This window comes from Ylistrum balloti, unplaced genomic scaffold (genome assembly GCF_031769215.1).
Source record: "Ylistrum balloti isolate Yb309-2 unplaced genomic scaffold, AGI_CSIRO_Ybal_v1 Utg369908, whole genome shotgun sequence".
NCBI classification, from domain to species: Eukaryota; Metazoa; Mollusca; class Bivalvia; order Pectinida; family Pectinidae; genus Ylistrum; species Ylistrum balloti.
In genome coordinates this window covers 379,300-523,478 of record NW_026782032.1, presented here as the reverse complement: position 1 = coordinate 523,478, position 144,179 = coordinate 379,300, and the positions used below count along the sequence as shown (strand labels likewise).

The 144,179-nt window shown below is 34.6% G+C and overlaps 7 protein-coding genes and 1 long non-coding RNA gene across 8 annotated transcripts in view; 2 read left to right on the top strand and 6 right to left on the bottom strand.

Moving 5' to 3' along the window:
* The window catches only part of LOC132546705 (repetitive organellar protein-like), an 18,195-nt gene extending 1,771 nt beyond the window's left edge, over positions 1 to 16,424 (bottom strand). Inside the window, exons 1-4 of the mRNA XM_060210421.1 lie at positions 16,263 to 16,424; positions 12,230 to 12,364; positions 9,782 to 9,805; positions 785 to 847 (exon numbers count right to left, since the gene is read on the bottom strand). Of these exons, the coding sequence (XP_060066404.1) occupies positions 785 to 847; positions 9,782 to 9,805; positions 12,230 to 12,364; positions 16,263 to 16,424 (384 nt within the window). The remainder of the gene's footprint in view (positions 1 to 784; positions 848 to 9,781; positions 9,806 to 12,229; positions 12,365 to 16,262) is intronic.
* Positions 16,425 to 16,766: 342 nt separating this feature from the next.
* LOC132546712 (26S proteasome non-ATPase regulatory subunit 7-like) lies at positions 16,767 to 20,887 on the top strand. The gene is made up of 5 exons (XM_060210429.1): positions 16,767 to 17,022; positions 18,112 to 18,204; positions 18,775 to 18,953; positions 19,354 to 19,445; positions 19,861 to 20,887. Exons 1-5 carry the CDS (start codon positions 16,821 to 16,823, stop codon positions 20,315 to 20,317), a joined length of 1,023 nt encoding a protein of 340 aa, XP_060066412.1. The 5' UTR covers positions 16,767 to 16,820; the 3' UTR covers positions 20,318 to 20,887.
* A 1,187-nt stretch (positions 20,888 to 22,074) lies between these two features.
* Positions 22,075 to 33,626, bottom strand: LOC132546716 (uncharacterized). Its single transcript, XM_060210434.1, has 13 exons — positions 33,360 to 33,626; positions 32,896 to 33,061; positions 31,729 to 31,884; positions 30,698 to 30,836; positions 30,281 to 30,383; positions 30,022 to 30,117; positions 29,289 to 29,379; positions 27,295 to 27,372; positions 26,822 to 26,913; positions 25,457 to 25,556; positions 25,050 to 25,118; positions 24,747 to 24,841; positions 22,075 to 23,236 (listed from the first exon to the last, which is right to left on the bottom strand). Exons 1-13 carry the CDS (start codon positions 33,515 to 33,517, stop codon positions 22,762 to 22,764), a joined length of 1,818 nt encoding a protein of 605 aa, XP_060066417.1. The 5' UTR covers positions 33,518 to 33,626; the 3' UTR covers positions 22,075 to 22,761.
* Positions 33,627 to 38,267: 4,641 nt separating this feature from the next.
* LOC132546715 (cilia- and flagella-associated protein 20) lies at positions 38,268 to 41,128 on the bottom strand. The gene is made up of 5 exons (XM_060210433.1): positions 40,975 to 41,128; positions 40,194 to 40,273; positions 39,713 to 39,824; positions 39,335 to 39,523; positions 38,268 to 39,142 (listed from the first exon to the last, which is right to left on the bottom strand). The coding sequence occupies exons 1-5, from the start codon at positions 41,056 to 41,058 to the stop codon at positions 39,023 to 39,025; spliced, it is 585 nt and encodes a 194-aa protein (XP_060066416.1). The 5' UTR covers positions 41,059 to 41,128; the 3' UTR covers positions 38,268 to 39,022.
* A 4,967-nt stretch (positions 41,129 to 46,095) lies between these two features.
* On the bottom strand, positions 46,096 to 62,970 carry LOC132546728 (casein kinase II subunit alpha). Its single transcript, XM_060210445.1, has 12 exons — positions 62,491 to 62,970; positions 61,172 to 61,283; positions 60,503 to 60,604; positions 57,090 to 57,140; positions 56,901 to 56,960; positions 56,256 to 56,339; positions 55,883 to 55,993; positions 54,687 to 54,788; positions 54,325 to 54,425; positions 54,021 to 54,169; positions 53,035 to 53,121; positions 46,096 to 50,511 (listed from the first exon to the last, which is right to left on the bottom strand). The coding sequence occupies exons 1-12, from the start codon at positions 62,721 to 62,723 to the stop codon at positions 50,405 to 50,407; spliced, it is 1,299 nt and encodes a 432-aa protein (XP_060066428.1). The 5' UTR covers positions 62,724 to 62,970; the 3' UTR covers positions 46,096 to 50,404.
* A 2,517-nt stretch (positions 62,971 to 65,487) lies between these two features.
* Positions 65,488 to 71,842, top strand: LOC132546725 (coiled-coil domain-containing protein 113-like). The gene is made up of 8 exons (XM_060210442.1): positions 65,488 to 65,594; positions 67,503 to 67,818; positions 68,017 to 68,172; positions 68,871 to 68,951; positions 69,213 to 69,368; positions 69,784 to 69,891; positions 70,929 to 71,084; positions 71,516 to 71,842. The coding sequence occupies exons 1-8, from the start codon at positions 65,488 to 65,490 to the stop codon at positions 71,609 to 71,611; spliced, it is 1,176 nt and encodes a 391-aa protein (XP_060066425.1). The 3' UTR covers positions 71,612 to 71,842.
* A 13,100-nt stretch (positions 71,843 to 84,942) lies between these two features.
* On the bottom strand, positions 84,943 to 133,401 carry LOC132546718 (sodium- and chloride-dependent transporter XTRP3A-like). The gene is made up of 9 exons (XM_060210436.1): positions 133,203 to 133,401; positions 120,222 to 120,694; positions 119,289 to 119,399; positions 93,635 to 93,876; positions 93,107 to 93,260; positions 89,526 to 89,733; positions 88,208 to 88,367; positions 87,634 to 87,796; positions 84,943 to 85,263 (listed from the first exon to the last, which is right to left on the bottom strand). Exons 1-9 carry the CDS (start codon positions 133,399 to 133,401, stop codon positions 84,943 to 84,945), a joined length of 2,031 nt encoding a protein of 676 aa, XP_060066419.1.
* Positions 133,402 to 139,560: 6,159 nt separating this feature from the next.
* Positions 139,561 to 140,653, bottom strand: LOC132546726 (uncharacterized). Its single transcript, XR_009554068.1, has 3 exons — positions 140,550 to 140,653; positions 140,067 to 140,181; positions 139,561 to 139,737 (listed from the first exon to the last, which is right to left on the bottom strand). It is a non-coding gene; the product is annotated as an uncharacterized LOC132546726 (long non-coding RNA).
* Positions 140,654 to 144,179: the final 3,526 nt, after the last annotated feature.

Here is a 144,179-nt window from a genome sequence, read left to right as displayed (position 1 = left end):
ATCCCCATGAAACATATGTAAATATGTAGATCATGAAATCACGAGGATATAAGAAAATAGAATTATACTTCACAAAGTCCATGACAGATTCAGCATATATTTTCTTCCAAAGAGCAAACATCCCCAACAGAATTATCTTCACAGAACTTTTAATAGAATTATTAAATGATTGAAAACTTTCACATTTCCAATGATATACATCTGATTCTTAAAAGAAAAAAAAAACTTCTCATGATACTGATGGGTCTAAACAGTTACCATTGGATCCTGTTCTGATACATAATCTGTATAAGGCCATGTCTCAATATGTGATTACTGATATCTAGGTAAGTGTTTCATTACTCATTAAGTAATAATGGTATAAAATATTATCACACTGAAGGATTCCTCTTCCAATGCCTAAATGAATTTAGATGAAAATGACTCCAGTGTTTGAAAAGATATTACCCAAAAACATAATATATACAGTCACCTTGACCTTATTTGTCCTTGACCTTTCATTAAAACTTGTGACCTTGACATTGAGTACAGCATAAGTTGGAAAACCTATTACGATTCATCCAAGGAACCAAAACAATCATTGTAAGAACGAAAAAATAGCTGTGAACTTTAACCTACATTTATGTTCTAAATGTATAAGTAGTTTCATATGGTATTCAATCTATTGAAATGTGGACACAACACCAAATAACATGCTATCCAAACTGATCATCTAAAGCAATAAATCTGTGATTATAATGACATCATACATACGACATTCTTTTTTTAGATGTCACTGACATACCTCATTTTTCTCCAATGTCAGTTGTCTTTCTCCTTCCACTTTTTCTTCTAGAACTTTCATCATCTAAATGAAAAAATGTAAAATTAGTACAACTTGACTTAAATATAAATATCAAAAGACAACCACCTTTCTCCTATCTCAGCTGAAAACTGACACATCCTAAAACTACACAATTACAGTGATATGTCAAACATTAAAATTCACAGTAGTGTCAGGTGTAAGAGAGATTAGTAAGGCAAACCAAATCCCACTCAAGCACTACTTCTTACAACTAATCTGTTAAGTTCTCTTGAATAAAACAAGTCTTATTCAACACTTATCCTTAACAAAAAACACATTCTATCCTACAGATCAATAATATGCTATTGTAGCTGCAATTTTTTTTAATTTTCAATTAAAATCTGACAAAATTTGAAAAATAAGAGATCCCAAAGGGATCTTGTTGCCCACCATTGTTTGATCTTTATTTGAAAGTTGGATCTTTTTCCATCTTATCTCTTCTCTTTTTTTATCTTAATGATAAGAAATTTGAACATTCCTTTGCAGAAATAGTGATAGTTATCTTTGACTGCCAAATTCAAGATGGCCACCTGTTGGCCATTTTGTTCTGATAAGTCCAAAAATCAAAACAGTACAACCAGGGACCAAAGGGAACCCCCATAGGAAATTTGACAGTGATAACAAACTTTTAAAGTCAAAATCCAAGATGGCCACGTGTTGTTCATTTCGTTTTTCTGACCAGTCCCAAAAGCAAACAGGCACAACTATGGATCAACAGAAAACCTACACATGAAATTTGAGAAAGATCCATCATGTACTTCTCAAGGAATAGCGATAACAAACTTCATTGAAAAAATGCAAGATGGCCACCTGTCAGCCATTTAGTTTTTTCCGATCAGTTCCAAAATCAAAAAGGCACAACTACGGACCAGTCAGAACCTACATAAGAAATCTGAGAAAGATTCATCCATTATTTCTCAAGAAATATTGATGACAGAAATTGTTTCCAGACAGACAGAGGATCATATAAGGTGTAAAAAAAACATTGAGTATACAATGGCATCTGTTCAAGATTTTCTTATTAATATTTTTCTCCAAATCTTGACTTGTATCACTCAGCTGATTTAGTGTACTGATTGTTGAACTGGCTCATCTAAACCTAGGAAAAGTATTTAAAATATTTGTAACGATTTTGAAAAAAAAAAAAAAAAACAGATATTCCTACATAACAAGATGGAATTTAAGAAAGTTTGCTGTATTTTCCCTAATACAAAATTGAGTCTTCTTCACCCAAGGATTCTTCTGATCAGAGTGGAATAGAATCCTGAAATTCCTTACAAGAGAAGAATTTAGTTTTTTCTCTATTTCCTTTATTAAGCCCTGGTCCAGACTACTACATTCAAAACTGATCCCCCTTCACCCAAAGATTCTTCCGATAAATTTAAGGTAGAATCTTGAACTCCCCACAGAAGAAGAAAGATTTTAAAGAATTTGCTCTATTTCCCTTTTTGGGCCTGGCTCCTCCTATTTCAAGGGACCAAGATCCATCATTTACACAAATTCATTTAGCTTCACCGAAAGATGCTTCAGACCAAACTGAAACAGAATCTTAGCATTTCTAAAGAATAAGAAAGACTTCAAAGACTTTGCTACAATTCCCTCTTTGGGTCCCCCCTCTCTTTCTCCAGGGGGCAAAGTCCTAACACTCCTAATAAAGACAAAGAATTTTAAACAATTTCCCCTATCAAGCCTACCTTACCCACCCCAGGGGTCTGAGTCCTACTGTTTATACTCTGACCCAAGGAGCAAAGACCCACTATTGTACAAAATTGAATCTCTATTTATCCAAGGATACTTTAATTCCTAAGATAAAAAGAATTTCAAAAAATGTACAAAATAACCCCCCACTTTAGGCACCACCCCCAGGCTTCTGGTGTCAATGACATACAATTTATACAAAGTTGGTACCCCTTTCCCTAAGGATTCTTCTGACTAAATTTGGTCAGACATTGCTAAGTCATTCATGATTAATAGCACATGTAAAAAAAAAAAAGTCTGGTACACAGATAGGAGCTAACAAATAAAAATACAGGATGAAAAAAATTAAACACTGCAATGAATAAATTTAGTTGACGTTGGAAAGTTTAATTAATCATTTGACTCTTCTGTATACAATTCTCAAATTCAGTACAAGGTAAACAATCACAACAGCTTCAGAATATATATATTAGCATTCGTCTACCAGTCTAACCCTTTTAGTGGGCTTCAACACCTAATGAAATAAAATTGCAGCTGCAATTATCTATTAATAGCTGATGAGGGACAATCATCATACATCTTAATAACTGACACTGAGATGTCACTTACCTGTTATGAACCATAACTCTAAATACGTAATAGCAACATTGTATCTATAAGCCAACTTCCTACATCAAACTATAAAATGATCCATTAGTCCCTCATGATTTGTAATCATTATATTTATTAAAACTATTTATATATTTGTTTAACACTTATTGTTGCTCATCCAGGTATTATGTTCACTTCAACTCTGATTTATATTTCAAACATTTTTATCTCACTCTTAATTATAGACAAACTGGTTCTGTTATATAACAGTACAATATAACATCACGTCACTCTTAATTATAGACAAACTGGATCTGTTATATAACAGTACAATATAACATCACGTCACCCTTAATTATAGACAAACTGGTTCTGTTATATAACAGTACAATATAACATCACGTCACCCTTAATTATAGACAAACTGGATCTGTTATATAACAGTACAATATAACATCATGTCACCCTTAATTATAGACAAACTGGTTCTGTTATATACATGTAACATTACAATATAACATCACGTCACCCTTAATTATAGACAAACTGGATCTGTTATATAACAGTACAATATAACATCACGTCACCCTTAATTATAGACAAACTGGATCTGTTATATAACAGTACAATATAACATCACGTCACCCTTAATTATAGACAAACTGGATCTGTTATATAACAGTACAATATAACATCACGTCACCCTTAATTATAGACAAACTGGTTCTGTTATATAACAGTACAATATAACATCACGTCACTCTTAATTATAGACAAACTGGTTCTGTTATATAACAGTACAATATAACATCACATCACTCTTAATTATAGACAAACTGGTTCTGTTATATAACAGTACAATATAACATCACCTCACCCTTAATTATAGACAAACTGGATCTGTTATATAACAATACAATATAACATCACGTCACTCTTAATTATAGACAAACTGGATCTGTTATATAACAGTACAATATAACATCATGTCACCCTTAATTATAGATAAACTGGTTCTGTTATATAACAGTACAATATAACATCATGTCACTCTTAATTATAGACAAACTGGTTCTGTTATATAACAGTACAATATAACATCACGTCACTCTTAATTATAGACAAACTGGTTCTGTTATATAACAGTACAATATAACATCACGTCACTCTTAATTATAGACAAACTGGTTCTGTTATATAACAGTACAATATAACATCACGTTATTATAGACAAACTGGATCTGTTATATAACAGTACAATATAACATCACGTCACCCTTATTATAGACAAACAGTATATAACAATATAACATCACGTCACCCTTAATTATAGACAAACTGGATCTGTTATATACATACAATATAACATCACGTCACCCTTAATTATAACATCATATAACATCACCCTTAATTATAGACAAACTGCATCTGTTATATAACAGTACAATATAACATCACGTCACCCTTAATTATAGACAAACTGGATCTGTTATATAACAGTACAATATAACATCACGTCACCCTTAATTATAGTATACAGTACAATATAACATCACGTCACCCTTAATTATAGACAAACTGGTTCTGTTATATAACACCATCTTTAATTATAGACAAACTGGATCTGTTATATAACAGTACAATACAATATAACATCATATGGATCTGTTATATAACAGTCACATCACTTAATTATAGACAAACTGGATCTGTTATATAACAGTACAATATAACATCACGTCACCCTTAATTATAGACAAACTGGTTCTGTTATATAACAGTACAATATACCATCACCTCACCCTTAATTATAGACAAACTGGATCTGTTATATAACAGTACAATATAACATCACGTCACCCTTAATTATAGACAAACTGGATCTGTTATATATAATGGATCTGTTATATAACAGTACAATATAACACGTCACCCTTAATTATAGACAAACTATCTGTTATATAACAGTACAATATAACATCACGTCACTAATTATAGACAAACTGGATCTGTTATATAACAGTACAATATAACATCACGTCACCCTTAATTATAGACAAACTGGATCTGTTATATAACAGTACAATATAACATGTCACCCTTAATTATAGACAAACTGTATCTGTTATATATAACATCACATCACGTCACCCTTAATTATAGACAAACTGGATCTGTTATATAACAATACAATATAACATCACGTCACTCTTAATTATAGACAAACTGGATCTGTTATATAACAGTACAATATAACATCATGTCACCCTTAATTATAGATAAACTGGTTCTGTTATATAACAGTACAATATAACATCATGTCACTCTTAATTATAGACAAACTGGTTCTGTTATATAACAGTACAATATAACATCACGTCACTCTTAATTATAGACAAACTGGTTCTGTTATATAACAGTACAATATAACATCACGTCACTCTTAATTATAGACAAACTGGTTCTGTTATATAACAGTACAATATAACATCACGTCACTCTTAATTATAGACAAACTGGATCTGTTATATAACAGTACAATATAACATCACCTCACCCTTAATTATAGACAAACTGGTTCTGTTATATACATGTAACAGTACAATATAACATCACGTCACCCTTAATTATAGACAAACTGGATCTGTTATATAACAGTACAATATAACATCACGTCACTCTTAATTATAGACAAACTGGTTCTGTTATATACATGTAACAGTACAATATAACATCACGTCACTCTTAATTATAGACAAACTGGTTCTGTTATATAACAGTACAATATAACATCACGTCACTCTTAATTATAGACAAACTGGTTCTGTTATATAACAGTACAACATAACATCACGTCACCCTTAATTATAGACAAACTGGTTCTGTTATATAACAGTACAATATAACATCACATCACTCTTAATTATAGACAAACTGGATCTGTTATATAACAGTACAATATAACATCACGTCACCCTTAATTATAGACAAACTGGATCTGTTATATAACAGTGCAATATAACATCACTTCACCCTTAATTATAGACAAACTGGATCTGTTATATACATGTAACAGTACAATATAACATCACGTCACCCTTAATTATAGACAAACTGGATCTGTTATATACATGTAACAGTACAATATAACATCACGTCACTCTTAATTATAGACAAACTGGATCTGTTATATAACAGTACAATATAACATCACGTCACTCTTAATTATAGACAAACTGGATCTGTTATATAACAGTACAATATAACATCACGTCACTCCTAATTATAGACAAACTGGATCTGTTATATACATGTAACAGTACAACATAACATCACGTCACTCCTAATTATAGACAAACTGGATCTGTTATATAACAGTGCAATATAACATCATGTCACCCTTAATTATAGACAAACTGGTTCTGTTATATACATGTAACAGTACAATATAACATCACGTCATTCTTAATTATAGACAAACTGGTTCTGTTATATAACAGTACAACATAACATCACGTCACCCTTAATTATAGACAAACTGGTTCTGTTATATAACAGTACAATATAACATCACATCACTCTTAATTATAGACAAACTGGATCTGTTATATAACAGTACAATATAACATCATGTCACCCTTAATTATAGATAAACTGGTTCTGTTATATAACAGTACAATATAACATCATGTCACTCTTAATTATAGACAAACTGGTTCTGTTATATAACAGTACAATATAACATCACGTCACTCTTAATTATAGACAAACTGGTTCTGTTATATAACAGTACAATATAACATCACGTCACTCTTAATTATAGACAAACTGGTTCTGTTATATAACAGTACAATATAACATCACGTCACTCTTAATTATAGACAAACTGGTTCTGTTATATAACAGTACAATATAACATCACGTCACTCTTAATTATAGACAAACTGGATCTGTTATATAACAGTACAATATAACATCACGTCACCCTTAATTATAGACAAACTGGATCTGTTATATACATGTAACAGTACAATATAACATCACGTCACCCTTAATTATAGACAAACTGGATCTGTTATATAACAGTACAATATAACATCACGTCACTCTTAATTATAGACAAACTGGTTCTGTTATATACATGTAACAGTACAATATAACATCACGTCACTCTTAATTATAGACAAACTGGTTCTGTTATATAACAGTACAATATAACATCACGTCACCCTTAATTATAGACAAACTGGATCTGTTATATAACAGTACAATATAACATCACGTCACCCTTAATTATAGACAAACTGGTTCTGTTATATAACAGTACAATATAACATCACGTCACTCTTAATTATAGACAAACTGGATCTGTTATATAACAGTACAATATAACATCACGTCACCCTTAATTATAGACAAACTGGTTCTGTTATATACATGTAACAGTACAATATAACATCACGTCACCCTTAATTATAGACAAACTGGATCTGTTATATAACAGTACAATATAACATCACGTCACTCTTAATTATAGACAAACTGGATCTGTTATATACATGTAACAGTACAATATAACATCACGTCACTCTTAATTATAGACAAACTGGTTCTGTTATATAACAGTACAACATAACATCACGTCACCCTTAATTATAGACAAACTGGTTCTGTTATATAACAGTACAATATAACATCACGTCACCCTTAATTATAGACAAACTGGATCTGTTATATACATGTAACAGTACAATATAACATCACGTCACCCTTAATTATAGACAAACTGGATCTGTTATATACATGTAACAGTACAATATAACATCACGTCACTCTTAATTATAGACAAACTGGATCTGTTATATAACAGTACAATATAACATCACGTCACCCTTAATTATAGACAAACTGGATCTGTTATATAACAGTACAATATAACATCACGTCACTCCTAATTATAGACAAACTGGATCTGTTATATACATGTAACAGTACAATATAACATCACGTCACTCCTAATTATAGACAAACTGGATCTGTTATATAACAGTGCAATATAACATCATGTCACCCTTAATTATAGACAAACTGGTTCTGTTATATACATGTAACAGTACAATATAACATCACGTCACTCTTAATTATAGACAAACTGGATCTGTTATATAACAGTACAATATAACATCACGTCACTCTTAATTATAGACAAACTGGTTCTGTTATATACATGTAACAGTACAATATAACATCACGTCACTCTTAATTAAAGACAAACTGGTTCTGTTATATAACAGTACAATATAACATCACATCACTCTTAATTATAGACAAACTGCATCTGTTATATAACAGTACAATATAACATCACGTCACCCTTAATTATAGACAAACTGGATCTGTTATATACATGTAACAGTACAATATAACATCACGTCACTCCTAATTATAGACAAACTGGATCTGTTATATAACAGTGCAATATAACATCATGTCACCCTTAATTATAGACAAACTGGTTCTGTTATATACATGTAACAGTACAATATAACATCACGTCACTCCTAATTATAGACAAACTGGATCTGTTATATAACAGTGCAATATAACATCATGTCACCCTTAATTATAGACAAACTGGTTCTGTTATATACATGTAACAGTACAATATAACATCACGTCACTCCTAATTATAGACAAACTGGATCTGTTATATAACAGTGCAATATAACATCATGTCACCCTTAATTATAGACAAACTGGTTCTGTTATATACATGTAACAGTACAATATAACATCACGTCACCCTTAATTATAGACAAACTGGATCTGTTATATAACAGTACAATATAACATCACGTCACTCTTAATTATAGACAAACTGGTTCTGTTATATACATGTAACAGTACAATATAACATCATGTCACCCATAATTATAGACAAACTGGTTCTGTTATATACATGTAACAGTACAATATAACATCACGTCACTCTTAATTATAGACAAACTGGATCTGTTATATAATAGTACAATATAACATCACGTCACTCTTAATTATAGACAAACTGGATCTGTTATATAACAGTACAATATAACATCACGTCACCCTTAATTATAGACAAACTGGATCTGTTATATAACAGTACAATATAACATCACGTCACTCTTAATTATAGACAAACTGGATCTGTTATATACATGTAACAGTACAATATAACATCACGTCACCCTTAATTATAGACAAACTGGATCTGTTATATACATGTAACAGTACAATATAACATCACGTCACTCTTAATTATAGACAAACTGGATCTGTTATATACATGTAACAGTACAATATAACATCACGTCACCCTTAATTATAGACAAACTGGATCTGTTATATAACAGTGCAATATAACATCACGTCACCCTTAATTATAGACAAACTGGATCTGTTATATAACAGTACAATATAACATCACGTCACCCTTAATTATAGACAAACTGGATCTGTTATATACATGTAACAGTACAATATAACATCACGTCACTCCTAATTATAGACAAACTGGATCTGTTATATACATGTAACAGTACAATATAACATCACGTCACTCTATTATGGACAAAAAAATCATATATAGGGAAAACAGGTCAATCCTACCTCAGGGTCTGTCTCCGCTGGAATCTGTAGACAATATATGGTACATATATTATCCTCTGTCACTTGTAAAACATTACTCCGATATAGTGTTACTATCCTCTGTCACTAGTAATACAGTACCCTGATATAGTGTTACTATCCTCTGTCAATAGTAATACAGTACCCTGATAGAGTGTTACTATTCTCTGTCAATAGTAATATAGTACCATGATATAGTGTTACTATCCTCTGTTACTAGTAATACAATACCCTGATATAGTGTTACTATCCTCTGTCACTAATATAGTACACTGATATACCCTGATAGTACCCTATATTACTATCCTCTGTCACTAGTAATACAGTTACTATCTTCTGTCACTAGTAATATAGTACCCTGATATAGTGTTACTATCCTGTCACTTTTAATATAGTACCCTGATATTGTGTTACTATCCTCTGTCACTAGTAATATAGTACCCTGATATAGTGTTACTATCCTCTGTCACTAGTAATACAGTACCCTGATATAGTGTTACTATTCTCTGTCACTAGTAATACAGTACCCTGATATAATGTTACTATCCTCTGTTACTAGTAATACAGTACCCTGATATAGTGTTACTATCCTCTGTCACTAGTAATATAGTACACTGATATAGTGTTACTATCTTCTGTCGCTAGTAATATAGTACCCTGATATAGTGTTACTATCCTGTCACTTTTAATATAGTACCCTGATATAGTGTTACTATCCTCTGTCACTAGTAATATAGTACCCTGATATAGTGTTACTATCCTCTGTCACTAGTAATACAGTACCCTGATATAGTGTTACTATCCTCTGTCACTAGTAATACAGTACCCTGATATAGTGTTACTATCCTCTGTCACTAGTAATATAGTACCCTGATATAGTGTTACTATCCTCTGTCACTAGTAATACAGTACCCTGATATAGTGTTACTATTCTCTGTCACTAGTAATATAGTACCCTGATATAGTGTTACTATCCTCTGTCACTAGTAATACAGTACCCTGATATAGTGTTACTATCCTCTGTCACTAGTAATATAGTACCCTGATATAGTGTTACTATCCTGTCACTTTTAATATAGTACCCTGATATAGTGTTACTATCCTCTATCACTAGTAATATAGTACCCTGATATAGTGTTACTATCCTCTGTCAATATTAATACACTACCCTGATATAATGTTACTATCCTCTGTTACTAGTAATACAGTACCCTGATATAGTGTTACTATCCTCTGTCACTAGTAATAAAGTACCTTGATATAGTGTTACTATCCTCTGTCACTAGTAATACAGTACCCTGATATAGTGTTACTATCCTGTCACTAGTAATATAGTACCCTGATATAGTGTTACTATCCTCTGTCACTAGTAATACAGTACCATGATATAGTGTTACTATTCTCTGTCACTAGTAATATAGTACCCTGATATAGTGTTACTATCACCTGTCACTTGTAACACAGTACCCTGATATAGTGTTACTATCCTCTGTCACTAGTAATATAGTACCCTGATATAGTGTTACTATCCTCTGTCACTAGTAATATAGTACCCTGATATAGTGTTACTATCCTGTCACTTTTAATATAGTACCCTGATATAGTGTTACTATCCTCTGTCACTAGTAATATAGTACCCTGATATAGTGTTACTATCCTGTCACTTTTAATATAGTACCCTGATATTGTGTTACTATCCTCTGTCACTAGTAATATAGTACCCTGATATAGTGTTACTATCCTCTGCCACTATTCATCCTCATTTAAATTTGTTCTTCCCTCCTTATAAAATTGCACCAAACTGCATTCTGGTACATGTAATACTGTTAATGTACTTTAGGGATACTCTTCGTTCACTACCTATCTTGCTGAAAATATTTTTCATTATCATGCTTATTGCAGTTTCTTTAAGTTGTTTATGAAAACAATTATCATGGAAGCACTAAATTGCCAAAAAGTGATGATATGCTAAATTTCATTTCACCAAAATTAAATTTCATTAAAGTGTTAACTTTGAGAAACTTTTCATTCATTTTCAATGTTCCATTTGAAATTTTACAAAATCAATGTACATGTATATAAGTAAGTCTGACAATACACTATTGTTTGCATCTTTTTTTGATGAGTGTATTGCCTAATCTACAGCCATGGTCATTTTAAGGCAGTGCTCCTTGTACCTGTTGTAGCTGGTGACTACCACACTGAACAACATACAGGAGGACAATCACAACTCATCCAGAGCATTTGGAGTAACATGTCTTGCCCAAGGATACAACATAGATAGTCTGTTTCTCAGCTTCAAGAAAAACACAAACTGCCATGGGAAGAGAGTATCGAACCATACACCTCAGATCTTCACCTAAGTTGAATGAATCAACAATTTACAGACTGTGACATAATGACTCCACAATATACTGATATGTGACTTACCTCTTCCTTGTGTTTCTCCAGTAACATCGCATTAATTTCATCTCCTCTCTGCTGAAGTTGTTCCTGCATCTGCTTCAGTCGTTTCTGACTCTCTTCAGCGATGGCATGAATCTCCTTACATTTCTCCTTCTCTTTCTGAAAGGTTAATGGGTAGTGTAAATGTCACATAAGTTTGATGGTCTTAATTAACTTCTAAAAGAGAAATATTTATACTTCAGAACAAATTTAACTTCCGGTACTCATAAGGTTCTAAGTCTTTATAACAATGTTGTCAATATTAAACAAAATGTCTTTCATTCCTTTATTGTATCACTATTGCATCTGCTTGGGACACAACAACCAATAGTGACTGTATCACGAAAGTTGAAAACAATATTCTGCATTATTACAATCTAGTGTGTAATATTTATATAATCTGTTTACCATCTTGTCACACTATTTTCTGCCTCAGAAATGTACTTTTCATATATCAGTGTAAATATGCTCCATGTTAGTCATTTGTCTAACAATGGCGACAGTGTCATCGCACCATCACACTTTACTCTTACACTAAAACTTTTATATTACTGACATTTTTCCCTTCAGTCAAAAAAACATCCAAATGAAACTGTCTTATTTATTTTACCTCCAAAGTATATATCAATGTTCACTGATTTCCAAACCATCATTATTACAGAACATTTCCTACATCATCGCCTGTTTTTGAATAGATCTTTCACATCAATAAACCACGAAGTGGAAAATTATGAAGCAGGCCTCAGAAACAATCACATCCATTTAAATATTCTGACAACATGTTATGAATGAAACTCTTTTCATCAGGAAGCATTTTCAAGAAAACAATACACAACTTTTCACAATACAACTTTTTTTACTGCCTTCTAAATATTTTAAGATGCAACAATCAATAACAAAAGTGGTGTAAAAAAAAAAAGACCACTCAGTCAGGATGTAAGAATACTCAATGCTTCGTAACTATGGAAACAGGAGCATAAAATAAAACTATGTGGTTGAGCAAATGAACCCATGAAGACAATATAACAATTGTGATAAAACCTGATCAGCATTAAGTGAAATGATAAAAGATGCACACAGACTTGTTGTTACATCTACAAGAGGGCCCATAGGGTTTCTATTGCTCACCTGTTTTGGTTTGGCTGAAATTGCTTTATCTAAACTAGATATAAAGATTTACAAATCTGCTGTTTATAAAACATTGAGTTCTCTCTATCCAATCATGCTTCAGGTAAAATTTTGTTAAAATCCCTTAATTCCTTCCAAAATATTCAAGAAATTTTGGAGGTGGGAAAGGAGGGAGAGAGAGAACATACACTTATATAAAACTTAAGTTCTTCTTACCTAAAAATGCTTTAAACCATTTAAACTGTCAAAGTCCCTCAATCCAAACAGAATTAAAGATTTCCAATATTTCCCTAGATCTCTCCCATTGGCTCCACCCCCTCTGATCATGGAGGATACAGACACACCAACTGAACAAAACTACTTCAATATTACCAATGGATGCTTCTGACCCACTTTGGTCAAAATATCTCCATCCCTTCAAAAGTTAAAGGATTTTAAAGATTTACCATTATACCCCAATTTAACCCTTTCCATTGTGCCTATGGGGGTTCAGACCCAACGTTTATACAAAACTGAATCACCATACCCAAGGATGTGCTACATCAAATCTGGTTAAAATCCCTTCATCCCAACAGAAGAAGTATCTTACAGGTTCATCTCTGTTTCCCTATCATGGGCCACACAACTCTGCCCCATTCAGTCAGAGCTTCTAGTTATAAAATAACCGAGTTGGATTAGAGGTCCATGGATGCTTGAGACCTGACCTGGGCGAAATCCTCTCATTCCTACTTATGAAGAAGGATTTCTCCCTTGTTCTGCCTCGCTCCTCAGGACCTTGAGGGTAGGGGGAATGGGACAGGGATCCCAGGCGCACTGTATAAATTGAGCCCTATTCTGCAAAGGTTGCTCTATATCAAATTTGGTTCAAATTTGCTCAGGTATTCATGACTAAAGTAGCAATATTTTTTTATAGTTGACAGGCAATGGGCAAATGACAGATGCTATGCTATGGCATAAGCTTGTCTGTTCTTTGGATCTAACAACCATTTATCATAAAATCTATTAATTACTATATGGTAAGCAATAGGCAGCACAAAAAAATGTTGCACTCATTTTTTTTACCCATAACAAGAACACAGCTACACCTCTTCTACTTTACCATATTTTTCTTTATCAGGAAAGTTCTTAGCCTTCATTATAAAAGTAATGCTCAAATACAATAAGCTTTGTGTCATATTTTCCTTTTTAACTTCGGTGCAGATAGAGAAGAGCCAAGAGTATAAAAAACAACCAAACATTGCTTTATGTATATATCAATATATCAATATTTTTGCCTGTTGATATATCATATAGGGCCATGATAGCTCATTCGGTAGACCATTGGCTGTTACAATCTGAGGTGAAGATCCAAGGTGCATGGTTTGAAACTCTCTTGCAATGGTGGTTTGAGTTACTCAGGAAGCTGTGAAATGGACTGGTCAGTGCTGTGGAGGTTGTGTCCTTCAACATAATTATGACTCTATCCTTATTGCTCTGAAGACATACAACAGGCATTCCTTATTGCAGAACAATTAATTTTCTACTTGTTATGTTATCTCAGCTTCTAAGTTCTTTGAGGTAACCACCTGTAACTACACAGAGTGTCCACGAGACAATATCCAGACACATCAACCAACCAAATACATGGAGACTCCAGACATGGAGGCCTTTGAGTCAAAATGATCCTGGCTGTTCACAGGGCAATAAATCAAACAAACAAATGATGATATACATTTACATATCGTTCAGAGGCAGACAACTCTGAGGCCTGACATCGTGATGTTATCGCAGCAGTCCAATATCCTCATCTCAATAGAGCTAACAGTACCATGGGAAGAAGGTTGTGAGGGGGCCCATGAAAGGAAGAAAACAGAGTATGATGAGCTAATGGCGAAGTGCAGAGAGAGGGGATGTACTGTGTGGCTATTTCCTGTGGAGGTGGGCTGAAGAATGTTCCCAGCCCAATCCTTATGGAGGATGCTGCAGACACAATGTAGACGAGCAGAGGTTTGGCCGCCACTGCTGACCCACCAGCTGGAGGATGTTGTGGTTTAGGGTCGAAACATCTGAAGAGGGCTGGATACCACCTGATGACATTGATAGAGGCTTCACAGCAGAAAGATACCAGTGACATGCTACACACAAGGAATGTCACAGATAGCAGAATAAGATTATCTGTAAGTTGTCATGCAAGGTTACAGCATTGGAAACTTAAATATTATGTTTGTTAACATTATAATATTGTTCTGCCCAATTAACTACGTCCTTAGAGGTAAACTGACCTGGCCTTTAATAAGTTGAAGTAGCAAAACTCTTAGGGTAATAATTTCTGATGTTTTCTGTGTCTGGTAATAAGCCCATTCATATATATTTACTGACCATCAGAATTAACTTTTTTTTCGCTCTGCCACTGAGACTTCAACCTTAGGTTGTTTCTGCATGCAGGACCTACTGGTCCTTTATAGGCAACTTGAAATTGTCTGTAGAAGCAGGGTAATGAATGTTCATCCTTCCAGTATCTGTCTGTAGGTATGTATGAACATAAGACATTCAGAGAACGAGGACTGGCACTTACATTTTTTATGTGTCAATCTTACATTCATACATGTCATAAATATTTATCACAGAATTCTAGTCATTTTGGTACCAAGTTGTTTTGGCACCCAGTTGTTTCCGTACATATTAAAGTCGTTTCGGTACTTGCAAATTGGTTAACACAGCTAGGGTAGCATTTTGAGTGGACATGTTTTCAGTAACGGAATGAACCAAATCTATTAATGACAATACGCCTTTAAAACAGAATTAAATACATAACTCCACACATTTTTAAAAGTACCGAAACGACTTATTTTGGAAGTACCGAAACATCCTGGTACCGAAACGACTTGCCCTCTCATCACAGATCAAATACCTCATATTCAGCGATTGTGGCCTTCAGTGCCTTATTTTCACGTGCTATCTCCTGAACAAATTGTAAAGTTTGTACTTGTTTTTGTGTCAACTGTTCATTTTGTTCGTGTAACTTTTCTCTTGGAATTCGTTCACGACCGTCGCTATTTGTGCCATTACTCATAGTTCCTGAGTTAAAATAACGCAAGATGTTGTTTAGAAAGCATCTAAAGCAAAATTCGTCTGCATCCCGGATTGCTTAGCAGCTGTCAACAATAAGTAAACTGGCTTCCGCCATTTCCTGTCTAGTACCTGAAAAAAATAGGACACGCGGCATGTTATTGTCTCCTATCTCATTGACTGATTGAAAGCTTCATCTATTGCTGAAATTATGAGGAGGAACTTACTCATTTATACAAAAGATAATAATATTGCAATGAGTCACAACGATAACTATATTTGAACCGACAGAAAATGCATTAATATTTCCTACATCCGGGGAAACACCGGAAGCACGCCTCACGCCATTGTCGGAAAGTTGAAGAGTCATCAACAGCGAAGCCAAACTGACCGGTTACACATGAAGAAGGCAACTGTAGCCACCACAATGCCGCCTACAGATCCAGCAAAGATATCAAAGGTGGTTGTCCATCCGCTGGTCCTGCTAAGCGTAGTAGACCACTTTAATCGGATGGGCAAAGTTGGAAATGTAAAACGAGTCGTTGGTGTTCTTCTTGGTTCGAACAGACAAGGAGTTCTTGACGTTTCAAATAGTTTTGCAGGTATCTAATTGTTTTCGCACTTTATTTATTCAGCTTTACAAGCAACACATTTTGCTTTTCTGTAGATGTATTTTGAGAGAAAGTTATATTCATTACTGTAGACTTGAAGTCTAGTTTTGCAAGTCATTCATCCTTAGACAGAAGTCCGATGGGTTTTGACATTATTCCGCGATTTTATTACCTTGATCACGACGAAAATAAAATCGCGGATAGATAATAAAAAACATATGGACTACCTTGGACAAAAGCAGCGGATTTCTATCTTAAGTTCTTAGTTTTGAACCTATGAGTGACGGGTATAAAGTCTTTTGTTTTCGTTTTTCTAATGCCCCTGCAAAGAAATAGATACACTTTACCACATTTTTATCAATTTTGTATGTGAATTCATAATAAAGGGTTACAAGTGTGAATCCTGGCCAAATTTTAATTTAGATGGAGTCACATCCCTAAGCTTCTACAACATTTTTTTGAGTGTTCTGCCTTTGGGATTCCCTTCTGCCATTATTTATTGGCCAATGTTTGTAATATATGCCTGTGTAAACTTCCGTGATACATGTCGGTATGTGAGGGGAATGCAGGGGCTTTCATGTCGTTCTCAGATTTCTGTTTTGATTTTATCATAACTGCAGAAAATATCCTCAAACAGACCAACACTGACATAAGAATGATATAAAGTATCAGAATTCATGGAAAGTTCTGGTTATTATATCCAACTCCTGTTTGCATCTTTTTCATATACATCATGGTTTTTTAAGCTTCCTAAAAAGTTAAGATTTCCAAAGGCAAAACATCATTGAAATTCTTAAAAAACACAAAACCTGCTCAAACAAAAGATGTAAATAATAATGAATAACCCTGATTAGTTGTGAAATACAACAAAAAGAAATCTCAAAATCCAGACAGTCTCAACTTTCAGAGGGAGCATCCATTCTTTGAAAAAAAATTAAATGTTGCTCAATAAAGAACCTTATTTCATGATATCTAACTTGTTATGCAGTTGTTTTGCTGTTAAAATTTTATTCTGGAATTTAGATTTTCACCATTGTTTATATTCATATTTGCATTTAATTAATTTGATTGTATTTACAGTGCCATTTGATGAAGATGACAAGGACAAAAATGTGTGGTTCCTGGATCACGACTACTTGGAGAGCATGTATGGCATGTTCAAGAAAGTCAATGGTAAGATCAATATCTTATTTGAATTTGTTTTTTTAGAAGTGATAGCAAAGACTTGCCAAAAGAAAGAAAAACTCTACATTTGAAATGGCCAACGCAAATAATAATACAGTGCTATTTCACCGACCAATATGTTATTGTTTTTATTTCTTTACCGAAATAGCATCCATAATCATATTAAGATTTAATTAATAGCAAAATAAAGTTTCAGTTTTTTATCAGGATTAATCATAGACATTAACACTGACTTTTTGGACTTGCATTTTGAGTCCTGTACTCCTGCTTTTCCTGCGAGACTCGCTCAAATTTTGAATAACCCCTATATCTTAGTATTGCTACTCATCAACATTTTGGAATTGTTGTTCTGGACTCACCTGGAAAAATCCTACAAAATTTACGGAATTTAGTGTTAGGTCAGTTATTTCATGTAAACTTTTATCAAACAATAATAAAGTCATGATAATAAGATATACAAATGTGTACAGAAACTGATGTCAAGTTCAGGTGAATACTGGTTGTCCACCATATTTTATATCTACCTGTATATCTTAATTAGCTGTTATATAATTTCAGCACGAGAGAAGGTTGTTGGATGGTACCACACTGGCCCAAAACTTCACCAAAATGATGTAGCCATCAACGAGTTGATCAGGAGATACTGCCCAAATTCTGTTCTTGTCGTCATCGATGCCAAGCCAAAAGATCTCGGTCTTCCAACAGAGGCCTACATATCAGTAGAAGAAGTTCATGATGTAAGAGTTATTCTAGTACAAAATTTAGCATTTCTTAGTTGGTTTTGTAAACAATGGTTTTACCTTTTATGAATGACCCCAAGGAAAAAATGGCCAGTGCTGTCAGAGGTCATAGAGTGTAAGATATTTAGATATCTTGTATGTAAGTAGATTTTTAGTGGAAATTTAAACATGCATTAACTGCTTAACCTTTGGGAACACATACTCCACAAAGTAGACAGTAGTAAAAGTATAATTCATCTACACAGTACAATCTAGAAAAAGGTCGTCCAACACTTCCTACTCTAAGAATGCATGCAGAATGCCAAAAACCTTGTGAAGTTGGGTTGTTCTCCATCAGCTTTTGTATTGACTTTTATATTGACTTTTATATCAAGTATTATAAATTCTAACATTGTAGGATGGTACACCAACATCCAAGACATTTGATCATGTGCCAAGTGAGATTGGAGCTGAGGAAGCAGAGGAGGTTGGAGTGGAACACTTACTCAGGCAAGATACTTGTCGACTGGCTCACATTAGATAACATTCCCGCCAGCATTCACTCCTATCAGCTAATATTGTTGTTTTATCTATTTGTTTCATTAACTTCATCATACATATTCGAAGGATTATATTGCTTGATAATGTAGTTTTGATCTACGAAATAGCAGTGTTTTCTCCATATCTGAGTCCTTGATTTCTTACCTGAATAGAAATTTCACCCCTCCTTGATTTCCTACATGAATAGAAATTTCACCCTTCCATTCATTGTTACCATTAGTTACTATGGAGTATGACCTTGACCATTCAATTTTCCACATTCAAGGAAGAGAATAGACGACATTCCTAAGACAATGAGGGGAAAATAAACAATAACAAAAAATGTCATTACACAATGCTGATTGTCATAAATTGTATATTACAGGGATATAAAAGACACAACTGTAGGTTCACTGTCACAGAGGATTACTAATCAGCTGATGGGTCTGAAGGGTTTACATTCCCATATCACCGACATAAACAGTTACCTACAGAAAGTCTCATCACAACAGTTACCTGTAAACCACCAGATCATATACCAACTTCAGGACGTGTTCAACCTACTCCCAGACATCAATCTTCAAGACTTTGTTAAATCTGTGTACGTGAAAACCAATGATCAGATGTTGGTCGTGTATCTGGCATCCCTTATAAGGTCAGTGATAGCCTTACATAATCTAATAGGTAACAAATTACAGAATCGTGAAGCAGAGAAAAGCGAGGTAAAGGACTTAAGTAAGGAGAAGAAAAAGGAGGAAAAAGAGAAGGACTCTGATAAGAAAGACTCCGATAAGAGCAAAACAGAAGATAAGAAGGACACCAAGAGTAAAAGTGGAAAGTGAAAGAAGTAAATTTTAGTCCAAAAGGTGATAGTGCTATTTCATCATGAAAAGTGCTCGTTGATCATGATGAGAGACACGGTGAGGCTACACATACATAACAGCCAGATATTACAGACTTGAGTCTGCTTGTAATATTTCAGGTGAAATATCACTCCTAATGTGTAGCAGTCCTACAAATGGTTGTTGGATGTTTTGTTGTTTTCTCAGAAGAGAGAGGGAGAGAGAAATTCTATGAGAAGTATTATATTGTTTCAGTTTGAATAGTTAAACCTTAGTTGGAAACAATAAAACATACACCTAATTTAGAATCAACTCTGTTATCAGACAGAAAAGGTACATCAGAAGTCATTGTTAATGCCTTAAGTTAGACAGTATGTTCAATACAATTTCCAAAGTAATCATATAACTAAAGGTTTGGGTTCGAGATTATTAGCTGTTTCCACATGGTTTCTTGGGCCCAGACAATGTACAGCTTGTCACAAGCTACACCATCATTCTTACGATTGTATCATATATATATTTCTGTTGATAATTTTCTTCATTGAAATAAATCTGACATTGTACACTTAATTGGTTTTGATGAGTTTTCTATACAAAAAACTGTTCTTGTAAAAAAAAAATAAATAAATAACCTCTTCAATACTATATGTATCTTTTTTATTGTGAAATCATAAATTTTCAGTGGAGTTCAATTTCATTCAATATGTTGGTTCTCTAAATCTATAAATACATAAATCCACACACTGATAGAATTGTGTCAACACAAAAGAGCACTTTTTGAAAAACCATAAAAATACCTCATTTTATACATTTACATGTAGTTTTCAAATACACGAGGATACTGAAGTCAGTTATTTTACATCACAAACGACATTATATAAAAAATATGAATTTTAATTGAAGTTGGTATTCTTGGAATGTCTAACTGCCATTGATGGGATATAGACATGAAAATTGTAGATACATAATCGTGTCATTGGCAAACAAATAGCAGCTGTTTGCAAAATCAAAACTTGTAAGACAAGATGATATTGACACATACACAACGAAAGAAGAGCACTAGTAGGATTGCTGACAAGTAAAATAGCTTGGACCAATTGTCGTGCTGTACTAGGATGACTGACTTGCCAGTTCAGTGACATAAAACAAATATTTCCAGTTTGGTAATAAATTACTGTTATTCACTTTCTAACTTTTCAACAAATTATTATCATGAGGAAAGATATACATTGGCAATTTATTTTTGGCACTACAAATTTAAATCAAGGTTTCACAACGGAGGTACAGTCAGCTTATAAAATGGTGTAAGACTTAACTCAAAATGATGCAAGCTAGGTAATGTTGTGTTACTATTTATTCAAATAATTTCACAAAGAGAACAATAAAATTGTATTCAACAATTGATAAATATTGATATTTTATACAAAATATACAGTATCAAAGACAACAGGGAAAGCTAAAGACTACAGTATGCTTCAAATTTTACAAAATCTCTTCTCTTAAAACTTCCAGAAATAGGAGAATTTCTGCTTAAGGGACAAAAATTATAACTGAAGGAGTATTCAGCAATTGCCATGTAAATATTTCTTTTAATGTTATATTATTAAATTGCAGCAAAACAAACCCTGCCATGATAAAAGGTAAGTATTGTGGAAAAAAAGTAATAGATAAATTTTGTAAAAAAAAAACAATAATAAAACTTTAAATAAAAGAAAAATAAAATCAATTAGAGATTTATATGTAAAACAGTTCGGAAAATCAAGATAATTTAAATATATATGCTCCTGACACAAATTTGATGAAGAGCAAGAACTCTGTAATTAAAGGGCCATGGGCCCTGATACATAGTAAATATGACTGATAAGTGTATATAAAGGCACTGCAGATATGGGCCAAGGTGTTTTTTGTCCAATCTCATCAACTGATAGACTAATAGTTATATATAGATATTTTTAAATAAATTAATATTTTTACATAAATTGGGCTGCTTCAGTTTAAACAAAAATAACTGATACTTGAATAAGCATCTCTTAAAAACCAAATTTTTAGATGAACAATTCTTTTAATGGCAGAATTATTCTCTGAATCGAAACATATGGAAACTTAACAGAGTTTTCCATAGAAAATTTAGTCAGTAGTGAAACTTAGCATCTGTTCCATGATATCCTTGAGAAGTACATTCTTCGGGTTTCACATTGTTGCTAAAACTTGCCAAAACGATAAAGAATTTTGTGATACAAGTTCTCAACATTTATATAGAATTACCAAAACTTGCAAAACAGGGAAAGAATTTTGATATGTATTTTTTCAACAATTACATATAAATATATAGATATAAAATAGTTGAGCATGTTATTGAGTATGGTTTAACACATTTTAAACATTAACTTGTTGAAAGACTTACTACACGTTGGGGTTTAAATAACTAAAGAAGTTAACAATCATCAATGACCGCTGTTTTCATGATTGTTTAGTGCCATAGCTGCCATTTTGTCTTCGATGTCTGACTGTGCCTCCTCTTGTAAAACAGAAAATCTGTTAGTAATTTGACAAGTTCCATCTTGTTCTTCGGAATGATCTGCCTCTCCTCCCAATGATTTATCTGCCCCTTCTCCAGCTGAGTTATCTGCCCCTCCTCTAACTGAGTCTTTTTCACTGTTTGTTTCTTTTGAATTACTAATAGTTTGAGTATGTTCATTAGAGTTAGGGAACTCATCCATCCCTACTTCAGCTGGATGTTTGTCACTTTTTGAACTGCCACTATTTGAACTACCACAGTTTGAACTGCCACTATTTGAACTACCACAGTTTGAACTACCACTTGTCATATGATTTTCAGAAGGATCTACATCATCTGCTTCTTTCCTTTTCAATGCAGCATAGTCGTCACATTCCTGAGTACTTTGCAGAAATGATTTCCTGGAATTAATTCAATCATTACTTAATTCATCTTAAATCAACAAATGAATCTTCAGATATTTACAATAGACATATACTAATTCCTCAAATAACCACTCTTAAACTTTGATATACATACCTGCCCAGTAAGTACTTTCTGATAAATGTACCTCACAAGTAAGTACTTTCTGATAAACCTACCTCACCAGTAAGTACTTTATGATAAATGTCCCTCACATATAAGTACTTTCTGATAAACCTACCTCACCAGTAAGTACTTTCTGATAAACGTACCTCACCTGTAAGTACTTTCTGATAAACCTACCTCACCAGTAAGTAATTTATGATAAACGTACCTCACCAGTAAGTACTTTATGATAAACTTACCTCACCAGTAAGTACTTTATGATAAATCTACCTCACCAGTAAGTACTTTCTGATAAACCTACCTCACCTGTAAGTACTTTATGATAAATGTAACTCACCAGTTAGTACTTTCTGATAAACATACCACACCAGTAAGTACTTTACGATAATCCTTACTGACCAGTAAGTACTTTATGACAAACATACCTCACCAGTAAGCACTTTATGACAAACGTATCTCACCAGTAAGTACTTTCTGATAAACCTACCTCACCTGTAAGTACTTTCTGATAAACCTACCTCACCATTAAGTACTTTCTGATAAATGTAACTCACCAGTATGTACTTTATGATAGACCTACCTCACCAGTAAGTACTTTATGATAAACCTAACTCACCAGTAGTACTTTAGATAAACCTACCTCACCAGTTATTTAACAACAATTGTAAAACACATCATACCATCTTAAATGTATCACTTATAGAAGTGTTCAATGGGTTTACTATGGAAGGAAATAAGAGTCTCGATGGATCAGTTATCTGCTTATGATGCCATCCCAGCGACCTAATAAGACTGATTTCAACTAGCACTGTTGTTGAGAAAGCAAGATTTTCAAGATAGTCCACAAATAGAAAACAGAAATGGAGGTATGAGAGAGCAAAGCAGGTTATTACAGAAGTTACAAGATAGGAAAGATGACAGAGGGTTATTACAAAAGTTATAGAGGTAGGAGAGATGACAGAGGGTTATTACAAAAGTTACAGAGGTAGGAGAGATGACAGAGGGTTATTACAAAAGTTACGGAGGTAAGAGAGACCAAAGAGGGTTATTACAATTGAAATAAAGGTGAGAAAAGACCATCAAGGGTTAGAATGATAGAAATAATCTTGTTATACCCTTTGTGTTGGGGTACTATCAACAAAATTTTGTTACACCTCTGGTGTAGGGTTTTTCTATTAGAATTGTACTTTCAAACAAAATTTGGATAATTTTTTCACATATAGAGATGACACACAGCCTAATAATGGATTCTGATGTTTAATTTGGGATCCCTATCAAGTCCGCGACAATTTTTTCCTTTCTATAGCCTAATAATCTAAAATAAAATGCGGAAATAACAAAATTCTAAATCAAAACATTGTGCACACAAATAAAGATAATTACCAAAGTACAGGGAATTTGTCTGCCACTTCTTCCATACTCGTAGTTCCTTCTTCAAATTTCTGTAATGTCCAACGTAGGAACTTGGCACCAAGATTCTGTTTAAGGAATTATATAGTCTAATTAGATTTATATAAATACACACAAGGTACAGCTAGACATTATTTGTCGTAATCCTGTAACTTTTTTGTATGAAAAAGTAAAAGTATATTTGATCGATAAATGGTTTTGTTCAAAGAGTAACTCAAATATGTTTTCTTGATCCAAATTAAAACAACACAAGAGCATGTGAGTTGTTCCACTTACATTCCAAAAGATGACAACTTCATCATCCAAAGTAAGCCATTTCTGTATCTCAAGCATTCTGTTCTGTGTCTGAAATAAATAAATAAATAAAAAATAAATAAATAAATAAATAAATAAATAAATAAATAAATAAATCAATCAATCAATCAATCAATCAATCAATCAATCAATCAATCAATCAATAAATATGCCATTTAAATAATGAAAATTTATGATGAAGCGTGGATAAATAAAATTAGTCTAGCATCAGTAAATTTGTTTATTTTGATTTATTTAATCAATACAATCAAAACAAAAATGATATCTTTAAACGATTATTAAGAAGACATCAGAAAATAAAATGTAGACCATTTCTGTAAATCAAATCTGGCCATGAAATCACTTGTGCATTTTCACAGTGGTGCTACCTTTCTCAGTACTTTACTAATGGTGAATTTTTCCCTGTATTTTGATAGTGAGGTACATGCAGCCCGTAGCTTTTCCCTGATTGCTCGGCACATTATGTACCTGAAACAAAAACACATTCCATTATCTTAAGTTGGTTTGCATGCTGAATGATTGTGTTTAGCATATTCATGATAAATTTGTAAAAAGGTTTTTTCTTTCACACAAGCATGAAACTAAAACATATCCCTGTCACAGCCCTAAATACAGCAGATATATGTGTAGTTATAAAATAATTTGCTAAATTCTTTTTACAACAACTGTCAAACAAGTTATACCAATAAATCACCCTTTTTGACCCAGATTAAAGAATATCAAGGATATTACTAGGGGAGGAAACCTGCATACGCAGGGAATATCATTGATTTGAAATCCTGAAAACCTGGCTAATGGTAAGAACATTACCCAGTGCACCATCCGTCCACCCCAAATTTATGAATTCTCTAGTGCCTTCTTATCTTGATAAATACAACAGAGCTTCCATTTCATATGTGATTTATGAACCAAATCTGAGAACTTCTCCTTTGATGAGATAAAAACGAAAAATTTGTGACAAGTTTCATAAACATATAATAAATGGAAAGAAATTTCATAACTATTTTTTCACCTGATCAATTATTATTTATAAATATTGCAGAAAGCATATTTCACTACATCACAGTTTAAGTCCTACCGGATGTCAGTCTCGTTCATCTTTGATTGATTCATTATCCAACTATCTGGTCAAATGTAGTACTATGAAATTGTCACTTTTGGTTTTCATTTGTCAGCACCGTTAAATTGATAGGTGCATATAACAGTTCAATTCACTTAATAGTGTGTATAGACTACAAGAGCCTGGCTGAATAAGACTACTCAGCTCTATATCTATGGTCTCCATAGTGATCCACAGATGTTTGGCCTCATTTCATTTTGTTTTTTGTTTTTTTTTGTGTCACAGTAGGCAAAAAAATGATACCGAAGTGAGTTACTTAGGTATCGTCACAATAACAACAAGATGATTTTAATCACCAGAATAAACACTATAAACATACATACAAGTTTAAACGGTGATCTTGATTCAGCACATCCATGCTGAAACTATTCCGCTACATGATAGCACGAAATGAAGTCTCTATATACTGTTGATATAGGAATTCTTGTGGATGCAATTTGCCAAAAAATAATTAAACTCTCAAATTTGATTGCGTCTAATTAAAAAGTTTCCAATATACTTTTTGGAAACAATATATGCCATATATAAATATGTAAAGTGTTATAAGTGTGGGTAGAGAATTTTCTCACTGTCTTTATTGGTCATGTTTGAAGGAATCCTCACATAACCTTACCATACTGTCTTCTTCTTTAGAAGTCCCATGACTACCCCCTGATTGTCAAGGAAATATAACACTTCTCCCTCAAACTGGTAACCTCCTCGTATCTGGGGGGAAAAAATTACAGTTTTTATCAGAAAGTGTTTCCAATGCATAAGAGAGTTGAGGTCTGACCTGCAAGGTCAACAATATGTTCGCATATATATTTCTTTGCTCAGGTTTTGTTTTCAAAGTAAAATGCTGTTAACCCATTTAATTAATGACATTTCAATTAATTTCAAAATTCTTGTAACAAAATGACACAAAAAATCACTGGTAACTTCTCAGCCCTGTAATACTGTGTATTACTTATATAACTATTCTGTATTGTTGTATAAATCACCTTTTTTAAATTTCCCTGGGGTATTCATTATATCATTACTTGTATACTTAAAATTAAGATGTATGCAAAATAATTCAGGAGCTGAACAGATCCTAACTTTTTTTACCTCCTTCATCCTTTTGTCCAGATCTGGGATGTCTACTCTGTTGTATTTAACTGTCTTTAGACCTAAAGCTTGAGCTATCTGTGGAAAAAATATACAGTTTTTCTTTTAGTGGTTCTACAAGGAAATTCATTGGAAACCACTTAATGTCATTAAGTGTATGTCCCTTTCCAGTTAATACCACATTTCGCTTCAAACATCTCATTAATCCCTATATATTTCATGTAATCAACATCTGATATTGTGATTTATTTCTATGTGGACAATGCTTAATATCGCTTCATTGTGACAACTATCATTAAAAAAACACAGGTAAATCACAGGTAAGTGAGGACAAGAACTCAACAGCCATTCGTCACTCCTGGATGCCATATGTAAACATCATAGCTACCCTAATGGCCGATTATTCACATCTCACGATTCCCAAATAAAAGATCAGTTTATTATCACATTATCCATCACAAATGGATCATGTTATTAACCAGTATCCATTGTACATGAACGTTTGTTATGTGAGATTAATCATTGAAAAAAAATAAAGAATGTTTCCACATCTTGCTTCACTGTTCATTCTAAATATTTATAATATTGAATGAAAATATTTTTTAAACTAAATATTGGTAATACTGAATCTGTCAACCCCAAGAGAGACACTTTTACACATTAATGAAATGTATCATTATGGCGCTGAATCAGAGTACAGCAGGACCTATGGTAAAACCTATGACAAATGACTGTAATACAATTTAGGTAAGATTGTAAAGTTAGAAACAAATAAGTTGTAGGGAACTAGAAAATATCTATACAACATAAATACAATGTATGTCATTTTTATGTGCTTTTCCTTGGAAATTATAAAAAGTATTAAAATCTATAAGTGTACATCACATGACTGTATGTTTACCCATATTTCCATATCACACTATCATAAGCTTAAGTGTTAATAAAAGGCTTACTTAAGAACCATTTTATTTTTAATCAAAATTTATGAAATCAGAAATTGTTTTATAGTAATATTAGACGAACATGTTTTTCTTCAAAAATTAAAGTGCTACTGGAGCATACAGTGTCTTTTGATAACAATGTACCAAGACACAGTTTGTCGCTTTTAAAACCTCATCAGAAGTTCAAAGTGCTATCAGGCTGTCCAGCACTTCTTGACAAAAAATTAGGGCTAAAATTACAAAATTTTAGGGCAATTTTAGGGCTAAAATAAGGAATTTTGTAACTAGAATAGGGAGTATGAAAGCATTAAACTGACTTACCGTTGCAAATTTGACAAAATAGAAACTAACATACAATGCCTTAATAGCAGGAAAGGTGTCTTCCAGGGTTTCAGTGTCCCAGCTGCTGTTGGCTGTGACCTTAAGAATCACACCTCTGTCACTCAGTCACAACCAATAACAATCTGGGTACATAGATCCACTGTTAAACTGCCTTTCATGGTCTACCCTGAATTAGAACTACAGACTACATTAAAATACATTTTAAGTATAAATTTAATGAAAACATTTTCAGTAAATTGTAAGAAATATAAAAAAGTAGGAACTGAAGTGAAAAATTAGGGCTTTTTTTAGGAATTCCCTTTAAATTTTTCATTTTTTTTTAGGAATTTTAGCAAAATTGAAAATAATTGGGAATTTTTAGGAATTTTAGGGACGCTGGACAGCCTGTGCTATTTATGACTTAAATTTTTAACTTCGGTTAGAGAGTATTATTATGATTTTTACTTTGAATTATCAGAGTTTATCAAGTTTTCGAAATTCAAGAATTTCCAAGATTTTATTACTTACATAATGAGAGAATTTTGCCAGGACAGACAAAGTACTCTAAGTCAAACAGGTTTTCTGAGTTCAAATTAACAATGTTCAACAGCATTATGATATTTCTAAATTGTTGAGAGGTTTACAGATAGACCAGAAGACCAGTGTACAACTAAAGCAAACATTACAAAAGTGATGCATAGGGAAAAAACATAGGTGGGCATGTAACCTTACCTCTATACCAATGTGTGGTGGAACAGCTGCCACATCTTCTCCTGAGGGGTCAAGGTCACAGCGTGTCCATGTGATAAAGTGTAGCTCTGGACTGAAACAGTAGCAATATCATTCACACTTCTGGTATTTTGGATTCAATATATCTTTTTATGAAAAATCACATACCAAGCACAGTAAACAAAAACAGGCCAAAGCATCTCCTTAAAGTAGCTAGTGGCTACCACACTGAATATGGCAGAATATTGGCCACGTCAGATTTATTTCATAATACATGCATGAAATGATTCCCAAAACAAATAGTTCACTCCTTAAAATTTCCATCCCATTTGATCAATTTTCTTCCTAAAATGAGATAAAAAGCCTCTTTCCCAAGTAAAACGAAAAAAGAAACCCTAAAATATATCAAGGTTTACTGCACAGGGACTTGGCGTGAATTCCCAACCATATATACATATATATATGGACCATGGGGTCTGTAATTAGTGCCAAGTCCCTGTGATTTATAATATGTGGCAATTTCTGCTACTTAAGTATGTAAAATAATCACCTTTGTGATCCTATCCTTGTAATTATTCATTTTGAAGGTAACAAAAACTTCAAATGTTCAAATTATTGATTTTTAATCAATATAGAGAGAAGGTTCAGAAATAGGATATAGGAAGAATTTTCACTGCCAAATTTTTTTCAAATTATCTCCCTTCGACCATTCCTCTGCACCAAGTTCACTGCTTACCCAGACAGATGAGAAAGATCTTCAACATGTTGGTGGTCAGGTGCGAGGATCTCAAACACTCCAGTGAACTTACTTGTCACCAGGAATTTCAACAGCCTATAGAGAATACAAATCTATATGTAAAGTAATGTTTAAAGTGTTACATAAGTTTCAGCATTAAACATCAAAATTCAAAAATTTTTACGTCAATTTACAAAATATTAAATTTATAAACTTCAACATAAAAAAAGATATAAGACATGTTGAACTAATGTTTTACCTCTCCTTCTCCTGGGGATTCATTTTATCTATGGAGTCCATGATCGTCGAACACACCTCTCTGGCAATACGGAAGCGAGGCTCTCCATATCTTCTGATATCCTCTTATAGAAGATTAAGTATAGAAGTAATATGTAAAACCTTTGTTGTATCTAATGATATGTATAACAGCTATTTAATTTGTTTGTCATATATATGAGTTGCTGATAACAACAGAAAAAATATTCACTTGTAAACAAAATCTTATCTATTGAAAATGTATTGAGAAATTTCAGATTTAAATTAAATAAAATTTTTCAAATTTCTGTGAAACATAACTTTAAATTTTCCATTAAATGAAATCAGAATATGGTTTTCTATTACATACAGAACAAAATTACTGTAAAACAATTTTATTTCATTTACTTTTTTTTCTTACCTTTTCTCCTGAAAAGCATGTGAACATTTTTGGAGCCCCCGCACAACACATACTCTCCACCAATCATACAACAGCTCAAATGGGCTGCCTCTCCATTGGCTTTCCTTGTTGCTATGACAACAGATGCATCATCTAGGGACTAATGTAACAAAATATTGAACAATAATCAGAAAAAAGGAAAAATTATTTTGTTATTTGATCTTAAAAGATTGGCATTGACAGAAAACAGCTGTATTTTAGCATATGTGGTAATTTGATAGAATTACTCTCTAAATTTACTTAAATGTTACGATTAGAAATATTAACAGTAGTCGAAATAAGTGATTTTACATGTTGTAATGAACAAGTTTATTGATGAATAAACATAAATCGCTGTAATATCCAATGAAGTTTGGAACTATGTTTCCACGCGGAGCAATTATTTTTATGTCCGTAATCAGGCACAATTCAGCGTAACATCAATGTCAGGTAAACACAAACTGTTTAAGTTTCAATAGTCTGCTTTTCAATCAATGTTGCTGGATAGATAGAATACAGAAAGGCAAAAGTGGTGAGCCACTTTCTTAACCCTCGCCAAAACACAGCTTACATTGTAAGACACTGACCATGTATTCTCTATATCATAATATCCAATATTGTTAAACAAAAGACACAGTATTCATTGTTTGTAAAGAAAAATTTATATTCACTAAACAAAAGTAGATAAATAAGAATGTTGTGTACATACTACTGCAGGATCACATTTTTGTGGGACTCAATTTATGTGGTTTTTAACTTTTTCTAAGACACTTGATTTCATGGTAAACTATAAATAAAAATATGTACTTATACTAATTTCAACAATTCATCGGTATATGAATTTCTAGGTTCAGTTGACCCATAAAATCAACAACAACAAAAATCCCCCACAAATCTCAATGACTTTACGGTAGATCTTCCTCTCTGTTTTCATTACTAATATTCCTATACAAATGAAAAAATGTATGTGTTTCAGAAATAGAAGTATTTTGTGTTCATCATTTTCTACTAACCTTTGTGAAATACTTCTGCCATACAAAAGTGTCTCCACTCTCTCTGTCGTCATCATCACCCAGGCCTCCTGTAAACTTTTTCATGGCCTGTAGAACACATGACACACCTGTCTCTGGTCCCGATGTCAGGTGGAGGAAGCAATTACCTCTTGCCACCTACAAATATCAAGTGATTGATAAAAGTTTTCATGATTTTTTATCAAAACCTGTTCTTATAGGAAAGCCTATAAAATCACTACATTGATTTTAAAGGAAAAAATATTGACCTTGTTCAACAGACTTCTTTCTCACTTAATGAAATAAAACACAAAATTTAAGAATGATGGCAGGTGAAGACGGACGGAAGGATGGCAGAATGTCCCGATGGATGGACGGACGGATGGACAGATGGATGGAAGGAGTCATCATATTGATGACTTTAAAGAAAAAAATTGACCTAGTTCAGCAGATTTCTTTCTCATTTTTCGATGGATGAATTATGACACTAGGAACTGATCACAAAAATTGAAATTTTAAAGTTTTTAGCTCCATCACAACAAATGAAAAGTCCTACTAAAATAAAGTAAATTTTATCACTTTCATCATCTTAGGGTTTCAAAATTCTGAAATGCATGTAAATTATATTGGTCAAACATCAAAATATCATAATTATGTTGATCTGAACTTGAGCATGTAGAAAAACACCACCAAGGACTACCAAGTTAGTACCCAATATGAGTTTGGTTCTCGATTCTACAGACTTCTATTGATTGGTGGATTAATAGCTGGGTTTATTGTCCTGTCAACAGCCTGGGTAATTTTGTGGCAAGGTTTCACTGAACAACATGCAGGAGGCTCCTCACAGGCAGTCAAGAGTAATTGGAATAATCTCTTGCAAACGACACAATCACATATACCTATCCCTATTTCAGCTTCCTGAGAAATACGAACTGTTAAGGTTGGGAATGACTTCAACCACATAACTTCAAATGTGGTTGTGTATGCCAACATTACTACCACTGAGCTATCAAAACTCACTTTCAGGATCCCTTCATATCTATGTAATGATGGGTTCTTTTTTTCTCCAATATACTAGATACCTTAGAAGAAGATGAAGTAACTAATCATAGAACTTGTATCTGATTAAATAAAAAATTATTAAATTACATGATGTCGGGTGTTACAAACCTTGCGTCTGATAAGATCGTTGTTGTCATAAATAGCATCATCAGGCCCTCTGGAGAAAACTTTGACATCTACCAATTCACCCTCAATACCCTCTGGCAAAATACCAATTGGAACACCAGCTTTCACACACCGAAGTTTGGATTCATGCCGGGCCCAAAATAACCACCTGACAGTAAAGATTTTAATTTAAAAGCATGTCATTTATATTTTGATAAAAATAATTAGTTATTAAATACATTATACTCTTTTTTTTTTATCATTTCATTCATGTATTTAGTGAATTATTTTCTTCGTCATCTTCGCGGAATATTATTGAGCCTCTATAAAAAAAAATAGTGGATAATAAGATAGCCAAGGTATAATTCACCAGTTTTCACAATTATCAGTAATACTTGTATACAATTCATATCTAGAGTTACTTCCCTTCCATTAGTCCCGTTCAAGATAACGAAAAACCAACTTACTTCTCAGCTTGTTCGTGGTCCCTTTGGTCTTGTTTCAAAAGTGATCTCTCGAATAATAACTTCAGAAACACATCTGTCTCTTTGTAAAATGGATTTCCATCCAACTTATCTAGAATACATTGTCTCAGTTGGTCATGATGTCCCGTTGCAGAAGCCATGTCACTTATGTCGTACCCGTTTGCTTTCAGTGTTCGCTAAGTTTTGCATTACTTCTGGTTATGAAGTTTTTGATTGCACAAATAATGTAATATCACGTGAGTTACCCGTGATAAGGAAGATGCAACATCTGAGTAACACATAAGTAGTTCTGTGAAACGAGTATGTAATACCGGAAGTGGGCGTGTCCTCTGTCGAACGTAAACAGTTACACATGTGCGAGTATAGTCCTGTCTTGTCTCTGCTTCCTGGATACCGTAAACAAAGACGTTTCTGAAGATTTACAGTGAACAACAAATTGTTATCTAGACGACACGAGATACAGCTAGAAGTATAGGCTCACTTAACTTCAAAAAATTACGCATGAAACAAGTATCGTGCATGATTTAAATGTGGTGCATATCGATTTGTTTTGAAACACGGCACTAGAAAAAAAACATCAGTTTGGCCTATGTCCACGAAGACATGGATTAGATATGTAAATTATCAATAATTACAAATAAATACAACTGAGTTTTCAATGACAACATCACTCCCCTATTGAAATATTAGAAGATATCGTTGATAGAATGTCACGTGGTACTTAATGTTCCTGGAATTTCTATCTAGCTCAGATATTGATTATGCCGTGACTGCACGTGTTTCTATCTCTCCGCGTGTACGTGCACGCCCCCATCAATGCCATGGATACTGAACATACAGCATAACAGTTGTACTGTAGTTTTGATTACCAATGGACGAGAATATAAAGGTGCTTTGGCAAAACTTCTAAGTATTAATCCTCCATGTTTATACTGTCCTAAATTTTAAATTGATACTGAATTAACGACTAGTTTCAGTGTTTTCCCTGACAACGGCATTTCAAGGCAAAACACTTCTACGTGTACAGACCAATAACATGATGACTTTCCGGTATATCACGAGCTCATCGTTCTAGTCTTTCGTTGACCTGTAAATGTTATCGCTTATACAATCATTGTGTTGTTAATGTATTTTTTTTAATATGATACCGTAAATAGTATATTCAATGTAAACGAGTTTGATAATGTGTCAAAACTGACACAACGTCAGTCAGGTCTGGATTCCTGGAATAATCAATTAATTTTCAAAAAATGGCCTTCCACCCACCGTCTCCTGTCTCTGTCTGCATGTTAATATCCATGGTAACGTATACACCAGACTGCACATGTCGGTGTCACAATACAAGTACAAGTGAAATCGATTTCCGGATTGAGGATTGGATAGTTAATAAATAAAACAAGACATTGATCGCTTTTAACGTAATCAATGTTATGTGATATTGTTTTGTAATATGTGCAATTTAAGAATAAGTAAGAGAATAGTTATAGTTGATGAATTTTCAATCCCGCGCACAAACTGATTATAAAAATTTATTAGATTCATCAAAGAACTTTTTTATTCGATTCGACACACTATCTGGCGGAGGCGATGACGTATGCGCCTCTGAATTGTTCATATCACCGAACGGGTTGCATGCATGCTGCCCATCCCCGCCCATCTGTATCTGGGCGGCGACAGATGATGAGCACTGCTACATCACCGCTGCTTAGTTACCTGTTTGTTAATTATACCGATGCAAAATAAATCAGCACAGGGGATTCTTGCGTTTATTAACAATCACATTCTCAACCTTTTCGATTTAGATATTAATAATAAGGCGATTCATACAAACACTTAAAGTTGTATCACGGGTGGCTAATATTTTGTAAAATTATGGACTATGATAAAGACTATAGCCAAGTCTGTGTAAATAAGAAACTAAACGCAATTCATGAAATAACTTGTAACTTAAATCAGAGAATAGACATTGGAAAATCTCGAGAGATCAAGGAACTTATATTTTTAAAAATCCCGTGGTGTACCTTTGCGTTATTATAGGCTAATATGTATAAGTAAGTTCTTTCAAATAGAGTTGAAAATGTTATTGATTTTTTTTTTTTTTTTTTAAATCAAATTTATACCTCTGGAAACGTAAATTCGATTTAAAAGTTCAGCTGGAGAAAAAAAAAAAGAAAACTCCCATACACAAAGATTCATTCAGTGAAGTGTGCTTTGACTAACACGAAACCTTTTCCAAGAAACATACGATATTATTGGTTGTGTGTTAACGTCCAGTAAAAAAAATGTGGTTTTAAACGTACACATTGCTGTGTCTCCCCCCTTAACGACATAGTATAGCGAGTGTCATTTCTTACCTGTATATGTACATACCGCGTGTTGTAGTGAAGGTTGAACAAGACTTCACATAAGTGGAACGTGCTGTCGGACAATTAAGATAGAAAAACTATCGATATTACACAGTACAGTCAGTTGACTGTTCACCTAGCACACAGACCTCTCCTGTTTTCGTAAATGTCACATTGCCAATTATTTCCCTGCTAAATGGGAAGTGCTACTGTTACATTCAAAATTTACTGAAATATATCGACACTTACGAATAAATCTGTACTTAATGTTTAACACAGTGTTTTAGACTCCTGTCCGGTTCACATTTCTAGCTGCTTGATTTATTGTTTATTCAAAAACACGTTTTTTTTCTGTCTATCGATTGTGACTCTTAATTTCCTTCCGGTATCAAAAAGCTGGTCTATAAATATCCACACTCAAATCAGATTAAATGAATGCAGTATGAGATTACAGAAATGTGCTAAGCAAGAGGCAATCCCATTAATAAGTCCATATGTAGAATTCAAGAGTCACGTAACCAGGTAACATCAATAGCGTCGTTTAGTTTTGCAGATGGCAATCATATGCGTTATAAATACCAAAAGGATAAAGGTAAATACAATATGAGGCGGTTATGCCCTGGAATGTCAGCTAAACGAAGCATGATGCTTCTATTTATTATTTTCAATATTCATCTTTGAAGAGATTTTTTTTCAGTTTTTTAATTACTTTTGATATTCCTTCATTAATGTCAGTTTATGTACTGGTAAAAATTTAAATGATATTGGCGTAACCTGCATTTTAAATTAATGTTAGGGGCAGAATGAAATGTAGGCAAATGTAGCTAGATAATATCTTTTGAGTAGACAGTTCTCAATTCATTTCATATTCCTATAGTGAACATCATCATTAAAGTTTGATACATATTATAAAAAGACGTGAATAGAGATTAAAACAAAGACGCTTTCTAATGCTTTATAACATCACTTAATCGTAGTAAGTGGAGCGAAAACTATCCCTGTATTTGCTCTGTTATCTACTGACTCTGCCATAATCAGTCACAGTTAAGATGTAAAATTATTTGGATTTCATCAACCCTGGATTGGTAAATTGGTCCTTTTCCTGGATCATTGAGTTAAATTCCTTAACACCATATAATGTTATAGTTTTTCATCAAAACAAAGTGTTCAACATTAAAGTCCATTTTTGTGATGTAAATTATTCCAAAAATTTAAAAGTTAAATTATATATCTGGCATCAAATATTTGTGAGTTTACTGTGATATCAAAATTAAGTTCAATCAAATCTCTTTCTTTTAAACGTGTAAAATTTAATGGAATTTGTTTTCGTATGAAATCAATGGTTCCTATTTTCAGATAGAGAAATTTTGGCATGCACATAACTGGTTCAGTTTCCCGACAGAACATCGTAGTTCAGATGAAGCCCAAATATCAGCTAAGTTAACACTAATCACCATTTCAGATGTTTTGACTCAATAACAGAAGTAACATTGTGTATATCCCTAATTTCATACTATACATTGCACACAGGTTTCAATATTTCAAAGTCATGTTGGCAGGCTGCGCCAATAGGCTAGTGTGCCAAGATATTCTGTTCGTAAAAGCAGAATTTTTTTTCCGTTAACCATAACTATCGTTTGTTTTATGAATAGAGGTACTACAATTAGCATAGGAAACTACTTTTAATATGTGCATCGGAGATACACATATATGACATTACCCCTAAATTACCCTTTGCAATGAGGTAGCAGAAAATTTGTCTGAAATTTTGCAGTCGTTTCAGTATGTCTCTAAACTAAATCTGAAGTGAATATTAACTTTAGTAGTCACGTCTCAAAGTCAAAGTTTTTGTCTCGAAACTACATCAAGAAAGTAAACTTCATATCATCTAATCGGTGCATTCAAATGTATATTCTACAATGTAATCCTATTCCATGTTTGAATGGAAAAGTACAAGTACTTTACAAGAAACCAAAATATTCACCAAGTTGAAACCCAAGTCCAGTCTCTCAGCATCCCTAATGATATGTTGAGGTGTCAACTAGTCTTTCTAAATGCTGCGTCTTGGTTATGTTGGACTATACTTCTCAAGGAACCCGTCTAAACACAATTTTTTAAAGAGAATTAAGCTGTAACTGTGAACAGTTTGATGGTGGTATAAATTTAGTCTCATTTTTAAACCAGTTGTCTGAAGGTGTAGCAGCATATCATCCAAACCTTTTCAAAGAAATCCAATATTCTTAGGTGGGACTCAGAAATTTTGAATTCTCTTGATCTTCTATTCATCAGTAGTCTTTTAACTGACTACAAATCAGAATCTAGTATGGGAATTACAATTCAAGCACTCGGATATCATCCATGCTTTTAACCTTTTTTTTTCGTGGTGCTCAAATTTGTCACCACACATCACCCACTGTGTAAATCAAGTTTCCAACAAAACTCTCTTTGCCTATTTCTATCATTTTTCCCCATCAGACCAAAGTGCTTGATCGTGTAAAACCCTAATAGAGTCTGTGATTGAAAAACAACAAATATAACTGATAAGTATATTTGGCATGTATGTACATCAATATACAATTTATTTACTATATGGAAGTATTTACAAATTGATCATAATGTGTGTAGTAACATTTGTAATATTACCATGACTCGGACTGAAATGAGATTTTACTGTGATGATAAGTTGGGACATACGTTCAACAAGTTTTAACAAGTAATCTGGTATATATTGCAACATATCCCCAACTGAATACAAGACACCTAGATTCATTTCTAGTTATCTTTATTCCAACATTTATAAAAATTTCTTTCATCTGGCATGAGTTCACATAATCGAAATTCAGCTAGCCATCCCCTGTATAACTGCAGTGTTTTGCCAAAAATATTCCTGAGATTGTTTTGTTCATTTTGTGGAGAAATGGCCATTAGTTTTAAATATTAAATATGGCTATTAAGTGCCTTAACTAGCACTCAACAACAGGCAGGTACATGGATATGATTGTAAAATGAACACTTCAGCAATGGCCATGGCATTTCACTTTTTGGTTTGATATCACAAGACAGCACTATGTTATGGTACAATCTTCCCCATCCTGTTTCCATAATGAATATCTTTGACTGTAAACACTGGCAGAATTACTAGTGCTCGATGACAATTTAATTGAGCCATGCCCGATGATCATACTGCCTGAAAAATGTCCTCTTCCTAATTTCTTTTCACATTGTTGTTCTTCTTGAGTAGCATTTTTAAAATTTGTTGCATATATATATACATTGTCAATGTTTAATGTCAAAATGATGTTATTTATTTTGTTGCTTCGATTGTACTGGTAGGTATAATTTGAATTCTGCAGGTAATTCATCTTCTGAATAAAGTCTGTCTGAGAAGTACACACGACGGATCCTGCAGTTTGCATGAATCTGAAAAAACAAGAACATAGGAAATTACTTAGTGAACATGTTTCAGACTTTTTGTTCCATTTGCACAATTTTTTTTTGTCAAATTTTAAAAGCCTGATTTAGAAAATTAATTTCTGAATTATGGTTCAAATTTCTTTGTGGTTCAGTAACCATTTTATTTGATAATTCAAATGTGAAAGGTTTATAACTCACCTGAACCCTAAGTGTTTCAATGTAATTTGTTCCGTAAGCTCTTCTTGTGAAATCTGACAAGTTGAACTGAATCTGATTCCAGCCATCGTCCAACCTCATTGGCATAGTACAGATGAAGGGCTTCACTCTTGTTGTGCTCTGGTAGTTACTTGCTCTGAAACGCCTTCGTACATTCTTGTCATCTAAAACCTGAAATTACACACGCAACATGTGAATGAATATTTGGAAACGAAGTTAAAAAATATGTAATTTCTTTCTTGAAATGTCAATTTTAAGAAATTTACTTTTGAAATTGAAATGTGTCAAAAACTATATTGAAAAACTGATGAATTTAAGCACCAGTAATTTGCAAGCATCACCTATGCAATAAGTACTCACCTGTACTTCAAATGTGAAATATTTCTTGAGATTTTTGATGATCATGACCAAGAATGGGAGTTTGATACCCAGTGTTTTCTTTGGATCTGCTGGACATGTGATGTATGTTGTACTGCAAAAGAAAAAATATATGCCATCAATATTTACTATTCAACCATCATATCCACAGGAACTATGTTTTGGCCTTAATTTAAAAACTAAAATGTAATTTATTTTGCAGTAGTCTATATGCTATATATTGCTGTTAAAAGTTGAAACCTTCAGTAAACAAATTTCAGGAGCAAATGGAAATTTATCATACATGCATACTTTCAAAACAATGATATGAAATAATTTCATAAAGAAATTTTAATCAACAGTTTATAGAAACAACGAAGCGATACCGTTTTTAAAATGAAAAGTGACTCATTATCTTTCATCTTTAACAACAGGGGAGATAACTTCTCCACAATTTTTATGTTTTGATATTGATACAACTTACCTAACATTTGTACCGACAATTTCTAAAACTAGAGACTGGATGTCGTTGTCTGTGATACGTTTTATGTGACCATTTCGCACCTGAAAAACAATGATAACGCAAATTTAAATTCAAACTGTCTTCGTTGTCGAAAACGAAATAAACAAAAAAATTGCAAATGGCGGATCACATCATAGCAACGGTAACATTACGAGTACATCATCAGTTAAATGTTAATTCCCCAGAAACATATTGTGATAACAATAATGACAATAAGTCTTTACATTATCTTGTGGTAAATTTGAAATAATATTCGATTAAATTTAAACAGAACCTCAATGATTGCTGTTGATAGAGTAAACACGTGTGATTACATGCAGATCAATTGTTGAATCGTTTTCGTCGCAATGTCTATACGATTTTTAAAGTATAATGTCTTATTTCCTTCAGAATAATAATGTTAATTAATCGTGACATACGTAATACAGTTAACATGGGAGAAGAATTTTAACCGAAGCCATAAACTGGCATATGTATGTAATACACAATGAAAACTGTTACAGCCACTTCCGTTTTAGATATCTCGAATCATTTTTATAATAAAAAGTTGGTTAAAATGCCGTTTGACAAAATATAACATGTCTTTGATCATTATTTAAATGTTTAAATGTAAAAATACAGTTAATCATCAACATTTATTGACTAAATATCAAGTAAGAAGCACTCGATGCACTTGTTGCCAGCCATGTCACTATGGCGATCGACTGATAACTGTCGTCTCACACAAAGATAATTCTCTTACCTTTTTGTCCCAAATCTGTAAGGGTTTACTTCCAATACTGTATAGTATTGATAAAAAGCCACTCTGAAATGTGTTCTTGAACATTTTTAAAGACTTGAATTTACACTAATACGTATCAAAACAGTACTTCTGGACCGCTGACTATCATAGGTCCTGCTCCCTCGGTGTTCACGTTGTCAAGTGAAAGACAGAGTGTGTGTAGCTAGTCTTAGCAAGTTGTCAAGGGCGGTAAGAAGGCCGCGCATGGATATAGTTGCTACGCTTGTATCCAAGGCACTACGCACCTTTTTGCAACCAAACTATTTCAAACTGTGTAAATGATAAGATATTTATACATCATATATGAAAAAATATATTATGTTACGTTTACTCACGATCATTACAATGATTTTAGTAAAACATCCTGGCGCTACATAAAAACATGGATATCCGGTTATGGTCGTGCTTCGTCCTTCCGGTCAAATATAGCATTTCTATATTAGGTACAATGTATCATGATTTAGTACTACCCTAAACCGTAGAAGGGATAACATGTCAACATTTAACTCGCGTACCTATGTTATGTTACATTGTATGGTGTTTACACTAGATTTATACTATCTTAGAGTAATCAACACTCTTGATTCGGGCATAGGTTTATAGGATATGATGACATGTTAGCAACCACGGTAACTATGATCATACTCTTTAAGTTATTTCATAAAAAAAACACATTTATTTCGCGTTTACAAACCATAACATATTTTCTACAATATGTAAACAATCGTTTATGTTATTTGTTACTGTCAGATTAAACATATGACTGACTGCTTTACATGCCACATTAGAATCACATTTTCGCATTAATTTCATATAGTCCACATAGATCGATTTGAATGATAAATTTAAAATTTTTTATGTTTAACTTTACCCATCCTTTAATTCCATTTTAAGTTTCACCTCTGTTAATATTATTACGGGCGATGACCAGAGAAGGGTGTGTGTTTTTGTTTCCTCCTTCCTTTTTACATTCGTTACATACATAAAACTAGTATTTATATAAATTTGTGTTTGTTCTTAAATACCTAAGATCACAACATCGGATGAACATGTATGTAGGTAAAATGATTCGATTTTTTTTTAGTTTGTTTGTAAAGAATGAGCGGCGCACAGACTTCGAAATGTATTTTGTTAGTTTTTTAAGCCTTCGGTTGTTGAAAGTATATTGTCAGTCTATTGAAGTGTTGAAAACATCCTATTATTTTGATCCGTACAATTTTCATAAATTCTGTGTGATGCTTAGCGATACTATATCTAATCCTATCTTGCAATGAAAATCTACAGCACGATGAAATTCAATGTTAAGAGACCTAAAGTGATTGGTCAATTCCTAACTAACGAGCAATATTACCAACACATTAGTATACACGTTTTCACTAAAGAATGAATGGACGATGTGATTGAGATAAAGTCATATCACCCAGTGATGACACCAATAATCATATCACATTCTGATGACATCAACAGTCATATCACCTTGTGATGACACCAATAGTCAATGTTAAGAGACCTAAAGTGATGCGACAACTCCTAACTGACGAGCAATACACTAAGACAGTAGTACACACATTTTCACTATGATGAATGGACGATGTGACCGAACCATTTGGAGATTAAGTCATATCGCCCAGTGATGACACCAATAATCATATCACATTGTGATGAAACCAATAGTAACACAATAATTTGATGGCATCGACAGTCATATCATCTTGTGATGGCATCAACAATCATATCATCTTGTGATGTCATCAACAGTCATATTACGTTGTGATGGCACTAATAAAGGTGACGAATGAGAGCCTCACCTGATCCGCCGTACGATATCAGATTGACAGTGACAGACAAGTGAAAATGACCGACTAATCATACTCATCTGACCACCCATACAAGGTTAGTCTGAAGGTGACAGACAAATCAAATTCTTATAAGATGTACCGTACAATTTTACTTCTTTATCTAGTTTTCGACTTTTATTTACACTAATCTCGACTTTCTTCAGTCGCTTCCTCGGTTTTAAAAGTTGTTGTTACAACTACAGAATTGTCCAAAACCTTAAAATTCTTGTTTACAGCATCCTGGGAATATAACTTATCGATTTGAAGTGAACTGAAAAAGAAATTTTCTTGAGTTGCACGGAGTTCCGAACGCGAACTGAATTTCAAATTAATGTACAAAAAGTATAGATCACCGACTCATTTAAGAATGCCACTTTCGGAAGAAAATACGTGTACACACAAGGTAATGATTACGTTGTACTAATACTAATACCCTACCTCCTTATGGCCAGAGCACAAGGTAAACAAAACTAAAATATTGTCAGGGCTACAGCATTTCAGCGAACCTTAATATAAAACATTGTTAGCTTCCTAAGTGGAATAGCAATCGTTCCTTACCCCAGTTCTTGAGCAAGGTCATATTTCAAGGTCACGAAATGTCATCGTTGCGATTCCTAAGGAAACTTCACATTAAAGATTTCTAGAAGTTTAGATGCCAATCGAATTAGCATCAAATTGTATTTATAAGCATATTCATCAACTTTTTATAAATTACAAACAATTTACTATGACCAATTGAGAAAAAAAAAGAATAAATTCAGATATTTGTTTCAAAGAAAAACATGTTTGCATATTAATGACCAGGTACATTTGATTGCCATGGTCATCTTAAATGGGAAAGTCAATGTCGGTGTAACCTTTGGCAAGTGGTTACGATCACTCTCGATCTCTACACCCCTGGAACATGCCATGGCAAAAGTGATGGTTCCAAGTGCGACAACTTGTGGATAAGACGAAATGACTTGTTTGACCCATCAAACATCAAACGAATCTCGAGGTCGAGTGACATTATATTGTAATTTCTTGGAAGTTGGGTGTCGCTCCTTTGTAATCTTCAAAAGGAGCGTATCAGCCCGTGATTGGTCAGGGTTTTTTTTTCTACTGGAACTAATAAAACCACATCGCTTTCGCCTTCAGTTTTGCCATGACCTGTTCCAGAGGTGCAGAGAGGTAAAGTGATCGTATCCCCTGAAGTATAGAGGATGAGGAGAGGGTTAACACGACAGAGTATACTTCGATTTCTGTTGAGCGATGTCGGTAACCATGTAGCCCGAGGTTCTCATGTTGTATCTGACCTTCACCAGATATTCATCCCAGAAAGCTGTCTACCAAAATGTCTGAGAATACTTGGGCTAGCAACACCAAGACATGCTTAATGTTCTATTGAATAGCTGAATAAGTTAATTTCTATTTTTGGTTCGAAAGTCCAGGCTCGGCAAACTTACCAGGAGATTTAGTTCCAAGATCTCTCTGATGAAGCCTGATCTGTAGTACGTGCCTTCACTCTATGGGAGATATTACTCCTGGGATGAATAAACCGGTAAATTTCCATGCAGTGATTATATTCATCTCTCACTTTTTAACTTTTTAACTAGAAAACTGCCATGTTTATAAAGAATTACTGTTTATATGTGCTCTGAATAATTAAACAACGTGAAATTGGTGACAATTTTAATGAAACTGTGTTACCTATAAAATATGTAAAAATTCACTTTCACCCTTGACCTGTGGTTGGGCGACTTCAAATTTGATTTCTGTTATTCCCATTTCTATTTTTACAACGGTGAAGTTGAATATAAAATGCCATCGCGAGCTTGCACTTTCTGTGGGAAGCAATATAAAAAAGTCCGACTGTATTTAACCAAGCGACAGATGACATTTTCCGGAAACTGCTTTTCGATTTATAGTTACTGACCTTGACATTTGAATTCAGTAAATGAAAATCATTACCACTCGAGGAAGCCTTGAGTAAAGTGCTATTGCCCAAACAGGTCTTGAGATTGATGTGCTTGAAAAAATACACAAAACAAGAGACATTCCGGGCCTGTATCACTCATATGGATCTTAAAGCCCAGCAATGGTATTCATGCCTAAAGGTTGGGTATTTCAAATATTTCCAAATTAAAGCTCTGTCACTTAACCACTTTGATGAGACAAGACCAATCGGTAAATCCTGATATCATGACTGTCTTTCTCTATTGATTCCAATTAAGTGTTTCTATGGTTATCGGGTTGGTATCTCAACTTTATCAAACATATTGACCCAGAAATAATGTCCCTAGTGGTGTGCCACACCCACCGGTCAATTATTATATAACGAATGTGTTTATCTCTTGATTATGGGGTGGGGATTTCAACTGTGTCAAAGATATCACCCAGAAATTTAAGTCCAGATGGATGGGGCCAGACTCAAGGACCAATTCTAATATCATGATTGTGTTTTACCTGTTGCTTTATATGTTAAAGATGGGTATAATCTGTTTCAAAGATATAACAAGGAACTAGGTGTCTGAGGGTGGGGCTGGACCCCAGAGCCAAGTCTTACATCACTATTGTGTTGATCTCTTTATGCCCAGCAATGCTATACATGGTTTTATGAGATAGGGATCTAAGCTGTTTCCATCACATTTCCCATATTAAGCTAATACTTCCTGCCCTGCCTAGATCCATAATTCATACAAAATTGATTCCCTTACACCAAAACATGATTCACACCAAATTTTGACAAAATCCAATCATTCCTATAGGACGAGTATGATATTCAGAATTTATTCAATTTCCCCTATTGGGCCCTGCCCCTCCCATCCCAAGGGGCCCCCAGAGATCAACCGTTTATACAAACTTGATTCCTCTTAACCCAAAGATTTTCAGACCAAATTTGGCCAAAAATATTACTACAAGAGTAGGATTTTGAAAAACTCATTTATACAAAAACAGTTCCCCTTCCCCTGAGAATGCTGCTGACCAATTTTGGTCAAAATCCTGTCAGTCGTCCATGACTAGTAGCAATTTCTAGAAAAAGTTTACAGACAACAGACACGAGGTCTTCCTTCAGCTCATTTGGCCCTTCCGGCCAAGTAAGCTATTGAAAAAAAAACAGACATGCACCTTCAATGCAGGGCCTTTATAAAAATCTCTATCAACATGTATCTTCTGCAACCAATGCTCTTACAAAGGAGACATGATGACAACTGTCATCACAAAGACAAGTTATAATGCTTCATAAAAAAAAGACAAAACCAACTTAGATTTCAGAATTTTATTTTTTAAAATTCTTTGCAGATCAATGAATAATATACTGTAACGAATGTTTCTCTAATTTACCAAAAAATGCTAGAGAAACTTACACCAGTTGTATTGAGCCACTTCCTTTCATCTTTCCCTCCAAATTAGGCCACACTAAATTGCAGTAATAATTTCCTCCCACCCTCACACCTCTACAACATTTAGAGGAAAATTATAAATAAAACACACACGGTGTATCAATAATATCTTACTCTATATAAGATTTTGTTTGGTCATTTGTATATTTGCAGAACTACCTTCATCATGAAATTTTCAGTATGCGAAAACCAACTCACTTTGGAAATGCCAACTTGTGGGTAGGTTCATTAACAGCTCCAAGAAAAAAGATACTAACATGGATCTTAGTACTTCATTCAACACAGAAATATATTTCACAAAGAATTTAGAATGATTTATGCCATCTTATGAATGTGAATTCAATGCAATAATTTGGAACAAATCTAACAACAATTTTCATATCCGATATCATTGTTAAAGTAGTCATTAGAATTCCTAAATAAAACCAGATTGATTCTAGTATTGGTTTTCCTTACCTTAATCAAAAATCATTATGTTATCAACATCATATACTTGAAATTCTTTGATTCACTCACATGACAACCTGGATTTTTCACAATGTTAAAAACATGTTATTTCAGCAATTTGATGCTACAAATGATGGGTTAATGACAGGTCAAGGAATGAAATCCTAATGTAAATGAAATTGTTATAGAAGTTTATATATACCCTACTCTAAGATTGCACCAATGAATTGACAAGGTAAAGATGGTTCTTTTACCACTTTGACCAGACAGTCAGTGGTACAAAGCACCGACCTAAATCTATGGTACAGAGCATTGACCTGTCTGTGGTACGAAGTACTGACCCAACAATGTCTGTGGTACAAAGTTCTGACCAAACAAGATGTGTGGTACAAAGTACTGACCAAACCTAGATCTGTGGTACAAAGTAATGACCTGACTTAATTTGTGGTACAAGGTATTGACCTAACTAGGTCTGTAGTACATAGTACTGACCAGACTAGTTCTGTAGTACAAAGTACTGACCAGTACTGACCAGACTAGGTCTATGGTACAAAGTACTGACCAAACTAGGTCTGTAGTACAAAGTACTGACCAGACTTGGTCTGTAGTACAAAGTATTGACCTGAATAAATCTGTTGTACAAATTACTGACCTGAACAAGTCTGTAATACAAAGCCTTGATCACACGGAGTTTGTGACACAAAGCCTTGACCTGAGGCAGTTTGTGGTACCAACATTGACCAGATTCTACCGTACAAAGTATTGACCAGATTCAATCTTAGCATGATGCATTGACCAGGCAGTCTTCTGCGTATAGTGTTGACCAGACTTATTTGTGCTACTTATCATTGACAGGACTTACAGGGAGCCAAACATCTGTAAATTCATTGTGTGCAAAATGCCTGTGCCAATGAGGTTTCATACACACAGAAGTCTTTTTCAGGGGTTGTTTGTTGAGCACATAAGCTAGTGTATAGAGAAAAGATTCTGTACTACCACGAAACTGTAGCAAGACTTCTGGGTTGTTTTTGAGCATGTAAATTATAGAGCCACCACTACTGAGGTTCTGTGCTGCCTAAAACCTCTATGTCTGGACTGGTTGGGTTGTTATTTGTACATTTTAAGCGATGTGGACAAGGTCCCACTATACACAGAAAACAGGATCTGGAATAATGTGATTCCACTGATTACAGGACTAGTAAGTCTGAACTTCCATAATCCTATAACAATATTTTGTACTTTTATTTATTGGCACTCTCATATACAGGATGTTAATGCAAACACATGTGTATTAATTCAGTCACTCGGAAATTACAACATCTCAAATTTTTCAACACTTCAAAAACAAATTTTACGTTTTTTTGAAAAAATTACAATATCTTTAATATTTATTCACAATGCAAGGCTGTAAACTCTTTAGTCTATCAGAGAAAAACCTACCTGAAAAGATTACTTTAAATATTATCATCCCGTTTCAGCCTTCTTAAAAAAAAATTCACAAACCGCACATTTTCTTCCATCACTTTTTGGCATATAAAGCACACATTCATTCCCAAGATTACGATATCACATAAATATCTCAGGTTGTCAATGCCCTTCTATCATACTTTCATCACACTATTTAATTAAGAGATTATGATACAATCCCCCAAGACTGTGGTCTGTTGCCAGTCCAAAGCTAAAATATGCAGATATGACAAGTGATACGAACCAACAGGATAGTATGACCCAGTTAATTAGCAAATACATGTAACAAGTAGACACCAATGAAACATCTATCTTGTCTTGTCTATACAGACTCAATGTGATTGGTCTTAATGTCATCAATCACCAAAGTATCCTGCTGTTCAAAAGAATTGGTTACAGATACAACAATCTTCAGTAATTACCACTTAAATCTTTATACAATCAGACCTGACAACTATGATATAACACAAAATTTAAAGTTTGAGTATGTAAAGTGATGGACCTGCCTTTCAGAGAGCAATAATGAATATAGATTTTTTCGAGGAAAGGTGATACAAGGTGAACAATGGGCCATAACTCCATGAACTGGACCTGAAACCCAACATAGTATAAATAATTGTGTCATACTAAGCTAAACCAAAAAAACAAAAAAACAAGGTAAAACCAAAATTAAAAATAAATTGCCAATTGTAGGTGATAAAGACATGACACAGACAAAATAAAGCATGATGAACAAAGGGCAGTAATATGAAGTAGGACAAGAGACCTCAGTATCATATGCAACACTTCACCATCATAGGAGGTCCACACATGCAAAATTTGGCACTGTATGCGACAGAGAATACAAAGTTGCTCTAAATGTTATGACACAGGAACAAAATTTGCTCTAGACGTAGTTACACAGGAACTGAGGGGAGACTGCTCTAAATGAAGTGATACATGACAGAGAGGAGACTGTTCCAGACAAAGCCATACAGGCAACAAGGGGAGACATGGAAATACATAGTAATACCCTGGTAACCTTCATTCTGTTGTTCACATTGTATTTTGTCACCTCCAAAACACGTGTTTACCTGTCAGGTGTCAACAAACCAATTAGTCTTACGCATCCAATTTATAAGTTTAATGGTCTCTCAGACTGTTGATCAAAAAGCATGAAATTGTAGTGTGAAGAACAAGAGAGCTGGAGTTGACAGATGTGTATACCATGTTACATATCCAACAGAAACAGTGATTAGTGAAGCCGATACAGATTCAAAATTGATGTTCAGAAATGACTTGTACAATGTATAAGTATAACTGGGATTTGCTATATTCTTACTTGAGACAATCACGAAAATATATTATACTGTTTTACATCAGTTTATACAAATAATATTTGTTTTACTCAAAATAACTTTTAACGCTAGTGTTTTGCTCTTCACAATTGTTCTTGATTATTTGTATAAAATGATTTACATCACAATACAATATACATATCTCTTATAAATAAATAAATGTAAGTGAATGACCACAGGTGTGATATTTTATGGAAACATAAAGGGTAGATCTCTCACTATAATAGGTACTGTAGATCTCTCACTATAATAGGTACTGTAGATCTCTCACTATAATAGGTACTGTAACTTAATTCCCCCCGTCCCCTTAAATATTGATATACACCAATAAAACATCTGTAGCACAAAGAGTTAGACACCAAATACTGCATTAATCAACATTTACTTTGTTAGTTACCTAGCATCTATGTAATTAAACTGCCCAGTCATGTACATAGTGAGGAGTACATCGTCACCGTAAACAAATCACTGTCCTCACACTGCCTAGTACATGAACCAGAACACTAAAAATTGCAAATGTTTGCACTGTATACCATATATACTGCAAATGAGAGGAAATCTGAACATTTCACTCCCATTTAGAAGTCAATATCACTAATAGCGGTAAAGTCAATACACCCGAGAAACATGATCGTCACAAATGTACCGACTACATTTCATCATAAACTAAATCACAATGGAACATGTTGACTTTCAGACCAGGTACTATAATAATATTCATCATCATTAATGTACTGATTGGGCCCTCTTTGATACTAAAACTTCCATATAGCACATTCACTTGGTCACAAATGTTCACATACTGATCTGGATGTGCCCACAGACAGACCGACTAGCCGACAGATTTGATCTGAGAGCGGACAGACAGGCAGGCAGGCATTCAGGCAGACAGGCAGGCAATGTGACGTTTGCTGGCCCCCTATGACTGGGCTGTTGCCGCAGCACTGTTGGGGAGGGGCGACATACTAGGGGTCATGACAGGAGAGCTGGATACTGCCACGGAGCTGTTCACCGCGGGAGGAGCACCTGTGGTGGGCAGAAAGAAAGAAAAGTTCATGTCACTCAAAATGCTCCTCACATCTACTTAAGCTTATTTTTGGTATAAATGAAGTAAAACTTGTTTGGCTTGCACTTATGAATTTCCAATTGTTAACCTTTTTTCAGCAGCGATTTACATTCATGCTCAATGGGAGTGAAGGTTTGAATACAATGGCACCACACATAGCTTAACAATTCTGATAAGCATGTGAGGGTAAATTTCTCAACTGCCAATCTCTCCAAATAAATTGAGAATTACCATTAACAATTACAGATCAGCATTGTGAGCAGAACCTTTTATAGGCAGTGCCAGTAAAACAAATTCAGGAGCTCTGCTCCAAAATTTGTACGATAAATTTACTCCTTTTACATATTGGAATATTTATATTTTTTGTTTTACTTCATTTATCCCAGGATCATTCGCAAGCATTACTCAAGAAGAGTAGATTTCTGATAAAACAGAAATATGAAAATGGAATATTAATATAATGCAAGGCAGTAGTATGATGTATTATTATAGACTAGAATATTTGCCATACACGAGGCATAGTTTGAAATAAAGTAATCTGTGTTGACAGGCATCAAATACCATTAACCTACATACAGTTGAAAATAAGACTGATTCCTCGTATCAGCAAACTTGTGAAGCATCAAGATAAAAATACAAGATAATTTTTACTATTTTGAATTCAAATTTTTTTTTTCAAATATTCTGATGGACGTTTCTTGTTACAATGAAAATATTTTCATTTTCACAAATCTTTTTTTACAACATTCAAATTTCCATGTTTTCCTTTAAATATATATGCTGATTTAGACTTGACAAGTTTGCCTGTATCATGATGACATAACAGAATACAATTCATGCAAAAGCAAATGCCAGTTTCCAACACCATGATGTCTGAGATGCAACGGAGAATTTAAAGCTTCATCAGGAACTCTTACACTATCTTATACATATCATCAAAAATCTACTGATGTAAGCCAAGGCAACAAAAGCACACAGTCTGCAAGCAGTTATATATGGAAAATGGCATAAGCTTCTGTTAGCCATTAGAGGTGATAGTGCTATGATTGTTAACACTGGAGTGGTCTCCCTGATCAGTTGTCTGGCTGGAACAACATATGTATGGATACCCAACCCCCATCCCCTCCTTCATCCCACCTCCCCCGGCTCATCACAGGTGATCACACGGACAGACATCCTGAAACCTGTCCTAGTCACAGAATCAATGCAGCTTCAAATTTTATGATTCCTGCACTACGACACAAAATGGAATGTCATATTGGATCAATCAATGATTTGAAATTAATGTTCTTCACCTGAGGCACTGATATTTCACTTCTGTGAGTACATTTTTGGCAATATGGGTGATTTGGAAAAAGGAATCTAAAAAAGTTATTGCATCTTAACAGATTTTTTTTTTTGGCCCCCACTACTGTGTTGTAACTGAATAGTCCCAAAGTTGAGTTTAGAAGCTCACAACTAAAAACTGGGGTATTGACACTAAAAGACACCAAATATTACAAAACTTTTGAAGTGACTTTTTTTCTGCATATATTTCACACTCTCTGATACATGAAGGTATTTCAACCGGTAAACCCCAATCATTAAATATTTTTGTCTGCTAACATCCACGTAGCAACAAAACTACTACAATCTCCAGTTCTACTCCTAGTTGTTTTACTGTAATAGATGCAAGCCCATATACATCTAGTTTCACATGTTTTAATACATCACAATGTTCTTAAAAGTTGTCTGAAAACCATTGTACTGACACTACAATTCCATCAAACAAGAAATCCAAGTAAGGAATTCACACACAGGTTCATATCCACATATTGTTGATGGGATATTTTGGCACACAATGGTAGGGACTAAGGTTTGCACAAATTCCTACACAGGACATGAGCAGGATTCACAAACACCTTGAGATTACAAAATATACTTGGACAGAAACATTTCTTTTAAATGATGCATAGCAAGTTATTTTGTATGAATATTATTTTTCAATTTGTTTGAAAATATTTTATATTGCTTCCATTTCTGAAGCAGCTATTCTTGCAAAGGGTGCTGATGAAAAGGCATATATGTGACAAGTTTTATCTCACATGTAAGATGTGTTGATTACATAATGAAAACTCCATAATAACTATTGAGAAAATCATCTATTTTGTAATTAGTTATAGTTAAACCATACACAGCAACTGATAAGTTGCAGAAAACAAGAGCTCCTCCAGGGAAAAATAGGATTTCTTTTCAAGTTGCATTCAAATTTACTTCAATAATATTTTTAATTGTGGTTTTTTCCCGTGGATGATTATGAATGTATTTGTGATGTAGCTAATGTTACACCAGGTCATCAAGAGACCTGCTGTTCCAGGATCAGCCCTAGCTGCCTTTGCCGGTACTACCCCTGCACAGCTTTATAGCCAGCATGTCAGGGCTGTCTTCCCTAGTCACAATATTTGTAGAAAGAGAGTGCTAGCGATACGGTTTATTGCCTGTACCTCCTATCTGTCCTGCATTTGTGATTGGAGTTGGAGAACTGTGACCAGACATTGACGGCATCCTACCCTGTTCCTTCACTATAGGGTCTGAAAAGTTAAGGAAATGTAGATAAAGTATCTGTAAAATTGAACAAACAAAAAATTTGATAGCTCAAATAAAGCTCATAATTATTCAACATCAGTTTTTAATGGACTACAATCTATATAAAAAGGAAATGTGACAAGACTTCAAGCATCAAGAGCAACATGGTAACATTTTACTTGGGCTACATCTTTCTGTTAGACTCCAAGCACAGCCTCCATTCTTTCTGTTCCATTTTACATGAATGGTTCCTTTCAGTCTTGATACCAACCCACAATAATTCTGATAAATGTACCGTGTCTCACTTGCAATACGCAATCAAAGTGTCTTAGATTTGATGTGCTCAAGTTTGTGCCCAATGCTTTTGACATCACATACGACAACATGTAGTAAATCAAATGAATAAAGCTACTACAGGTGTTATCTGCATGAGGTGACATGCAAGCTTACATGTAATGTTGGTCAACATTGTGCAATATCATACAAAATGTAAATGATGTCTTATATGATGTACAAAAACTAGTAAAACTTAAAAAATTTACACAAGGATGTAAATCCTTTTGAAACTGCAGCAACAGGAAGCAGGTGATTATCAACAAAATCATTAGGAAAATCTTACAAGTTACATCAATATTTCTATATCAACAAAGATATAACATATTAATTTGTGCATTTTCCTAAAACAAAAGAGGAGAGGGTTATCTAATATATGAGCAAAATTTGAAATCCATTTTCCAAGCTCAAATACTCTAGAACGTAATAGAAAACTTTAAAGTTTCAAAATCTTCCTCAGTGGTCGCCCCCACATGGAGCCAGAATTAACTTCATCTTCAAGAAGGATCAATAGATTTTGTAATCTATTTAACACTACTTTTTTTTCTCTCTTTAACAATATTATACTTACAAAAATATGGGTGTTCCATTGCTTCTCTAGCTGTGAGTCTGTCTTGATGGTCATAACGTAGTAGTTTGTCTAGATAATCCAGTGCTTCTGGGCTTACCAAGTGCTGATTTTCACTATGTACAAACCTTTCCCACCTTTTTCTTGAATGTCTTTTAAAGAAATTTTAAAATACTTTATATAGAAATTATTCATTAAATGCTCATGACAGGAAAACAATCTTTCAATCTTTTATCATATATTCTCAAATTTTTTTTCAAACAAATGCACAATCAAAAACTCTTTGAAAGAAAAAAATTTAACTTACCTTCCTAAAATATCGTTAAATCTAGGATCCAAATCAATCTGATATTTTTCTATGTAAGCATACAACTCATCTGTTCCCAACACTTTGGCTATCCGCACCAGCTGTAACATGAGTATAGTGTTTTTGTTCTATTGGCAATTCCATAATTCTTAAGTCAAGACTAATGTTGAATTAAATCATCCATCTGTATATTTTACACATCAACAAGAAAACCTTATTCTTTATACAAAATACCTGACAAAGAAACATAATTTACAAGTATGAAAAATTCCTTTTCAATGTAAATGCAAATTGGTGATTTATGATATATAGCCCTATCTGTAGTCTTGTTTTCAACATAAAAGTTAACAAGGCTCTTTTACCTGATCGTAGTTGTCATGGCCATGAAAAAATGGTTCCTTCCTAAAAATCATGCTAGCAAACATACAACCAAGACTCCACATATCTAGTGAGTAGTCGTACATCTGTAATAAAAAAATATTGTTTGATTTTCAGAGTTGTTACAAAACACTACTCTTAAATCTAGTTTTAGAACATAAATATCTGAAGGCACTATGAATCCTACAGAAGTAAACATACTAGAATACTAAATCTGATTTCTCATTTGATGTTTGTTTATTATTCTTCATCATGTCATGACATTTACCTGTAAAACATTTCAATTTTACCTCAACCTCTGACCTAAAACATTTGAGAAATATTCAAAATTTGACCTTGACCTTTGACCGAATGACCCGGACCTGTAGTCGGTTATTCATTTAATTTCACTAAATAATGCTTTATGTCATATGCACATATAAACATGAAACAATGTGTTAAAATGAAAAACAGACAGACAACCACAACCAGTCACATCTTCAATGCAGTGCCCCAATTAATACTGATGTAATACTTAATTTTTCAAATGATTTTAGAGAGACAAATTAAATGTTTCTCACATTTTACCCTTTACATTGACGAGCATCATATTACAATCCCTGTAACACGAGATATATAGAAGATCTGTCCATAATTCTGAGTCACAATACCACACAGAATTTCTACTTGTCTCCATGTTAATATTTGCAAGTTTGATCACATCAGACACATACATGTGACGTCTGTGGTGGACTTGCCATTTTTTTTTTTAAACATTTAAAATCTTACATAGGTAAACTTATCACATAGGCTAGTATTTGTTTTAAGTGGCTGACAATTTGTTTTATCCTATGGTAAAGAATCACTTGCTGACTAACAAAGACCATTCATTTTCATAACACGGAAATTTCTTCATTTTTCATCTTAAGCTAATTCTGTTTAGCTTGCAATGGCAAGGGACTCGCTTCCATTTTAAGAGACTTAAATATAGCTTTCGCAGTTATCATAAGATTTTTCTCTAGAAAATAAGATACCATAACATGAAGGATCCACTGAAAATATACCATTCGCAAAAGTGTATCCTTGGAATGCAAATGATTGCTATTATGACCAATTTTGCAGAAATTATTTTTATGAGAACTGGGAAAGCCTAGCACTTGGATACAATGTCATAATAAAACTTAAAAACAAGCATGCTTACCTGATAGTCCAGTAATAATTCTGGGCCTTTAAAATACCTAGAAGCTACCCTTACATTGTACTCCATGCCTGGGTGATAGAACTCGGCCAAGCCCCAGTCTATCAACCTCAGCTGTAATAGGATAAAGTCAACATCATATATCAGTCTTATTGTTATAATAATAGTTGAATTAATATTTCATCACTGTACTGTAATCATATCTTGTGTGGTTGATTTTATTTGCTAACATGCAATAATGTAGATGCAAACTGGTCTTTTTTTTTAAACATTCTCCAAAGCATAAAATTTCTGCAAAACATTTCTCTTCAGTACTTGAGATCACTGAAATAATGTTTAGAACTGTTACCAATTCAATGGGATTTTGTATACTAACTTTTCTGGTTTCATGATCAATCATGACGTTGTGTGGTTTTACATCTCGATGCATTATTCCCATACTGTGACAGTAGTCCAGTGCCTGAAATAAGAAACAGTTCTCACTTCAATACAACAACCAAGTTCCTATAATTAATTATCACACTGGAGAAATCGACCTGACATCTTGTATAATAAACAAATACAACTGATTACAATTCTATTGGAAAATGTTTTCAGTTTCACAGAATTTCTTCAATCAAAACATTCAAAAGTCATCAACAAGGGATTCGGTTTTAGTTTCCCACTGCTCAACATCTATAAACAGCTTGGGACTGTGAAGATACTATTTTTGTGTTTTCAGGAAACTGACATGTCTGTAACATAGAGACTGTGAAGCAGCATTACAGATAGTCGAGAAAAAGGAACCTATTGAAACAGATCACAGAATATTGAAACCTGGCATTCGATTTGGTGAAAAACCCCTGTCAAAACAATGAACTCAGCGCACAAATTGAAAATTATTAAAGTTATAGCTCCTTTGTCCACCTGCTCGCTATTTAACAAATATCACTGAAACCCGTCCAAATAATAGTTTTTAAATGGAAACAATATCACATACTGTGATTATAATCCATGTATTGAAGAGTTTAAAACAACTTACCTTAAGCAATTCAAATAAGTAGAACCTAATGTCATAATCTGTGAAAGTTTGATACAATGTCTGAAAAAGAAAAAACATTTACTCTTACAAAAATAATTCATCCATTTACAAGTTTCAACAGTTGTAAAATTACTTTTTCCAAACAATATCTTAATAATTTACAAGATCTAAAACATTGCTGCCACTTACCTTAAAATCTGTGTTATTGACATGCTCAAATATCAAGGCTGGCGTTCGCGACTACAAAAAAGAAGAAACCATTGTCATTATTTATTGGTAATACTATAAAAACAGGTAAAAAGAATAGCTTCACATATATCAAATAGTCATAAATTTAGCATTACATGGTTCAATTCCAGACTTCCATACCTTTCTTCAAGAAACTCTCCAAAGAATAGCATTAGAAATGCTAGTTGTTAGAGACAGGAAAGGCAATCAAAGAGAAATTTTGATCTTCTAAGTGTTATTGAAGAGGTGTATAGAATTACCACTAAAGTTAAACAAGCCTCTCCAATTTTGGTACTATGGTTTTCAAGAAAATGTTTAACTAAATTTAGAAAGAATAAATTGACAATAATGAACTCATAACTTGACCTGCATATTATCATTTTACAACTAATACCAAATTACAGTACTAAATTTATATTGGTTAAAGAGTAACTGAATGTCAACAAAAATCATGGGACAACAACCAAGGACAACACTATGATATGCAAAAGACTATGGAATGGCAAGGGCATAAAAAATAATCCAGTAAGCATATAACTAATGCAGTTTGACCTTACTAAGTATTGTAACAATCAGTCAAGTCACAAGACACTAGAATCCTATCTAAAGAGACCTTTAATCATTGACACCATAAACATCAAAAACAATTCACAACAAAAGATATCTGTGAACATGAGGTAATAAAAATGCCATATCCTAGAAATTTCCTTAAATTTAACGAAAATCCTTCTACTTTATTCAAATACAGGTTATGGTAAAATTCATAAAGAAAACTGAATATATACATAATTACTATGTGAGAGATCTGTCCATAATTCTGAGTCACAATACCACGCAGAATTTCTACTTGTCTCCATGTTGATATTTGCAAGTTTGATCACATCAGACACATCCATGTGACGTCTGTGGTGGACTTGCACTTTTCTACATTTGACGATCTATCTATTAGCTACTATCCAAATTTTCATCCATTCATTCACACATCAAAGCATGCTGACTAAATCAGGAGTATTTTATTTAAGAATTAAAACCTATATCAGTATTTCAGTGAAATGGCATAAACATTGTTTTGGCAAAGTAATCTGCTCAATTCTCAAAATGAATCAAAGAAATGCAATGATTCACAATGGAAAGATTTGATTGCACCACCGTTCTGTTTTTAAACAGAATACATTACAAAGCTGTACATTCAAACCCCACCTATCCCTACTTCTACTTTGTTCTCCACATACATCTGGTAGTTATCACAGTTAAGAGTTGTGTCCCCTTTTTATTGCTTGTATTTGTTTCTTATAATAGATGTAAACCAGATTAAGAGTCAACCAAAACAATCATATTGGAACACTAGTTATGTCAATGAATGATAGATTGTGTTTTGCGTCAATACTAATAAATATGTTATCTTTTAGTTACTTAAGTGTTTAAATGAGATCAAATTTTACCTAGCTTTATGTACATATACTGTCGTAACCACATGACAATATTTTTTTTTATCTTTTTTTAAACCCATATTACAGATAAAACAAACATCTGAGAGATTTGGTAGTGCTTTGGAAATAATGTGGCCCAAATCAACATAATTACACTTGGTAATAAATCAAGATATCTTTACCCGTTTATCTTTTCAAAAAGGAACTGTAGTGTAGTTTGATTTAGAAAGGCATGTTATACACATTCTCTCTAAAAATTCATTTGTTTTTTTGTCAATATGAAGAACATTTCAGGAACCATCTCTTAACTTAAAGATGAAAATGGGATCACTTCAGTGTTTGTAATAACCAAAGTCAAAAATCTGTGACAAGTACTTGTGTAATTCTTGTTGTTTACAGAGTGCATTCCACATCAAACAAGCGAACAGGGAAGCAAATTATGTATTGGTATTTTGTGTGTTTGTCTTTTTTTCTTTTTAAAGCATAACAAACTCTTTCCAACAGATAATTTATCTTCAATTAAAGTAGAAACTATGCCAATACCATCTATGTAAACAGCTCTGTAAATTGGGAGCTCTTATGGCATCCTTTGATCAGCCTTATAGACGAATGCAGTGGAGGCAAACATGTATAAAAACTACACTTTGATTTTCATAAAAGAAATAAATTTGTAATGTCTTATTGACTTATATATGCAATCATATATAATTGTACAGCTATAAACAAAGGGAAGTTTCCAGCTTCTTTCTAAATCCCAGTTGGCATTGTCTGGTCCTGCTTACCGATTTTTTAACTCCCAGTAAGTTCACAGGTTAACCTACTTTTAGTAAAATCTCATACTAAACAACTAATTACATAAACCTGCCTCCATGAGCTTTTCAGGCATGTTTTATTGCAAAATCTTCTCAGAAATCTGTACTTTTCCTGTTTATGTGTAATTATGAAGGTTGTGAGAGATCTGTCCATAATTCTGAGTCACAATACCACACAGAATTTCTACTTGTCTCCATATTAATATTCGCAAATTTGATCACATAAGACACATACATGTGACGTCTGTGGTGGACTTGCAACAATGAAGAAATACATTCATATATCAGAATATCTAGTCTCTGGCTTGCTTAACACTGTCAAAATTGATATCACTTGAATGAACCAGTTAAAAATGTTTTTAGAAACCATTATGGCAAGGATGATACATCAGTTCACCAAATGTAAAAGTAAAAATTTACAATAGCTCAATCAATCCTGTCTTGTTTTCATTTGTTACTTCAAACAGAATTACTTCAAACTTTCCTTGTTAAATGGCAATAATCAAAAACAAAGTTACCTTTTTAAATAATGCACTTCATTAGAAATGTAAATGTACAATGATACAAATCTGATTATGGGCCATGTATCATGATCGCATCAGATCCTGAAATCACTGTATCACCCTAGTACTAAAGCATATATCTGCTAACAGTTTGGAGTCTGCTTTGAAAATTTAACAACTGTATGTATGTATGTATGTATGGAAGCTGGCGCCATCTGATGATCACTAAAATCACTGGAATTTAAAATAAATAAAACTGAACCAGCTGAGTCATGAAGGGTTAGAACTAATACAGCTGAAAAATTGTTATAGAACAAATTTTTCACATATAGAGTATTTTCAGCTCTCAGCAGACATTATCTTATGTCGAAAGTTTTAGTAGAAAAGAACTTTATAATGACTTATGTCAGAGATCTGTCCATAATTCTGAGTCACAATGCCACACAGAATTTCTACTTGTCTCCATGTTTATATCTGCAAGTATGATCACATCAGACACATCCATGTGACCTCTGTGGTGGACTTGCGCTTGGTAAACAACTCATAGAAAAGAAGTGAAAAGAAATGTTTCTTGTGTAGTTTGAAGTCACTGTCAGCATACTGTATCACATATAAGCTGTTATACTCACCACAGGGTCTTTAACTATAGCCAAGAGAGAAATGACATTTGTGCCTCCACGTAGATTTTCAAGAATCTTTATTTCTCTTTTGATCTTCTTCTTTTTTACAGGCTAGAACAAATTTTTAAACAAATGAGCGTTTACACCTCGGCAAAATGTGAAAAGTTTCATGTAACGCTCTTCAATGCTTTGCCTAATGATATCCACAATTCAAGGAAAATATGGTGTATAACACTATAAGATTGCATTCAACAGCATCAGACACAGTGAATACATTATGTCCAACTCATCTTGACACTTAAAGACAGGTGGATCTTTCTGCCTATACAATTTGAAAAATAATCCATTCCTTGCAACTTTGAGCTTCAAACTTTTATTTATGAGATGCAATAACTTTTGTAGAAGCTTTCAAACATAAATGACCAGAAGCCTGATCAAGTTACTTCCGCCAGAGATTCATTATCAAAGTGTATTTTTGCATCTGTGAATTCAATGGCTAATTTCTATTGCAATTTGTTACTGAAATTCATAGACAACTTTAAAATGATCTTTTTTTTTCACTTGGCACAAGGTCAGCATACCAGAAGAAACTTTTATTTTTTAGGGACATGAAGGTCTTCAGAAGTTTTTAATATACCTTTGTCTATAATAACTTTCACACACTGCATCAATACAAACCTTTAGAATTTTAATGACACACTTTTCATTGTTTGTGATATTAACAGCTTCAAAGACTTCACTGTATTTTCCTCGGCCTAGTTTTCTAACTATCTGGTAGTCATCTTGTTGTCTGGAAAGAAAATTACATAAACATTATAACAAATCAAACAGAATAAGATAAAAATATTACTCCAAACATTTTTCATATACACATCTCTGACTACATATCCAATGACAATGACAAGATGTTTAAAACGCAATTAGAAGAATAATTCATATGTAAATAAAAAAAAATTTGCAAGAGCAAGTTATTAAGTTAATTATCTAGTTCTCAAGTGTATTCACAACAAAACTAAATTAGACATGAAAGGTATCAACATATACACAAGAGAAAGTCACGGAAGCACAAACACTGGTAAAATTAAACACCATTAACAACCGTAGCTGTGTGTTTATCTATACTAGCTGACCCTTTCCTTTTAACCTGATATTACCTAACCAAGCTTAAAAAAAACATTCAAAATGTTAAATAATCAATATTGCTGAAAATCTTAATATGAATATTTATTAGAGAATGCTGTCCATATGCAGCACCGACACAAATTTATTACTCTTAATTATGCAGGTACTTGAGACCAATGTTTTATCTGTAGAGGCAAAAGAAAATTACTCCTAACTCTGTTCAGAAATAACTTATGGGATTAGTCTATCTAAGAAATTATGCATGTCTTACACTTCATCTAAAATGTAGTATGTAGTGTTGTGTACTGAATCTTCAGTAAAGGGAGAAGCAAATTTTATAGTGGTCTACTGACTGCTGAAAACATGTTAACTACCAATTTGTGCATCCTGTATTTCAAAGTGACTGTAACCAAAATATTCCAATATACATCACTTTCGGTAATTAACTTGCAAGCTTAATGCTAACTCAATATTACATAACCAATACTGATAGTTCATCTTTTGGATGTAATGTTCAGTGCAGAAACCTATACGGCAGTAGGCATTGTTTGAAAACATACACCCACACCCAATACGTATACGATGTTTAGTTGTAGTAGACCGGTATTGTAGGAAATGTTCATATGTATAGCAGTCAGCAGTTATACAAAAATTTTCGTCTATTTTAAGATTTCAGGTTATCTGAACTTTGTGTAGAGAAGGCCCAACATTTTTTCCATATCGCGTTGTCTACTGACGTACAGCAAGTGATGCCTACAAGAGGCGCCCAGGGGGAAATACTATCAAAAAATGTTTCGATTCCTTTCATAAGAATAAGAAATGTTTATGCTTTATAGCACAAATATTTGTCGTATTATGTATGTATTGTCACTTACCCCCACTCAACAACATGAGACTCGTAGTCCCAGTACTCTCTTTGTCTGTGGATGTTCACATCGGCATACACTCGTGCTCGACTTTGCGCCGGCATTTTTGTAAATTTTCGTATTGACTGTCCTAAATGACTTATTTCCCTAAAGTACTTGCTAAATGTACGAAAAATGACTGCTTTTTGGACGGAACGAACTAGGAGAATTTTAGTGTTTACTTCACGACAAACACTAAACATATGCGTGGAACCCGAGACAGCACCCTCCCGGTTCCCGTAAAACTGGAAACTCTCGTTAGTTGTACCATGTAAAATGTTGTTTCGTTTCCCATACAGACCTACATCGAGGAAATATCTACTCTCACTATCTCAAAGTTCAATAACTAATGAAGCTATTGGTGCCACGTAAACCACCGTGGTGACCGTTTCAAAGGAGGTCGACACCGATGAATTTCCTTTTTAGTCCGTATTCCATTCTCTCAAGTCAAAATGGCTGCCAAGGATGACCCGCGAAGGTGCAGGAACGAGGCTTACCTACCTCGTGTATTTACGAGTTGTTTCCCTTGGTCGGAATGTGAAGCGACTGGTTTCACCTTTTTATTTATACTACACCAATCAAAACATGTCCAATATCTCGTAGTTAAGTAAATGTACGGAAATCGATTCAGCGAATGTGTTTGATGTGTAGTGTTTCTTCAAATCATGGGATACTGAATATGTTGAATAATTAAAAAAAAAAAACATGTTGGTGTCACATTGTATAAGGTATTTGGCGGGTGTTCCACGAGCAGTTCACTTTGGAAAGAACTTGATTTATTTTCTCTTTTTATTCCTCACGTGTGCGTGTGTATAATTTATTAAACATATAAGCCGTTCTATTTTCGAGATCCTTGCATAAATCTGGTTAGGTTGATCAAAAATTTGCCTTGTCGTCGCGTTAGCAGAAAACGCTTACCATTCATGGATAGTAGGTATCATTATCATTGTTGCTTTCTTCTGCAACACTTAATCCCATGCATGTTTTATCGATTCCGAGGTTTTTTGTTTAAACGGGATCGATGTTATAACGGAGACAATTGCGAGACAAGCTTTAAGTTTATATTAACCACTCATGTTGGCCCGGAAAGGAGCGGGTGAGGAGTCTTGTTGTGTGAGAAAATCGGAGTAACCGGGGAAAACCTACGTGGTCGGGTAGGTGACCTCATACCTTTTCATGTCCGAGCCGGGAATCGAACCATGATCACCAAAAGAAATCTTCATTCTATTACGAAGAATGATATAGTACAAAAATATATGCGGAAGAAAATACAGGTAAAAATAATAATAATAAATCTGCACTCCGGGATGAAAATTGCTGCATTCGAAAAATGAAACTGAACTGCAGTGTAGGTCCATATTTTAGTGTAGTCAAAGATTGCAAGCGGAATACATATACATATAAACAAGAGTGCTGGGACATTGGTTGGAAGAACTTTTTGAACAGGGAAAACGCATTTTCAGATGAATACTTGAACCGGTTTGTGCGATAACCCCAGCACGAAAACAAAGACACGAGAAAACTGTATATATTTTTTCTTCTTTGTTTATATGCAATCGTAGCCATTTGTCGATACGTTATTAACATATTGCCCGAATTTGCACATCCTTCCTTATTCACAACGGTTTTCTTACGTCTTTGTAAACTTTCAGCGGACAGCTAGACGGATTTAAATGATACATTGTGTTGTAGCTGATATGTTTAAGAATCGCCATGTCTTCGTTATCTATGGCATGTCAAATGGTGATTTTTTTTCATAACAATTAGTAATCGATGTCTTCATTTATGTCGTATCTGTTCCATTTCTATTTTTGATATTTATGTTCTATGAAGAACTTGTTTATCTTTTCAAAAATTCGAAAAAAAGAGACGACAGAAGGAATTAAAACCATGTTTTCGACCTATATGGTAGAGAGAATTTATGGTTCTCGAGTAAGAACAGCCTCTCCCCCCCCCCGCCCCATTTTCTGACCTTTATATGGGACACGCCAACGTCAACATACATAAGTTTCAGTCATTTCATAATAACATTTATAACACGAGTCACAGAAGTTATTTTTATGGTTGCCAGTCTTGCCAAAAATTTACTTTTTTAGATTTAATCACATGACTCACTAATGACTAATGACATATTCATACAAATTATTACCCGGAAGAATTAACTATGTAACAAGCGGATAATGTAATGAAAAGAAATAATATTCGCTTTTCAACATCCGCACACAAAAAAACTGCATAAACAGCATGTACAGCGTACTAAATAACTATATACCTTATACAATACATTGGTCCTACCAGGGACGTATATATTAACGTCCCTGGTCCTACCAGACAAAACGGACTTCGTTATATCGCCATTATTATACACGTTCAAGATTAAGATTTCAGTTGTGAAAAGTGACTTAAAATTTTACACCCAATTAAAGCAGACGAAAACAATTTCATCTTAATAAATTTTCCGACAGGGTTAAAATCATAGACATTACTATAGCACCATGCCGCTTTTAATTTACTAAGCATTCTAGTAGCTCTATATTGGACTCTTTTTTTTTTTTTTTTTTATAGTTTTAGAGTATTTCTGTATGCTTATTGTCTCCAAGATCTGGCTACACACATTTAAAAAATAGACATTTTGTTTATTACTCATTAGTATGTTTATACGAAAACAATGTATTTTCACTTTTCGGAAGACCAAAACGTGTCGCATCACTTCGTTGTAATTGCCTAAAATAGAGTTTGATTTCGCTCACCACCAGCTTCTCGAGTGTTCAAGATATGCATTTTCTATTTTTTTATGTAGTTAAGTAATATTTACTAGATTGCATGTGAAGCAAGTTGTTGATTCATTGGAGACGAGTTCAGTGCGAACTTGATTCGTTTGTAATACCTTCATTTAGGAACTCGCACGAGTTGTCGCCCATGGCAGTAGCCCGGATGTTTTCCATTAGCAACAAGAAAGCATAAAAAATGGCCGACTCGGAATCAATGAGTCTCGATACCAGCAATGATGCTGGGGACGATCCACTACAGGATCTGTCCGATGAACAACTTTTTCATATGGTTGAGGATATGCAGTAAGTAACACCTGCTAATCAGAGGCAAAGTTGTTGTTTTTCTAGGTTCATGAGCTGCGCTTAATGCCCTCTAAAGTACGCTTTACGTTTTAAACAAAATGAAAACAAATGTCGATGATCAGTACTGTATTCGCTGTATTAACCAAACTTTAATTATTGACATGATTGCCTTACTATCAGTTCATGATAAACTCATAATTTGTAGGACACTCCTTCATCAATGTCATTATAACATTCGTAAGTTGGTTTAGTTATCGTCTTTTGCTACACAAGGCTCTATGGAGCATATTTATTTACTAGATTAAAGAAAACAAATCCAATATAAACAAAAAGCCATTAAAATAGAACAGATTCATCTTCAAAAACATGGATGTAACAGACATTCATGATTAAAGAAATACCAACATAGGGACCTGTATTTTACATCTCCGTTAATTAGTTACTGTGTTTCTGTTTTTCTATTTTTTTTTTTTTTTTGTGGATGTCTTCATATCCTGCTGTCGGTATCCATCTCGGCTACATTTGAGATGACACTTTCATTATACAATAGTTTATGTTATTTAGAATTTAATTTTGTAAGCCATTTACAGTTTCCACTTGGTCCTATGCTGTTTCAAGGTTTCACAGTTTCAAGGTTATGAGGTGTACTATTTTTCAGTGCTTAGTGAATTTCAAGGTACTTAAGAGCTAGTTTTGTGGCTCTGGACATTTTCCATCAGTACAATCTCAATCATTCTGCAAAGGCTCTGTAGATTATGGACATAAGGCAATTTCTTATTCCCTTAATGGGCACTTGGCACTCACCTCAGAATAAAGAAATTAACACTGGAAGTATAAAGATGAGGTCTGATAAGTGTTTGTATTAATAGTTTGAACACTTTCCCATAAAAGTACGATTGTATATAAAAATGAATGTTGTGATGAGCCTTAAAGTACTGTCTGTTTATTTCACAATGAGTTGTAGTTACACCTGTGTACTTTGCAGCTGTACACTAAAATCTTCAGTGCCATTTGTTTCCCTTCAGGTCCAGACATGAAATACTTCCTTTTTTTATGTCTTTTGTAATTAATTTTGTTAAATTGTTGAGTTATAGCAATGTTTAATTTTTCTGTATGGTTTTGTATCATTGATCTGTATATTATATAAGATTGATCACTTCTGTTTATCATTTTTGTCCATGACACAGGATATTCATGCTGCTGTGATGATGCATGAACCTTTGTATATTATGTGTCTTGCTTAACTTGGTCAAGGCAATGATATCACATGATGAACCTGTACTGTTGTGTTCATAACATCTGAACACTTTATCATAAGCAAATAAATGCTTCAATAAACAAACGATTTTGAAAAATAAGGAAAGTATTGCTCATTCATATCATTTATTCATACACACTCATTGGCTTAGCTCTTTTTTCCTGTCTTTTCAAATAAGCTAGCTATAATTAGGATACCAGGAGAAGCTGAATACAATTGGGAATATAACCCCTGGTACACAATGCCATAAATTTTCTGAATTAGTATTTGTTTCAATTATGCAAGCAGACAGCAGTCTCAGCCTTTACCAAAACACATACATGTATGTTGCCTTGCACTTAATGACTTTATCAGTATATGAATAAACATACATGGAAATCAATTGTTCAGGAAACACCTACGGTTCAGTAATACCTGAATTTCTTTCCTTGAAAATCTGGTGATGGCAGAACTTATCTAATTGGAAAATGTGTTATGATGGTATCTATTTGTCTTTGGTACTATGATCTGTTATTGCATTACAAAAATCTGCCATTTCTGGTAAATTGTTTGATAATGGTTATAAAGTCTTGTGCTTGTATGTTTTCTAATAATCCACATGACTAAAACGTGCAATTATATCTAAAAAATATTTATTTTTATTTTTGCAGAAAAGAAAATGATGTTCTTGCAACAGAAACGCAGATGTTTGAAAAATACCTCAAAAGAAACGAAACAAAAGATACCCTGGGGACACCAGGACCGGGTACAGCTACAACAGGTGTTGTTCCATCAACCTCCAACCAGGATGTAATGCGTGGTGTAAACAGGAAGCGGTCAAAATCTCGGAGTAGTAACATTGACAAGTCGTCAATGCGTCTTAACACAGAGCAGAAATGTGACATTGCACAAAAAGAAATTGATGAACTCAAAGAAGAAATTGAAAAACTGAAAGAAAATTGTGAAAAGATTCTAGATACATTCAAGGTATGCTTGAGTCAATTTTACTATATCTTCATATTGATGAAAGAGATTAAGTATAAACTACTGATGATTACCAGGTTACTGTATCACAAATTTGAATTTAAATTGAAGTTAACTTGTTGAATGTTTTAACTTGTATATAAAGTTAAAAAAAAAATAATAAAAATCATTTGTATCACTTTACTGAATTTTTCTTTGTAGGCGATAATGGAAGAGGCAGATTTGAGATTAGCAGAGACTAAGAAGGAATCCTACGAATTTGATCGTGATATATTGAAAGGCTCAGTGAATGCACGAACAGCCACAGTTATGGCTGAGAAAGTTGTACGGTACTTTGAGGATAAATTAAGATCTCGAGTAAGTCTATGAAGTATAAGATTTTAAAACATGTTTCTTTGTATGTGTTTTTTGGAAGAAGGGCAATGTTTATTTTTACTTTCATTTTTTTTTAAATGAAAGTATCTTGTCCTGATATGTAAGAGTAAACATAATGTGTCTTTCAGTTATAAATCACGGTCTAACCCAGATATAAGGAAATCCTAGGAACTCTCATTATTTGTTCATAATAAATGGGTTTCATTAAAAGCAGATATATTGTCAAGCTTTTGAATGTTATCTCTCTTATTGGTTATGTGTCAGCTGAATAAAGTTGTCAGACATGATTGGATAACTACAGGGTTAGATCAACATATTTATTATCATATACATGAATGAACTATTAATTTGATGAATATGCATAGATATTAATTGGGTAATTAATGAAGTACCTTGTAGGTGTTTACACCATATCTTGGTAAACAAAGTCAACAAATTAGCTGTGGGGACTGAAAATTTTTTTCAGAAAATACAGGATTTCATCATAGCCCATTTATCATATTCAAGCAAAAATACATAAAATACTTTGAATTTGAATGAAGATTGTGTATGTGTTCATAAAAAATGAGTTTCCATTATATCCGAATTCATTATATATAGGGTATACTGTAGATGTACATACAGATATTATTGTGTAGAAAGAATTATGATTTTTTTTCTCCCTTTCTCTCTCTGAACAGGATGCCTTAGTTGAAAAACTACGTCTGAAAAATTCAACATTAAAAGTACAAAAGAAAAAATTACATCTACAGCTGAAACAGGTAACTATTACTTTTAATTTATTCTAAAGTTATAATCAACTACACATATATGCCAATAGTCTTCAATTTTTTTTATTTTAATTTTTTTTTAAGAATCATATTGGTAACCTTAATTTATAAATAGATGTGCATATGTATACCACTTAAAGTCAGCAGTATTACCGTGTAATCATAGACCAGGAATACTTTGTCTCAAAGTGCCTTAAACACTGAGAACTCGGGTATAGATATTCCCTTGATAAAGTGACACTCTACATTCAGAAAGAAGAGATGGGAGAGGTACTACATGAGGTAGACTTCAATCAGCTGAAAATAGAAAACCAGCAGTACCTGGAAAAGATCGATGAGAGAAATCAGGATCTTCTGCGACTAAAATTAATGGCTGGCAAGACACTGCAGGTTCTCAACTCGTACAAGGTAACATAGATTTAATTGTATCTTTGGTATTATTAACCAATTTGTTAAATATGATAAAGTCAGTCCTGGATAAAACGTTGACAATCCACCTCAAAATGAAGTACAGTACTTAAGTTTGGAAAAGTTCTCCTCTTTTCAATATTGAACTTACATGGAAAATAACAGATATTTGTTTATAGTCTTAAAATTTAACAAATTTAGTGAAACAGCATCTTCCTTTCAAAATGATTCATAATCATTCAATTCATTGGTATTGTATGGAGGTTTCATTTTTGAAAATGAATAACATGTTTTAATTCAAAATAAAACTGCTGAGACCTTAAAACCTTGTCGTAATGCAAGACTCAAGACCTGTTTGTAGTTTTTTTGATGGAAAATATAATAAACGATATTCTATTTCATTTTGATTTTATAGAAAAAGCTGCATACATTAACAATGGAGTCAGAGAGACTTAAATCAGAAATTACTGCCAGGAACGACCTGCTGACAAGGATAGACGCAGAAACAAAGGTGGTGGAAGTGGTGAGTGTCTTCTTGTAGTGACAGTGTGTAGTGGAAGTGGTGAATATCTCGCTACATGGAGGGGTGCAAATTTTGTAAAACTTTCATTAAAAGCCCATATGGCTGTAGAGCAACCACTGTCAGAGCTGGTAACAAGAAATATAAGACAATTTGGTCTATCAATGTGACGTATGTATATTATTTTTGTAAACTATGTTCTAGATATCAGACATAGAAAATGTACATGCAGTAAGGGCCAGACATTCTGGTGCCCCATAGTTATGTAACCATCCCTGTTTCTTTCTACTTGGCCCTCCAGACATTCATTTCCAGACATTGTTTGACACAGAACTAAAATTTCTAAATTTTTGTTTTTATGCACCCTGCTGGGTAGCATTGTCCATGTCCATCTTAACAGATCCTGTCTCATCCCAATTCAGTGTAAGCACCTTGCAATCTTTGGCAGATTTTTGTCAAATTTTTTATAAGGGTCAATTATGAGTAGACTTTGGACATAGTTATGTTTTAGGAGTCAAAGGTCAAGGCCTGGCCACTGGGACATTTATGTCTAAGATATTTCCTAGTTTCATAATGATTTACTGCTTTTTGCAAGCTCCCAAGGTCAAGGCCACTTTATAAATAGAATAAAGGTATTAAGTTAGGTACAGGCATAAGTGCAGTCAGGAACACAAACTCTTACTTTCCTCTTAACTTATCAAAACTTTATAAATATTTGCAAGTTACCAAAATAGGTATAAAACTTTCAAGGTCAAGGTCTAGGTGAGAGCAAGAGGTCAAAGGTGGAAATCACTGAATACTTGTGAAAACGTAACTTTTGTTTTTATACTGAAACCAAATGTTGGTTTATACCTGTATTTAAGGACTCAGGGGTCATTTGATGCCAACCACACAACAGTCTGTTTGGTCAAGGTCAAGGTTATGTGAGACTTTTAAGTATTGCATGACTTTACCCAATAGCCTCCAAGCCAAAAAAAATAAACATGGACAAAGCTTTTTGTGAAATTTTGTTTTCTAGATTAATGTAATACTTTTTACAGGAACGTGCAAAAGCAGAGAAAATAAACAGAAAGTTACGCCAACAACTGGCAGATTACAGAGTCCCAGAGGTGATGGAATATGTCACAGAAAAAGCAGATTTGTATGAACTTCAAAAGAAAGTCCGAAGCTGGGAAAGGAAGGTGGAAATAGCAGAGGTAACATAACTGGATGTCAGCACTGTTTACTTACTGTGATCATATCCTTATATTCTTTATTAATTTTTTTCACTTTAAGGTATTGATGAATACTTAATATTTCAAATATTGAATCTGTATTCTAACCAAAATTCCATATGAAACACATTTTCCATATTTTATGTACTTTTATAATCAGATTACTGTTATCTAAGTAATTTGGAAACAAAAATGAAAAGAAATAAGTCAGCTGGTTATGAATGGTTTCAGTTATTTGCTGTCACTCTTACACTATAGAAATGTTGCTGTCAAGAAATACACTACACATTGTAATAGAGAGATAACAGTGAAATGTTTAGCAAGATGGAGACAACGCTTCCTGATTTCAACTATTTTTCTTACAAGCATACAGGAATGCTTTGTTTAATCTTCTCTTTTATTTTCGTTGTTAGATGGCATTGAAGACCCACAGGAAGTCTTGGAACCAACTGCAGGCAGGAGCCAATCAGATGCAAGGGACACAGTGGCGTATGATGGAAGCTGTGTAGGCAGATGTCCTATATAAAACTTTATAATAACAAGAAGTGAATGACTCCGATTAAATAATGAGACCTTCCATGTGATTGTATTGTTGTTGAATAAGCATTGATTAGAACTAAGATATATGTGACCTGGAATCAAGCATTGTGTTAGGCTAGGTGATACTATGGTCTACTATCAGTTCTGATTCAGCTGATTTCACCGGAAATCCTTAAGATTTCACTGGAAACCACATAAGAATTTACTGGAAATTCCGTAAGATTTCACTGGAAATTCCATAAGATTTCACTGGAAATTCCGTAAGATTTCACTGGAAATCCTTAAGATTTCATCAGAACCACATAAGATTTCTCTGGAAATCCTGTATGATTTCACTGGAAAAGAATCAGTTGAGAAAAATATTTTAGCAAGTTTTTTTTTCAATAAATGGTAAATGTTTTACAATTACCTGCAAACAATAATGAATTTTTATTCCATAACCATGTTATGGGGTGGGGGGATTATAGTGTTACCCAATTCTGTCTTGTCATATCTGCCATGCTGTCCTGAATTGATATCATCAGTTAGTTTTGAATTTTTATCAAAGCTATTACAAACTAATGTTCACTGGAGTGGGAGCTTCTATGTTTTTTTGACATTTTCTAAATTTTCTTATTGAGTGTTCGGAGAAAAAAAAAGTTTCTGCCTGCAAAGATCAGTGAAATAATGCTAGACTGTCCGTTGTTGGTTCGTTGTATCAACAGACAGACTGTTAAAACTTTAGAATCTAGCTTTTATCCAAGTTAGATGTCCTATTTTTCCATCTGTGCAATGGTTGGATAATGAATTTAAGTATTGTGGTTTTAAAGAAGAAGGGAAGTTTTATCATTAGTATTTATAAGTCATTTTTCTATATATTTTTTTTACATATGATGTATAAAAACATTTATTGTGACCTATTTCTGATTACAATGATCTGAAATAGTGTGTCATGACCCACATATCCTTAACTTTTACTGTGTTACTATGTTATTTCTGTACCGCACATAAAATCAACAATAAAATGTGATATCATCAAACTTGTTTTTTTTGTATTTGTTTCCTATAGGTAGGACATAGGACATTTGTACTAGTACAGGAATGTCAGACTATGTTGTGTGTTGATGGAGGAGTTTTTCAGTTTTGGAAGAGTTATTCCCCTTGACAAATCTTGTTATTGGTTCTAATCCTCTACATCAGATATTTCTTTTCGAACATGTAACAGAGGGCGTTACTTTTACTTTGTACTCCCTTTTTAGATAGTTTGTACACTGTGTAAGTGTTCCTTCACTCATTCAGTAGAACTTTGTTACCAGTCATCAATTCACTGGGACTTGTAGCAAAAAACATAGTAACTATAATACATAAATATGGACCATAGTCAGAAATTTGTGCCAAGTTCCTGTGCCTCAATCTATAATTCTAGAATTACATGCCCTTAAATCACTGTGATCAATATCATTTTAAATACAGTAGCTGTGGTCAGCTCCTTTGGACATCTTAAACTGTTTTCTTATCACACAGGTTGAGTCCATTGTATGATCTTTATTGGTTCTGTATAAATTGGATATTTTTCCTTTTCTGTTCTCTCCTCTAATTTGCTATCAGTTACAGTACTTATAATAATGACTGATGAATTCATCATAAGGAAAACTGACGTTCAAAATTTGATACTGATGTGTCAATCGCTATCAGAATAGTAAGACAATTAACAACTTGTTTGTCAAATCCAATATGGCTACCTTTCGGTCAACACAAATCAAAGAAAACCTTTTATGGTAAATTTTAGAATGATTCCTCTCTCATACTTCATGAGAAAAGATTAAAAAGAAATAAACTTGTAAAAAATCAAGAAGGTTCGTTTTCTGAGCATCCTCCAAAACAAGTGACAAAGGGGAACCTACATACAAAATTTAATAATTATCTATAAAGTACTCAAGAAAGAAAAATGACAAATTATTAATGTCAAAATAAAAAATGGCCTCCTGTCAGCCATTTTGAATGTTTGATCAGTCCTTAAATGGACAATAAACAAATAGGGACCAAGGAAACCTACATATGAAATTTGGGAAAGAAACAATGAACAAAGAGTGATTTGGACACTCTTTGTTGGTGGACTAGTAATTTGCTCATAAAACAAGACTGAATATACACATGTAAGTGCGATCTATAGTTGTGAAGCTGACCGCAACTGCCATGGCCAACTGTCTACAGTTTAATCTCAGAAAACTTGTTACAATATAAAATCTCATAAGCCAAACAAATATATCTTATATACATACAGCAGATATATCAGTGGAGTTAAAACAAATTTCAAAAGAAATCCCATAAATCTACAACAGTTGGTAAACTGCTGGAAACCTTGGTGAATGCAGAAGAGTAATGTTAATTGAAAGGAGAGTAGGTAGTCATCAAGATATCTTCACAAAAGTTGAAGATTTTCCATCACCAGAAAAGTTTGAAATCCTGAAAGATTGTGATAGATGGTTGACAACGTATTTCATTAACAAACAAAAATCAAGAACAATGAAATTTGTCACATTTTTTTGTTTATTTCATTTCATCATCATTTGACAGTTAATTTTGCAAGAGTGAAGCAAACTTGAATTAAACCAAATAAATGTACAGTTCTGTAGTATATCGTACCTTGGATTATAACCCAAGGTAACATCACTGAATGATCATCACAAAAATCATCATCCTTGGGAACATGTACCACAGAGTTACCCTGGGGAACATGTGCCACAAAATAATCACTCTAGGGAACATATACCACAGAATAATCACCCTGGGGAACATGTACCACAGAATAATCACCCTGGGCAACATGTAACACAGAGTTACCCTGGTGAACATGTAACACAGAGTTACCCTGGGGAACATGTAACACAGAGTTACCATGGGGAACATGTAACACAGAGTTACCATGGGGATTATGTACCACAGAGTTACCCTGGGGAACATGTACCACAGAGTTACCCTGGGAACGTGTAACACAGAGTTACCCTGGTGAACATGTAACACAGAGTTACCCTGGGGAACATGTAACACAGAGTTACCATGGGGATTATGTACCACAGAGTTACCCTGGGGAACATGTACCACAGAGTTACCCTGGGAACGTGTAACACAGAGTTACCCTGGGGAACATGTAACACAGAGTTACCCTTGGGAACATGTACCACAGAATTGTCACCCTGGGAAACATGTACCACAAACTAATCACTCTAGGGAACATATACCACAGAGTTACCCAATGGAACATATACCACAAAAAAAATAATCACAATGAGAAACATGTACCACTGGATAATCATCATGGGGACATATACCACAGAATACTCACCCTTGGGAACATGTACAACAGAATTATCACCCTGGGGAACATGTACCACAGAATAGTCACCCTGGGAGACATATACCACAGAATACTCACTCTGGGGAACATATACCATAGAATACTCACCCTGGGGAACATGTACCACAGAATAATCACCCTGGGGAACATATACCACAGAATAATCACCCTGGGGAACATATACCACAGAATACTCACCCTCGGGAACATGTACCACAGAATACTTACCCTGGTGAACATGTACAACAGAATCATCACCCTGGGGAACATGTACCACAGAATCATCACCCTGGTGAACATGTACCACAGAATAATCCCCGTGGGAAACATGAACCAGAGAATCATCACCCTGGGGAACATGTACCACAGAATCATCACCCTGGGGAACATGTACCACAGAATCATCACCTTGGGGAACATGTACCACATAATCTTTACCCTGGGGAACATGTACTACAGAATAATCAACCTGGGGAACATGTACCACAGAATAGTCACCCTGGGGAACATGTACCACAGTATAATCACCCTGGGGAACATGTACCACAGAATAATCACCCTGGGGAATATGTACCACAGTATAATCACCCTGGGGAACATGTACTACAGAATTATCACCCTGGGGAACATGTACCACAGAATAATCACCCTGGGGAACACATACCACAGAATAATCACCCTGGGGAACATGTACCACAGAATAATCACCCTGATGATCATGTACCAAATAATAAGCATTCAAAATAACATGATCAAAATGATACAGCTCACTCTCAATGCTTAAAAAATGTGCTCACTTGGGAAGTGAACACGCAGTTCACCTGATGCAGTGCATGTGAGCCTCGCTATATACAATATATACAGTATATGATAAGACAACAAGCACATGACTTAAGTGAAGTTTACACTCCATATTCACAATAAGAAAACACGAGCATTCAACACAAGCTCACACAGCTCTCAGCACAAGTGTGTTGGAAAGCAAAAAGATTTGTAGATTTCTAGACCTTGTCTACCAAAAGGTCTTGTGTAAGTAAACTTAACTAATGTGTTTTTAAACATGATTTATAAACCTCAATAAGAAGTCAAATACAACTTGTTGTCAAAATTGCATAGATTTGTAACCTTCCACATCCAAGTCTGTTTAACAACTGAAGGAAACATCTTGTGATCGCCAACAAACACACAAATACAAGAAAAAAACACTCAACAAAATCAAATCATACTAATACATTATTCTGTACAAAGATATTCCATGTAATTCTCTAACAAATACAATGTAATTATGTTTCTGTGAAATTGTGATGTGTAAAATAGAGTTACCATTAATCTACATTGTATTAACTGTCACTGTACATTGTGTATGTACAAGTGACTGTAAAACTACATTGTATATTTACTAGTAATTCAAAAATACATTGCATTTACCAGTTACTGTAAAACTACATTGTATTTACCAGTTACTGTAAAACTACATTGTATTTACCAGTTACTGTAAATCTACATTGTATTTACCAGTTACTGTAAAACTACATTGTATTTACCAGTTACTGTAAAACTACATTGTATTTACCAGTTACTGTAAAACCACATTGTATTTACCAGTTACTGTAAAATAACATCGTATTTACCAGTTACTGTAAAATTACATTGTATTTACCAGTTACTGTAAAACTACATTGTATTTACCAGTTACTGTAAAATAACATTGTAAAACTACATTGTATTTACCAGTTACTGTAAAATAACATTGAATTTACCAGTTACTGTAAAACTACATTGCATTTACCAGTTACTGTAAAACTACATTGTATTTACCAGTTACTGTAAAATAACATTGTATTTACCAGTTACTGTAAAATAACATTGCATTTACCAGTTACTGTAAAACTACATTGTATTTACCAGTTACTGTAAAACTACATTGTATTTACCAGTTACTGTAAAATAACATTGTATTTACCGGTTACAGTAAAACTACATTGTATTTACCAGTTACTGTAAAACTACATTTTATTTACCAGTTAATGTATTTCCCAATTACAGTAAAACTACGTTGTTACTGGTTAACTACAGAAATACACATTGTATACAACAGTAACTGTTAAACAATGTATTCAAGCTCCTAAGACAATGATGTATTACTCCTATAACAGATACTGTAAAACTACATTGTATTCAGCAATGGTTGTAGAACTATTTATATTTATTGTAAGAATTGTGTTTAACTGAAACAATAAAATATAGTACAGTCCTACAGAAATGCCTGTTTATGAAGTGTTTGTTGAAATATTTGTGGACAACAGAAAAATATGGATAAAACATGAGATAGGAGTAAGGTTGACTACAAAAGACGATGGATACAACAGAAACAGATGTGGAACTTAAAAGTATATAACATTTTGATGTGAAAACTAAAAACAGACTACTTTTGAACAGATGAACAACCGATACAATTATCTTCAAAATGTGTTATTTCATCAGTTATTTCAATTACTGGTTTTAACCAAGCAGATAAAAAATCTGGTCATAGGATTTTCTTCCAGAGAAAGATATTGTTGGAAAATGAAAAAAAAAAAATCAAAGCATCAATTTAGTTTTCATGAAAAATACAATCACAGACATCTTAACATAACAAATTGATAACAAACATACCCGGGTTATCAAATGAGCACAGGCTCACATACATACAAGATATACCCCACCTGTCAAAATCAATATTAGATATTCTCAAATAACTTGAAATTAACGTCTAAATATACCTCCACCCCTCAAAATTTACATCAAATTTACCCTATAACTGGTCAAGTGTAACCTTTAACTTGTATGTTTGTGACAGTAACTATCAAATTCTTTTATTTGGTGTACAACTTGATGTTGCCACAGCAAGGTGTCAGCGATCTTGAGGGTTTCATGAGATGTAGTGTATAGATTTAGGTAAGATGTCTGCACTATCAAAGTGATTAAGAGGTGGGGTATAAGATACACAAAATCACACTTTAATTAATTTAATTTACATTTAGTGGTTAACCTAGACACATGACTAGGTCCACTCTAACTTAACTGTGAGGTTAGAGAAAGGTGAAACGAAAGGTCACACAGTAAGATCTTACTCTAAGGTCACAATATGATGGCATTAGGTCACACGAGTCACATCATGGTCACAGAACAGTCACATACCCACATAACTTCAAATTAAAACAAATCTGTCAATATCAGATCACAGTGTATTTAAACTGGAATCATGTGTCAAAGTTGTTCATCAAGACATGAAATAACGAAATGGATTCAGAAATGACCGCCAAAGTTGGCAAACCAGAAATCTCAAGGTTAGGGGCAACAGATTAACACGGACCTCAAGTAGACCTAATATGGAGAGTCTTCAAAGACAAAACGATGAATATCATAATAATGTATAGTATTAGAGGTCAACATAATAATGAAAGTTCAAATATGATGTAATGTCTAGGTATATCTTAACAATCAATATTCTGACTGATTTTAAAACACAGAAATCTCTATAGGGTTCATACAAGATGAGGATATGTTGGTGGACAGAACTCAATAATAGTATATATTTATATAACTACACCACCACCAAAATTATTTATGTCAGTCAGTCAGTCTTTATACCAGGACTGAAACAGAATCATATGTACAGTGAGTGACTAATCAGTACTTCAGAAAACAAGGCCTTGACCTTCGCTGAATTTTCCGTTAGACAGCGAACAAACAGCAACAAAAATCAACATCTATTGTTACACACATCCTTTAACCTATATTATAGTTGTGATCAAAACACAAAAGTTACTTTAAAAGGTGAAAAACTGCTTTAAAATGATTACAATATATATGTTCTTTTATAATATTTTATGATATATATAAATACATGTTCAAATGTAAGTTGTTGTCCCAGAGGGAGAAGACAAATATTTTACAGACACTTAAGATATAAGACATGGTCAGAAACATCATATTTTACATATAAGAAGTTTTAATTAAATCTTAGTTTATCTTTCATCACTTCATCAAAATTAACCAACCAGTTAATATTTCATTACTTCATTAAAATTAACTAGTTAATCTTTCATTAATCCATTAAAATTGACCAATTAATCTTTCATTACTCCATTAAAATTAGCTAGTTAATCTTTCATTACTCCATTAAAATTAACCAGTTAATCTTTCATTACTTCATCACTGTATATGCACTGCCTCTTACACATGAAGCACTCACACATATTTCGCCAAAAAGCCCATGCCTGATAATAAGACCACTCATGTATATAATTATTTAGTAAACTTATTAACCCAAGCTTTGTCTTGTAATAAGCCCTCCCCTAATCTAAGAAATGCGTTTCACCCCACAACTCATTGTAAGACAAATACAATACAATATTTCAGTAGTTATGCTCCTCTTTTAAGTACTTTCAAAAACATTGAACACTGAATAAAGCTCAGATAAATTGCCTCTTTTTTGTGTTACCACTTCAATAATTTTCAACCAAAAATTGCATATAAAATTTCAGTAATATCAGTATAAATGAATACCATCTTTTTTCTCTTCTTCTCATTCGCCCTTGTAATAAGTTTATAATTATTTTTACACATACCAGTAATACACATTAGGGACATATATAATTATACATTCCTGTACACATATACATATTTTGAAGATAAACATACACTTATTTAAAGTGTGCAAACTCCCAAATTTCATGTTTCTTTACACTAAATCAGCCTGTCACTCTACAGAATGTATCAAACACCATTTTTCCTGCAGGTATTTCTACATCTGCACAGGATCCATGCTCGTTTCAATTATATATTTTAAACATATTAAATTTTCATTATTTCCCGTCATAAGATTTCACTCATAATCAAAATGTCAGACCATGAAGTCCACAATCTGACAAGCTTTTTAGTCATACCCTGTCATTCAAACATTCACAAGATAAAAAGAACGTACATATAATGATTTTTATATACAACATACAGCAATGAGCCCCCCCAAACAACACCTCTATGTGTCAAGTTTCCTCTGACTAAATTTCATACAATTAGAAATATGAAATCCAATTTAAGTGGTTTGTAATTAACCATGCTAATTGGATATTAGATAAAAAATTGATTTTTATCTGAAATCACAAGTTGTATGAATTGAATTTCTGCTGGACATTAACAACGATTGTAACAAATTAATCAGTATCCTGCGCTTTTGTCTTAAAATGACCTTTAGCTTTAAAAATGAAACAAATATTGAGCTTCGAACTTAACTTTCATTTAAGTGTGAATTGTACAGCATGGACGGACATGTAGTCTCGCCTGTAAATGGCTGCCGGCACATAAAAGATCAGAGATAGGAAAAATGATACAATTTTTAGCTTGCATCCTTAATCAACAGCTTCATAATGTAAATAACTAATGAACCAATTAATTAAATAATTGCAATATTTGGCTGTATCACATTGTTCAGAATAGCTGCCTTGCGAAAAAAAAATAGAAATTGTGGTGACGACAACAAGAAGTTATACTAGAAAGCACCATGGAGTAATATTTACCATACAGTTAGTGTTATTAGGGCTGATAACAGCCATAAAATCAGAGCTTACCATATAGTTAGTGTTATCAGGGCTGATAACAGCCATAAAATCAGACCTTACCATATAGTTAGTGTTATCAGGGCTGATAACAGCCATAAAATCAGACCTTACCATATAGTTAGTGTTATTAGGGCTGATAACAGCCATAAAATCAGAGCTTACCATATAGTTAGTGTTATCAGGGCTGATAACAGCCATAAAATCAGACCTTACCATATAGTTAGTGTTATCAGGGCTGATAACAGCCATAAAATCAGAGCTTACCATATAGTTAGTGTTATCAGGGCTGATAACAGCCATAAAATCAGACCTTACCATATAGTTAGTGTTATTAGGGCTGATAACAGCCATAAAATCAGACCTTACCATATAGTTAGTGTTATTAGGGCTGATAACAGCCATAAAATCAGACCTTACCATACAGTTAGTGTTATCAGGGCTGATAACAGCCATAAAATCAGACCTTACCATATAGTTAGTGTTATCAGGGCTGATAACAGCCATAAAATCAGAGCTTACCATATAGTTAGTGCTATCAGGGCTGATCACCATTAATCAATGCTTACCATATGGTGCTATTATCACAAATTTTGATAAGTGATAACAATGTATAGTTCAGAAGGATCTTCTATAGGTTTCTATGTTTTGTTTATGGGTGATCAGTATCTCCTGGACATAGATAGTCAAAACCCTAACTAACTTCTATGTTTAGAGCTGATCATTACACCAGGTCATAACTTTTATCAGATGTAAACATCACTGCAAGGGAAATATCCTACTTTTCTTATTTTCTTATCTTTCCATAGGTGCCATAAATTTTTTTATTTAAATGAAATATATGTGACCAAGTTTCCCACATTTATCCAAATTTAATATGTTCAATTATTTTCAACATTTGTACATTTAACTTTGACTCCATTACACAAATAAGCTAAGACAGCTGAAAGCATTTCATAGACCGATACAATTATAGATCTTGATAAATGTAAATGAGATTCATAGACGTCAAAATACAAGCAAATGAGATCATTCAACCTCTTCACAAATATAAGTTTACATCAGACAGTTACAAGGAAATACTGAAGAAATACAGAGCTGAAATTGGATGTAAAATCAAGCTGAGATTCTGTTTCTTGAATTTACATATTCAATTGATAATATCGGTTATGTTTCGTGTCAACATTTCTTTTTCATTTTTTTTTAATCAAGCTAACATATTAGTGTTTGTCCATTCTATTTTCACTTTTCAGTGTGTACAGTAGCATACTGTTGTTAAATTACTCCAAAATGCATTTTAAAATTTTTTTTTAAAGTTTGCATATATTTCTTGTCTTCCCTTTAATTAAATATTCTTCCTCCTTCCTTTATCAAAGTAACTTGACACTTGGACAGTTTTTACTTTAATGTGATTTTAAGAACAGCTACTGTACATTGTAATATGGATTTTGAGGGTAAGGGTGATCATACATCAGACAGTGATAAATGTTGATGGCTTTATAACTTCTGATTCTCTACAAGACAGAAAGTGTTCTCACAAAACGCCATCATCTTTCTCTTAAACAGGTGCCCTATTAAGAGTTATGTACAATTTACATCAAATAATCTCTTGAAACAGAAAAAGAGCAACATCTGAATTACAAGCTGTTAATTAAGTCCGTGTTATTTTGTTAGATGTGTTAGACATTTACTTCAGAACTCAAAAGAGGCACAATTACCCTGGTAAATGATGAGGTATAATCCTGGTAATGTGTAGCAATCTTAATAAGCTATCACATCAGTAGCACTTACAAAACATTCTGACTTTTTATCATAACTGCATCTTAATCTACTAAGAGGTCAGACAAATGTAAAATTAAACTATCATAAAATGTCAGTAAAATGTGTAGCACGAGATTCTTCGGCATAAAAATGTCCCCATAAAATAGTTTAAATCTTTAAAAAAATATTTAAATCAATGGTTGATAAAATCTCAATCAAACAGAAATTACGCTGCAACTGACACGTACCCAGCATGTACAACACGTACCCGACATGTACAACTCATACCCGGCATGTACAACACGTACCCCGCATGTACAACTCATACCCGGCATGTACAACATGTACCCCGCATGTACAACACGTACCCGGCATGTACAACACGTAGCCCGCATGTACAACACGTACCCGGCATGTACAACACGTTCCCAGCATGTACAACACGTACCCGACATGTACAACTCATACCCGGCATGTACAACACGTACCCCGCATGTACAACTCATACCCGGCATGTACAACATGTACCCCGCATGTACAACACGTACCCGGCATGTACAACACGTAGCCCGCATGTACAACACGTACCCGGCATGTACAACAGGTACGCGGCATGTACAACACTTACCTGGCATGTACAACACGTACCCTGCATGTACAACACGTACCCGGCATGTACAACACGTACCCGACATGTACAACACATACCCGGCATGTACAACACTTATCCGGCATGTACAACACGTACCCGACATGTACAACACGTACCCGGCATGTACAACACGTACCCTGCATGTACAACACGTACCCGGCATGTACAACACATACCTGACATGTACGACACGCACCTGGCATGTACGACACGTACCTGGTATTTCCAACTTGTACCAGGCCTGTAAAACATGGACCAGACATGTATATGATGTACCTTGCACATACAACATGTACTAGACATGTACAACCAGCAGTGATAACAACACAACATATAATTACAGTAACACACACACAATAGCACTTTCACCACTGAATTCACTTTTGCCAGTATTTCATACTTTCTTACAGGTAGAATTACTGGTAATATGAAAATAAAATTAATTTTCTTATTTCAACAACAATCTCACACCTGTATGACTAAAGATGGTCACAGAATTAGATCAATAAGTCAACTAAACATTGCATTGATTAAAACGTAATCCACGTCAATGAATAGAATTTGAATCCAAGTCAATCAATGAAATTTGAATCAAAGTCAATCAATGAAAATTGAATCCAAGTCAATCCATGGGATTTGAATTCAGTCAATCGATGGAATTTCAATCCAAGTCAATCAATGAAATTTGAATCTGAGTCAATCAATGGGATTTGAATCCAAGTCAATCCTAGAATTTGAATCCAAGTCAATCAATAAAAATTGAATCTGAGTCAATCAATGAAATTTGAATCTGAGTCAATCAATGGGATTTGAAGCTGAGTCAATCCACTGAATTTGAATCAAAGTCAATCAATGAAATTTAAATAAAAGTTAATCCATGGAAATTGAATCCAAGTTAATCTATGGAATTTGATGATTAAACAAACAAGAAATCACAACAATGAAAAAAACAATGTGACAATGAAAGACATCAAGGATTCAGTTATGTTACAATTGTCAAAAAAAAATTAAAAAGCAACTCTATGACAAGTCAAAAAATAATTTCTATTTAGGCAATTTTTTCAAACCTGAAAATGAGTTTTGAAGCACTAACTGAAAAAAATCTGACTGATAGATATGTACTTGCAAGTAAATAATCAAAAGCTGCATTTGCCAGTGTCACAGAAAGACAAGCCAATTAAGCCCTACTTTTAAAATTTTAGAGTTATCTCCCTTCCTCCTAAAAATATATTGTCAATTTCTATTGCATGAGGGAAAAAATGGTTTTACACCTTGCACTGGTCCTATCCTGCTTTCTTATACCAGGGTGTGTGGACTAGTGACATGGTCTTAAGGGGGAGGAAACAGTAGATATAGTTCTCTTCATGAAGTTAAAAAGAATTAAGCAAACTTAACAAAACATTTCACGAGCAGTTAAAATAAGTAAATAGCAGACATTGAAAAATTTTCAGGATTTTCTCATAACACTATCAAGACAAATGATTCTCTATGTTTTTTCTTTGTACATTAAGACAGTATCCCACTACGTTTTACCACAAAAGCACCCTATAATTTGAAAAAAAACCCAAAAAATTCACAACCTCCCCGAAGTCTATATAAAAAGGTTACAGTATATATATATATTATATACATATCCCATTGTGGTAGGGCATGAAATTACCATATCAATTAAGTATTTCTTCAAGATGGCAAGCCATGGTGAGGGGTTGTGATGTTTAGTTTTGACAGGAGATCATCAGGGGGAGGGGGCTTATCAGGTTATAAACAAAAATTTTAATCTGATAAATTTTGTTCGTCAGTTGATGGGTCTACCAATGAGAGCATTAGAAGTAACCCTCTGATACATTCATAATCAATTCAAGCCAGTGAGATTTTAAAGGCAAATTGAGAGTTGAATGAAGACAACATCTTCATTAAAATATCTTTGTTAATGAAAATTATTGTTTTCTTTTAAACATCTTTGTCTGTCCCTAATCCAAATGTTACATGCTCATCGATCACAGCACAGCTCGTTCCACGATCCTGATCTTCATTGATTTCATCAGAATTATGTCCGGAGTCATTATCTTCAGCAGCTGTTCTCATGAAAGCTACGGTAGAGGTGGTGTGACCACCTGTTTGTGCCTGAGCGCCTTTAGCATAATCCTTGTATCGTAGAATGCCCAATTTCCGTAGAATTGCCACGCCAGGAATACAGAGGACTGACACAAGGACCAGGAAGGCAGCCATAAGCCCAGCAAACCATGGATAGAATCTGTCCGTCATTTCTGCCTGTAAACAGTAGATGTAAGTGTAATACAAGGATATAAACCAATCAAATTACAGTGTGCCGACCTTTAACCTTGACCGATGGCCACCTCAGGTGTAGAACTGTTATGTTAATAAATGTATATGGTTAATATGAATGAAATCTCTTGAAAAGTTCTGAAGATTTGACATATATTAGGAACAACACCAGATGAGTAAGGATGAAAGGATACAGGTAACACTGTGTTACCCACTAAATTGTGGATAACATTCTAATCACCTGATATTTCTTAAATTTTGAACAGTTTGTGAAATTTCAACGTAAAGTTTTGATCTACTAAAGTCAAAATACTGTTCAAACATAAAAATGAGCATTATCTAAATACATACAGATATAACTATACAATACATACAGATGTGATAACTATACAATACATACAGATGTGATAACTATACAATACATACAGATGTGATAACTATACAATACATACAGATGTGATAACTATACAATACATACAGATGTGATAACTATACAATACATACAGATGTGATAACTATACAATACGTACAGATGTGATAACTATACAATACGTACAGATGTGATAACTATACAATACATACAGATGTGATAACTATACAATACATACAGATGTGATAACTATACAATACATACAGATGTGATAACTATACAATACATACAGATGTGATAACTATACAATACATACAGATGTGATAACTATACAATACATACAGATGTGATAACTATACAATACATACAGATGTGATAACTATACAATACATACAGATGTGATAACTATACAATACATACAGATGTGATAACTATACAATACATACAGATGTGATAACTACACAATACACAGATGTGATAACTATACAATACATACAGATGTGATAGCTATACAATACGTACAGATGTGATAACTATACAATACATACAGATGTGATAACTATACAATACATACAGATGTGATAACTATACAATACATACAGATGTGATAACTATACAATACATACAGATGTGATAACTATACAATACATACAGATGTGATAACTATACAATACATACAGATGTGATAACTATACAATACATACAGATGTGATAACTATACAATACATACAGATGTGATAACTGCAGAGATACAATACATACAGATGTGATAACTATACAATACATACAGATGTGATAACTACACAATACACAGATGTGATAACTATACAATACGTACAGATGTGATAACTATACAATACGTACAGATGTGATAACTATACAATACATACAGATGTGATAACTATACAAAACATACAGACATGATAACTATACAATACATACAGATGTGATAACTATAAAATACATACAGATGTGATAACTATACAATACATACAGACATGATAACTATACAATACATACAGATGTGATAACTATAAATACATACAGATGTGATAGCTATACAATACAAACATAACATAGAACATCATCTAAATACATATGATAACCCTTTAAAATGTCCTGTCACCCTTGATTTTGAAGTGCTATGTCCAGATATTAGATAACTAGAGGTTGGCAACACAATAACACTATATGTCTACATATCCCCTAAAACTGCAGAGACATAAAAATCAGAAAGTATAAGATATCTTACATTTGTCTATCACAGATAAGTAAAGATAAGTACTGTCTTACTATTGATATATTCCACTATATATATGTATATGGTAACAGTTCATGTCATATGTAACATGAATCAAAATATTAGGACTAAATGTACTCTTTTTATGTTCATGAAGTCTGCATCCAAGTTTACACACCAATGCATTATACATAACACACTAAATGTTCATTTCAACGTCTCAGGCATCATATACATATCTCTGTGTCTTGTCCATTGTAAACATATCTCTGTGTCTTGCCCATTGTAAACATATCTCTGTGTCTCACCCATTAAATACATATCTGTGTGTCTCACCCATTGTATACATATCTCTGTGTCTTGCCCATTGTAAATATATCTCTGTGTCTTGCCCATTGTAAACATATCTCTGTGTCTCGCCCATTGTAAACATATCTCTGTGTCTTGCCCATTGTAAACATATCTCTGTGTCTCACCCATTAAATACATATCTCTGTGTCTCACCCATTAAATACATATCTCTGTGTCTCACCCATTAAATACATATCTCTGTGTCTCTCCCATTAAATACATATCTCTGTGTCTTGCCCATTGTAAACATATCTCTTGTCCAGTCCATTGTACGAGTGTCATACTCATTATATACATATTTCTTTGTGTCTCACCTATTGTGGATCTATTGTACCAGCCTGCACACCAGTATTCTGGGATGAAATCAGGCATAGAAAGGATAAAAATGACTTACTATTTCCCTGTCGTAGGCCTTGTAAGTGATGGGTTTGACAAACTTGCTGATGAGCGTGGAAGTAAGGAGCCCTGCGATCAGAAACGGAGCAATGAACTTCCATACGATCTTCCAGTAGATGTGGGGCTGGTGACCAATCATTGTCTCAAGGTCATCTCCAAATCTGCAAAAAGAATGAAAACGTGTCATTTTACCTCAAACCCTATAAACACATTGTAATGATGTGAGTTTTACCTTAAACCTCCTAGAATAATGGTGTACCTTTTACCTCGATATTAACACTGAAGCACATTCCAAGCCATTGAAGATATAACTTGGCATTTCTTTAATTAGGAACATTAATATTACTCAACAATCCCAATAAATTGTCTGCAAACTCCCCATTTTGTCTCAAACTGAATGATGATCAGATCATTAATGATGTGAATGAGGATGTTTAGATCAAGTTTGCTATTAAGATACTACAATCAGTGATATTTACAGAGGAGAAACTGGTCAGTAAGAACACAATAGCTTGAATTGCTTGGTCTGACAGATTTCCATCCGATATTTAAACGATTACCCTTTGACTTACCTGTTGACTCCGTAAACCCAGCCAATGGCAATTGCTTCTGTTAGGGCCACACTAATCAAGGGGAAAGAACCGGCATAGGAGTCAAATAAGGCGACCCAGTACGATCCACTCCCAAGGACGAACAGGATACCAATCATACAACTAATGAGGCACAATACACCTGTAATGTAAAGGTGTGTACAGGTATATAACATTGTAATGTAAAGGTGTGTACAGGTATATAACATTGTAATGTAAAGGTGTGTACAGGTATATAACATTGTAATGTAAAGGTGTGTACAGGTATATAACATTGTAATGTAAAGGTGTGTACAGGTATACAACATTGTAATGTAAAGGTGTGTAAATATACAACATTGTAATGTAAAGGTGTGTACAGGTATATAACATTGTAATGTAAAGGTGTGTACAGGTATACAACATTGTAATGTAAAGGTATGTACAGGTATATAACAATGTAATGTAAAGGTGTGTACAGGTATATAACATTGTAATGTAAAGGTGTGTTAGAGTATACAACATTGTAATATAAAGGTGTGTACAGGTATATAACATTGTAATATAAAGGTGTGTACAGGTATATAACATTGTAATGTAAAGGTGTGTACAGGTATATAACATTGTAATGTAAAGATGTGTACAGGTATATAACATTGTAATGTAAAGGTGTGTACAGATATATGATACTGTAATGTAAAGGTGTGTACAGGTATACGATACTGTAATGTAAAGGTGTGTACAGGTATACAACATTGTAATGTAAAGGTGTGTACAGGTATATAACATTGTAATGTAAAGGTGTGTACAGGTATATAACATTGTAATGTAAAGGTGTGTACAGATATATGATACTGTAATGCTTTTCAAATGATGGTTATTTAGGGTAATATATTTTTTACGAATAGCATAAATGATTTATGAGTAAATAATCTCCTACATTGCCAATGACTGGCAACCCTATATCACTGTACTTGTAGACAGGTATAAATCTTTTCTGAAGACTTTCTCACTTGTGAAATGTATAAGTAGTCAGTATGTTCTATATATACCAAAAGCAGAACAGCATTTTTACGTAAACAAGCTCTCCCCTATAAATAAGCTAGTCAACCATTTTTGCCAATCTGCCAGGAATAGAGGGATTCTCGAGATTCTCGCAAAGATGTCCATGTTACCCCCACCCCAACCACACAGTAAAACTTACCAATGTAGATATCTACCTCCTCAACCACACAACAAAACTTATCATTGTAGGAAATAAATAATTTTTCTAATCTATTTTGACAAATGAAGAGTCACTTGAGACTGAAACTAAACATACCAGAGACAAGCCATTTCTTTTTGAGCCACGGATGACTTTCGAGATCGTAGATACATGTTGTTACTCCTTCTAGTGTTCCAAACTCGCTGCCAATTCCCAGGGACAGAAGCATCAGGAAGAAGATGATGGACCAAAATGGAGCAGAAGGTCCGAACTCGTTAATGGCTTGTGTGAATACAATAAAAGCTAATCCGGTCCCTTCTGCTGCCTGAAACATCAAGGTGTTCACATTTAAAATCCTGAAATTTCTTTAAACTGAAGAACCTGTGAAATAGATACAGATACACCAGAAATTGTCTAATCATATTATAGAATTGTTAGTTGGTTGGTAGGATGACAGGTTTTTCCGTCTCCGCAACTCCTCCCGTTTCCGTGTATCGCCTCACCGACGAACATCAGTGTTCTGGCAATGTGAGGGGGCGACCTGTATACCCCTCAGTAGGATGGAACCATTTGTAGTGGTAATCATTTGATTTTACTAGTTTTAGACGACGACTCCAGGGCCTGATAGTGTCTTTTACTAACTCTACACAATCATATCAGAGATCAAATAAGCAATATTAACACATATTGAACTGGGATGTTCTGTGAGTGCCAACATTTTTGTTAACAATAGGATGGTTTTGTTTTAGGAAACAATGGCATGGCAATTATATACAATTTCATTTAATCTGCCCTTTTCTTACGTGGAATTTTACCTGAGATCTACCTGTGTTTCTCACAATCTATCTTCATATGATTGAGATATGAAACTAAATATATAAATTTCATTTAATGAAAAATACTGTGGATTCATTTATTTTCGTTGGGTTCAATTTTCGTTGTTTCTACAAATTAGACAGTTTCGTGGACTCATAAATTCGTGGATTTTTGATTCTGTGGGAAAAAAATAATCGTTAGAATTTTCTCTTTTTGCTTCCAGTCGAAATTTTTTCTGTTTGTATTAAGGCTATGTTCACAGGAATTAACACTAATGACAAGAATAAAAGAACGTTTTTTTTCAAGATGGCGTCCTATGTTTTTATAACGCTGTTTACAACAGTCTCGCATTAATATCAAACCACAAATCAGTATATATCTTGGCGTGTAATCAATCGGTAATTATCATTGTTTTCAGTGGATAAACATTGTGTGCTGATCAGTGGTGTACCGCAGTCATATGAAAACACCACGCGTAACGATTGGACCATGTGTGTAAACAGGTGTGTAAACAAGATCTGCATTATTAATAATTATTGTGAACATGTAGTCGGATAGAAATACGGATCTCTTCAATCGACAGGATGGTCCGAAAAACAGTGTCGCTAACGAATCCCATCATACTTAGCATCACAATGGGTACTTACCCTTTGTTATGTTTAATAATATATAATTATATATCGTTGACACCAATTTAGCGTATCCATGTCGAGCCTCAGACTACCCGACTCCCGACTAATTACGGGGCTTCTGTCATTACCGGTGGACGTTTCCGGTGTCGGCAAAGATTACTTGGTCAAATTTCAAAATTACTTTAGTAAGTAGTTCATATTTCGTTGTGTTTTTAAATTCGTGGATTTGCTCATCCACGAAAACAACGAAAATTGGACCCCCACGAAATAAAATGAATCCACAGTACTGAATAATGAAGTTTGACTTCATTCAGCACTAAAACATAAAAATAAAATAAATGAAATTATTGTGTTGGATGATTTCCCTTTAAATATTTATATTTAAAAATATGTCTCAAGAACAAAAATTTGAAAAATAAAACAAAATACAAGTTATACCGGTTGCGGAGTGCCAAGAGGTAAAGTTTTACTCGTAAATTTACCTGTTGTAACTGATACTACTTTAATGGAAAAGACTATAATCGCTATCAAAACAAACTGCCCTGTAGGGGAGTAAAAATTGTTGGCATTCAGAATATTATGACATTTTAGTGACCTTGACCTTGGCCTAACAGGTTCAACTATGATACCAGATATGATTCATCAGATAACAGCACTTTTATTTACGCTTTCTAAGACCTTGAATTTATCGACAGGTGAAGAAATTCCATGCATCCCCTTTGACTTGATCCTACAACGCTCAATATTTCAACAAAATCTGTTTGAAAAGTTGGAACACTCGAAATGAAATGAATAGTGACAGCTGGAAGATATGACGTTTTTCATCGAATCTAATTTCTTTTTTATCAGGTACAGAGTTTTAGACTTTGAACTTGATTCAAAATTGAAAAAAAAAGTTCATTTTCTGGAAGAAATTGATAAAAAAACATAAATATTTAAAAAAAAAAAAAGGGTGATAAAAATTGGTAGAAACAAGAAAGAAACACTATACTTTCAAACAGATATCTCCCACTAATATTTTTATACTGTACACAGAACCTGTAACCTCCTTAATTCATTCTCGAATAATTTAAGATAATTTATTAATGTAAGTACTTTTACATGGTTCCAGTATTTAGCGGCTCATAAAGGATTCTACTTTCCTAGAAACATGTAATGTACTTTGGTTGTTTCCGTCCGTCTGTATATAATTAGCCACAAACAGATATGGCATACCAATCAAACAGACAAATTCTACAGCTATGACTGCATGTCGTGACACAGATGTCTAGGAGACTAACCTACATGATGTCGGAGTCAGAAATGAAACGATAACTCACAGCTCTGACAGTGTACAGATTCATCTGTCAAACAACAACATGAAACATAGAAGAGTTGTAAATTTGACGACAATTTGACATGCCAACATCCAAAAATAGATGCATTAAGAATTGAATATGTACATGGCGACATAAATAAGACTTAATATAGAACAGAGTTTATACCAAAAATATTACAACAAGTGCCTCTAAAAAAATCCTAGCAGATTTCTTAACGGCTAGTCCTAGTATATTTACTATTAGCCAGTCCTAGCAGATTTACTATCGGCAAGTCCTAGCAGATTTATTATTGGACAGTCCTAGCAGATTTACTATTGGACAGTCCTAGCAGGTTTACAAGTCCTAGCAGATTTACTATTGGCCAGTCCTAGCAGATTTACTATTGGACAGTCCTAGCAGGTTTACTATTGACCAGTCCTAACAGATTTACTATTAGCCAGTCCTAGCAGATTTACTATTGACCAGTCCTAACAGATTTACTATTAGCCAGTCACAGCAGATTTACTATTGGCCAGTCCTAACAGATTTACTATTGGACAGTCTTAGCAGATTTACTATTGGCCAGTCCTAGCAGATCTACTATTGGCCAGTCCTAGCAGATCTCCTATTGGCCAGTCCTAGCAGATTTACTATTGGCCAATCCTAGCAGATTTACTATTAGCCAGTCCTAACAGATTTACTATTGGACAGTCCTAGCAGATTTACTATTGGCCAATCCTAGCAGATTTACTATTGGCCAGTCTTAGCAGATCTACTACTGACCAGTCCTAGCAGATCTACTATTGGCCAGTCCTAGCAGATCTCCTATTGGCCAGTCCTAGCAGATTTACTATTGAAAAACTGGGCAGATTTACAATTGGGCAATCCTAGTAGATTTGCTATTGGACAAAAAAAGTAGATATTATTTTTTGAAATTCTATCTATTAGTTACCTTATCTAAGTCGTCATGGAAATTACAATATCGGAAATGTGCCAGTGAAGAATTCATCAAGGTCTCATTGTTCTCAAAAGTAGTTTTATACACCTCCATAGTTAGTGTCGTCGCATTCCATTCTGGGTAAATTTCAATTAGCTTTTCCATGTTCCTGTAAGGGAAAAAAAGGTAAGAATTATATGTTTACAGTGACTGACTTAAGGTGTATGGGAGGTTTAGTCACAAGGAAGATAATATAAATTAAATGCTTCATTGTAGGTCAATGAAAAAATATCAGAATTCCTTATCTCAATATTTTTTGAAGATTTTTTCTTAAAAAATTGGTACCATAAAACTTCTATGCATAATGTTTCCTTTGAGATATTTGACACAAGAAGGACAGGTAAAATAATTGTATTTCTCATATCTTAAAATTGACATATTTAGAATTACATCTATGTACCATGTTATCATATTTTTCAATAATAGTGTATTGTATGATTTATACCTAGGCTTTTTGTGTACAGTTTATGATAAAAGACGTACCTTTCCACACAGTTTTCGTACATGGTCGTGGCTTTGAAGCCAAGCACAGAGAAGATGACTGTAGATGCCAAGATGGCGGTGAACCAGTTTGTTAGGGATACAATAATGGCATCTCGTTCACAGTTATTATTTCGTGGGTTGTAACTGGAGAAGGCGATCAGTCCACCAAAGCCGAGTCCGAACGAGTAGAAGATCTGTGTTGCTGCATCCAGCCAAACCTGAGGATCCGCCAGTCGGTCCATCTACAATACACAAAAAAAATCACTTTTAAAACACATCAAGAAAATGATTTACCTAATACAAATCATAGAGCACTCAAAATCTTAAGTACTTTTTGTTTTCACTTGAAATAAAGGAGAGTGGTTACAACTGCTAAATATCGCTGATGTTAATACAACAATATACAATGCATATAACCTGCAAGTTTGGGGTGAGTTTCTTAAAAGGATGAATGCAGATGGAATACCATAAAAACATTAAGTTTGGTGAGAGTTACATTTTGTGAATTGAAAGATCAAGGAGTATGTGTGTGTGCAATTTTTAGTGCTTGCAGATTTTCATTTCTATCATTCTGTTTTTCCATGAAAAATGAAAAGAAACCCCTCTTTTCAAACCCAAAACATGTCAGCCCCTCAAGAATAAATTTTTTCATGGTTTAAGTACCAGGGCAGGCATTAATGCCACTTTTAAAGAAGTCCTTTTCATGAGCGTTCAGAAAGTCCAAAGTCCTCCACAGTATGTATGACATCATCATTTGACTGAAAGTGGGTACAGGATGAAAGTCTGATGGAGCAAGATCAGGGGAACAAAGCAGATGTTCAATCAATTATAAGCCACAATTGTTTGTGGCAGTCATGGCAGTGGCAGACTTGTGAACAGAGGCATTGTCATGGTGGAACAACACACCTTTACTGAGTTTTCAGCGGCACCTGAGTTTAATATTTTCTCTTTATCTGCCTAGAGTTACTACCATATCAGTATGGATATCCTTAGGTGTTAGATCTTTCTGATGCAAATATTGAATTACTGCTCTTTCAGCGATTTTGTCCATTTTATCAGCCTCCTGCCATGTTTACTTTAGAGTGCTACCTCTTCGACATGAACTGATCAAATGACATCAGTCTTCAGGTACACAGCCTTAAACAGGGAACAGTAGATGTTATAAAAGGACATCCCTGCTTAATTCTTCAATACAAGGCTCGCAACTTATCAATCAGTCGTCATATCTTGTTTGATACGATTCATGCAGTGATTTCCACATCAATGATATATTAAAGTGACATGTCGCTGTACAAACTGACATGTCGGTGTAAAACAGTGACATGTTGGTGTAAAACTGTGACATGTTGGTGTAAAACAGTGATATGTTGGTGTAAAACTGTGACATGTTGGTGTAAAAACAGTGACATGTCGGTGTAAAACTGTGACATGTCGGTGTAAAACAGTGACATGTTGGTGTAAAACTGTGACATGTTGGTGTAAAACTGTGACATGTCGGTGTAAAACAGTGACATGTGGGCGTAAAACTGTGACATGTTGGTGTAAAAACAGTGACATGTTGGTGTAAAAACAGTGACATGTTGGTGTAAAAACAGTGACATGTTGGTGTAAAAACAGTGACATGTTGGTGTAAAAACAGTGACATGTCGGTGTACAAACTGACATGTCGGTGTACAAACTGACATGTCGGTGTAAAACTGTGACATGTTGATGTAAAAACAGTGACATGTCGCTGTACAAACTGACATGTCGGTGTAAAACTGTGACATGTTGGTGTAAAAACAGTGACATGTTGGTGTAAAAACAGTGACATGTCGGTGTAAAAACTGACATGTCGGTGTACAAACTGACATGTTGGTGTAAAAACAGTGACATGTCGGTGTAAAAACAGTGACATGTCAGTGTAAAAACTGACATGTCGGTGTAAAACTGTGACATGTTGGTGTAAAAACAGTGACATGTTGGTGTAAAAACAGTGACATGTCGGTGTACAAACTGACATGTCGGTGTAAAACTGTGACATGTTGATGTAAAAACAGTGACATGTTGGTGTGAAAACAGTGACATGTCGGTGTAAAAACAGTGACATGTCGCTGTACAAACTGACATGTCGGTGTAAAACTGTGACATGTTAGTGTAAAAACAGTGACATGTCGGTGTGAAAACTGATATGTCGGTGTAAAAACTGACATGTCGGTGTGAAAACTGTGACATGTTGATGTAAAAGCTGTGACATGTCAGGGTTAAAACTTCTGTCATCAAGTTTGGGACGTCAATCTGTATATCCATATCAAATCTGTTATACAACTGTTTCGTAACTTATGAAAATGCATTAAATTTTCACACCAGTTAACTGTTTCATAACTAGTAAACAGAATCAAATCATCCCATAAATTACATAAATATTTTGTATAATTAATTTATGTTCATTAAACCTTTCAGTGCTAATTAACACAAAATATCTGTATATCTTCATTAGTGTGCTTAATATACACATACTGATGCCTTACAGGATTTCTTATCAAATCTGGTTTGATTAAGTAAATTTAATTTTTGTGTCATCCACACCATTTAAAAATACGATATCATCTGACTACTGTTATGTCAGTTACATAAACAACTGTTTCATTACTTCTGAAATTTTGATGATTTATCAGACAAATTTTTAAACATCATCAGTGTTGACATTAATATGTAATGGTAATTAAGTCACGTTGTCTGTAATCTGCAGCAGTTGGGTACACACATACTACCAAAAGTAATACTAAAAAGCTATTTTAAAGGCAGGCTATCAATTCGCCACAATTACTTTAAAGATTCATAGCAATTAATAATGATCATGCATATTAGCAAAAAAACTTTGTAATTATTCTGACTGAGCTAAAATTAAATTTTGGAGAAAAATTTTTGAAATTTCTTCACATACTATCTGATCACAGTTAACTGAAAAAATAATGATGATTATTTCTTAATTTATTTACAAGATGAAAAAAGTTGTTTAGTTTAATTGTTAGTAAACTTGCTGAATACACAAACAAAGTACAGTAGTATTAAAACCCATCTCCCTGAGTTGGTCACGTACAGACCCAGAGCAGGACTCGTGTACATCTTACACAACCAAGTGAATTAAGAAATAAATGTGGCGTCTGAAAGACTGTTAGAAGATCCTCAGAGATAGGCTCTCCTGGTAAACGACAGTGTGCAGGAGACATCCTGTACCACCCAAGTTCTACAGGAATAGCTAACACTAACATCACTACCATTTAAAGAAAAAGTCAACCGTTCTATTGTTCTGAATACATGAAACTTGAACGTGTCTCCGAGACTTAATTATACAGTGTAAACAAGTCAGGTGACATAAAAAAGTTGAGTTGTAGTAATAGGTTCATATTCCATAAAGCCATTCGCGAACTGACCGTTAGGGGATATTCCCACTTGTCAATCACACCTATATATACCACATACCAAGACACCATGTATAAAATAGAATTATATGTTGACTTTGATAACAAACTTTGACATGAACTGTAGTTGACTTTGCTAAAAAAAAAAACTTAGACATTAACTGTTGTTGACTTTGATGACAAACTTTGACAGGAACTGTAGCTGACTTTGATGACAAACTTTGACATGAACTGTTGTTGACTTTGATGACAAACTTTGACACTAACTGTAGTTGACTTTAATGACAAACTTTGACATGAACTGTTGTTGACTTTGATGACAAACTTTGACATGAACTGTTGTTGACTTTGATAACAAACTTTGACATGAACTGTAGTTGACTTTGATGACAAACTTTGACATGAACTGTTGTTGACTTTGATAAAAAACTTTGACATGAACTGTCGTTGACTTTGGTAACAAACTTTGACATTAACGTTTGTTGACTTTGATGACAAACTTTGACATCAACTGTTGTTGACTTTGATGACAAACTTTGACATGAACTGTTGTTGACTTTGATGACAAACTTTGACATCAACTGTTGTTGACTTTGATGACAAACTTTGACATGAACTGTAGTTGACTTTGATGACAAACTTTGACATGAACTGTTGTTGACTTTGATGACAAACTTTGACATGAACTGTTGTTGACTTTGATGACAAACTTTGACATGAACTGTCATTGACTTTGATGACAAACTTTGACATTAACATCTGTTGGTATTTCTTTCATGCTTTCACAAGCGCTTCCATTTATAAAATCCCAGTCACTTGCCAACTACATACAATCTTTACAGGTATGATGGATGAATCAAACACCATATGTGTATAGGAGTGTATCATTTTATTACAATAACATGTCCCCTCAATACCATGGCAACTAAACTGGGTTCATTGAAGTGTAAATTTACTTCATGGATCACTAAATACAAAGTAAACACAGTTAGTTGTTGGTATTTATATGACATGTAAAAATATTTTGAGATCAAGTTAAGGTCTAGCCTCGAAGTTTTCTGCAGTTGAATCTAATTAAGGTCTGGTTTACAGAAGGTTTGTATAGTGGGACCTTTGTTATGGTCTTGTCTACAGGTTTGTACTGTGGGACCTAGTTAAAGTGTTGCTTAGTTAAGGTCAGGTTTACACCGTTTAAGTAAGATAGGTTTGATTCAGTGGGACCTACCAGTGGGACCTAGTTGTGTCTGGATTATATAAGTTTGGTACATTGGGACCTAGTTGTGTCTAGTTTACACAGGCTTGATTCAGTGGGACCTACCAGTTGGACCTAGTTGTGTCTGGTTTACATAAGTTTGGTACAGTGGGACCTAGTTGTGTCTAGTTTACACAGGTTTGATACAGTGGGGACCTAGTTGTGTCTAGTTTACACAGGTTTGGTACAGTGGGACCTAGTTGTGTCTAGTTTACTCAGTTCTGGTACAGTGGGACCTAGTTGTGTCTAGTTTACACAGGTTTGATACAGTGGGACCTAGTTGTGTCTAGTTTACACAGTTCTGGTACAGTGGGACCTAGTTGTGTCTAGTTTACACAGGTTTGGTACAGTGGGACCTAGTTGTGTCTAGTTTACACAGGTGTGGTACAGTGGTACCTATTTATGTCTGGTTTACACAGTTCTGGTACAGTGGGACCTAGTTGTGTCTAGTTTACACAAGTTTGGTACAGTGGGACCTAGTTGTGTCTAGTTTACACAAGTTTGGTACAGTGGGACCTAGTTGTGTCTAGTTTACACAGTTCTGGTACAATGGGACCTAGTTGTGTCTAGTTTACACAGGTTTGGTACAGTGGGACCTAGTTGCGTCTAGTTTACACAGGTTTGGTACAGTTGGACCTAGTTGCGTCTAGTTTACACAGGTTTGGTACAGTGGGACCTAGTTGTGTCTAGTTTACACAAGTTTGGTACAATGGGACCTAGTTGTGTCTAGTTTACACAGTTCTGGTACAATGGGACCTAGTTGTGTCTAGTTTACACATGTTTGGTACAATGGGACATAGTTGTGTCTGGTTTACACATATTTGGTACAATGGGACCTAGTTGTGTCTAGTTTACGCATATTTGGTACAATGGGACCTAGTTGTGTCTGGTTTACACAAGTTTGATAATCGATTCTAGTCAAAGGCCCAAATTTATCTAATCTTTCCATGTGATAAAAGATTTACTTTGGATAGCCCTGTTTTAAATATTGATCTCTATAAACAGATGTTGGCCTTATTGAATTCTCTTACATATACAAAAACATTCCTCTTAACGTTTTCTTGAGAGAAAATGGATAAGGAGGTGACAGATGGAAGTACAACAGCTGATATCGACAATAAAGTTGTTGTGTCTGAGTATTATGTAAATTCTTCTTCACCATTATAATTCCAAATTAAATGGAATGTTTGAAAGGTACACAAGAAGCAAGTGTAATTCAGCATCTGTAACATACATGCTGTAGAGCCATCTTTCCTGCATCACTCCTGAAAGCACCATGCAGATTAGAACCATTTTAGTTACTGGGGCTTGACATGTAGGTCAAATTCAAATCAGCCAAGTAAAGGATAATCCTGGGTACTATACAGGATAATCCTGGGTACTATACTATACAGGATAATCCTGGGTACTATACTATACAGGATAATCCTGGGTACTATACTATACAGGATAATCCTGGGTATTGATATTATACAGGATAATCCTGGGTACTATAGAATACAGGATAATCCTGGGTACTATACAGGATAATCCTGGGTACTATATTAGGATAATTCTGGGTACTATACTTCCAAATTACAGGATAATCCTGGGTACACAAGAAGCAAGGTAATTCAGCATCTGTAACATACATCCTGTAGAGCCATCTTTCCTGCATCACTCCTGAAAGCACCATGCAGATACAGGATAATCCTGGGGCTTACATACAGGATAATTCAAATCAGCCAAGTAAAGGATAATCCTGGGTACTATACAGGATAATCCTGGGTACTATACTATACAGGATAATCCTGGGTACTATACTATACAGGATAATCCTGGGTACTATACAGGATAATCCTGGGTACTATACTATACAGGATAATCCTGGGTACTATATTATACAGGATAATCCTGGGTACTATACTATACAGGATAATCCTGGGTACTATACAGGATAATCCTGGGTACTATACAGGATAATTCTGGGTACTATACTATACAGGATAATCCTGGGTACTATACTATACAGGATAATCCTGGGTACTATACAGGATAATCCTGGGTACTATACTATACAGGATAATCCTGGGTACTATACTATACAGGATAATCCTGGGTACTATACTATACAGGATAATTCTGGGTACTATACAGGATAATCCTGGGTACTATACTATACAGGATAATCCTGGGTACTATACAGGATAATCCTGGGTACTATACTATACAGGATAATCCTGGGTACTATACAGGATAATCCTGGGTACTATACTATACAGGATAATCCTGGGTACTATACAGGATAATCCTGGGTACTATACTATACAGGATAATCCGGGGTACTATAATATACAGGATAATCCTGGGTACTATACTATACAGGATAATCCTGGGTACTATACTATACAGGATAATCCTGGGTACTATACTATACAGGATAATCCTGGGTACTATATTATACAGAATATTCAATTGTTAACAATAATATACATGTGTAGCCCTTTACAATGAATTTCAGAATAGGTGTAGTGCGGTGAGAAGCAAGATAGATAATGTGACTGTAATGCATGGAAACTGAACCAAGGTTGTGTGAGCAGAGTAGAAGGACTGTAACACATGGCAACCCAGTTCTATACTGGTCACATGGTGTTAATTATCATGTCAGAACTGATAAATACAAACTAGTGTTTACAGTTAAAAGTGTTGTACCAGACACAGTGTTTACAGTTAAAAGTGTTGTACCAGACACAGTGTTTACAGTTAAAAGTGTTGTACCAGACACAGTGTTTACAGTTAAAAGTGTTGTACCAGACACAGTGTTTACAGTTAAAAGTGTTGTACCAGACACAGTGTTTACAGTTAAAAGTGTTGTACCAGACACAGTGTTTACAGTTAAAACTGTTGTACCAGACACAGTGTTTACAGTTAAAACTGTTGTACCAGACACAGTGTTTACAGTTAAAAGTGTTGTACCAGACACAGTGTTTACAGTTAAAACTGTTGTACCAGACACAGTGTTTACAGTTAAAACTGTTGTACCAGACACAGTGTTTACAGTTAAAAGTGTTGTACCAGACACAGTGTTTACAGTTAAAACTGTTGTACCAGACACAGTGTTTACAGTTAAAACTGTTGTACCAGACACAGTGTTTACAGTTAAAAGTGTTGTACCAGACATAGTGTTTACAGTTAAAAGTGTTGTACCAGACATAGTGTTTACAGTTAAAAGTGTTGTACCAAGCACAGTGTTTACAGTTAAAAGTGTTGTACTAGACACAGTGTTTACAGTTAAAAGTGTTGTACCAGACACAGTGTTTACAGTTAAAAGTGTTGTACCAGACACAGTGTTTACAGTTAAAAGTGTTGTACCAGACACAGTGTTTACAGTTAAAAGTGTTGTACCAGACACAGTGTTTACAGTTAAAAGTGATGTACCAGACAGTGTTTACAGTTAATAGTGTTGTACCAGACACAGTGTTTACAGTTAAACTGTTGTACCAGACACAGTGTTTACAGTTAAAAGTGTTGTACCAGACACAGTGTTTACAGTTAAAAGTGTTGTACCAGACACAGTGTTTACAGTTAAAAGTGTTGTACCAGACACAGTGTTTACAGTTAAAAGTGTTGTACCAGACACAGTGTTTACAGTTAAAACTGTTGTACCAAGCACAGTGTTTACAGTTAAAAGTGTTGTACCAGACACAGTGTTTACAGTTAAAACTGTTGTACCAGACACAGTGTTTACAGTTAAAAGTGTTGTACAAGACAGTGTTTACAGTTAAAAGTGTTGTACCAGACACAGTGTTTACAGTTAAAACTTTCCCAGTTGTACCAGACACAGTGTTTACAGTTAAAAGTGTTGTACAAGACACAGTGTTTACAGTTAAACTGTTGTACCAGACACAGTGTTTACAGTTAAAAGTGTTGTACCAGACACAGTGTTTACAGTTAAAACTGTTGTACCAGACACAGTGTTTACAGTTAAAAGTGTTGTACAAGACACAGTGTTTACAGTTAAAAGTGTTGTACCAGACACAGTGTTTACAGTTAAAACTTTCCCAGTTGTACCAGACACAGTGTTTACAGTTAAAATTTCCCCAGTTGTACAAGACACAGTTTGTACAGTTAAAATTTCCCAAGTTGTACAAGACCTATTGCGTACATCAATGGTTAGTGCTGAATACAACCAATCTAAATGAGACCATAATCCACATTGATACAGTAATGACAACCCAAGTCCCCACCCCCACCCCCACATAATCTGAAGTATTTTATAATGATTTTAACTTCGTCCAATCTAACCATCCGCAATAAGATTGCTAATTTTAGCCTCTAAATCAACACAGACTGACGAAATATAATGACACTTTCCTATTTTGTACCAAGTGACACCCATGTGTTACCAGTGACTGGTGAGACAAACTTTCAACCAAAGTTTTACGTCTCCAAAGCCAAACATTCCATCTTCCCTGGACAGAAAATGTAACTTTCTTGCCTTAAAACACTTTGATCTTCAGTTGGTATCAAACATATGTCTAATACACTGATTGTAAATTATACTGTCAGGGAAACAGATGGTCAGTCTACAGCGCAGTTTTTTTTTTTTTATAAAATGTGTTTGACTGGAGTGCAGTGTTACCAAAGAATTGAACAATATTCCTTCCCATCTCTGCACCAACTCCTTCACACACTAAATGACTCATTTCTCTGTCAACCTTTCAAATCCTCTCATCATCAAACATCCAACATTCAATCCCATCTTCTCATCTACCTTCCAACCTATATCCCCATTCACCATCCCACCTACCTCCCCACCTACCTCATTATCTACCTTTCCACCTATCTCCTTATTCACCTTCCCACCTATCTCCCAATCAACCTTCCCACCTATCTCCCAATCACCTTCCCACCTATCTCCCAATCAACCTTCCCACCTATCTCCTTATTCACCTTCCCACCTATCTCCAAATCAACCTTCCCACCTATATCCCCAATCAACCTTCCCACCTATATCCCCATTCACCTTCCAACCTATCTCCCCATTCACATTCCCACCTACCTCCCTATCAACCTTCCCACCTTTCTCACAATCAACCTTCCCACCTATCTCCCCATTCACATTCCCACCTACCTCCCTATCCACCTTCCCACCTATCTCACAATCAACCTTCCCACCTATCTCCCCATTCACATTCCCACCTACCTCCCTATCCACCTTCCCACCTATCTCCAAATCAACCTTCCCAACTACCTACCTATGTACCATCCCACCTATTTCCCTATCCACCATCCCACCTATCTCCCCATCTACCTGGGCTTGAATCCTGAGTTTGAATACTAGGCTCGAATTCTGCGCTCGAATCTTAGCAAAGGCATTGAAATAGGTAATTAGCTCTGTTACATTGGAATCCATATAGGGTCTCAGAAATAATACAAATTCGCATCTTAAATGCATCACTGCTTGACTAGATAGAACTTCTCTTTTGCTAAATAAGTTGAGGGTGAGATTTATAAGTCAGAGGTCTTGGGTTCAAATCCTAGTGGAGGCATTGAAATGAATACTGACCTCTGTTACATTACTATAAATGGATATAAACAAAGTGAAACAAGTAGGTTCCTGATGTTCTATAAAAAATTTATTTCGTTCAAAATATCTTTGTAAACATGAAGAAGTCAAATTGGATTTGAAATCAGTGTTGCACAATTTTTCAAATACTTCTCTTGTAAGAAGCGTAACTAATTATATAGATAAAATGAAATAGAAAGATAGGAGGATATGGAGGGGAGTTGTCCAGCTTACTACTGCAATACTTTGAGCATGATATCAGCAAAGTGTTCAAATGTTTACTATGATCAGTATTACCCATGATTTGTGTCTATATACGGTTCACTTCTGAAAATTATAAAGTAAAATTCCATATAAAATACTGAGAATAACTTGTTCGAAGAATATTCTACAAAACCACTGAGGCAATGTGATCTTACGTCATTTACCGGTGTCGAAAAAATAGGCTGTTGTATGTACAGTGACTTCAATAAATGGCTGTAATCATATATAGTAGTTAACTACTGATAACATCTAACTTTAAAGACATTTGACCGAATTTCTACAATAGAACAAAACATTTAAAACACAATTTCCGATTAATCCTCAGCTCCCGCCTAAATAAAAAAATCTTACTGAAATAGAGTCAAAGCCATTCCCGTAAAATCTTACTGAAATACGGTCAAAGCCCTTCCCCATACAGTGAAAATCTTACTGAAATACGGTCAAAGCCCTTCCCCATACAGTGAAAATCTTACTGAAATACGGTCAAAGCCCTTCCCCATACAGTGAAAATCTTACTGAAATACGGTCAAAGCCCTTCCCCATACAGTGAAAATCTTACTGAAATACGGTCAAAGCCCTCCCCATACAGTGAAAATCTTACTGAAATACGGTCAAAGCCCTTCCCTACACAGTGAAAATCTTACTGAAATACAGTCAAAGCCCTTCCCCATACAGTGAAAATCTTACTGAAATACAGTCAAAGCCCTTCCCTACACAGTGAAAATCTTACTGAAATACGGTCAAAGCCCTTCCCCATACAGTGAAAATCTTACTGAAATACAGTCAAAGCCCTTCCCTACACAGTGAAAATCTTACTGAAATACAGTCAAAGACCTTCCCCATACAGTGAAAATCTTACTGAAATACGGTCAAAGCCAATCCCCATACAGTGAAAATCTTACTGATAACAGATTTTAATGCACTGACCCTGAGGTAAGACAATGTACAAAAGAACTTCGTAAACATAAACTCTGAAGTTTGTTTGGGAATAATTATCAAAACAATACATGTTTTTCTTTAAAACCTCAGCATGAAATACATTATCTAAAGGGACCAAATGTTGACAATGCCAATTTCCTGTCAACATCCAGAACAAAACATGTACTGTACTGGTAGCTAGCGGGGTTAAATACACTATTTCATCATACATCAGCGGAGGTAAGGACACTGTGCCAGATTGTATATTCTTGGAAGTATAAGGTGTGCCTTTAACTATTATATCAGGGCTTGTATTGTGTGTTTGAAGACCTAACTATTGCGTGTACCTATAACTGGGGTAAATAATGCATACTTTAAGTCGGTCAAATAATGTATATTCTACGTTGGGAATACCTTAAAATTTTCATTCTTAATGGTGCCTATTTCAGGATGTATTCAAAATTTATAAATTTCACACTAAGCTGCCAACAAATGGGCCAAGCACTCGATAAACCGCCACTTTTGTAAACCAGACAAGATATATAGTGTTCAGTTCAGACAGATTATTGTAACGATCTCACTATATCGAAGATTCTCGATGAGTACAGTAATTCATCCTACAGGGCACAAGCCGACCTGATTAATTTTTATTTTATTTTAATCTTTATTACTGTAACTAGGTAACTAGGTATTGGTTTTAATAAAAAATCTCATTTACTAGTACTATTTTTGGTAATGGTCAGTCTGCTGTCCAAAATAGGAATGACATTATGGAATGAGAGCTGATATTTCAATATGAGATCAGACCTATAAATCTACTAATTTTGTACCGATGACTCTTTGAAAAAAATATAGTTCTGATCACAGTTCATAAGCTGGAAGTGCTCATCCAATAAGTGGTCCAAGTTCATGTTAATATTTGCATTTACAATTTATAGAATAAAGCTATTCTGCTCCTTTTGGAAGACAACAGGACAACGCAAACATAAAACTCAACTGATTTCCAGAATGTTTGATCAAATACTAATAAACTGGAGACATTTCAAAAGGTAGCAAACCTCCTTAAGTGTGGAACTCTTTCTGAAGGAGCTACAGAAGACATGTAACACAACATTATCATTCGATGTCATAAAATTATCACAAGTGCCATGTGTAGCTTCTTGATCATGTAAAGTAATATCTGTTAGAGTAAATGGAATGAGGAAGTATTTTTTTAAAAAACTTGGGACCGTCACAACAGACTGAGTTACAAAGCCTAGTAGAGATGTGAACATGTGATTTCATTTGATAAAAGGTTGATGCACCATAGAGAAAACGATGTTTGGGAAGTTTAGGTGACATAAGATCAACACATGCAGTGAAGTACAAAATCTTTAACAAAACACACAGAGCTACATACACTTGTAAGTGTTTTCAGTCCTGTTCTTGAGAATTTTTTTTGAATGACTGGTGACTCTCATGTCATTACTCAAATCCTCCTCCAACACCTGACCCCCTGACAGGTAGAAATTCCAACATGACTATTCTGTCACATGATGCTGTCTAGACTCAGTGTACCTTAACGCTCCACAAACAAATCAAACGTGTCACTGTGGACTGTCCAACCATTTCATGTAATACTGTCTGTATCTAATTTGGAATTTATGTGAAAGACAAGGAAAATTCAGATATAAAAATGGAAAATTTTATGCAAATTTCATCTAGATCAGAATTCCAAGCATTGAAAACACTTCCTGCTACCTGAGTGTAATCACTAGTAGTTATGTGGCTGGTGTATGTACAATGAAACCATTGAGATCTTTTTACAGATTAGAAATATATTGAGGTCAGGAACAAACATTCAATAATCAAACCATCATATCAGGTCATTGTGACCTCTTAGCATATATTGTATATGACATCTCTGAGGAACTGCTCTCTATCAATATAATGACCCTATGTATAAGGTCACAGTGACCTACTTCTAGTATATGACCTCCCTAAAGACTCAACCTATTAACATGTGTGATGTACATACATTAGAGGTTACAGTGACCTATATCTAGTATGTGATATCCCTGGGAACTCAACCTACTAACATGTGTGGTGTACCTACAAGACAGGTCACAGCGACCTACATCTGGTATGTGATATCCCTGTGGGCCTGCCCTACTCACAAGTGTGATTTACGTAAATATCGGGTCACAGCGACCTACTTTTTGTAGCATCCCTGACCTCCCAATTCATGTCCTTCACCGTATACAAAAGCTGGTGCTCCACACATTAAAACCTGGCATTAGGTTTTGATGAGATCAGAGGTTCAATTACCAGAGTTCGAGAAGTTTGTGCAGTTCTAGAACACCTTAATTCAATATTTGTTTAAACAAAGTGTGATCAACTTTAATCTGATCTGTTAATACAAGCTTCAGAATCCAAACAAAGAATTACCGACGGTCTCTTTTATCTGTACGTCAGAAAAGTCCTTAAGGTTTTCAGAAACTCTATAATTTAAGACGTCTCATACATACCTTTAAAGTTTTATCATTGTGCATAAGAAATGAAGCCAGTAAGAGGCAACACTGAACTGATTGATAAAATAGGAACAGCTTCATTGCCACTCCTTGACTGTGTTACCAAGAAACTTAAACTCATATTCTCACATTACATGTTTATATAAAACTTTGATGAACTGCTGTATATATCCAAAGTTTATAGAATTGTAAATCAGTATCGGATGACACGGATGGGTGGAAAAGCGGAGCAATATAAACAGACATGTAACATACATAACTTTGTTATCTATTCCTGCCTGCTTTGGGTGTAAAAACTGTTTTAGATTTGTAAAGGTTATGATGTCACACAGATACAGAATCTATCTGAGTAAACAGGAGGAGGCGTATACGTCTACATACTACAATCTTTAGGGTGCAATTACAGGGGGCGGTAACTATATATATACCAAAATATCGCTACAGTTCACAGAAAGCACATATATAGATTTTTATTCCAGTAAGAACATTCACAGATCAGGGTGTTATCATTTATCTTATATTATCATCATCTGATATCATGGTAATCTTTTACAAGAATTTGCAAAATTTTCAAAATAGACCTATACAGGACAATAACAAAATTATTAATATTTAAAGGATATAAATTCATGTTGTGGTCCCTGGACGTTGGATTTTGATAAATTTTACTAATTCTACAAAAACTGAGAAAAATATTTAAGATATTAAAATTTATCATTTTTGATAGCCTAGATTGTAACACTAAAGGGGCTCCAGTGTTGGAGGAAAACTATTGGGGTAAAACCTGTGTGGTCAGCCTTGATGAGAGATGACCACTGCGCAAACCAACCACCTTTTATATATGATACAACGGTAGTTTTACATTGTCTGTTAATACAAAGAGAACTTTAAAAATATTTTAATTAAATGCTTTATTAATGCTCCTTAAAACTGAATAAATACCTAACCAATAATTGGCCTGTTATATCATATTTTACAGTCTAGTCATCATAATCGTAAGGCACACACGTAACAACAAAATGTGGGACATTATAATTAAGTCACATCCTTGAATACGAATGTATCGAGTCATGCATGATTTAATTCCTGCGAATTTGTCCAAACCAGGATATCACTGACCCTGAAGTCCAGTAAAAACTTTATCGACGATTCAGTGAATGGTGCACTAGGAATCTGGTCTGTCAACTTTGGTATATAAACTAATGCACATGTATAACTGTTTGGTTTTAGCTTCCATGTCCATACCACAGTCATCTGTCAAAACAAGCTGTATCACTACATACAGTATACCTAAAACCCAAACAGTTAAGGTCATCCACACAGGTGACCATTTCAGTTCCAGTTAGACAAACGACTTTAAATCAAAGTTCTGACAGTACTGGGTATTAATTGTCATTCATCCTATGTTTTCACCTGTAATTAAGAACGGAAAATAAACTTTGTGGTAACCAAGTAAGATATACTACTGCGCACATGGTATTAATTAAAATCGTCATTAATATGCTTTCTTTTAATGGACAATTTTTTTCATTTTTTGTAAATTTTATCACTTTGCTTAATAATTCTTCAATACTTGATTAAACAAAAAAACATAGAGGTAGAGGGGGGGGGTTAGTTTCACACTAGGATAGGTAAAATAACAAATGTATCTTAAGTAGACATATTTCTCAGCTGTTAACTATTCAGTACTGTTATTTTCCATTACGCATTTGAAGCCATTTTCTTGACACATACAATTTGTCAAATTTTCCATATTACCATCTGCTTTGCCTATTTCTACATGGTGCTATTATGACTGATGTTATACATGCAATTTCTAAACATACCAAAACTGATAACAAAAATAGATTTAATATCGCTACTGATATCAAAAAAATTATTGAACAGTATCTCCTTTTATCAATATTGTAAACTTATTGTAAAATACAAAACTGCGATATCTGACTTTAATACTAACAAGAGATCCAACAGGGATTTTGGTGCCCACCATTGTTTGTTCTTTATCTATTCTTTAAAAGTTTGACCTTTTTTTATTGTTTCCTTTGGTTTTGTTCTGAATTATGCAAAAAACAATCTTTCACTGTCAAATCAAACATGGCTCTCTATTGGCTATTTTTTTTCTTTCTGATCAGTCTTAGAATTAAAAGTACATACCAGGTATATACAGACCAAGAGGAGTCTACTTAGGGAATTTTAAAACAATTAATTCAGTATTTCTTAAGAAATTAAAAAAAAAAAAAAACTTTCATCGTCTAAATCTAAGATGGCCACCTGTCAGCCATTTTGTTTTTCTGATCATTCTAAATACCAAAACGGTATATGAAGGGACCAAGGATAAACTACAGAGAAAGATCCATCCAGTACTTTTCAAGAAATAATGATATCAATCTTTTATTGTCAGAATCCAAAATGGCTGCCTGGCTACCATTTTTTCTTATCAATTTTAACATAGGGTACAAGAACGGACCAAGGAAAACCAACAAATGAACTTTGACAAAGATCCATGCAGAACTTCTCAAGATACAAAATAACAAGAATTAAGGATCGATGATGGACCAACTGACCAAGGACCATGGACATAGGGCAATTTGAATATCTACATGTCCAAGCAAACTTAACTTACTTATCCTTCTTCACATCCTTTTATTTGGTTCCTTTAAACAAAACAGCATCAAATTGGAAAAAAAAAACTTCACTCTTTCACCCTTTCTTCATTTTGAAGGGAATAACTTAAAATTATTGTTGTAATACAAAAAACATGTATTGACACTTAATCACCTAGAAAAGAAGGAAATGTTTTGTAACTGGTATGCTACCTGGCTAAAGGGCGGTATTTTATAAATATTTTATGATAATGGTTTATCCCATTTGAATGTTTGGGCTGGGATGTTTTTTTCAATAGGTGTTTATAATCTACCTAACCAGGTGCGGTAGACATATTTCTATTTCTGATTTGCACATATATGAATATTAATCATTACCATGGCCTGTAGAATGAGTCATATTTAACTCCATCAAATAAACTTTAAAACTACGCAACTGGTTCAGAAGATGACTTGCAATACTATAAATCTGTAAGGAAGTTTGACCTTCCTATCACCTTCATCAACTGACCGTACACAATGTCACAGTAAGTGGTCATCTTCCTGACCAGTAACTGACTGGAGGTATTTAGCTGGGTCAGGCTGATACAACACCCGACCCCCGCTCTTTAACACCACTAAACCTCAAAACACAGGTCCATGTGTAACTTACATGCAAATGGATCCAGCCTGGTGTTTTAATGTTAATGTTTAGAAGTGTTGAATGAAGGTCTGGTGATTTGATTTTAAGGCTATGTTTTTGTATAACAGTTTATAATTATTTGTCTACTTTTGTTTGAAGTGATGTAAATTTTACTGTATAATGCATGTTCACAAGTTATATGCATTCAAGAAATATTGTGATTTCTTCTTTGCTGGAAATTCTTTTGATGGAATATAAAGTATGGAGTGATTTATATTTCTCACTAACTTTCAAAATGAAATATCTCTAGTAAAAGGACACTATAGCTGCAGTATTTGTCATGTTTCTATAAATATCAACGATTAAATTTCTAAAAATATCACAAGAGAAAGCTCTATAAACATAAAAAGTGAACTTTTAATTAATGAAAGTTTCTAAAAATATCACCAGTAAACGTTTTAATCAAAATTTTTCATCAGAAAGAGAAAATTTGTTAAAATGACAAACAGTTCCTGACTTTGAATGAATATCATAATACAAAGAAATTCTTCATTGTGTCTGTGGAATAAAAACAATACCTGTACATCAGACATGCTTACCAAACTTAGCAGGAGACGTGTTTTTAATTTGCAAGGCATTAAAGAATGTCTGGTATCTTAATCAAAATTCACAAGATACTTGTTTAATATGTATCCTACTATAGTGGACGAGATGAATTCATACAATAAATTTAAACAGGCCCGGTGCAGTGACAAGTTTAACAGTTTTCTGTGACAATGTCTATGTTAATTATACATGGCTGTTTTATACACTTAGTCTACAGACAAGGCAGTATGATTATTCCATGAAATTCTGGTAAACACAGAACGCAGACCTGTACCTTTATACAAGTACAGCAGGGTCTTCATATAACATTTAGGTGTTGATGATAGGTGAATCCAGAGAGGGGAGGCTCACACTGAGTGTGCCCCCTCTGAATTTTGCCTAGTGGTCATTATTTGCGAGAATAATACGCTGAAATCAATTAAGAGGTCTAACGTAATACGGCACTTCAAATCACAGTTGAATAACTCAATTGAGGGCCTTAATCATTTGTATTCACAAACACTTTCAGGACTATGCCCATAAATAAGACCTTGAAGTTTACTTCTATAATTGCCATGAAGTAAACAAGGATTCTATCGGTAAATTCACCATAACATTACTGTACATCCTGTTTTAGTTACATTTTTTGAGGATTGGTCTGCTGTCTCATGTAATCTGTGGTTATCTGTCAAATTCACAGCTGGAATGATTATACAAAATGTATAAGAGTAATATTAAAACCAAAAAAAAAGAGAGTTGTTGGGACATAATACAAAAAAAAAAAATTTCTGCTGACAAAAATGTGTGCCCATCCAATCCTAATCCAGGATGCATGCCATTTGATCTTCTTAATATCACATATATTAGTGCAAATGACAAAGCAGAGGTAGGAATTTGTGATGTTTTCATTATGACTTATCTATATCAAAATTTTTCAGCGACAGAAAAATTACCTGACCATCCCCGATCTTGAAATGAATATATGATGGAATACACATGGCCAACCATTACACACTCGTAGTGTGTAGGGGAATTTCACAGGTTTTCAAGTAAGCAAACAATTCTATTAGACAATAGAAATTGACATTTTCATTGTTGTTGTTGCCCCATATATACCATAAACAGTAGGTATAACCCCTGACCCCGTCACCCTAGACAATTGTACTGCAAGTTTTGTCAAAATGTTATGTAAACTTTCGAAATTTTATTTTCCCAATAAACATAAAACCTCCCCAGTTTAAAATTCCATGACAGAAATGCTGTATATGTCTATATATTGTGCTCTTTCACATGCTCAACTTTGCGTCTTTTTTTTTTTTTAATAAAATATCAAGTCAAGACCGTATAATTATCACCAAGGTCAAAACGTAACATCATCAGGAAACAGAGTTTAAAAATTTTTTTCTGAATTTTTCAAAGCTGAATTTTTTAAGAATTTTCTTTATAAATAAAAGGTCAGTATCATTAAATCTTACATATTCAAAATTTGGCAATTATCACATTGTGTCTACAGATACTCTAAGAAAACATTGGGCCAACACTAAGTTAAACTGCTGCATCAAACAACAGACACTGCAGCAGTAGGTATCAAATCAATTTAAGAGTAATTTAAAACCCTTGCAATTCACAACTGAATTTCAGTGACCTTTTTGCACCAATTTCCAGTACAAGATCTAAAGAACCAGCAAGCATTGAACTTTAAGATGTAAAGCTTTTTTTTAAAAAAAGATTTTATGCTAAATAGACAAATTTATCTAGACTTCCTGAACATATTCTAATGGTAGGTTTGCCCTTAGCACCGACAGGGGGTGGTGAGTTAGTCTTCTTATGACTTGTATCATGTTGTCTGCACACGCGTCTGTAAATGTCAGGAAAACAGAGATTTATCTGCTGCCCTGATTCTCAGTGGACCTGTCAACATCTCACACATGCATACTACTACAGCCTGGCTCACTGGAAACAACAGAGTTCTGGCACTGCCATGGTAACGCTTTACCCTCTGTCTCATCACTGATGATACATCATTAATTATCATATCAATACACTCTAAGAATTAATTGGAAGAGAAAAGACATATATATTTTCCTAAGAAATATATGAAACGCATATCTACATTGGAGCTGACGTGTTAATGTATTTACTGTAACCTTTAAATAAACTAAAAACTTTATATATGTAAAGGAATATCGAAAATACTTTATTTACGATGAATCATAAACGAAAATATTATCTTAGAGACAGCATAAATTTTTTTCCAACTAGTGAGAGAGAGACAATTTCATCATCTTAGTATCAGACAGGGTAAAACATTGTCAATGATAGGTGAGAGACAATATTGTTATGTCAGTGATGGGTGGGTGAAAGACAATATTGTTATGTCAGTGATGGGTGAGAGGCAATATTGTTATGTCTGTGATGGGTGAAAGACAATATTGTTATGTCAGTGATGTGTAATGGTGTGTTATGTCAGTGATGGGTGAGAGACAATATTGTTATGTCAGTAATGGGTGAGAGACAATATTGTTATGTCTGTGATGGGTGAGAGACAATATTGATATGTCAGTGATGTGTAATGGTGTGTTATGTCAGTGATGGGTGAGAGACAATATTGTTATGTCAGTGATGTGTAATGGTGTGTTATGTCAGTGATGGGTGAGAGACAATATTGTTATGTCAGTAATGGGTGAGAGACAATATTGTTATGTCTGTGATGGGTGAGAGACAATATTGATATGTCAGTGATGTGTAATGGTGTGTTATGTCAGTGATGGGTGAGAGACAATATTGTTATGTCAGTGATGTGTAATGGTGTGTTATGTCAGTGATGGGTGAGAGACAATATTGATATGTCAGTGATGTGTAATGGTGTATTATGTCAGTGATGGGTGAGAGACAATATTGTTATGTCAGTGATGGGTGAGAGACAATATTGTTATGTCAGTGATGGGTGAGAGACAATATTGTTCTGTCAGTGATGGGTGAGAGACAATATTGTTATATATGTGATGGGTTAGAGACAATATTGTTATGTCAGTGATGGGTGAGAGACAATATTGTTATGTCAGTGATGGGTGAGAGACAATATTGTTCTGTCAGTGATGGGTGAGAGACAATATTGTTATATATGTGATGGGTTAGAGACAATATTGTTATATCAGTGATGGGTGAGAGACAATATTGTTATGTCAGTGATGGGTGAGAGACAATATTGTTATGTCAGTGATGGGTGAGAGACAATATTGATATGTCAGTGATGTGTAATGGTGTATTATGTCAGTGATGGGTGAGAGACAATATTGTTATGTCAGTGATGGCTGAGAGACAATATGTCAGTGATGGGTGAGACAATATTGTTATGTCAGTGATGGGTGAGAGACAATATTGTTATGTCAGTGATGGGTGAGAGACAATATTGTTATGTCAGTGATGGGTGAGAGACAATATTGATATGTCAGTGATGGGTGAGAGACAATATTGTTATGTCAGTGATGGGTGAGAGACAATATTGTTATGTCAGTGATGGGTGGGTGAAAGACAATATTGTTATGTCAGTGATGGGTGAGAGGCAATATTGTTATGTCTGTGATGGGTGAAAGACAATATTGTTATGTCAGTGATGTGTAATGGTGTGTTATGTCAGTGATGGGTGAGAGACAATATTGTTATGTCAGTAATGGGTGAGAGACAATATTGTTATGTCTGTGATGGGTGAGAGACAATATTGATATGTCAGTGATGTGTAATGGTGTGTTATGTCAGTGATGGGTGAGAGACAATATTGTTATGTCAGTGATGTGTAATGGTGTGTTATGTCAGTGATGGGTGAGAGACAATATTGTTATGTCAGTAATGGGTGAGAGACAATATTGTTATGTCTGTGATGGGTGAGAGACAATATTGATATGTCAGTGATGTGTAATGGTGTGTTATGTCAGTGATGGGTGAGAGACAATATTGTTATGTCAGTGATGTGTAATGGTGTGTTATGTCAGTGATGGGTGAGAGACAATATTGATATGTCAGTGATGTGTAATGGTGTATTATGTCAGTGATGGGTGAGAGACAATATTGTTATGTCAGTGATGGGTGAGAGACAATATTGTTATGTCAGTGATGGGTGAGAGACAATATTGTTCTGTCAGTGATGGGTGAGAGACAATATTGTTATATATGTGATGGGTTAGAGACAATATTGTTATGTCAGTGATGGGTGAGAGACAATATTGTTATGTCAGTGATGGGTGAGAGACAATATTGTTCTGTCAGTGATGGGTGAGAGACAATATTGTTATATATGTGATGGGTTAGAGACAATATTGTTATATCAGTGATGGGTGAGAGACAATATTGTTATGTCAGTGATGGGTGAGAGACAATATTGTTATGTCAGTGATGGGTGAGAGACAATATTGATATGTCAGTGATGTGTAATGGTGTATTATGTCAGTGATGGGTGAGAGACAATATTGTTATGTCAGTGATGGCTGAGAGACAATATGTCAGTGATGGGTGAGACAATATTGTTATGTCAGTGATGGGTGAGAGACAATATTGTTATGTCAGTGATGGGTGAGAGACAATATTGTTATGTCAGTGATGGGTGAGAGACAATATTGATATGTCAGTGATGGGTGAGAGACAATATTGTTATGTCAGTGATGGGTGAGAGACAATATTGTTATATCAGTGATGGGTGAGAGACAATATTGTTATGTCAGTGATGGGTGAGAGACAATATTGTTATGTCAGTGATGGGTGAGAGACAATATTGTTATGTCAGTGATGGGTGAGAGACAATATTGATATGTCAGTGATGTGTAATGGTGTGTTATGTCAGTGATGGGTGAGAGAAAATGACTTGGTAGGTGCCACAGTTTAGATGATGCCAGGATATGTTAACACATGTATTAGGATAGAGATGATACTGCTAAGTAACCAAAACATTGCTACCAGCATCAGCAGCAGATCAGCTATGTAGAACATGTATGTCATGTTTACTTACACTGGTCAGCTATGTAGGATTGTCATGTTTACTTACATTGGTCAGCTATGTAGGACTTGTCATGTTTACTTACACTGGTCAGCTATGTAGGACTTGTCATGTTTACTTACACTGGTCAGCTATGTAGGACTTGTCATGTTTACTTACACTGGTCAGCTATGTAGGACTTGTCATGTTTACTTACACTGGTCAGCTATGTAGGACTTGTCATGTTTACTTACACTGGTCAGCTAAATAAATCCTGTGTTACAGATGATGCTATCTGTGGATTTAATGAACATAATAGTCTCCTGATTTTACTAATGAATTACAGAGAAATACATGTACAGGGATGAAGCAAAAGAATTATCTATGATCGTCATGTTTTCAAATTACTGGCAATTTCTTCCTAGACATGACAAATCAACTGAGATTGCTTAACCAGTAATATACTTGTTAAAAGCCTTTAATTTCAAATTAAATCCATGGTATGTTTCTGCTTGTAAGATACCTTGATGTGATTTTAAATAAACACCATCTCATTCTGTCATCACTAATTTAAGTCATTTAACACCTCAACACACATATGAACTTAACAGTATGCCAGTTCTCCACAAATTTCTCCAATTGGAGATTTTCCTTGTCTAACTTTCCATTATTTTAACGAACTCATGAAAAAAATCAATTATCCTACAACAATCCCCGTGTAAATCTGACAAAAATAACAGCTATTTCTGTCACATTAATTTAAATACGAGTTTCATGAAGTCATACATCATCATTGTTTTGTTTACCAGCTGTCGTCCTGGTATAATAGAATCAATATATTTCTATACCTTATAAGGTAAAGACTAATCTCTTCTGACGGTATCTATATATGTGAAAAGTGTAGAGAATTCCCCATCTGTCACGCCAGTATCATCAACTATTGTATAACACTTCAAGTTTATTAAGGGTACAGCACTTTTAAAAAAAGAATTACAACTGTTGAGATTTATTACATGGAAAATATGTGATGGGGACTACAAACATAATGAATTACACGCCCAGTAGTGATATAGGCTGGTATGTCCTGTATCCGAGATGTCAACTACTATTGAAAAATGTTGATAAACATGTCAGGTACATATGAGTGTCCATTAACATATTAACTTACCCTTAATGTAATATGCATGCATTTTCATAAATCATATCAAAGGACATACTCAAACGATTCACAGATTTATAGCTGGAATTATATTAAACTTTAAATTAGTCCATGGTTGAAGCGACAATGCATTGAGCTTACAATAATGTACGTTTGACACGATTCTAATGAAAATGGAATGTTTGTTAAAAATTGTTTATTATGCTATCATAAAATAGTGTAAGCAAGCTTCTGGTTTTGTAAATTTTTTAGATATAAGTGCATATTTCGATCTGTAATAACAAAAAAAACAAAAACAAAACCTAGAATCACCGACCCGTTTAACCACCTCACAGATCGAAGAGACCGCTCTAATTTTAGGGAGATTTGAATACTCATTAGATCTAGGTAAATAAATATTTTATTGCAGAAAGTTTTCATCATAAAATTTAAAAGCTTTGATTATTAAAATTTTGACAAGTTTTTGCATGTGATTTTAACATTGGTAATGACTGTAAGTAAACTACCTAGCTCTGTCTGACAAGTTACAACATATCTAACCTGTATTTCTACTATAATTGACTTATCTTATCAAATACTTATCACATGAAAGATTTAAAATGTGTGAGTATTCATTTATGTAATCTTAGATCAAAATACAAAAGCACTCTTCAAGTTCAAGTATAATAAATTTGAATAATACAAAATTGTCATTTAGTTTTGTTAAAACAACATTTATTTAATAATTCCACAATATTAACACAAAATTATATATTTGGAATGGGAAAATTAGGTTTAATAATTGTAACGTAATTTTACTGTCTTTTTTTTATATAATTTCTAAAAAAAAATCTTTTATTTTATAATTGTTTAGACAACAAAAACTCTGATATACATGTAATTTTTCTTATTTAACTATTTTTTGTTTTCAAAACAACCATGTTCCAAGGTTTGATAATCTAGGGAACACATTAATTAGATGTACAACACTAGATTCAGTGACAAAGCACATTTACAAGTTTTAGACAAATTGTAAATGTACTTACCAGAATGGCAGACATTTTACAAATTGTTTACTGTTTAGAGATGAAAAATGTATCACACCATCTTCCTAGACAAATAATTCTTGGTGTGTGGATCACTGACCCTGAACATATTTGTTGTGAAGCAAGGCTAACACCCCCTCTAGCACTATCTAGTGTTCTTCACTGCTTCATGAGTTGATGTCATTCTATTACCTGGTATACTAAGCGACACAATATTCACGTAATTTTTAAAACTAATGAAAATGTTTTGCTAGATATGAATATGTTATGTCCAATTAACCTTGCAAACTTTTAGAAATCTTAACATGGTTTCATACAACTGCATCCTGTACCTTCTGTCGGCCATTTCCTCAAACTTATCAATGTTGCATGAACATCAAGAGTTCTGGTTTGCTTTTGATTTCTATACAGGGTATTTGTGTTTTTTCAGAAACTTGAGATAACAAACCATTTAGCAAATTTGCATCAATATCTAATAAACTTAATTGCTCTGGATATCATATGGTGAACCTTCCACATACTGTTCAGTGAAGTAGTTTCCCACTACAACAAGTTCCTGCCTTGAAATAACCCTGGCCCTTTACCTGGCATTAAAGCCAGCATACAAACAAATCCTGTACATAAATTCTGTTTAAAATAGTTGAACTTGAACACTTCCGTCCATCAGTGCCCTTTTCACATCATCATTGCGGACAATTTCCAGATGAACTGATGCTATTCAGATGATAATGGTAACGGCCTTGGGTTTGTGTAATTGTTCAGGTAAAACAGGTTGTCATGGTGCCAAGATCTTACCTTAGGGCTGAGCATATGTATGAGTCCATCTGTAGCACCTTTAAGTGTAATGCCACGTCCAAAGAAGATGAGGAGAACGACGTAGGGAAATGTGGCCGTCACATATACCACCTACAACAACAAACAACAGATAACCAAACATATTCACAGGAAACTTGTTTACATCTTCAAGAAGAGAGCCTATTATACCTGTGTCAGGTTTAGATTCAGGGCTCTCACACCCCATTTTGGGACTGGGACCCGGGGCCCTTTGAATTGGGAAAAATAATGGTGTTTTCCTTAGAATTGGAAAAACTTGGGGTCTAAATTGGGAAAAAAAGATACTATTTTGCATTGGGAATATTCGGCCCCAAATCTGGCAGATCGAGAGTCCTGAGATTGACAAGAAAATGCCCTAAACTTCAGTATCAAATATAAATCAAGGGTCACAACTCTGTAATAAACTTATAACTATGCAATCCAGATATCTGCCTAATCCAGAAAAATAAGTCCCAATTCCAACAATATTATAACAATAGACCCTCTACAATCTGGAACCCTCTACAAACCAGCCAAATTATTCGATCCCAGGTGTCCGACTTAGACAGATTCCACTATATGCACACAAGTGATAACCATATTTTAGTATACAACATTCTCCAAATATATCAGACAACAAGGTTGGTGTATATATATTTACAATCGAGACACACTTTAATGTGAAGTATTAACAAAAAATCATACCTCCCTACTGAAATTAATTTTTTGAAGATAGGTAATCAGAATTGAAAAGAGAAAAAATTGAAAATGACAGATAAATATCAAATATTTAATTCAAATCCATACTTTATATGTCCAATACTAATACAGGATTCGTAGGATTTCTCCATCACTGGGCCAAATTGTTTCTATTAGACAACCTTCCTACCTTTCTTGTGATATTGGGTAAAATACCTTGCCAGAAGACTTGATTCCCTTCCAAATGCAGGCATAAATGATGAGCCAGGCAAATATCAGACAGAGCAGCATCTTCCACTTAATTCCATCGGACTCCTCAATACTGCCAGAAATATCGAGAGCATTTCGGTACCAGAAATAGGATGTAGGTCCTGATATGTCACACTCCTCAACAGGGATGGATATATTGGTGCCCTCCTTAAGGACCGTAGGACAGGTCGCCCAGGGGAGCGGGCTCTGGAAGGAGTGGAATATGTAGTAGAAACACCACATGATGATGGCATTGTAATACACACCAACCATGAACGAAGTCACGGCACTGGCGATACCCACACCTCCCAGGAAAGGGTGCACCTTGTTCCAAGTGCCCATGCTGCCCATACGGAAGTGCTGTCCTGAGGCAAACTCCAGGTACAGCAGTGGCATGCCTTCCACAAACAGCATGATGAGGTATGGAATGAGGAATGCTCCTGAAAACAATGTTAAAAAAATAAGTAAAAATGTTTGCGAAATCTTATGCAAAAAACAAAATAAAACAATACAATAGCATAGATGTGATTGTATTTCCTGGAAACCAAAGGTCAAAGTTTAAAAACGGTGAATAAACAAAAGCTTGAAACAAAATCTTGAGTTTTCCATAATATAAATATCACGCTTGCACAATTCAGTTTCAAGAAAGCTTTTTATGACTGTTTCATGGTTTAAGACATCTGAGGGTTACATCAACCCTCAGTCTTTCAATTATTTCAGGGTTTTCTCCTCTCATTTGGGAAAGAGTCATTTTATCTTACTTTGAGAAGAAGTTTTTTCGTTATCGGGAAGGACATTTTCTGGCCCATAAACAGCCCCAAAGAGCCTAAAGTAAAAAGCCCTGGGTAATCACATTTATTGAACTCATTTGGTCTTGTAACAATTTATTATAATATCAAATGACCTTCATTGCTTCCATCCTTATGACCTTCAGCCTCCTTTCTGAGACATTGATTTTTACCTCCTACATAATAAAGATCAATGTCTCCAACTTAAATAAACTAATGACCTTCAATGTCTCCTAAACAATGACCTCCATTCTCTCCTACTCCATGATCTTCTAATGACCTTCATCCATTGTTTCCTTCCGAATGACCTTCAGCGTCATACCTAATGACCTTCAAATGATGCATGCAATGTCTCCCACTTAATGGCCTTCACTTTCTTCTACCTGATTCCCATATATCTCTTCAACCCAATGACCATCACTTAACCTTCACTTTCTCCTACCTAATGATCCTCACTTGATCTTCCCTGTCTATCAAATGACCTTCACTATTTCCTGTCCAAGGATCTTCACGGTCTCATACCCTATGACCTTCAAATGACCTTTACTGACTCTAGCTTAATGACCTTCACTGTCCCAATCTTATAACCTTCAATGTCTCCTATCACATGACCTTCACTTCCATGCCTTGTGCCAAATGATCATTACTTCACTTTCTCTTACCTAATGACCTTCACTGTCTCCTGTCTAATTACCTTCACTGTCTCCTACCTGATGGCCTTCATTTGACCTTCCCAATCTCCTCTCATGTTACTTTATTTGTCTCCTACCTTATGACCTTCAATGTCACATATCTAATGACCTTCACTATCCTGTCTCCTATCTCCTGACCATTATTTTCTCCTACTAATGACCTCTGTCTCCTAATACATGACCTCTGTCTTATGCCTAATGACCTTCAGTGTCACCTATCTAATGACCTTCACTTATGACCTTCACTATCTCCACCGTAATGACCTTCTCAACCCTCCTACCAATTTACTTTCATTGTCTCCTACCTAATGACCTTCATTGTCTCCCATCTAATGACCTTCACTTTCTCTCACCCAATGACCTTCATTTTCTTCTACCTAATGACCTGTCTTTTACCTTATGACCTTCACTTTCTCCTACCAAATGACCTCTTTCTCCTACCTAATGACCCCAGTCTCCTACCAAATAAATTCTGTCTTCTAGCAAATGACATTCATGGTCTCCTACCTAATGACCACTGTCTCCTACCTAATGACCACTGTCTCCTACCTAATGATCTCTGTTTCCTACCTAATGACCTCTGTTTCCTACCTAATGACCTTCACATTCACCTACCTTATGACCCCTGTCTCTTGTCTAATGACCTCTGTCTCCTACCTAATGACCTCTGTCTCCTGCCTAATGACCACTGTCTCCTACCTAATGACCACTGTCTCCTACCTAATGATCTCTGTTTCCTACCTAATGACCTCTGTTTCCTACCTAATTACCTTCACATTCACCTACCTTATGACCCCTGTTTCTTGTCTAATGACCTCTGTCTCCTACCTAATGACCTCTATCTCCTACCCTATGAACTCTGTCTCCTACCTAATGACCTCTGCCCCCTACCCAATGACCTCTGTCCCCTACCTAATTACCTTCACTGTCCCCTACCTAATTACCATCTCTGTTCCCTACATAATGACCTTCACTATCTACTTGTTAATGACAATCTATCTAAAAATTAATGACGTTTAGTTTCATCATTGACTATACTTTAAACCCAGATTGACGTTTACAATAACGAGTTTTGTTGTGGTTCTTGTAGAATACTAATGGATGATGAATAAGAAGATAGAGCAAATATGACCACGGTAAAAGGCTACATCAAATTTTCTGAAGAAACTGGCAACCATACAAACAGCACGTGTTTGTCGGGCCAAGAGGCACGCTAAGGTACAACAACAACACTGCAGAACGGCCGCCCTATGGCTACAACGGAAGCCACGTGTGTGCTATACAAATACCACGATAGTGTACACAAAGTGAAAGTGGAGTACGCATTAAATACGTAATATCCTATATTCGATAAGTCCAACGCCATTGAATTCAAACACGTAACAAGCCGTGATCTACTCCAGTGCCGGATGTTAGGTGTTTGTTTTGTCCCCCGTAATGCCGTCCACAGATCAATTTATAACACAGACACTATTTTTACTTCGAGATTTTTGTGACGTCCATGTTTGAGTTTAGAAGTTGATTTATGAAGGAAATGTAAAGCATGTACTTATTATCCAGAATTGTAAAAACATCACGAAATTAATGGCGTTAGACCGACCGTCTCCATTATTGACGTCACACTTCGACATTCGTGATAAAACCATGTCTAATTTTGAGACCGACTTCCGGCAAATTTCGTTCCACCCGGGTTTATCAAACAGCCTGTTCCCGAATTCGAATGAAGTGCAACAATATGACTGGTTTGGAATGCTAGTTCTCAGTCTGGCTCTAGCGAGTCCAAATTTGTTTTGGGTGTCCACAGGGATATGGAACACAATTTATGGCTTGAGCGGTAGAATTGCAGATAAATGCTAATACCGCGGCGTTACTGCGCATGAATTGTTACTAGACGCATACAGCGTTCGTGTCAAGTTAAACACCAAATGCTAATAAAATATATATGTAACGAGCATTTTTAATCGGACAAAAACAGAAAACACTAAAAATTGAGTTCAGGGTAATATAGCCATGGATGATATTCTTTTAATATAGATTTAAATTAATTTTAGCGATCGATTCCATGTGCTAGAACAATAAAGGACAAGGAGCGATTAGCTGGATAAACTCAATGAAATCATCACCGGACACTATACGTACATGTAAAAAATTTAAAAATTTGAGAATAAGGGAGAAAATATTCAAGGCATAGAGAAAGATGTCATGTTCAGTGATCAAAATTAATTGTCTGATAATTATAACAGAGCAGTGTCTGAGCGGGTCAGTTTTGTAAATTAAGAGTGTCCAGTGAGGTGAGATATATTTCTGTATTTTAAGATTTGATGTGTAATTCTTAAGAAAGTAATGTGACTTGATTCTATAAAAGTTGACAGTTAGTTGATTATTAGGAAATTTTAAAAAGTAATTATTGAAATTAAACCGTTTCGTGGTGTGCGGTCGTTGAGTTGTATGTGACTAAGGACCGAAAGCTGCGGACGGAGAGGCGCGCGCCTTGTACATAAGGACATATGTGATGTAAATAACTTTGTATCTTTTGAACTGTAAACAAAATGTAAATAGGAGGTAGAATATTATGTAATCATTTAAAATAAAGCTATATTGGTCAAAACGTGCATCTCCTCTAATTAGCGAATAATTAATTAGGTAAACAACCTCACAGAGAACGGTTGAACGTCGAAGTGCGTCTCAGCTTCGTAAAGGTACTCGGTAGTTCCGATTTACAGACATTGATTAGAGAAAGCCAAACATTGTAACTGTACATAAAAAAACTAAAAGTAATGTAAAGTATAACTGTCTCCCTGAAGAACGAAAAGCGATAAACACGTGGTCGATTTACGTCAGACACACTTATAGATGTAACGTGGCGTGTGCATTGTTTACTTGTTGGATCCGGTGTCTTAGCACATGGACTCGATTCGTATGTGCCAAAGCACATCTGGACAGTGGTAAATACACAAAGTTCCACTGCCATCGGCTATTCATGAATGAAAGTATATCTGTTCGTGTATCAAAAATTGACACCGAAGTCCGTGAGATACAAGAAAGGTCTTGGTTTTCAATTTCAAATGACTTTCATTCATACTTCTTTGTGAGTGTTAAGTTTTCTTCTGTTTCTATCTCAGAAATATTGGCAAAAACAACTTTCTTGAGATCGTTTTCAAAACCTAAAACTAGCGGTTCTTGCAGTTATTTCTATGACTAAACCCCCAACCCTACCCCCAGCAGCCATCTTGTTCTTCCGATTCAAGTCTGATATTCACACAGGCAAATCGGGGACGGAACACGGTTAACTTTTTTGACAACGTTGTGATATTTTTTCTTAAATGATAGGCGAACGATTTTTGGAAAACAGTTTTGAACGGCACGATGAGCTAATTTCTATTTTTTCGTTGATACGGTATCGCAAAGCCATTGTGACGTCATCCACATTAATTTCCCAATTAAGAACACAACAAACACGACAATAAAAAGATTCATCGCCGTACCTCGCAAACTATCGCTTCCATGTAATAGCCAGCACCCGGTGAATTCAAAATTATTGATTTGTAAAAAATCCGGTCTTTAAAGATGAGAAAATAATCAATGTTACGGTTAAAGATATCCTATGTATTTTTGTGGGGGTTTTCTCTTTTTTTTTCCATTTAATCGTTGGTTGTTGTGACCATGACTTAATGAAAAGATTATGTTAATGGTCATGACAAAAAAATACGGCGACTTCTGTTAAGCTTCAAACATTTGCGCTGAATGAAAGCTTTGTTTTTCCAGCATGTGACCTAGCTTTAGGACATCGGAAACATGATATCATACCAATCTCTCTGACAAGTAGTAGTGTTGCCAGGTTTCTTTGTACACTATCGATCAAGACATAGCCGATTTCGTCACCTCCGGAGTAGCTTGTCTCAAGCGACTGCATATAACCATTCATCTGAAAAGCCAACCTCTTAAACCAGGATATATAAAACAAAGACCTTATGTCAAAAAGCTCCTTGCCAATTGACTATAATATCTAACCCGTGTGTCAGGGACAAAATATCTGGGTTCAGCAGGTGATGGTGAGGATGTAAAGGGAGGTAACTACACTATTACCCGATCCTTCCATTATGCAAATTTAGGGGATTCCACTCTTTCATTCTGTATGTATTGAGACTTTTGTCAATACTTTTGACGAATATATATATACTTACTACAATATACTCTTTACAAACCTTCGATTCATGGGAAAGAGAAAAAGAATTTAGCACTGTTTGAAAGCGCCGCGTTCTTGGTATTGATGACAGGACAAAAGACTATCAAAAGCATTTTAAAATAATTCTAAGGATACATCGTCTTTTTAATCATCATTGCTGTTTTTCTTATTTTTTTACCTGTAAATAGTTCTACACTCTTAATTGTGAGTGGACTGTAAAGGAAGCCAAAATTATAACTGTTGACAAAATATCCATAGCCACATTTGTTATTGGACATTTTATAATTAAAATAAAATTCTGACAGTAATATCTCCAAGAACGTGTTGACCCCATCATGTACTTTTAACAATCCGCTTGGAATAGATACTAAGTCCTGATTGAACAACTGTGTGTAATATATTGGTTTCAGCTTACTAGTATCGTTAATACCGTATTATACTGTGGAACCTTAAATCGGCGACTGACCGATCCATTTCATCACGAACTCCAAACCAGACGATTAACGACACATAATACTATTTTATTTCAAATGTTTTGTCTCGAGTCTAGATTATACCGCATGCAGAGATTAATCTACCTTTTTAGAGAAAGAAACCCCTTGCAGAAATATATGTGAAATTTAGACTTAGCAACTGATCAATCAAGCGGAAACCTAAACCATTGTACATGAAGCAAGGTGAGACTGTCCGAGAGAGTTCGGACAAAGATCCCAAAGAATGCACGTGACGTACAACCATGTGCATTCTGGGAACATTGAGTGGTGTTATTTGCATAACTGGCTCATTTTGATCGAATAAGAAGTACAAACTTATAAAAGTAGCGTTGAAAAATTATTAACGAGAAGAACCGAAAATTTAAGCAGAAAATGGTGGATATTTGTGGAGGGGAATTACCTTCAAGTATAAATAGCAGTAAAATGAAACAGATTGGGTCCTGACATGGTCCACACGTAGCGTTAATTCGGTCTCCGTTTTAAAAAATCGTATTTCTTCATTTTCTTCGCATATCTGTAATAAACTGCTATGAAACATAACAGAACTGCAGTACTGACACATGTCAAGAAATGCCTCGCATTGCGTCAAATTTCATGATTATCTTTGACCTGGTGACCTTGACCTGTAGCTCCTTAGTCTATTTTAAGTAATTATCCTTCATTATGACAATCTATCTACATGTAAGATATTACAAATTAACCTTTGAGCTGATGACCTTGACCTGTGGTCAGTAAATTTCTATTTTGATTTTAGTCAATAACGCTTCATCATTCAAAGCAAAATATATGCGAGTCACATATTTCAAATTTACCTTGACCTTTGACCTGATGACCTTGAGGTCTTTGGTCGGGTCACCTCTCATTTGATTTGATGTCGAGATTGATAGTAACACCAAGCGTTGCATCTTACAACATTGTAAATACTAAATTCTTCCATCTGGATCTGGAACATGTAATATTTGGCATATAATATTCCGCAATTCGACTCAAATTTAGTTAATGTACATCCGACGTGAAACACGCGAATACCCGCTCCGAAACATTCCACTCTCCTTTACCCAGTCATTCTGATAGCTACACGTATTGTTTTAAATACACCAACAAGAAAAGGTATCAACGGGAACACGGACAGATGGATACCAGTTGACAAATGCGACCCTGAGTCCGCGGACTAGCAGCAACACCGAAGCGAATATCACTCAGAACTGTTGTTCTCTCTTTGAATTTGGCGTACGCGTGGCTTCTTTTAACAAGATCAGATGATTTACAACTCCGCCTTTTTAATGTGGATAGTCCAGTATCCATGTCTTCGAAATGGCGCCATTCGATGAAATATGACTACGCGTGTCCAAGCGGACATAGTGCGGACCGTGAACGGTGTTACCCGAGCTGTATTACCCTCCCACGTCATATAGTACCACAGATCATGTATATATAGCTACTTTGTTTCTGATGTGGTTGCCAAGGTCACTATAGGTCACGTGTACGGTCGAGACGTCGTCTATATTGGCGGTCAGCGGACCAGACGATCGATCAGACTCGGACACTCGCTACTTGACTGACCTACTTGTATGTAGGTGCGATTGATGGACGGGTCAACGACACAATTGAAATACTGCCAAACCAAGCGACCAGTTTCATGAGCGTCACACGTGTGTTCACGTTACTTTTTTTGTTTCAGCCTTCAATCATTGTTATATTGTTTCAAATGTTTACTCATTGTTTATCTATCGCTTTACACATCATTTAGTATGCTACGTCATTTTGTTGATGTTTTTGTTAATGTTTTGTTTCCAACATTAATTTTTCTATTTTCGTGTGATGCCAGCAATACTATCTTTAATGTTGTGCGTCTCGTTTCCAAGAAGTAGATGTTCTGACAAATCAAATTCAACTAGTCACAACTGATCTCTACCAGTCACAACCGATCTCTACCATTCACAACTGATCTCTACCAGTCACAACCGATCTCATCCAGTCACAACTGATCTCTACCAGTTACAACTGATCTCTACCAGTTAAAACCGATCTTTACCAGTTACAACCGATCTCTACCAGTTACAACCGATCTCTACCAGTTACAACTGATCTCTACCAGTCAATACCGATCTCTACAAGTTAAAACCGATCTCTACCAGTCACAACTGATCTCTATCAGTCACAACCGATCTCTACCAGTCACAACCGATCTCTACCAGTTAAAACCGATCTCTACCAGTCACAACTGATCTCTACCAGTCACAATCGATCGCTACCAGTCACAACTGATCTCTACCAGTCACAACTGATCTCTACCAGTCACAACTGATCTCTACCAGTCACAACCGATCTCTACCAGTCACAACCGATCTCTACCAGTCACAACTGATCTCTTCCAGTTACAACCGATCTCTACCAGTCACAACCGATCTCTACCAGTCACAACCGATCTCTATCAGTCACAACTGATCTCTACCAGTCATAACTGATCTCTACCAGTCACAACTGATCTCTACCAGTCACAATCGATCTCTATCAGTCACAACTGATCGCTATCAGTCACAACCGATCTCTACCAGTCACAACTGATCTCTACCAGTCACAACCGATCTCTATCAGTCACAACTGATCTCTACCAGTCACAACTGATCTCTTCCAGTTACAACCGATCTCTACCAGTCACAACTGATCTCTACCAGTCACAACTGATCTCTACCAGTCACAACTGATCTCTACCAGTCACAACTGATCTCTACCAGTCACAATCGATCTCTACCAGTCACAACTGATCTCTACCAGTCACAACTGATCTCTACCAGTCACAACTGATCTCTACCAGTCACAATCGATCTCTACCCGTCACAACTAATCTCTACCAGTCACAATCGATCTCTACCAGTCACAACTGATCTCTACCAGTCACAATCGATCTCTACCAGTCACAATCGATCGCTATCAGTCACAACCGATCTCTACCACTCATCGCTGGAATCTATCAGTTACTGCTGATATCTACCCGACCGCTGATATTTACCAGCCACCACCGATCTCTACCACTCACAATTGATCTCGTCTCCCCGATCAACGATTACCTTTTATATTGCCTGGCCTGATTTTCTTTCAAAGGGTTGTACCTATAAACGTCTGCCAACGAAAAAAATGTTTACACATGGGTATTTACTTTGCGTAACGGATTGAATAACACAAAAGTCGGTCAAGTTATTGAAACCGAGCTTGTATTCGGGGTCATGCCATAGAAAATTAAAAAAGGAAAAACCTTTGTTAAACATTACTAGAAGAATGCATCTTAAAATACGCAACTGTTTTCTTTAATAGTTACCAAAAATACGAATTTCCTCAAATCAGAATATTAATTAAGTCTCCAAAAACCATAAAATTGGTCAAAGCTTTTCTGGATTCAAATGTAAATGAATAAAATAAAAATCTTTAAAGTTTTAATCGCTATATAGTTAGTAACACTTGTGCGTGTCAGGACGATCCTGCAAGCGATGGTTTACTAATGACCAGGATATAGTGCGAACACGATGGACCAACAAGGGACAATTTACTAATGAACGGGATATAGTGCGAACATGATGGACTAACAAGGGACAGTTTACTAATGACTAAGATATAGTGCGAACATGGTGGACTAACAAGAGACAGTTTACTATTGACTGAGCAGGGATAGAAAAATCCACTCGTCCGCTCGTCTAGACGAGTCGGAGCTACTTTCGGGCGAGTGATTTGTTTCAGCTACTTGTCCGGCGGGCAAGTGAAATTAGTAGTTCTGACTATTGAATATCAACTTGGACACTCTTAAAACTAATTTAAATCCACCGATAGTCGATCAAATACATCGATGTAGTATCCTTCTTTACACCACGTGTCAAGACTCGGGCTGATCCAGACTACGCGAAAACCTATTACGTCACCACAAATGTTGTTAATTAGGTTGTTTTGTGTACGTAGTTACTGTCAAAAAGTCGATGTTCTCGCTCGCGTTCACAGTGAATTAAATATGAGTAAAACAATAAAAGCAAGTGTTGAGTTCAAACATTTGATATAGAAAATGATAATAAAATGTGAGTTCCTTAAATTATGTTTTGTTGTCTTTTTTCTTCTGGTGAGTGAATATTGGATTCGAGCAAGTGAATTTCAAGTTTCACTTGCCCGACAAACGAGTAGCTGAAAATATTTTTCTAGCCCTGCTGAGATATAGTGCGAACATGATGGACCAACAAGGGACAGTTCACTAATGACTGAGATATAGTGCGAACATAATGGACCAACAAGGGACAGTTTACTAATGACTGAGATATAGTGCGAACATGATGGACCAACAAGGGACAGTTTACTAATGACTGAGATATAGTGCGAACATGATGGACCAACAAGGGACAGTTTACTAATGACTGAGATATAGTGCGAACATGATGGACCAACAAGGGACAGTTTACTAATGACTGAGATATAGTGCGAACATGATGGACCAGTAAGAGATAGTTTACTAATGACCGAGATATAGTGCGAACATGATGAAACAACAAGGAATAGTTTACTAATGACCGAGATATAGTGCGGACATGATGAACCAACAAGGGACAATTTACTAATGACCGGGATATAGTGCGAGGAGGCACGCCTTAACAATATTCCGCATGCTTGTCATTGTTGATAGGTTATTACAAACAGTGACGACTGATGGAAAGGTTAATATCTACCCAATAGAATCGAGATATAATTGTGATTCCGTTATGTCGCAATTTTCCTTTGGCCTTATACTTGAACATTCTCATCGCGCAAACACAGACAAGGAAAATGAAATATTTATCTTCACATCTGCTCTTCAGACAACGTTTAAATATATAACGAAAACTGGACCTAAACAAATTTTGTCAATTTCAACATTTGACGTTTTTAAATCCACTGATAGGAACCGACGGCTTTGAAAATTGTGCCTAGAACCTGTGTTTAAGTACATATTCACATCTTAATATAAGGTATAATTACATAAGTGGAGTTTTGTAGCTAACTGCATATAAATGTGCTGCTTCTGTAAAGAGTACAGTATATTTCATAATGTTGGCTTCAAAAGATGGCTGGTTTCCAAGATTAATTATAATGATACAAGACAATGTCACATAAGATGACACTAATAACAAATATATCACGTGACACTTCATTAGAGCACGTATCTATAGATAGACTGCAGCTCAAGCTGACGCAATCTTCATACCGAGACGGCTCAGTTGCAAAGAAGAATACTCCGTGTCAAATAAAGAATTTAAATCACATCAGACACAGATTCGTATCAGATTTATGTATAATTCATAATATTTTGCCAGCAAACCACTGTTTGTTTATCTAATTCGCCCGAACTCTATGTACAGTAGGAATTAAGTTTTCCCAAACGTTATACAAAAAGTTACCGATAAATAATTTGAGTTAGATTCGGTCATCCACTCTATAAAAAACAAAAAACGAGATCGAACGTGATTGAAGACAACTTTCTAAATGAGCTAATCTGCCATAAAGGACACGTTAAAAAAACCCACTGAAGACAAAACACGTTGTATTAACTGCTGTTAACAAACGTTTTACTCCTGTACTTGTGAAACCTTATCTGTCGCGGTCAATCGCCCGTAACCGGAAAATCTTTATAGTGGCGTAGTATGCGTGTATTATTTATCAAACTGTCGACTAAGTACATCCAGTTTAGGGATATTGAGGATAAAACAAAACGTGGTTAGTACGCATATATAACGCCTCAGTACGCCAACAGTACACAGAGTAAGGTTGGAGAATGTGTTCTAAGGATAATCCTCTCGCTCATTAGGTTAGGTGTACTGTTGACCCAGAATTAACCTCACCAGCCCTAACTTGTGTGAATCGCCATGTTGTGGTATTATCCGAGTTTTATTTTTCTTCTCTCAACAGCTATTTCTCCGCCATTTCTACGGCGGATTGCCATGTGGTCGACATGTTTGTATTAAAGAATAAAATTTAGGCATGAGTAACGTGTAAATAATGAAAACTTCGCCAGGAATTCGTGAGTGTATACACTTGGCTCGCAACATCCATTGTTGGAACATGTTTACCTCGCACCTTACCAGAATTAGAAAATTGTTTTTTTGTTCTACCTTTCTCAGACATTCTTCTGTTTTACTCAGTGACCATGGTGTAAATAAGAGTTTATATATAGGAACGTTCATCTCACGAATGACAAGAACAGATATAAAGGAAAGCCAGCACATGGCGTATCTATCGTAACTCGATACGGCCTAGATACCATGCGGTCTTCTTATGGTAGCTGTTGTGCTCGCGTACATTCTGTAAACAAGTCAACAAATACGTTAAAAGCAGCGAAACTGTTACGGTCAACTTTAAAACGCCGTTCAGCTTGACCTATTTTTGACCATTCTATTTACGCGGGAAATTGTAAACCATACGAGTAACGGATGAGCAAATCAATACATGTGTATGTGGTTTACAATCGTGTCTGGAACATGGTGGCCCAGGCTAGCGAAGACTGCGTGATATTTACATTTTACTTTTCGTTGACGTGGTTAAATTCTGAATTAATTCTAATAAAATCTTCGCCAAATTTGGTATCCGATTCCATGTATACTATAGCCAGCACGTGGTTAGCTACATCATCATATAAACCAAGAACTGACACGAAACATGATCACACCATACAGAACAAAAAAACAATACACACACATACACGACATATGGTGACGAAACAAGACACAATGAAAACACCATGGGAAACAAAAACACGTCAGAATTATATTAAAATTTACCTCCTCCATGTTGTTGAACAAGATAGGGAAATCTCCAAACATTTCCAAGTCCAACAGCATAGCTGATCACCATAAAAAAATATTGTAATTTGCTATCCCATTTAGCACGTGCTTTTCCATTTGCTCCGATCTCGTCTGTATTAAGAGGCACTGTCAATTCGCCATTTGCCTCTTCCTCTAAAACATTTTTCTTGGTCATGATATCGAGCTTTCCACGATGTTTACTAGCAATAGTAATAGTAGTCTATGAATGGACTGGTACAGTGGACGATACCAAGTAGGACAGGGGAGGTAAGCTTCTTGATACATTAAAAGCCGTGTCATAAAACGTGTATTTTTTTTAAGCCGGTGAACCATTTGCATGTTTGCGTTTTGCGTATTAATATCATTACGTTTCATATCGAGGAACCTTCTTGACCAGTCCAATAAAATGAGAAAGTCTCGCTATTGAACACGAACTATTGTAACACAAATCGGGGTCAACTGAACTAGAAATTAGAACATTATCGCCATGACTATTTATAACAAAAAAATAGAATAAAAAAGACGACATGGAATATGCCAAAACTGTATTTTTTTTAGTCGGACATAGTTCCAATGAATTACCCTCAATAACCGTACGTCATCCTCGAAGCTCCATAGCTTACCATCACTTTCGCTGTCTGCACGGTGCAGGGAGCGAAAGTGGTCGTAACCCCTGGAGTATCGAGGATGACCAAACGTTAGAATAACCTGTTACTTAACAGCTAAATTGAGTTTGATACTTGTATGAAAATTAGCCGATTCTTGTGTTTTAGCGTTATAATACATGATAACAGTCCGATGGAAGTAGATTCATTTTAATATTTTACGTGCCTACGACTTTTGGACGATCGTCGGGTGAAGATCATGCAAAACAAATCGATATCTGCCTGCCCTACACACAATTTTAGTGCGCACGCGAGATCAGTGTCTGCATATCTCAAATAGACGATGTCGATTGCGGCGATGTCAGACCATTTATCACAGAATCGAAATCAACATCACAGAAATGTGTGACATAGTGAAATTGAACAAGATTAATCCGCCAATATTAACAATCAAGACAGGCTTAACATATGGCTGTTTCTAAAGAAAACCAGCAACACTAAAGGTGTTTCAACAAAGTTTCATGTCAAAGATGTGTTTTGATGAAATTTATATTCTCTATAAATGAAAGCCGATAGCCAAGCCATTCAGAATCTATTTATTTACTTATTTATTTATCAATTTAATTGTTATTATCTTACCGTATGTTGTTTTTCATGTTTGGAACAATGTTGTAGTCTTTCAAACTCATATTATAAATGCTATATAAATATTTTGCATTTAGTTCAAATCGATGTACTTCTGTCATATTTTTTTGGAAATTAATATTTGTACGTTTACATTTACATTTTAATATGATCGTGAAATAAGGCCATATTTCTTGGAAGAGCATCAAAAGTTTTAGTTATGACGTCATAACGATGACAAGTGAACTATGACATTTATGGTCGATATATTTACCCCTGAACGGCACTTGTATTAAACAGTCTATCAAGTTAAGCGTTTAAGTAATATGTTGTTATCAAGCATGTCGTGCTCAGTAAATTGAGGGACACGAATATTTGAGTCCAGTACCGAAGCTTTTCCGTTGTTACTCGGTCAAGTTTTGAGAACTCATTATATTTCTTTGTAACTGGACTCCTCATCAAACGGTGCTCGAAGACTCCTAACAAAACTACCGTCGTGCATATAAATTATCATCTCACATTCAGCGTTTGACGTCAACTTAATTATGACGTCATAATAACTAATTCATGTCAAATCGGTGGAAATACGACATTGCTTGTCACCTGTGTCAATCAAGCCTTGCTATGACGTAATGATGTCATCAACTACCCCCCTTCCCCCCCCCCCCCCCCCCCCCCCCCCCCTTTCCATGGACTTTTTGAGGATTTTGCTCGCTGTAAAGAAATTGTAAAAGAAGAGGAAGCCCTTGGAACAAGGCATTGGCATTTGGATGCTCGTTCCCGGACGAATTAAGATATTCGTTAGAAAATGCTCACTGTATTGACATTTTAATTTATAAACAAACATAATTTTTTTTCCATTTGAACACTTTCAAACTTTCCATGGACTTTTTGAGGATTTTGCTCGCTGTAAAGAAATTGTAAAAGAAGAGGAAGCCCTTGGAACAAGGCATTGGCATTTGGATGCTCGTTCCCGGATGTTTCTGATAGTACCCCGGTCTTCTGTCACATGGATTCAACCTGTTTACCATATACTAGCCAACAACAGTAATTAGTTAAAGTTGATAATCATCGTAAAATAAAATCTACAGTTTAGAGAGGTCACGACCTTTCCGCTCACTAAGTGGAAGGAATTGGCATTAGGGTTTATACTAACCAGGTCATGTTATAGTCATTCAGCCAGGAGCTTACCATTGTTGTCCGCGAGGCCAAGGCTATTCATCGTAGACGTAGGGGTATTCACACCAACAAAAAAAAATACTACTCGAATGGGGACGTCAGTTTACGGACCCCACCTGTACTACCATAACCAAACAACTCAAGCACTACATAATTCGATACAAAATAAACATCTAAAGTCTATTATATAAATAAAAAAGTAAAATGATATTTTAGAAATTCAGACGACACGTCGTCAAACGATGAACATGTAGACCAAGTTGACAGATCCAGATTGTACATTTTTTCACATTCAAGGCTCCATATATCAGAATGTCTCCAGCTACACACCATTGTGATGTCTACAGTAGAGCATTGTTATGTCAGCTGTCTTTACTACAACTGATTTCATTCGGAATTTATCTGAGTGAAACTTCGGTAAGTCTAATGTCTAAGTCAAACCTCTATATATTAGATGAAACCATTAAATCTGGTAAAAGTCAAAAAGTAAAATTTTGTTGTCAGGTGTCAATAGTCAAACTTTGTTAGGTCAGGTGTCAATAGTCAAACTTTGTTATGTCAGGTGTCAATAGTCAAACTTTGTTATGTCAGGTGTCAATAGTCAAACTTTGTTATGTCAGGTGTCAATAGTCAAACTTTGTTGTGTCAGGTGTCAATAGTCAAACTTTGTTATGTCAGGTGTCAATAGTCAAACTTTGTTAGGTCAGGTGTCCACAGTCAAACTTTGTTATGTCAGGTGTCAATAGTCAAACTTTGTTATGTCAGGTGTCAATAGTCAAACTTTGTTATGTCAGGTGTCAATAGTCAAACTTTGTTATGTCAGGTGTCAATAGTCAAACTTTGTTATGTAAGGTGTCAATAGTCAAACTCCTTGTCAGGTGTCAATAGTCAAACTTTGTTAGGTCAGGTGTCAATAGTCAAACTTTGTTATGTCAGGTGTCAATAGTCAAACTTTGTTATGTCAGGTGTCAATAGTCAAACTTTGTTATGTCAGGTGTCAATAGTCAAACTTTGTTATGTAAGGTGTCAATAGTCAAACTCTGTGTCAGGTGTCAATAGTCAAACTTTGTTATGTCAGGTGTCAATAGTCAAACTCCTTGTCAGGTGTCATGTCAAACTTTGGTGTCAATAGTCAAACTTTGTTATGTCAGGTGTCAATAGTCAAACTCAAACTTGTTATGTCAGGTGTCAATAGTCAAACTTTGTTATGTCAGGTGTCAATAGTCAAACTTTGTTATGTCAGGTGTCAATAAACTCTGTCAAACTTTTGTTATGTGTGTCAGTCAAACTTTGTTATGTCAGTGTCAATAGTCAAACTTTGTTATGTCAGGTGTCAACTTTGTTATGTGTCAGGTGTCAATAGTCAAACTTTGTTATGTCAGGTGTCAATAGTCAAACTTTGTTATGTCAGTCAGGTGTTATGTCAATAGTCAAACTTTGTTATGTCAGGTGTCAAGAGTCAAACTTTGTTATGTCAGGTGTCAACAGTCAAACTTTGTTATGTCAGGTGTCAATAGTCAAACTTTGTTACTTTGTTTTGTTATCAGGTGTCAATAGTCAAACTTTGTTATGTCAAGTGTTAAGTCAAACTTTGTTATGTCAGGTGTCAATAGTCAAACTTTGTTATGTCAGGTGTCAATAGTCAAACTTTGTTATGTCAGGTGTCCACAGTCAAACTTTGTTATGTCAGGTGTCAATAGTCAAACTTTGTTATGTCAGGTGTCCACAGTCAAACTTTGTTAGGTCAGGTGTCAAAAGTCAAACTTTGTCATGTCAGGTGTCCACAGTCAAACTTTGTTATGTCAGGTGTCAATAGTCAAACTTTGTTATGTCAGGTGTCAATAGTCAAACTTTGTTATGTCAGGTGTCAATAGTCAAACTTTGTTATGTCAGGTGTCAATAGTCAAACTTTGTTATGTCAGGTGTCAATAGTCAAACTTTGTTATGTCAGGTGTCAATAGTCAAACTTTGTTATGTCAGGTGTCAATAGTCAAACTTTGTTGTGTCAGGTGTCAATATTCAAACTTTGTTAGGTCAGGTGTCACAGTAAAACTTTGTTATGTCAGGTGTCCACAGTCAAACTTTGTTATGACAAAAGTCCACAGTCAAACTTTGTTATGACAGGTGTCCACGGTCAAACCTTGTTATGACAGGTATCTACGGTCAAACTTTGTTATGTTAGGTGTCAATAGTCAAACATTGTTATGTCAGGTGTTCACAGTCAAACTTTGTTATGTTAGGTGTCAATAGTCAAACATTGTTATGTCAGGTGTCCACAGTCAAACTTTGTTATGTCAAGTGTTAAGTAAAACTTTGTTATGACAGGTGTTCACAGTCAAACTTTGTTATTTCAGGTGTCAATAGTCAAACTTTGTTATGTCAAGTGTTAAGTCAAACTTTGTTATGTCAGGTGTCCAGTCAAACCTTGTTATGTTAGGTGTCTTTGTTATTTCAGGTGTCAATAGTCAAACTTTGTTATGTCAAGTGTTAAGTCAAACTTTGTTATGTCAGGTGTCCAGTCAAACCTTGTTATGACAGGTATCTACGGTCAAACTTTATTATGTCACATGCCTACAGTCAAACCTCATTATGTCAGGTGTCTATAGTCAAACCTTATTATGTAACATGTCTACAGTCCAACCTCATTATGCAAGATGTCTAGTCAAACCTCATTATGTCACATGTCTACAGTCAAACCTCATGCCAGATGTCTATAGTCAAACCTCATTATGTCACATGTCTACAGTCAAACTATGTTATGTCAGGTGTCCACAGTCAAACCTTATTATGTCACATGTCTACAGACAAACCTCATTATGTCAGGTGTCTACAGTAAAACCTCATTATGTCACATGCCTACAGTCAAACCTCATTATGTCACATGCCTACAGTCAATCCTCATTATGTCACATGTCTATAGTCAAACCTCGTTATATTAAATGACGTATAAAAGTAATCTTCGTTATTTTAAGATGTATGCAGTCGTAATATCTGTGTCTTCTGAACTCGTTAGCTAAAACTTGTGAGGATGTCTACAGTCAAATCTCGATATGAATCTTATAAGTATATATGGAGGTTTCATTAGTGTAAGGCATGCTGTCATTTGAGAACGTGACATTCATATAACTTCGATATGTTACGGTATCTGCAGTGAAATTTCAGTACCTCAATCATCTCCACGCTTATAACCAGACCTTACAAAACTTCTTGCCCCAGTATGTTTTCAAACTGTCAAATGTATACATGTGTATTTATCTTTTCTCGGTATTTTCGACGTAAATAATGTACTTTTTGAATCAACGAAGTGTTTAATAAGTAGATTTCGTGGTAATTGGGCAATTGAGAATTCGAAATACAGTTTATTTTTTAAAGGATCCACAGGAAATTGTTTGTGACGAACACAGTTTTATGATATACATGTAACAACTGACAACGCCTATACTTAGTGTATCGGCTTCATTTAGAATTCTTCTCATTTCCGAAATATCCCGCCATGTTATCTACCAGGTCATATGGAGGTTAGCCATATCGGCCACACCCTCGGTTGTTTGACAAAACAAGTCTTTTCCAAACCAGAGTAACAGTTTTATATACACTCCGAGACAACAGTGCCGTTTATAATCAATCTTAGCAAGTGATGAATTTCCTGTCTAGCAGTGCACGTCATTTCCTCCTAACTTTTACGACACACGTGCACGGCGAGGTTGTGGAACCAAATTGCTTAATCACTGTCTAAAGAAATCCTATTTAGGTTGGAACTAACTGCAGTCTATGGTCAAGTTAAGGTTAAAATTTGTAAGAAAACAACCAGCCAGTTATCAATAATCGGTCATTCTCCTGGGTTGGCGTGCTGACAAAACATTCAGTGTACGGTTGTCAGTGTACAATTGTACATTGAGGACAAATCCTGGGCAGAAGTAACCGCTCGAGCATGTATGGCATGTATCCCGTCAAAATGTTATCGTAACTTCATTTATCATTAATCCCCAATGACGTCTTTGGATCGTGCTGCATGTTCTGATCTGTCAGAGTTACTGCCCTTTGTTTCACTCTCGAATGGCGATAAGAATGGGTAGCAGGAAACAGTCAATTTGCATTTTTTCCTGAAATTATTGGTCATATTTGAGATATACAGGTATAGCAGTTTAGTTATTAAAATACATCCTTACATGTATGTATATATATATATATCTGTAAACTACATAACAATTACATATATAATAGAGAAATAAAAAATGTGTAAACCAAAAATTTTCTCTGATTTCTGACATGTGATTGCCATGGTTACAAACTCAAAAAAATGCTTAAAGTGCACAAATACTATTCATTCTAACCTTAAACTACAACTTTATACATGAAATTTATTTCTGAACATCTCAGTCTCAAAATCAGCAATATTGTCATGGTAACAAGCTACACGTGATGTACTTACATTTCAGCAAATTCCAACTCGGAACGCTTTCACATCATGACCACGTGTAAACACTTTGTTACCGATGAGACAACGCCTAGAGATAGGAGCTCGAGGAGTCAAGGAGACGAACAACCTGTAAGGAACGAACTAACCTGAGGAATTCCTGCCAAGTCCCTGTGGTTCATACAAATTGTAACACGGTGACAAGGGATGTAACTGCTGAAAACGGAAAACTGAACGGAATTCTTAATTTTTTTAATATATATTCTAAGATCAGTAGCGCTAAACGACAAATAATTACCCCCAAGAGAAATATTTCATCATTCCCTCGAGTGTTTAGTGCTGAACAAGATAAGCCACGTAATGATCAAGTTATGACCAGGTGAATTCGGAAATAAAGGTAGAAATAGCTAACTTAGTATACACTTTCCCCTGTCCGGTTGAAAAGCAAAATCTACGCTTGTGGCGGTATCCGGTACTCATGAACGTGTTCACACGTACAGACACCAAAGTGTTCACTTTCTTCGTGTGATAGGTAAATGGACGTCATACCCGGCCTCGGTCCCGGTCCTGGTTCAGGGAGTGAAAACTTGAACGCAGATCTCTGTAATAAATCGGTAATGAATTCATTCAAAGTAACGGATTTATAAAACTGGGCTATAATTTTAAATGGGAGATAATCCAATACAGTAAACACAAATACAATATGAATGGTGAAATAAAGAATAAATTAATAATGATATACAATAGAAAATATAGATAATTACAACTATGAATGAAAACTCATCAATGCAACGCTTACTGCGCAATAAATAATTCCGACATTCTATCGACGTTTTAGAATATCGGTCTAAAGTCGTTGAACCCCAGATATGAAAAGTAGATGAAAAAAGGTCCGGATAATTCGTACTATAGAATTAGAGGTATTCGTTTTTATACGATTCTCGTGTAATCCGAGTGTCTCTACTACTGGATAAGATTTTCTGAGATTCGCAACAAATATTTCGAAGTGCCGAGCTTAAAAAGTCTACCTATGGTTTGTGCTGGGTGATGAATTTGTAGTATCTGAAAGAATTCAGCAGAGTTCAGTATCTCAGCATGCGTACCTGGATTGTAGAAGTGGTATGAATTTAAATGTAACAGGACCTGAATATTAAGACCGATATAAAATGACAATTGATCAAGAATCAGCGGTGATGTTACTTAGGGCAGATACCTCAGTGTTACCGCATTACAACAAATGTATTCCTTAAAGAACACACCTGTGTCTTTGATCTATGCCGAACAAGCACGCAGGCTACCATGTGCTACATGCTAATGATCGTACCTGTATGGACTCCTTGTACCACCGGAAGCACCAAATTTATGTGGAATTTTTGTTTTATGGTTTGCATGCATGTAACAGATAGAAAATAACCAGAGAAATTGAATAACAGGATTTTCAGGACTAATTATTTGAGATGGTATAGAATCCAGAATCTGGTTCAAACCAATAAACAAAACACCGTCTATAGCCAAGAAAAGCTCAGCTATAATAAGCCATTAAAATGTTAAATGTTCTGAAAAGCCAAGATGTCAAATAGTTGGTTCATGGTCAAACACAGGGTTATAAAATATTCAAACTGTAAACACAGATCTGGAAAACAATTCATGATTTAAAAAACGCCACAACAATATATATTGTAAATGGACGACGATCCGTGTCTGTAGTCACAGCAACTAGACAACTGGAATAATAAACATACAACTGTTACTCTAATATCCTTCGGTTACAATAAACAGACACAGATATAGTAAATAGTCTACAGTTATAATAACCAGACACTGATTTAGTAAATAGTCTACAATTACAATAACCAGACACAGATATAGTAAATAGTCTACAGTTATAATAACCAGACACTGATTTAGTAAATAGTCTACAATTACAATAACCAGACACAGATATAGTAAATAGTCTACAGTTATAATAACCAGACACAGATATAGTAAATAGTCCACAGTTATAATAACCAGACACAGATATAGTAAATAGTCTACAGTTATTATAACAGACACAGATATAGTAAATAGTCTACAGTTATAATAAACAGATATAGATATAGTAAATAGTCTACAGTTATAATAAACAGACACAGATATAGTATAATAGTCTACAGTTATAATAACCAGACACAGATATAGTAAATAGTCTACAGTTATAATAAACAGACACAGATATAATAAATAGTCTACAGTTATAATAAACAGACACAGATATAGTAAATAGTCTACAATTACAATAACCAGACACAGATATAGTAAATAGTCTACAGTTATAATAAACAGACAGATATAGTAAATAGTCTACAGTTATAATAAACAGACAGATATAGTAAAAAGTCTACAGTTATAATAAACAGACAGATATAGTAAAAAGTCTACAGTTATAATAAACAGACACTGATATAGTAAATAGTCTACAGTTATAATAAACAGACAGATATAGTAAAAAGTCTACAGTTATAATAAACAGACACTGATATAGTAAATAGTCTACAGTTATAATAAACAGACACTGATATAGTAAATAGTCTACAGTTATAATAAACAGACACTGATATAGTAAATAGTCTACAGTTATAATAAACAGACACTGATATAGTAAATAGTCTACAGTTATAATAACAAGACACAGATATAGTAAATAGTCCACAGTTATAATAAACAGACACTGATATAGTAAATAGTCTACAATTATAATAAACAGACAGATATAGTAAATAGTCTACAGTTATAATAAACAGACAGATATAGTAAAAAGTCTACAGTTATAATAAACAGACAGATATAGTAAAAAGTCTACAGTTATAATAAACAGACACTGATATAGTAAATAGTCTACAGTTATAATAAACAGACAGATATAGTAAAAAGTCTACAGCTATAATAAACAGACACTGATATAGTAAATAGTCTACAGTTATAATAAACAGACACTGATATAGTAAATAGTCTACAGTTATAATAAACAGACACTGATATAGTAAATAGTCTACAATTATAATAAACAGACAGATATAGTAAATAGTCTACAATTATAATAACCATACACAGATATAGTAAATAGTCTACAGTTACAATATACAGACACAAATATAGTAAATAGTCTACAGTTATAATAACCAGACACAGATATAGTAAATAGTCTACAATTATAATAAACAGACAGATATAGTAAATAGTCTACAGTTATAATAACCAGACACAGATATAGTAAATAGTCCACAGTTATAATAAACAGACACAGATATAGTAAATAGTCTACAGTTATAATAAACAGACACAGATATAGTAAATAGTCCACAGTTATAATAAACAGACAGATATAGTAAAAAGTCTACAGTTATAATAAACAGACAGATATAGTAAATAGTCTACAGTTATAATAACCAGACACTGATATAGTAAATAGTCTACAATTACAATAACCAGACACAGATATAGTAAATAGTCTACAGTTATAATAACCAGACACAGATATAGTAAATAGTCCACAGTTATTATAAACAGACAGATATAGTAAATAGTCTACAATTATAATGAACAGACACAGATATAGTAAATAGTCTACAGTTATAATAACCAGACACTGATATAGTAAATAGTCCACAGTTATTATAAACAGACAGATATAGTAAATAGTCTACAATTATAATAAACAGATATAGATATAGTAAATAGTCCACAGTTATAATAACCAGACACAGATATAGTAAATAGTCTACAGTTATAATAAACAGACAGATATAGTAAATAGTCCACAGTTATAATAACCAGACAGATAAAGTAAATAGTCCACAGTTATTATAAACAGACACTGATATAGTAAATAGTCTACAGTTATAATAACCAGACACAGATATAGTAAATAGTCCACAGTTATAATAACCAGACAGATATAGTAAATAGTCCACAGTTATAATAAACAGACAGATATAGTAAATAGTCTACAATTATAATAAACAGACACAGATATCGTAAATAGTCTACAGTTATAATAACCAGACACAGATATAGTAAATAGTCTACAGTTATAATAAACAGACACATGTATAATAAATAGTCCACAGTTATAATAACCAGACACAG

Coding starts and splice junctions, on each gene's coding strand:
- LOC132546718 (XM_060210436.1), bottom strand. CDS start 133,401: ATGACCAAGAAAAATGTTTTAGAGGAAGAGGCAAATGGCGAATTGACA. Junction 93,261..93,634: donor TACGAAAACTGTGTGGAAAG/GTACGTCTTTTA, acceptor TTTCCCTTACAG/GAACATGGAAAAGCTAATTG. Junction 88,368..89,525: donor AAAGAAATGGCTTGTCTCTG/GTATGTTTAGTT, acceptor TTTACATTACAG/GTGTATTGTGCCTCATTAGT.
- LOC132546712 (XM_060210429.1), top strand. CDS start 16,821: ATGAAGAAGGCAACTGTAGCCACCACAATGCCGCCTACAGATCCAGCA. Junction 17,023..18,111: donor CGTTTCAAATAGTTTTGCAG/GTATCTAATTGT, acceptor TTGTATTTACAG/TGCCATTTGATGAAGATGAC. Junction 19,446..19,860: donor GGAGTGGAACACTTACTCAG/GCAAGATACTTG, acceptor TGTATATTACAG/GGATATAAAAGACACAACTG.
- LOC132546728 (XM_060210445.1), bottom strand. CDS start 62,723: ATGTTTAGTGTTTGTCGTGAAGTAAACACTAAAATTCTCCTAGTTCGT. Junction 57,141..60,502: donor CTATAGTTAAAGACCCTGTG/GTGAGTATAACA, acceptor TCTTTTTTGTAG/TCGCGAACGCCAGCCTTGAT. Junction 54,426..54,686: donor GCCATGACAACTACGATCAG/GTAAAAGAGCCT, acceptor CTCATGTTACAG/CTGGTGCGGATAGCCAAAGT.
- LOC132546725 (XM_060210442.1), top strand. CDS start 65,488: ATGGCCGACTCGGAATCAATGAGTCTCGATACCAGCAATGATGCTGGG. Junction 68,173..68,870: donor AGGATAAATTAAGATCTCGA/GTAAGTCTATGA, acceptor CTCTCTGAACAG/GATGCCTTAGTTGAAAAACT. Junction 71,085..71,515: donor GGAAGGTGGAAATAGCAGAG/GTAACATAACTG, acceptor TTTCGTTGTTAG/ATGGCATTGAAGACCCACAG.
- LOC132546716 (XM_060210434.1), bottom strand. CDS start 33,517: ATGGCTTCTGCAACGGGACATCATGACCAACTGAGACAATGTATTCTA. Junction 30,384..30,697: donor CATGCTTTTCAGGAGAAAAG/GTAAGAAAAAAA, acceptor ATCTTCTATAAG/AGGATATCAGAAGATATGGA. Junction 25,557..26,821: donor CTAAAGAAGAAGACAGTATG/GTAAGGTTATGT, acceptor TTTTTGTTTCAG/GTACATAATGTGCCGAGCAA.
- LOC132546715 (XM_060210433.1), bottom strand. CDS start 41,058: ATGTTCAAGAACACATTTCAGAGTGGCTTTTTATCAATACTATACAGT. Junction 39,825..40,193: donor ATTGTCGGTACAAATGTTAG/GTAAGTTGTATC, acceptor TTTCTTTTGCAG/TACAACATACATCACATGTC. Junction 39,524..39,712: donor ATTTCACATTTGAAGTACAG/GTGAGTACTTAT, acceptor GTGTAATTTCAG/GTTTTAGATGACAAGAATGT.